The following is a 144,179-nucleotide window of genomic DNA, read 5'->3' as shown; positions in this document are numbered from 1 at the left end:
TAACTAAAATACTTTAAGGGGCTCTGTCACGGTCAATTTTGCTGTATTTTGGTCAAATCTGCTCATATATTTCACAAAAAGCCTTTGTTGTAGCATGGAATTGCTGTTAGAGCACAATAGAGAAAATATTAAGGGTTTCTCCAAGGAGGAACAAACTACAATTAGTTTTTAACGACTTCTCTACAGTACGCAGATAGAACTTGAAAACATGGGCTAATTTTTTTTCAAGCTACAATCCATTTCCACCCTAGCCATCCACAGTCGAATATAATTAATACTAGTCTCTGCGCACCAGTAGGATTATTGTCAACAAAACTGAACCATTATTAATAGTATTTTAACGTTTCCATCAATTCAACTATGATTTTTGGCCATTCAAAGTGACACAAAAAAACAGGTGACACTGCCCCTTTAAAATGTTGTCTTTTGTGTTCTCAGCTCACGGATGATATTGTGGCTTTTTAAAGATATATTTGTGTAGACTATACAGTTTAATCTGTTCGGAGTTTAGCTGAGAATTTAAGTTGCAGAAAATTTTTAGGAAAGGGAATCTTATTTTTCTGATTTACGAGCTGTTGTTGGTTATACGATATTTCTACCTATCCTTATTTAGCATTTTAACGACGTATTTTCCATTCCGAAAACAAAAGGAACAAGACGGATATGTGCGTGAACTTGGGCTTCTCGGGGGCTTCTTTCCTGGCATATCCAGCTGTAAACGCCAGAAAGTTGACGTGATAAAATCTCAGTTGTCATTTGTCGATTGTTTAACAGCTCAAGCATAGTACAAGCAAGTATATTGTAAGCAATGTATATTCCTGGTCTAAATTTGCATCTATCTGGCCAACAGGATTTAGGAAAGCGGGCAGAGATATCTTGTGTTGGCTTCATCCCCCACCCCCCCCCCCCCCCTCGCAAAAGTTTTTGTTTTTCGAAAAAAGGGAATTCTGATTGAAATTGATGTTTCGCGGGAATCAGTGTCTTTAACCCATTAATCGATGAAATTTGTCCCGCGTCACATAGGCAAAATTTGATCCGTCTCGAGTGCATGTGTTTTTTTACGCAACATTACGCAGTTGTCACGTTTTGTCAATTAAACTAGAAAGAAAAACAGACAGATTGCTTTCCTAAAGGAAAAATTTATTCAGAAAAGTCTTTGATTACGCCTAAGAAAGAAACGCTTATAATTCTAAATGCCAAACGAGAGACGGGAAAGCGATTTGAAGAACTACCAGTACATTTCGAAGCGAATTTATCAACCCGTGCGTGGCACGTTTTTCAAATTTTCGCAAAAACTGTTCAGAATATAAAGAATCGGTCAATTAGAATAGTATTTCAGTACAAATTCACGATCAAACCTGTAATTTTTCGTTGAATTCCCAGAAGTACTCAAAAATCTCGTAGAAAGTCCGCTAACTCGTCGCCTGGATAAAACAACAATTTGTACTCGAAGCACAGTTTCTTTGCCGTTATTCCTCGGATTTCCGCTATCGAAACTGTTGAGTATTCCTTAGTAGTTCTTCTTTCGATGTACCACTTCGAAAAGTTGTGTTTTCCTTCGGAAAACGCGAAAATCGGCGACTAAATAAGTGTCCGACCCTTGCAAACCCATGCAGCGACAAGATTACCTGCGCATGCGTTTTAAGGCCCAGACGGCGATTTGTGACTGAATGAGGAAAAAAAAAAAAAAAAAAACGAAGGGCAATTTTCAACTTGGTCTCCCTGTGGGAAGCCCAAGTAATTAGTTTTCTAGTGCAACAAAATTTTGAGCTGTCATTCTGCCGAAGAAAACTTTATACTTCGTTTACGACAAAATCTGAATTTCTGAGGAGTTAAGCTCGCCGAACAGATGTTCATAAACGTTAAGAGTTGAGTGTCCCTGAAAAGTCCTGGCAATACCCAGCAAACTAGCAGCGATTACCAAAAAAGCACAACAGTTTTAGGTTGTGTTGAAGCCTGTTTCGTCAGAAACAGACATGAACTGAAATAGCTTTAATTCTCGAATTTAGTTTCCTTTAAATCGTCGTTAACTCTGAAGTTTAAAACAGTTTGTTTGGCATAAACAGCACCGCTGACAGCAAAGTACTACTTTTGATTAGTATTTTGGTCATAATGTGAATGCAATCAAATAGCATCAGTCACTCCTTTTTTATCGCGGGAGTGAAAAGGGTAATTTGCATACCAAAGTGTAACTTCATTGCGTTTGACGTAGAAAGAACGCACTCCTAATACAGATTGGAGTCGAGATTGTATGGGAGAACGTTGATTGCCGTGAATGAACCTTGGGACGCGTATCTGGCATCCCCCGCAGATTTTGCAGGGGCTGATGACATCATCACCAACTTGGCAAAGGAATGAGACAGCCTGGAATCGAGATCATCGAACGCACTCCCTAATCTTTGATTGTTACTAGTTTTAGCTTACTTATATGCACGAATTGGAAATGAATTCGGCAGTCGTCATCTCTTACACGTTTGTCTTATAGGAAGAGCTTACGGTCTAATTGACGGTAAAGAGGATGCCGAGCTAATGGTTGCCGTCAAAACGCTTAAAGAAGGCAGTTCTTCTGAAACCAAAGAGGATTTCTTCAAGGAGGTCGCACTAATGTCCCTCCTTCACCATGAGAACATTGTCGAGTTGCTGGCTGTGTCGACAGAGGAGGAGCCTTATGGAATGATCTTCGAATTCATGGAGTTAGGAGATCTAAATCAGTATCTTAGGAGGGCTGGACCTTTCTTTGAAGGAGATGAGAAAGAAAAAGGTTTGATGTTCCTAAGAATTTATAGGTTCCAGTGACTGTGTAACAATTTGGGTTGTCCACGTTATACTAATTCTTTCTGCTCTACAAATGTCACTATTATGCTCAAATAGCGTCACTACTATGCTCCATAAAACTGTTCTTTTTTTCTTGATTTTCCTCACTCGGTTTTTCAGACGACTCATTCGAGGAGGCAGCTGACATTGTTCTAGAACTGGAACTGCTGGAAGCCATGTTTTTGCTAATTTATAACCAGGTCTTGTCTTAAAATGTGGTTCCTGGGCAGGTGTCTTGTGTCTATAGTAACAATAAACGAATGCCGCTAACAGTTATTTAGCGCGGCCTCACAGTTGATTTAATTTCCATGACGAGTTTCCTTGTTGAAAAACAAAAGTGCCATGCCAGTTTTCGAAAAAGCAGGCTTGTCAACGAAAACCTGCTTGTGTGTAAAAGACTGTGTTGTGGTCACGAAGGAAAACTTTCAAGGGCAAATAAAAAAAAATTCTTTTTTTCCCACAGTGAGTCTGACGCAAGATGACCTGTTGTCAGTTGCATTACAATGTGCCTCTGGCATGGAACATCTCCAGATGCTCAGGTTCGTTCATAGAGACGTGGCCACCCGAAACTGTCTTGTGGGTACGGGCATGATTGTTAAGATCTCCGACTTCGGGATGTCAAGGGACATTTATGCTTCCGACTACTACAAAGTAAGTGAAAGGGGCTGGGAGTGGTCAGTTTTTGATGCCTTGATGGAAATCTACGTTGTTATTTGTGTCTTAATACATATGCTTAATAGTAAGAATAATGCCGGGTCAAAAATGATAATGATGATGATGACGACGACGACGACAGCGATGACGATGATAATGACGATGGTGTCAATCAAGTTTAATCAAGTTTATTCAACAATTCAAAAATTTAGCAAAAAAGAGAGACTGGCCCGCAGGTAGCGAGAGCTAATCTAGGCGGGCCAGACTTACAACTGTTTAAGGATAAAATTAATATTATGACAGTTATTACAGTCAAAGACAGAACAAATAGAATTTAGTGGAGGTAGAGAATTCACGAGTAACACACACACACAAAAAAAAGAAAAAAAAGTCGAAATGTGTTTCAATGTGTATATGAAAATTGAATTAACTGGTCAAGTTGCATTTTCGGATGGTCAGTTGCTTGTTAAAGCATTTTATAAGAAAAATTAAAACTAACTCTGTTCGTTTTCTTGATAATGATGTTTGAAACATCGAAACGTCAAACAGCGTTACTTTTAATTTAATTTTATAAGTTGCATTTTACCCGCAATTAGGCTTTCACCTTCATTCCGTGGCTGTTTGTCTAGCTTTGCAGCAAAAGAGCGCGCGCGTTTAAGAAATTAATGCGGGCTGGAGTTATAAATAATTAAACCTCTTCCTGGCTTGCTCTCCGGGCTGAGTGTATCATTTTCTCGGTTCTTTTAAAGCAAATACGACCAAAGAGACACCCTCGGTGGAGCTTGAACTCTCAAGGGCGCAGTGTGTTATAGGAATTATAAATACCACTAAATATCTGTAGTAAGGTTCTCGGACGTCAGTGCATCAAGGTGAAAGTAAAACAACTACAGGCATGTTCTTTCATTATGTTTTCACCTTTGCACAGGCGAAAAATTCCTGGTTATTGAGCTTAATTTACTCTGTAGGCGCGCTTATTGTACATCCAGAGGTAATCTCATGCTGTCTGCTAGAATAACTCAAAGAATCGATGAAGGTGCTAGCTACAAAACGTAACTGTCGTTTGAATCCAGCAAAATTTCATTTCCTCTTATCGGCTTTTTTAATTTACATGTAACTCATGCCGGCTCTCAACGCAAGTCTAACCAGGTTCTAAACTAGTCAATTATTTATGCGTTCTTTCCTGCCTCGGTTTTTGCGGAAATCCTCAGATTTTGCAGAGGCGCCCTGGCCCATTGGTTAATGGTTTGGGCGTAGAATATTAGCTCGGAAAATCGGAGAGCCGCTGGTTCTAACCCTCACCGTGCACGGAATCATGTTGTTCATGTTGCCGCATGAACCCAGCTCTCTATAATCGGATGAAAAAATTGGTGAACTATGAGGGAAAAAACTAAGAAATTGCCGAGGATGACCCTGCGATAACCAATCATCTCATCCAGGGGGAAAAGAAATACTACTGGTTACTCAACGCTGGACCCAGCCCAGTTGTCCGCGTGAAGTCTGGGTCTGGGGGTGAGAGTAAGGAAGTGTTAATGACTGACGTCATCACTGAAAGTGAACCTCAGGCCTAAACGTGCGAAGAACGCTACAAGGACAAGCTGGGCTTAAGCTTATGTTTCATCTGTTTCATTTGATAGGTGGAAGGACAGGCTGTATTGCCGATCCGGTGGATGCCCCCGGAGGCTTTGTTGCTGGGAAAATTCACAGTGGAATCGGATATTTACTCTTTCGGTATTCTTCTCTGGGAAATCTACACCTTGGCGCTACAGCCTTATTACGGATACACCAATGAGGAAGTTGTTGAATTTATCAAAAAGGTTTGTTTAACGATGTTGTATATCTATTTAATTCTTCCACGAATGCCCCTTCTAACCAGAAAACGTTCGCGCGAAAACATCTTCTATCAATGAAATTCTTAGTCTCCTACGCAACCGTTTTTAGGCTCGTCACGCAACGCTACTCCCCGCGTTGCGTGACGAGCGTTGCGTGACGAACCTAAAAACGGCTGCGTAGGAGGTCGAGACTATGAAATTCTAATCGGTAACAGTTTTCTGTATACTCACCCTCTGTCCCTCTCCCCAAGTTTGCTTCAGGAAGCCAAAGAAAAAAATATAGATCGACTGACTTCGTTCTGAGCTCAGAGCGCGCCCAATTCAAACCGAGATTGGTGTGTTTTATCAAATCCACTTAGCTCTACATGCTACAGTTGCAATACTATTGACGGTCGAACTCGTACCTGGCTAAGGACTTTGTTCGATTTAGTTCAATTTCCGAACTCAATCGAACTCAATCCGGACTAGTTCGATTTGCGTTTCATTGGTCTGGCAATCGAACGCACAGAAATTTCGTTGTTCGATTACGTTCGACCAAAGAACACAATCAAACTCAGTTCAACTCAATCCAACTCAATCCTTGACTTCGATTGAGTTCGATTACCGAGCGTTCGATTTACCGGTAATAGACGATCACAGCAATTGATAGCACTCGTCGTGATGCGTATCAAATTTGACAAAATTCCGCCCGGATAAGTTTTTAAAATACACGATGTTGTTTGGAAAATAGCAAACATTGTAGGTTGGATTTAAAACTGTCATCTCAGCTTCATTGGTAAATAAAAGCTTTGAGGTTGCCCAAGGCAAAGACTTTTCTTTCGCTATATTTGCACAGAAGCGGAAGTGCTGTAATTGTTTGACGAAACGCGAAACAAACAAGCAGTGGAGACCAGGCGAAGAAGGTTAACATTTATTATGAAAGCCTAAGGAACTAACTGATCAGTTGCATGACCTAAAAATAATCTAGTCAAATTTGAAATTAACTAATGGATTGCTAGGTTTTCGAATTAGAATGCAATCAGTCGATGTTGTGTGATGTCTAGCTCAAATTGATGCAATAGATATATATAATTGTTTTAGGAAGCTTTGCTTCAGAGTTGACTCCGTGGCGCAATGGTAGCGCGTCTGACTCCAGATCAGAAGGCTGCGTGTTCAAGTCACGTCGGGGTCAGCGAAGCTCCTTTTTGTTCTTTTTTCGTTTTCTTTTTCTCTTCGTTCTATATTTTTTTTCTTTAGATGCACAATCGACTGCTTTTAATAATACTACAATTTAAGAAATAAAAACTTTAAAGAAATAAAAATAAGGAATAGTAATAATAATAAGAAACCAGTTGACACGGAGAATATAATTTATTTTATAATGTTAAAACGGATTTATTTATTTATCTAATGTTACTGCTACAATAACTCGCGATCGTAAGCTTTTATATTTTAAAAAACCATTTATTTATAGCTTGATGATACCTTACATTATTATTTTTTAAATAGTCTCAAAATTACACCGGAAAATTCGTTCAGAACATTTTGAATTTGGAATGTCCTTTGCTCTTTCAATTTTAATTTACCCTTTACAAAAATCGAGAAGTCCGTGAAAAGGGCATTTTAAAAAAAATGGGGAGTGATATTTCAACTCGAAAAAAGAAAAAAAATACACCCCTGGTGGGACTCGAACCCACAACCTTTGAATTAGAAGTCCAACACGCTAATCCATTGCGCCACAGGGGCTGAGACAAGAAGTACTGGCGAAAAAGCAATCTATATTCGAAACTCACTATCGCGTAGGGCAATTTGACGCTACAGTGTTTGTTCCCTTAATTGCGAAATCGGACTGATTCAAAAGATTTGTAGCATTGACACAGATTTTTAAAAATCCAGCCGATTTTCATTTTAATTTTCCTTGGTCAAATTAGGGCAAATTTAATCGGTTGCAATGGGCCCGTCGGTAGCTTCGATTCATCTCTCTATAAAAAGTTTTCAATACCCTTGCAAAGCTGAATCTTCTTATCTCGACTTTGGTCCGTAAAACATTATAAACAAAAGTTTATAGCGTCGAGAACCCATCACTCGTTCTCGATGATCGTGTGTTCGATTCGCTGCCTTTGTTTATGCCGCGCAAGGAACGCGAAAACCGCCACGTTGAAAATAGTTGCAGCCGCCGGTCTTGAAAAACTAAAATACTTCGATCAGTTGAACTGCACTAGAACACTATACCGCTTGTCACGCTCATTCCAAACCTCTTGTGACCTCTTTCCCTTGTCATTCTCCATCTCCACTATCTGAAAGGATAAACCTATTTTGCTGAATTGAGTTCTCCCGACTCCCGACTCCCGACTTCCACGCGCGGCAACGCGCGAATTAGTGTGTGTGCGTGTTGTACTCGTCTCGTGTTTCTCTTGTCGACTCTGGTACGAATGTCTCCTCGAACGTAACCTCGTGGGAGGCGATTTGTATGCTCACTCGTGCCATGTGATCGGTGGTTCCAAATTCTGCAGTTACCGGAGAGCATTGTATTTGTATTGCATGTTTTTAAAACGTAAAATTAAATGACTAAATCACTATGATTAAATCACTATTCAAGAGTTGCATGTTTTTACCTATTGTGGTTAGCTTTTGTTTGGAGTTTTTTGTTTCTGGAAATTTTGAATCAACCCCTTAAAGAGACCTATCTGGGCGTGGCCCAATTTTTTTTTGGACCCCTCAAAGAGACCATTTTAAAACATATTTCTTCGTGTGCAACCCTAAATGAGACCTTCACGGCTAAATATGATGGCGTTTTTCCTAGAACACTCTAGGTGAGACTACAATCCGAAATTTGCACCCCTAAGCAAGACGACGAGCATCCCCGCCCCTTTGATATGAGAGGACCCCTCCTACCCCCGGGCCCTCGGCTGACCAGATTACAGCATTTTTGCTAACATTGAACATGCTCACCCGTCTATCTTTGTGCCATAGGGAGTGCACCTCGGGCAGCCGGACGATTGTCCTGATCACGTGTATCAAGTGATGAAGTGCTGTTGGCACAAAGATGCGTCACAGAGACCAAACTTCACTCTAATCATAGCACAGCTCAAACAAGAGGCGACGTCACACCATGATTCACTTGATTCAGCTGAGTCACCAGTCCATGATAAGCAACCGCTGTACCAGAACATTGGCGTCTCACCGGAAGTACCAAAAAGTAAGTTACAGTGTCTTCCATTCTGTTTGAGGACGTAGACTTTCCAAAAGTCCTTTCCAATATTATTTTCCCTCTTCACTCTTTATGTTAGGTTGGTTTTGGTCCCCTCGTGGACGGTGTCTCCTTTTGCTACTGCGCATACCTTCTGCGCATCTCGCGTGGTCTCGGTGGCAATCTCGTTCCCAGAGCCCTCGTAACTCTCTCGTTTCCCGTTCCGCTGGACAAGAGTAACGAGGGCTCTGGGAACGAGATTGTCTCGGTGGCTACTATCTCAGAGGTATTTTTGGGCGACTTGAACAACTACGCGGGAAAAGATCTTAGCGAGGGTTATTTAAATCCAGAGAGAGAATTTGGAGTAACGGCAGAAATAATTAAACGTCATTTGGAAAAAATATATACACATTGTATTTTAGCGGCTCTTTAGAATTTTGCTTAATTATCTTATTATTTTATCCCTTTTTTTAAATGTTTCCTTATCCAAATCAATGAAAGACAACAAAACAATAAAAGCGAACAAACAGAACAAAATAAAACAAAAAGATACAGCGGTTTGTCCTTAACACTTGACAGATATAAATTTGACGTGAATCGCGCGCAAGCTTGGATATGATGCATGAAGCACCACTGATCACATCAGGCATAGTGATCGATCTTTCCTCAGATGTGGAGGCGTGTAGCAACTTGTGGGGCATAGCAAACTCTAGCTGTGACAGCATTATGTTTGTATAGTTGGCGTAAACAAAAGATGACTTCGGCTAAAATGGTTGCAAAACGAATAAATATTTTTTTCATTCTTTGGTAGAAGAGGAACCCGCAGCAAACCAACCTGGTAGGAAGATTTCCCAGCAAGCAGGTGGCGCCCCTAAGAGTGAAGTAGACGCTAAGCCTTCGTACATGAATGTCAATTACAACGCTGGTTACCTTAGTGACGACGACGAAACGGGCGTTGAGGAAGGAATTGTCTAGAGCGAGATATTTCCAATGCCTTGAATCGAAAGCAACGAATTTTAATCTAGTGAAATTAGTTTTTAATACTCCACTCTCGCGAATTCCCTTAAGTGCACCCCAAATTCTGCTTTAATCAGGGGTGAACCAGAAGTCACATTTAGACTATTGACTTCCGGTGCTGGACCGGAAGTAATCACTGAGAGCTCCAAAGAGAGGTTGCGGTAGATTTGATTGACACGTGAATAACGGTTTCAACTCGTTGTAAGATAGAATCCTGGGCAAGGTTTTCTGTCTTTTGTAAATTGTAATCACAAAGTTTTTTATCTTCCTTCTTCGTGGAAGTTGAAAATTACATACCCTCATTTAGCTGTTTTATTACTGAAATAACGTAGTTGTAGGAAGAATCGTCGACCTACTTGATGTTAGATTAATTAGGGCAATTTAGATCAATTTTACAGTAGAGCGAAGATCATTTGAATGGTTTGAGTAAAGCGTGTTATCTCGAATACTTGTGAACTTTCGAAGATGTTGAGAATAACATAAAAATATTTCCGCGAATCTTTCCGAGTGAACTATCAAGTAAAAATATAACTTTCTAATATTAAAGCATGTTAAAGAATATCTTGTTCTCACTAGGGACGCAACGTAAAAGATCATTAGGTCATTCCCATTTTTCAAGCAACTTTAAGGAGAACGATTAAAACATTTTGACCTAGTCCCCTTTTGTATATATTACGTCACCAGTAAGAAGCAATCAAAGCTCAAATAAGCAGTACACTTTACTGATTTTTCTTTTATGTCTTTGACAGTTAATTGTAAGAATTTAGAGATCCATCAATCGATTATTTATTCAATCAATCAATATATCATTTTCGTGACAAAACCCTCATGTCATCACTGATCCGTCCTCAGTCCTCTCTCATGGTCGAGTGGAGAATCGCGAGAGAGATGCTCGCGGGGGAAGATGGGAAGGAGGAAGAAGGGGAAAAAGGTCTCCCCTTCCTCTCTTCCTTCTTCCCGTCGTCCCTTCGTTTCGCTGCCGTCCTAGTCTCCTCTCGACCGTACGATATCTTAAGAGACGACTGGGGCCAAGTCAGATGTCATCAAAGGAAATTTGGGACTTCGCCGGGTAAGCAGACAATATATACACAAAGCTAGAATTTAATTACTCAAAACTAGCGATCATGCAAGTGAAGCGTTTCAATTTATTCACTGATGGAGTAAACTGTCTTTAATTACTGTGTATTGTGTACAATACTGAAATACTGTAGCACTTGTAGTAAATTGCCGACGTTTCGGCATTATTATGACGCCGTTATCAAGACTAACTTACAAATTATGCGGAAAACGCAACTGCAGTCGAGACTTTCCCAGACTAAGAGCATTTTCTTTTCTTTGTCCTCGGAGATAGCTGGTCGAGAGACAACGCAAGCGCGCACATGAATCTGCAGCCCTGTGGGAGTGCAAAGCAGTTTCTTGGTGTACAATCCAATTCGGCCCCAAGCCTCTGGAATGAAGCTCGGACATGATGTGGCGATGGAGGCCTTTCGCGCGCTACTGTGATAACTCTGCTCAGTAGCTAAATCCTTACTGGCTGTAACAAAAGCTTCTCTGCACCAGTGTCTGTAAAACCGTAAATTGAAACTATATTCGAATTCATTTAATAAAAGCTGTTATCGGTTTCTATAAAAGTGTTCCTTCTTTAAATATATGCTGTCTTTTGATTTGTGTACCACGAAAAAGGGCATGGTATATGGTACAAAGGCTGTTTGATATCTTGAATACAATAGACAACATATTACTGAGTAATTTGACAAGTGGGATACATTTCTGGTTGGTCTGGTTGGCTCGCGCGTGCCTACGTCTCACAGAAAGGTTAGGAGAATGGTGATGTTGAAGCCAAACGTGCACGCGACGGTGTCGGAAATGAACGTTAATTTTTATTTCTGTTATTTGCTTTTGCCTCTATGTATGGATACCCATATGCCATGCTATCTTTTAAGGAACCGTTATGCGTTTTTTTTTCTTTTGTATAGTCCCGGGGTGTGGGGGGGGGGGGGGGGTACTCTCATATATGGGCTAGATAGGTACATGTGCCGCCCGATAGGGTAGGGTTTTTGCCTGGTTTTCGAGAGTCTCGATCCCTAAATAGGGTATCATTTTTGCACGTGTTGGCATTGTGTTCCCGGTGTGATCCTTAGATAGGGTACCCAAGGATACATCCTGAAAGATGTTCCATTGTTATGATGGCATGTTACTAAACTAGGCTTACTCTAGTATTCTATGCTTGATGCCAACTCATGGGCTCCTGTTGGTGCTTAACTTCCGATGTTACAGGAACGAAATTAATAAATTCTTAGTTTTTGTTTTTCCCTTGAATAGGGTGTCATTGTTCGGGTTTGGGCCTCAAACAGGGTATCGATTTTTGTTTGTCTCATCCTTAATAGGATCAGGGTTTAAGAACCTGGGCGGCACACACCTATCCCAAATTTATGGGAGTATTCCCCCCCCCACCCCCGGGGGGTATAGCCCTTCTGTGCGAGGCAGGTAAAGCATTTTAAAAACCATAGTTGTGTAAGTCTTTTTCACATTTTACAAGCAGGATTGAAAGACAAAGAGATCAGTCAATAAACACTCCCTAGCTCACAACAACAACAACAAAATCGCGAAGAAGTCCACTTGGTTCCTGGAAGGTGACCCATCAATCGGCCATCAGCTATCCATCCGATTGTCACGCAATCTTCCCCCGTGACCAAAATAACTATGACATCCGGTCTTATGCATAAAAGTGGGCAGATTCGAAAGTAATTGAAACAATTAAAATTGCTGCTTTTAGCTTCCTCTGATTACAATTCGTTTGGAAAGCGATTATATTTTAAAACTTCCGCTGCGGAAGTATTGACAATGAATGAACGAATCGAAACAGGCATTACACTGAACACAGTAAAAAAAAAAAAAAAAAAAAAAAAAACTGAGAGCCGTTCCTAAAATTTGCAATTATTTTTTTAATTTTAATTTTTTATTGTTTTGCACTATTTACACATTATCACAGTCTAACTATGAACATTACAATACATTACAAGCTAAAAAAATAAAGATATCCAAATAATTAAAAAAAGTCACTGCGCGTGCGCAGTGACCAAATGCTTTCCGGTTGATAGTAACTGACGTAGACAATATACATAACTACACAAAAAAAAAACATAATAGTACAAAATGAATTTATAAATATTACTTATATACATTTTACATATAGAAACAATGAAATATAATAGAGAGAAACAATGGAATATAATATGGGCAAAATGACAAAACAAGAATCAGACTGGTGACCTGGGTATTTAGAAGATACCGTTTTGTATTGCTTGTAGAAATGGGCGTAAGATTGTTTTTTTTTGTTTATAATTCTGATGGAAAAGTTTCCCAAAGTTTTGATGTAAAAAAAGAAAAAGTAGCGGCACCATTATTATTATTATTATTATTATTATTATTACTTTAATAGTTCAATTTTTATTACATACAACTAACAGACAGTACAATGTTTTTTGCTCCTTACGATTATAATATATAATAATTATTATTTACTCTTGGCCTATGAAAGTTGAGTTTAGTAACGAAGATGTCTGGTATTACAGCAAGGACTTCATCGGAGGCAACAGTAACGGTTCTAGAGAATATGGCCGGGATGATTGCAGGAACACTTTTAATTTTATGAGTAAAAGGGGGCTACAGTCGACTCCCGATAACTCGAACCTTCAGGGGAAATTGAAAAAGGCTCGAGTTATCGGGAGTTCGAGTTATCGAGGGTAAAATTATATAGAAAATGACCTGAAAGGAAAGGAAAATTGGTTCGAGTTAGCGCGAGGTTCGAGTTAGCGAGGGTTCGAGTTATCGGGAGTCGACTGTACTTTAAATTTGTAAATATTTTTAAGTTTGAGATTAGAATTCTAAAAAGAAGCATGGTGTAGCATTATCCCTGCTACGAGCAAGCCACGAATACATTCACTCTGCTTAGTTTAACACTCTTTTTTTTATAAAAAATATTGTTTTTCCGGTCAGACTGAATATTCTTATTTTTCTGCCGATGTAAGGCTGAAAATATTCTTGTGAATTTTTCTTAGATTATAGCCATCGAACTGTCATTCTAGCATCGAACATTTGGCTAGTGCAGGTTTTTACCGTTTTATTGGGTAGTTTTGCTGTTTACAGAAAGCTGCAGAAAGGAAGAATCAGTTGTACGGTTGAGTTAAAAACATATAATTGTATTGTATTTACAATTTTCAACACACAAAATTATATTTTTTTCAAAATCTCAGCCTCGGGTTTATTCTTAAAAACATTCTTTACATTTAGCAAAATTTCAGCCTTGATATTCTTATAAAATAAATTGTTATAAAAAGAAAAGAGTGTAATCTCCAAATACATTTTTTCTGAATGATTGCTCACAAAAGCAAACAAATAAATATTCAAAGAGCCCTCTGATTTTCTTTTGGTTCAGGGGTTCAGATTTGACACAGATCAGCGCAAGTCAAGAATGTAAAACCTGAGAGTTTACATTTTAACAAGCTTACAAGCTTCCTGCTGTGCCCAATCCTCAAGAGATTTTCACAATAGCAAGATCTTGAGTAACAATTACAACGTTACTCCTGTAGGAATATTTCGTGGAAAAGATTCACTTGCGTTTCAATTTCGCGAGTGTTTAGCGCTGGCAAAGCACGGAGTTTCGACTCTTAACAACGGAACTTCTTTGACAGGATATATGAGAGCAGTTTAGCAATGAACTGATCAAGTCATCCGTTCAGTCGACTGAGACGTCCATGATGTTTCAACTCACGTGTTGGATTTATGTTGTGTTAGTCGCCCAGTTTGTGCTTAAAGCAGAAGGTGAACAAGGTAGGCGATTGATAAACCAACAGAATAGTTCCAACTGTACAATAATCTCTTAGTAGTACCCCGAAAACAAAGGAATTTGATCCGTGGTAAACATAATTTTCCTCTGAACTGGTTGAATTTCCAGCTTACAAGTTCTCAGCTGAGCCGAAAATTCACCTGGTTACGAACATTCGCGCCAGAATATTTAAGTTCTTCGTAAACACACAACCGACAAAAACAATACTATAGAGTTACAGAATTAATTTAGCAAGATAAACGTGATAGAAAGCGAAATATCTACTGTTTTATCTATTAAACACTTCCGGAATTAGTCGTATAAATTACTGCACACTTCGCGGCGGATTGTTATTACTATAAATTGTCTGTTTTTGAATTGCTAGAAACGGGTATAATTGTGTATGTTATCGAAACAGCGTAAACTTTCTTTTCCGGAGATTTTATGGTCTTTTGTGCTGAAGGACCCTGAAGTTAAAGTGTGTTTAATGTAACTGGCTTAATTAATAATAAGTGACAACTGAATTAAACCTGAGATCCGAAATTAGGCGTGAAAAAATGAATAATTCAAATTTTTGTCACCCACAGAAAATAAAACATTTTGTTTTCGTACTGAAGATCGTAACTCGAAGTACATGGAGTATTTGTACTTCGGAGTAAAATGCCGCTCTGTAGGTTTGCCAGAAGGACAAAATGGACAAAATTACAATGCCTAACGCTGTGAAAAGTCTAAAAGGAATTATAACGTAATCAAGAAAAAATGTACGTCGTTCACGTTCGTTTTTTCATTGGAAAAAGGATCGGTTTTTCACAGCCTTAGCGTAAAATGTTCTTTCAACCAATGACCACAAATCAGTATTTTCCCCTAAGAAAGCGTAGGTAAGGCCACACAAGAAGGCCTGTAGTATAAAGGTGGATGGAGGGGGGTAGGGGGCGAGGCGGAGTTGTCCTGGTGAGAAGCAGTCATCTGAAATATGGATTGGGGCCATGAGAACCTTCATGCTTTTCCAAAGTAATCCTGGCATTTCTACCACCGTAAATGAGAAAGATTGGCGCCCTGACCAAATATCCTCAAAAATAGATATACGTTTGGGATGAAAACTAGTAATTGGATATTAACTTTTTGCAAGAACTTCTGTTGTTTTCTTGTTTGGTTTGCATAAATTAACCTACAATCTTGGACAGATTAAAATGAAAAATTAACCCTCCCCTCCCCCCAAAATCAATGATGATTTCGCGCGTAAAGCAAAACGCGCCATTTTTCCATCATTGAAATGGGGGGGAGGGGTGGTCTTAATTTTTTATTTGATCTGTCCAAGATTGTAGCTACACTCTTTTTCTTAATAAGAACATCTAATTTTGGGGCTAATGCTGGACGTTCTTATTTATTATTATTATTATTATTATTATTATTATTATTATTATTATTATTATTATTATTATTTTATCATTGTTATTATTATTTGGCAATCTATACGGACGTGACCAGGACACCTATCAAAAACCCATATGTGCCGTAATGTGGTGCGCCCGTATTTATACTGTTTATTTTAAAAAAATTTGGTCAAAATAAAAATGTTCTTGAACTGACTTTCAGCCTGGGTAATGTTCTTAGTATGTTCTTAATTTAGTTAATCCAGCCTCAACGCTCTCATAAAAAAGTTCTTATTAAAAAAAAGAGTGTGGTCTTAAGTACAGTATTTAAAATAAAGACAATAATGTAAAAAAATATTAGATTTCGGCCTCAGCTTGTCATGTTACTCATTAAAGAAAAAAAAAACACATTAAAGTTCGACATTGTGGGGACCGTGTACCAACATATCTTAAAAATCGACCATGTGGCAAGTTTAGCAGGCTGATTATTTCCTTGACCACCTACAGTCGATTTTAAGCAACCCACAGTTTTGTAAGAACCTTTTGTAAGAATCCTGTTTTTTGATTGTAAATGTCTGGTTCAACGGGCGAAAAGGCGAAGTCAATACTGCACTATTAAAGCTTTTAGAATGGATGTATGTAGGTTTCATTTTGTCTTTCTTGGTTGTTTTTTTAGGTGTCAACTGCTCTCAGATTGCACTACAAGGCCAGAAAAACTCATGTGGCCAGGTTAACAAAACTATCTGCGAGGGACTGGGTTGTTGTTGGAACGAAAGTGAGGCTAATTCAACCATGCAGTGCTTCAGTTTAAGGTAAACTGGACAAGTTAGGCGAACTAGAAAAGAAAAGAAAAAAAAAGCATATCTCGATCTGACTGTCTGTGTAGGGCCTCACCTGTAGGAAGCAAAATCTTTACTGGAGCGGACGGTTTTCATTTAAGTACCGCAAAATCAAAAATAAAAGTGATGATTCAGATTGTCAATAACAGAATAAGGCCGGCACACATGAGGGAACAAGTCCCAGGAACCTGTACCTTGAAGTGTTCTGCTAAGGGACTGTTACGGGAGCAGGGAAGGAACTGTTCTGTTCTCATGAAGAAACGAGTACAGTTTTGAGGGGGTACAATTGTCCCTTTCATTCAAGCCAGTTTGAATATGTGTGATGAGTCGCAGGGATTGATTGACGAAATTTAGTGGGTCGTTTTCACCATGGGACAAGCTTCCCCTGGACTAGTCCCTGTAAGAAGTCCCAGGGGCTTGCCTCGTCGCTTGAGCCGACGTCGTCCGCCTCACGGGATAAATTGCTAAGACTCTCATGCCCCAAGTATTCCTTTCAGCGTTGCCTGGGAGATAGCACCTAACGTTTGCCGAATACCAATCAGCGTTGCACTAAATGCAAACCCGCTCTGTCAAATTTTCAACTGGTTTGCTAGAGTTCCCTATCAGTCGAACAGCTAACGACAACATGTACATCCATCTCTTTGGTTTGACTCCCTGTCATTTTTCGACACATAAAAGAAACAAACATGAAACCTTTTTAAAATTTATCAAAACTTCTTCCAGCGGTGCAGATTTTTCTTCCAAATGCAAGGCTAAAGAAATTTGAAAGTTTAGCAGCCACCTATTTTCTTGCGAGGAGACAGTTTTCGCTTCCCTCCACGCGTCGCGTCTCCTCGAGGAAGGCAATTTTCACGCGCGCGTGGTTCGTTCTCTTTACTATCCCTAAGAAATATATGGAACTGCTTGTATTGCTACTTTCTTACCCCCACCCCCCACCCCCTCCTTACCTGTTCTGCCCTAGATTGGTCATCATAGGGTTTGTAAGCTTCACCTCGCGTTTCCCTTGGTAGAGAGAGACAACGTGGAGCAAATTGAGCTGCTTGACCGAAGACAGATCAATTGACTAAATTGACTTGCTATGTTGTTTTCCAGCAACTCTTCAATTCCAAATGCCACGAGACATTTGTGTTTCCGTTATGAGGGTCAGGCTTGCCGAGATGTCTTCTCAACCACTTTAGCTTCATTAAGCACGTTACCAAGGTTACACTCTGCGGAGCAGGACTCAATTGAAAGTGTTCTTCAATCCGCTGTCACGGCCATCAGTGAAAATGTCACGCATCCTGGGTGCAATTCAGCGCTGACAACGATGCTGTGTCATTACACCATGCCCCCATGTTACGCAAACAACAATGTCACGCAATTCTGTGTCACTGAGTGTCACGAGTTGTTGTCTAAGTGTGGGCATTTCATCCAGCAACTAGAGGCCTCTGTCAATGTTCTCCTGAGTGACAAGGAGTTTTCATTTCCTCGCTGTTCTGAGCTACAGAATGCTTCTGAAATGCATGAGGCATCAAACAAAACATGCACTAAACTCAGCTTAGGTATGTACTGGATGTAACCGTTCTCATAAAACGTAAAACAGCGATCAGTTTCATACCCAGAGTGATCAGACTCTTTGGCCAGTGGTTGTTCTGAAGGCGAATAACCGCTGGCCAAAGAATCTGAGGACTCTGGATAGGAGATTGGTGACCTTCGATTGGCCAAAATGCCTCACGTGTGCAACAGGCCCCAAGTAAAACAGCCCCTTAACATTATCCTTTTTGGAAATCCCCCCCCCCCCCCCACCCCCTTCAAGAAAAAAGGGGGGAAAAAAAGAGAAACTCAATTACACTTCAAAGCAAATTAATAGGTTTGTTTTCATAACTGGATATTTTAATTTGTCGTTGATCACAAGACGATATCTGATTTTTTTTATTTAATTAATTTATTATTTATGTATTTTCGTTTACCTTCCCACCAGCGCCTATTTTTGAAGTCAATATTATTTGTCTGTCCTCCCGTTTCTTAAATCCCGCCAGCCCACCCACATCACCAAAAATAAATAGTCCAGAACAGAAGGTCAACAAACTCTTCAGATAAAGCTGTCCCGTAAAAACGCCAAAAACCAAATTGCCTCACGCCTGTATTTGGCTCAGAAATATGCATGCATTGAATATTCGTCAACGAAAACCATCTTCAGTTCCGAGTTCTTAGTGAGTCGACAGTTTCGTCGAACAAAAATTTTATTTTTGTCGCCAAATTAAGGTGACTCTTTTTTTTCCTCTCTCTTGAAATGGCCTGCACAATCTTGATACACTGAGTCTCGGTTATGCCGGATTCAGGTAAACCTTTTCGTTCTTTCTACCATGTAAAAGAGATTTTATCTTGTTTGTTTTTATACTTATATACGCATTATTTTTTCTTTTTTATTATGTTTTTTTTTCTTTTATTTTCGCAGATTTCTCCCTACCCTCTCAAGAGCCACAAGCCGTACCTAAGAATTCAACAGCGCAGAGTCCTTTTATCGTGGGTAGGTTATTGTACCTTTCGTTTATGTTGTCAATCACACTTTACACAGGATTTCCGCCAGCAGACAAGAAATTAGCTTGCAAGCTCTAGCTAGTTTGTTTCGCGCAAGTTTTTAGCCGGCCATGCTTTGCGAACTGGGGTGAACTTGGAGTACCTGGCACCGGCCACGCGTGTGCTCGTAACTCGTGGCTTGGCCACACGCGTGAAACAAACATCGTGTTTGACAGCTAACAAGAAAGTTAAAGCAACCTAGGCTTGAAGGTTTAGTTTATAAGCTAAAATCTCGCCTTACTATAAATAACTAGTGAGTCAGTATCGGGGAACTGATCATAACAAATTTGCATGAAGTGGACCCCCTTGTCTGGGATAGCTAGGGGAGTTATCAAAGACACCCCCTGTCTCATGAAGATTACCAACAAAATTTTGTTGGCTTTAAATTTTGAGTTGACACAGAAACATCCAGCTAACAAGGGTCAACATAGTTAGATAAACAAGAAATGTGAAGTTGCAATCTCATTCTCTCTTTTTTTTTTTTACTGCTGGATAGAGGGATGGCTGTGCATTAAAGACACCATCTATTTTGTGGTTTGATGGGTCTTGTTCGAGTATAGTTGTTTTGATCGTTTCTCCACGGAGATTCATTGTGTATTTAAATTAACCGAACGTCCAAGAGGTTCTTAACTGCTCAGATTTCTGTGCATCGTGACTGAAAATTGAAAGACAGAAATCCATTAGTGTGAACGGATCCAAAATTTCTTGTTTTTATTAAATGGAAACTGAAAGAGAGGTATCAAGGTGTATCGAATTAGGTTCTTTTCTTTTCTTTTCCCGCAGATACTTCGCCCTCTCAAGCGCCACAAGCTACAGTAGATGATCCCTCAATTCAGATACCGTTCTTATTAGGTACGTTACACCAAGCCACGATCAAGGCTCCTTTGGAAATATTAAAATTCTACTTGATATCCAGGTTCAGAGGACACAAACAACAGAAATGAATAAACATGATTATTCAGTTTTCTTTGTTCGTGTTCTCTAGGCGTCTTTGCCAAGCTGAATTTCAATATATCGAAAGGAGCCTACTCGAAACTCATTTTGCGAGGTGAAGGGTTTCATGACCAATCTACGTCTTCTATATTCACACTAGAGAGCGAAAGCTCAATCATTTATTCCCGTCTTCATTTTCACGAAGCCGGCATCCATGGTGCCCAAAATAGACAATATGTTGGCTGATGTATCGAGTTTCATAAGTAGCATCTTTAAAATCCAGAAATCCGCGATGGGGGATCCAAGATGGTTTTCGTTTGGCAAACATGCCACATATGACGGCGTCATCGCATTTCGTTGAGGACCTCAAACGAAAAACTCTTTAGACGTACTTTTTACTCTGCAAATGTCACTGTCATATAAATAAATTTTTAAAATATTCTCGCAGTTATGGAGGGAGCGGTGCATGGGATAGGCAGAACAGCTCCCAACCCGGGTCTTGATGGGGTTAAACTAGCCTCCCATGCAGTCATTTTTAGGGGACTCGTATTACATCCTACGAGTTCCCTAAAAAACGACTGCGTGGGAGGCTAGGGTTAAACAAGAAGATCTAGAAAAATCACAAAAACGATGAAAGCGAAAAAAAAAAAAAAAAAAAACCTCAATGTTCCATCAGAATCTAGCATTTCGATTCCTAGCAGCCTGTCCCGGCTGAAATATAATTTGGCAATTTGTTGTAACCCACTACCGCGCGCGCACGTTCTGTGCACCTCAAAATGTTCCGAGAAACTCAGTTAGTTCAGACGGTGTTTAACAAAACCACGTTCTAAGCCATTTTCAATTTTGCCAACAATCATATCTAAACATTGGCTGTCGCTGACGGTAACAAGAAGGCTTGCATCCCAGAGTAGAAAATTATTTATCTACTTAAAATAAAACCTTATAAACAGATTTGAAGGCCCACTGATTGTCTTAAGCCGCGGCCTAAGTTGGACTTTGTTTAAATAACCGCCCCAGTGCCTCCAAATCAAGAGACATTTTTGCGCGGTTTCGACTAGCAGATTCCAAAAGCAGATCTTAGCAAGGACTCTTGGAATCCAGAAGGAAAATTGAGGGTAAGGATTTGGGGAAAATGGGCATTTTAAAGCTGTTAAAATTATTGTTGTTTAATTATCTCGATAGAAAGTACGTGTTTACCTCCAATTTACTTTTTGGATTTCAATTTTCCTTTATTGCGGTGATTTAAAAATTTGTTGTTGGCCTGGTATAAACACAGAACAATTGACACTGCTGGCTGGAAAAAGCACCTTAAAATATATATAAAAAAGACAAAGTTTCAGGAGGCTCTTGTCTTCATTGAAATAGCGGCGACACAGTTTCGCAAGTCTGAGCATTTTAGAGACATTTGCATGAAAAGGGGACAAAACTTGCTTGTTTCCATACAAACGTCTGCAAAACCTCAAGAATTTACAGAACTATATCTTCGCCATGTTAAAAGGCAAGACACTCAATGTTTTTTTTTTAACCAATCTCAAGGTGGTCGTTTCATATCAACAGAGTCAAGGGTATTCGTTAATACTAGGCCTACATAAAAAATTTTAAAATTTCCGTGAAAAAGGTCTTATTTGCAAAGATGCACTCTTCCAACTTAATTCTTTATTGTGTGGCATCTGGCAATATGACATGGAGATTATAGCAAGCAAAATTTCCGGTTATATTAAGAGGGGCACGATCCCTTTAACACCTGGAATCACACGTATACGGGCAAGAAAAAAACTTTTTTTGACAAGTAAAAACTAAATACACTTTCGGTTTAAGCTGGGTTAGAATAAAAGGAGACCAATACAAAGCCCCAGCAAAGCGCAGAAGGAAGGTGTTTGATCGCACGTTACTTTCGCTTATACTGTAATTCTTCTCGTTTCATGTACCGGTAGTCTTAAGTGACAGTTACTAAACCTGCTAAACCGCAACGCAAACACGAAAAAATAAATAAATAAATAAATAAATAAATAAACACGGAATGTGTAAATGGAAATGTAAGCCACGCGTGGTCGTATCATGCAGACTGTTTTCTCCATTCGGACAAGAATTAAGAAATAAATATGTGATGTTTTCACCCGAATGGCCTAAAATTCGATCTCAGTTCTTGGACTGCTCAAATCGAAATTATCCTTTTCAGATATCTGTGCATTCTTCTCCCAGTTAAACCGCAGGCACAACTTAGGCTTTTCACGCCATAAAATTGAACGCCGAAATTTCCATCTCGAAATGCATTCTTGCGTGTAGCCTGCAGAACAGACGTTATTTATTCATTATTTTCTCTCTCTTTAAACTAATACAAAGTAAATGAATAAAATAAAATAAATAACCCCTGTTCTTCAGGCTATCTTGCGGGAAGCTCAAACAAACAATAATTATTGTTATCGAAAATGTGACGATTGAGAGGTCAGACTGAAAATTCAATCGTTGTCTGTCGGGGGGGGGGGGGGGGGGAGGGGGGGAAGGTTGAGTACGCATACGTTCAGTGTATGCAAAGAAAAAACAGAAAATTTGTTCCGAGGAGAAAACTATCCAACCTTTCGCTTAATAGCCTTCTAGGCCTGTTATCATTTTTGCTTTTTTTCGTCTATTTATTGTTGTTGTTTACGTTATCTGAAACGCAACTAGTGCCCAGTCTTCGTCTTTCGTTTCCGGTTGACTGATGCGTTAGTCATCACTACCGCAGGAACTGCACATTTCCGTCTAATTAATATTTGGGTCAAGTCATTCATTTATAGTCAATGAGTTTCGCTCAAACATGCTTATATGTCTATAGAAATGCTTTGATATCTAGCTTTTTGTGTTAACATCTGTGAAAATCTGCTTCCAAGATAGCCTGTAAAGGAAACCTTGCAACCGTGACATCGCGAACGGAATTTATTTATTTTGCGGACGCTTTCATCAACGTCACCCACCATGAAGAAGATTTTTCATCAGTACCTTGGACTACTGCTTTTAGGGTTATTTATATGTTGCATGCAAACTAGAGGTAAGTTCTAAGTCTTCTAGCTTTTACACTCCAAGATTGAAAGACTCGAAGCCGCGCTGCATTGCAGTGATGACAATTTAACGCGAGCAAAACGAACAACGCACGTTCGTGTATTGATTTAGTGTTTGTCTCTCAGTTTACAAGATTTCAGAAGATTAGGAGAACGCATTTACAGTTTCGTGTCTGATTGTGTACAAGATGTGGAAAAATTGAACCCTCGATGGGGGCTGTGTTGTCTAAATCCTCGCAATTTGACCTGCAATGTTACGAAAACCTTCACAGACACGATCACGCGATGAAATCAACAACAGCGGCGAGAGAAATTGACATTACGGCACATTATTTTAAAGTTAAATGATTATCGATTTACTCAATAGTCTCAGATCGCTTTTTGCATTTTATCGTTTGTAACATTCTACCTTGAATCATGCCCGAATGTTTGGGTACACTTAAATGTGCATTCTTAAAAAAAGAACTTTGGTTAAGCTTACTGATTATGACTTGAAGTGTACACGATGGCCCAATATCTGTTATCGAGCGAGATGACGTTTGAATGATCTCAATTACTACTCTTTAAACAATCTACGGAGTTTAGACTGAATCTGCATACGGCGGACGGAGAGCAAATTCTCACAACTTAAAAGGGAAGTCGTTTATTTATTGCGTCGATAAATGAATAACTCCCTTGAGTCCTTTCACGTGGCTTGGGTTACATAAATCTATTGTTTTTCTGCAAGTCGATAATATTGTGTCTTGCATAATTAAGGATTTAGACAAAGAAACACTGATTTATGCACAGTAATGGTTTGTTTAGATAAGACATTATGCCAAGAGAACTTTAACATTTTTTTTTTCATTTTGCTGGCGTTTAAAGAAAACAAAAATAAAATGCGATGTTATTGGCAGAAAACGGGAGGCGTAAAAAAAATGTGATGTCATCGGAAGACGGGGTAGAAAACAAGATTCTTACTTAAAAATATACGGTTTCTTTAGAGTTGAACTGTGGGGTCAAGTCCGGGGATTGTGTCACGTTCTTTGTATGAAATGTTTTTCTTTCGCTTTCGTCAATGTATCAACGCCTCAAGTACGTGTTGCGGTTTCCTGGCAGGATTAAATGTATCCGTGCTCTTCTTCAACATAGACTTTTATCCGGTGTAAACAGAATTCTCGTGAACTTAGAACGCAGTTTTCTCTTCATTTATTTCCATTAATGTCGGATATACAGTACTGTATTTGAAAAGTCGGTACATGTCACGGAATTTTAGTATAAACTTCACAAATCCATGTCATCGGATATCTAACATGTGAACCATTAACGTCACACCCATCTCCCAAAAGATATCACTCGTGGTATTAGCCTGTAGACCGTTAATGCCTAAATCAGTCACACCTTCTTTTCGATTTCGAGCTGTCGACCTTTACGCGTTTTCAGTTTTCCCCGTGTTTCGTTTGTTTTCCATTCCTAATTACGCGGGATGCCCTGAGGGGGCATACCGTGTCTAAAAACGGGACGATTTCTTTTTCTTCGTCGTAGCTTCAAATCGGTACATTAATTTATTCATTAAACTCACCCCTCTCCTACTCGGGGTGTATTGTTCTGATTGTCTTCAACAGAAGCAGGCCAATCAAAATCCATTCTTGTCGCTTACATCGCGAGGGAGGGGACCCACTCACCCCTACCTGTGTGACGTCAATGCATCATTTGATCTATTTATTAAAAACGGATTAAATTTGGCGCTATATTGTTTATAACATGTTCTGGACTCAAGTGTGCCGTTTTCAAACGGAAATTTCACCATTTTGAAGCGGCAAATCGAAAGAATAACTTCTATGAAGCACCCGACATTTAAAAGGTGGAAATTGGTGGGTTCATGGCGAAGGAATCGTGCTTTGTTTGACAGTCCTTGACCACGACGCGAGACTAAAAAGAGGTCATTGAGACGCTTACGTTATCGTAATGGAATTCCACACATTTCCGGTGAAAGTCTGAGTCGCGTAAGCTAAGGAAAACAACGTAACGCGATCGTCGTGACTCAAACTATTCCATTAGCAAGGATAGTTTTATCAATCGGCGAAGCATACAGTTGGAAAAAATGAATCAGCCCCAGCATCACGCGTAATGCCAGTAAAGCAGGCATCTTGTCTTAATTAAAGATTACATTGAAATTCTTGGAAGGGTTGAATTGGGCTTGAATCCAGGGCCCAGTTGTTCAAAGCCCGATTAAGCTAATTCTGGTTTAACGTCAACTTTGATTCGAGTATATTTACTAATCCATAAGGATTCGACCAAAATATTTTGTCCTTACGTTTTGCCTTAGACTTTTATTTACCAATAGCTTAAAATGAGCCTTTAAAATCATTTTTAATGAGTGAGATGAAAACCTCGGTTAACTTTTAATCGTGGATTAGCGTTAGTCGGCTTTCGAACAACCTTGCCCTGCAGGTGCTAATTTTCAACGTGCCCTTGTTCCTGTAAGGTCGATCCGAACGCCCGAAAACAGGGAAATCATAGGTTTTTGTAGCAATTTAGTCGCTTAAAACGATGTAAATACGTACCAAATAGCAGCAACAATAATATTTTGGCTACAGTCGACTCTTCGACCCTCGATTTTGGTAAACGACCCGAAGCATGGAGCGTACTCGATGTTTTTCTTACTGGCTCCTCCCCTATTCCAGAAAGCTCAACTAAAAACCTGAACAAGCTTAGGGAAGTGGTCAAAACTACTATACTCAAACAGGACCCACGAAACCACAAAACAAATGGTGCTCTCTGCCCGCGTCCCCCTTCCTCAACCATAAAGGATGTCTTCAATGCATAGCCGCCCCTCTATCCAGCAGTAAAATATGACAATGAGATTCAAACCCCGCTTTTCTTGTTCAATTAGCAATGCTGACTCTTGCTGGCTGGATATTTCTGTGTAAACTCTAATTTTAAAGCCAATAAACTTTTGTCGGTAATGTTCATGAGATAGATGGTGTCTTTGATAATCCCCCTACCCCAGACAAGGCGGGTCCTCTTTGAACAGACTTATTATGACCAGTTCCCTTAAACTTCAATTTTAATGTTCATTTTCGGCCACGATATTTTGGTTCCAGAATACGAAACGAATTTTCTTGATATCATAAAAAAAGCATTTTTTATGACTTGAGATATTTCGTTTTTATAATGATTAGAATTATCTCTTTTTTTTTTCCTTCGGCCGCATGGGAATTATTGCCAAGAATGGCCGGCAGATTATCGTCCTTCAAGGACCGTGCAAACTTTTGTTACTTCGCATACGTTCTGCGCATCTCGAAATACTCAGGTTTCCTATGGGTGGTGACTAGTAATTCAGGGATAGTTTTGCGGAGAAAGCAGAACTTAGCAAGTGCCCTTGGTATCCAAAAAGAAAATTTGGAGTAACCTGCATTTTTGAGAGATAATAAAGCTTCAATTTTGAGAAGAAAAAATAAACGCCATACGTTGGTTTGTATTTCAATGTTTTTTAGAATAATTGTTGCTTCATTATCTCTAAAAAATGCACGGTTACCCTCAGTTTTCTTTGTGGATTTCAATAGCCCTCGCTAAGAGCTACTTTTCCCACATAGTCATAAACCACACAAAAATACTTCCTTATTAGTTGGCACCGTCCTTAATTCTCGTTCGCGTCCCTTCAATGCACGTTCAGGCTGCCTTCTTAGTTGCTTTGTTTTAACGTAAAGTGTGACAGTTTATTTCTGTGATTTGTTTTAGCAATGCGGCCGAACTGTTCTGCAATAACCACTGAGAAGAAGGTGGGATGTGTGTTGAATACAAACGCAACCGTTTGTGGCCTTCTTGGCTGTTGTTGGAATGCACAAGAAACTAACAAGACATTTCGATGTTTCAATAAAATGTAAGTTGTCATTGGCGAGGAGAGACCCCGCTGGGAACGATGTTTGCCGTTTGCATTTCCATTGCCACGTTTACTGCAGTTGCATACCCAATGGCATTGTCACTGGCATTGGGATTGGCATTACCATTTACCATTGCCACGTTTACTGCAGTTGCATACCCAATGCCATTGCCACTGGCATTGGGACTGGCATTGCAATTTACCATTGCCACGTTTACTGCAGCTGCATACCCAATGCTATTGCCACTAGGATTGGGGTTGGTATTACCATTTACCATTGCCACGTTTACTGCAGTTGCATACCCAATGCCATTGCCACTAGCATTGGGATTGGCATTACCATTTACCATTGCCACGTTTACTGCAGTTGCATACCCAATGCCATTGCCACTAGCATTGGGATTGGCATTACCACTGATTTACCATTGCCACGTCTATTGCAGTTGCCATATTCAATGCCATTGCCATAACCAGGAAGAAACGTTGCCACTTCCGTTTGCATTGCCTTTGCTAATAACATTACCAATGCGATTGCCACGGTCATTCGCATTCCATTCATGTTTCCCATTGCTTTTACTCAGCGGATTACCGTAACGATGGCCATTGCTATTACCCAGCCATTAGTATAGTCATTGCCATTGTCATTGCCAATGCCATTACCCTAACCATTGCCTTTACCCTTACCATCGCCATTGTCCCTGCCACGCCATTGCTATTAAAAAGACAATGGTTATGGCAATAACAATGGCAATAAAACATTGTCATTGCCATTGCCAGTCTGATTGATATTGGCACGGTTAACGCCATTTCCATTGTCATTGCCTGTACCTTTGCATTGCCATTGTCATTGCAATAACCATTGTCAATACCATTGCCATAATCATTGCCATTGCCAATGCCATTGATATTCTATTGCTACTGCCATAACTGGTAATAGAGTCTCTATGGTAAGTTACAGACAATAGCCTTGTGATTTGCATTGTTGCTGCCGCTGTTACTAAGATCTGACATTGGCATGACCATTTGCTTCTGAGTTAAAGAATGAAAAAACGGCAATTCTTGAAATACTTCCTTGTTTATTTTCAGAGGTGGCACTTGCATGCCGTATCGTGGAAGAGTTTGCAGTATCTCGGTGAATACATCACTTCCTGATTACGCTCATACTCCACGTTTCTTTGATAACAAGTTCGGCTTATTGGGAACTGAAAGGTTTCTACTTACAGTGACAGGTGTTATAAATGATTTTGTAACGGACAACGAAAAGTGCCGTTATATCTTGTTGAATATGCTTTGCCAGTATACCTTACAGCCATGTTACGCAGACAACACGATCATAGAATACTGCAGAGAAGATTGTGAAGCCATATTTGATGAATGTGGTGGATCGCTTAATCAAGTTATTGGCGCGGTGAAGTTGCTTGTAAAAAAAGAAGGCATCGATTTTATACATACCGGACTACCGGACTGTTCCAAGCACCACCCTTTCTCATATTTTGAAAATAAGCCTGGCAAGACTTGTATCAAGACTGGATTCTTTAGTAAGTCGACTCTACTTATTTTGTTTATGGATGGTTGAAGTCGTTCTGTAGTGTAATGACACGTTTAACCGATGCAAAACGCGGGTAAAAATGTAATCAGTGTCAAGCATAGGTACGAATTTTTGAAATTATGCAACTGATGGCAAGCGTAGGTAAGTATGTAACCAGTACGTGCAAAGCGTGGGAAAGCGTACAGCCAGTGTCAATTACGAGAAAACGTACAACTGGTGCGAGCGCGGTATAGTATGCAATATAGTAAAATTAATTATCATTCGATGCATTTTTCTTTCTTTTCATTGGCCGAGAGAAAACCACGTGACCTGCAACTAGCTGTCTACAAATAACGGTCTGCTCATGCGCAATATTGCCCGACTGTGTTTTGCGGCAAATAATACTCTGCTCATGCGAAATTGAAACCACGCTCTTGTGTGAAAATGGCAGATCGCTTCCCTGAGCTGTAAGAGAGTGACTTGGCATCTTTAGTTGATCAAAATTAAAACTCGGTGATCGGATGGTCAAACAATTATTGAACTCTGTTATCGCAAACTATCAGGATTTGTCTGTCTCGCAGATCAGTTTTCACTCGCCACCAGTTCAATAGGGAGGATATGAATAAAATCCATCGAGAAGAACCGGGTAAATTTCTGCGCAACGGTATTCAAGTTACTTTTGACCTTGTTACTTTCGGGTGATTGATTCTTTTGGGATTTGACGAACGAACGTCAAATTCTATCGCCCCTTTCTTGAGGTCGATACTTTCTGTGAGTTTCTGTAATTACCTAATGTCTCATTTGAGCTTCTACTGATGGGGTTTGTTTATTGCAGATTACAAGGTAAAAGCCACTCCCACCCCACCCCCGGACGACAACAAACTAGAAATCATCCTCCCCGTAGTAATGGTAGGGCTTCTTATCATCCTGGTGCTCGTCATTGCGGTTGTGTTGTGGCGAAGAAGGCAGAATATGAAGGATGCTGTGGATAACGCGTATGCGATCACTAAAAAAGGCTCCATTACAATGCGGGATAGGTTGCGGGCAGAATCCCTTAAGAGCCTGGACTCGAGGTTGTTGAGGCTATATGATCCAAACAAACTGAAGCAGTACCGGCTGGATCACGTGCAATATGTGAAAGACTTGGGGGAGGGGTTCTTTGGCAAAGTATTTCAAGGTGTGTGTATGTAAAATACGTTAATAATACACTGGTTGTGATTTTTTAAAAGCGACAGTTCAATACAGGTAACGATAACAGTAAACATACGGAGTATATGTGGTGAACTGACCACTTCATAGACTCTACTCCGAAATTCTCATATTAATTTATTGCTTGCACTGGTAATTCTCCAGATAGTGAAGGTAAACGTACCGAATTTTTTGAAGATTTTGGCAGAGACACTTCTGCAAGATTTCGAGGATTCCGAGTGGATATTAGATATCTGGCAATAGGTCCCAGTGCAAAGCACTCTTAACAATTAGCACTTTGAGAAAAACTGTTACATTTTTCTTGCAGGACGCGCCACTGGCCTTATCGACAATCAGCCCAAAAAAGAGATTGCTGTAGCAGTGAAGGCGCTGAAAGATGACCCGTCGAAGGAACAGAAAGACGAGTTTTTCAGAGAAGTGACTCTCATGTCCATTTTGTCACATCCGAATATCGTTCAGTTGCTGGCGGTGTCTACCGAAGAGGAACCTTATGGAATGCTTTTCGAGTTTATGAGTAAAGGTGATTTGAATCAATATCTGAGGAATGCTTTGCCTGCCGAAACGTCACTCAACTCTGACGAGAAAGGAAAAGGTAATGATTTTTAACTCATTTGAAGTAAATTTGAAAAAGTATTGAAGTACTATCGAAGTTTATCCATGAACAGATTTGTAGAACAAAAATGAGGGCGATGTTCATTAACATTCACTCGATCCCTAAGTGATTCTAATCCGTTGCCAAGATATTTTGTGGACACCAGTCCTCCTCCACTGCCTTACTGAGTTTGACATCTTACACGCCATCTTATTGCCGGGCACTGAAGAATTGCTCCCTCTACGTCATTGATACAAATAAATCGTGCGGGGTATTTCTGTATGTTCAACAAATAGGTTCCATTTTGCCATGCGTCTATACGCTGATAATGGACAGATGACGTCAAAACGTGGTAAATCTCGTGTAAGTCTCACCGTGATCTCTCCGACAAGACAGAACGCTACTGAACCTAACGTCACAAACAACGATGCGACACTGTAACTACTGCGACTATACCTTACATCAAAGGTACTTCTGGATCTATCGCCGGATCCTACAGCCCTACAACTTCCGTGTAGCTCACAAACCTATCACCACTATGCGCCAACTACTAACGAACGTAAAGGGCAGAGATGAACCGAACCACAGACAGGGAGCAGTTTACAAGATCAAATGCTGCGACTGACACTTATATTGGTGAGACCGACAGGAATTTAAACATACGACTCACTGAACACAAACGAGCAACTAGAAATGGTGATATCAACAATCACATTGCTGAACACCATTTACAAACGAACCACAGAATCGACTGGGACTCTTCCAAGTGCGTTGCTTACAGTACAAATTACTATCAACGACTCCCTCTGGAAAGCTGGTTTACTAACTTAAAACAAACGCCACTCAACCGTTGCCTACAACTACCTGCACCTTACAAACGACTTATTGACAACATCTACAGAACAGACAAACAATACAGAATTTTACTAACAATAGACTAACGAACTTATGACTGACAAAAGACGGCCGATCGAAACGCACTAATCGCTTTTTACAGTCTTCACCGGCAATAACATCACGGCTTACTGACAAACGACCAATTACATCTCGACTTCGTTGACCAATCACGTCAGCAACCAGGGCCATTTATACCATCTACTGACGTTCCACAATTTACTTGACTCTGAAGATGACTTCCGTCCAGGTTGCTGAAACGTCATTCAATGTCACCTCAAACAGTCCTTCTTAGGACTATATTCACCCGGATGATCATAATTTACGTTCTTATGACATGACTCCTGGGTTCAAACCATTTACAGTTATACTCTAATCACAAACTCACAATTATTTGGAAACGATGTCAATCCACCTGTAATTTAGACACAGCAGTAGAGAGCATTTATAAAAGCACGAGTAGAAGTATGCGAAAACGAGTAACTATTGCCGATGTACAACCTGCTGTGAGTGTTTTAATCCATCGTACGGAAAAACTTGGCGGCTATACATTTTACCACAATGCCTTGTGAACATACCACAGCCAACAAGCACATAGAAGTGTCATATTTTTTGCGAAATTCGCCCCTGTACTAAAAACATTGTGTATGCTAGGTTTGAAGTTTTTAGAGCCTTTGGGTGTTTTCGTACGCTAAGAATTTTAGGTGAAGGTACTACTCACCATCTTTTTCGTTACGTTGGATTGCCATTACTGTTTCGAGAAGTGTGATTTTCCTCTCGGGGCTCGGATCTTTGTCAAACTGACATCCGCATACCTGTAGAAAAACCACTTTATTATTTAAAAATCTCTCGAAATGTTTTCTAACAATTTCATGATATGGTAGAATTTGTTCTCTCTTACGCCCACTAATGCCTCTAGGATAGTCACTAAAATTTTCTTTTCTCACTAGTTTATCTCACGCAAGAAGACCTCGTGACCATCTCGATCCAGATCACCGCGGGCATGGAGTACTTGGCCGAGATGAAGTTTGTGCACAGAGACCTGGCGGCGAGGAATTGCTTGGTCAGTGATGACATGGTGGTAAAGATTGGGGATTTCGGAATGTCACGTGATTTATACTCTTCCGAATACTACAAGGTTTGTAGAGTATGTGATATGACTATTTCTTCGTGTTTAAATTGCCAATCAATCTCACACGAAAAGTCCTTTAGACTCCTCGGTCAGGGGCAATCTCATACCCAGAGTCCTCAGGCTCTGGCCAGCGGTTGGTCGTCAGGGGAGTCTCTGAGGAAATGGAATTTTATTAATGCGGGATTTCTGCGGTAAAACATGAGAACTTGAGTTTAAATCACATAGTGGTCACAGCGCGTAAGGAGATGCAACTATGTCAGGTTGAATATTCAGTCTGTATTGATTGCAACGGCCTCCTCCCACTACGACGACGACAAAGACATCAATATTGATTTATTGAAAACAAAAACTTTAAAACTGTCTTCCACGACTACAGCGGCTTTAATATTAGTTTATTGAAAAAAAAAATGAAAATTGTCTTAACAGTTTTTCTCTTCTTTTTCTTACTATTTTGAAGCTGGAAGAGAATCCATAAACTGAATATATACGCACATAGCAATAAATTAATTTACGTGGGAAGGTAAAATTGTGAGGCAAACTGGATTGTGTCCTCTTTTGTACGCGGGATGTCGGAAAGAATTGAAACTACCTCCCGTCTGTTCTCGATGTCAGTTAAAGTTGGTCTATTTATAGCCTGCAAGAGCGGACTCTTTTTCGGCTTTTGTTACTATAAGGGTATTGGTCATAACAAGTTTGTTCGAAGGGGACCCATCTTGTCTGTGGTAGGAGGTGGGGGTATCGAAGACACTACCTATTTCATGAACATTACTGACAAAACTTTACTGGCTTTAAAAATTTGAGTTGGGCAGAAATGCCGGACAAGAAAAGTGAGGTTTGAATCTCATTGTGATTTTTTTTGCTGCTGGATAAGGGGGTGGCCATGTAGTGAAGACACCATCTTTTGAAGGAGGAGTGGGGGGGGGGGGGGGGGGAAGAGGGGGCAGGCAGAGACCACCATCTAAATTGGGGTTTAGTAGGTCCTGTTAGAGTATAGTACTTTTGACCACTTCCCTAATTGACTTTTTATTCTTTAGTTTAGGTTCGTAAACGTATAGAGTTTTTGTGCGTTTAGGCCTTCCGTCTACACGTACACGACGTGAACAATCTCTGTAAACGGATATTTTCGTAAACGCCCGCCAGAGTGAATGAATTTGTAAACGCAAAGAATGCACGTTGATGTACTCTCGTTTGGACGACACAACTTGTAAACGCTTACGTCACACAGCGTGTACGCATGCTCAGTCAAGATGTACATGGCAATTCTGATTCCCAGCGGCTTCATTACATTCTTCAGTTACTGTATGTATTTGAGACTTTCCTATCGTTGGGGGATCATCGTTCACGTGTGGACAGAAAACTTTGTGAATGTTTACGAACGTAAACGTATACGTGTGGACGGGGCCTTAGCTTTACCAACATGTTTATCCGGTTTTCTTTCAGATGAGTAAGGAGACGCTGCTCCCCATTCGCTGGTTAGCTCCTGAAGCCTTCCTATACGGCAAATTTAGCCTCAAGTCAGACACTTATGCTTATGGTGTGGTGCTTTGGGAGATTTTTACTTTTGGTCTTCAGCCGTATTACGGATATACTAACAAAGAAGTCATGGACTTCATTCAGAAGGTATTGTTCAGAGAAAATGAGAAATTTGTTTTTCTTTAAAAGTGAATCTGGATTCTTTTCACTACAGCGACTGGAAGCGGGTCTGAATAAGCCTTTATTGTTGAACTTACCCAGCGAGAGGTTTTATAGACCCTTCTCCAAAATGGTGGCAGCAGATTTGAATGAGTTAAAATTGAATTGAATGAAAAACTGATACCAGCACTGGAAAAAGCACCTTTACTTTAGTAGCCTTGCAAAGTTTCAGCATATTAGGTGTTAAATCAGCTTAGGAATTGTAAGATAAAATTTGACAAATTTACAGACGTTTGTATGACTGGGGGTAAACGCCATACCCCCTCCCCCCCCCCCCCCCCGTCATACAAACGTCTGTAAATTTTTCATTTTTCAACTTACATTTTCTCAGCTCATCTTGCTGAGACTTTGCAGGGTTACTAAAGTAAAAGTGCTCTTTCTAGTGCTGGTATACGTTTTTAATTTTAACTTACTTGAACTTTCGACCACCATTTTGGAGAAGGGTCTATTCAACATTTACCAAACACATTTAGAGTAGTGAAATGACCCCGCAAACACTGGGCGGGGGGAGGGATGCCAAATTGCCAGTTCCGAAGTTCATAAAGGGACTGGGCCCTAGTTTACACATTGTTCATCTATATAAGCAATAGCCGCCATTTGGCGCGAAAATATGCTCAGATATTTGTCCGCGGACATTATCTGTTCCGAGAAGCGAACAGTTTTGCTGGAGGAAAACTGTGAGCTTCGAGGAACAGATGATGTCCAAGGACAAATATCTGAGCATATTTTTAAAGCCAAATGGAGGCTATTGTGGTTATTATCCTTCAAATATTTTTCGCAACATGTAGCAACGAGCTTGAGTATTTGAACATTTCGTTTAAGAACAGTTTACCGTCAAAAACGTTTAGAGCGTATGTTGTTTTCTGATACTGCGTTATCGACCAGCACGTTTATCTCTCCTTCTGTCACAAAAGTAAACCGTTCCCCCATCTTGACATTAATTTTAATTGTAAACAAGACGCGCCTTGAAGTTTTTGAAATTGGGGAATATCACTTGGGGAATATCATCGGATATTCCCCAGTTTTAGCTGGGGTATATGGTACGTGAGGCGTTTAGACCAATCGCGCGCGAGCGAAAATATTTGATGGATTATAATGTGTCATATGAAGAAATGAACCCCATCGCCACTAAGACCACATAAAAAATTAGTAAGTTCAGTACCAAGTTTGGTTTAGTTTTATTGACCAGTAACCAGGCTGTGATCTGTTATAGGTCGCCCAAATTCCATACATATGTCCCCGAAATCCATACAAAGTCTCTAATTTGTTCCGATTTTTGAAAGTCTTCTACATGGTTTCAATCTAACCACAGAAACTCGAACTTGGTAAACTGACTAATTTTAATGTGAGTTTTCTTGTGAAGGACTCCAATATCTGATTAAACACTCGTTCTCAGTCTCCATTTGAACTCCGGAACGGGCAATTAATGTCTGGATCAATTCCAAAAGCAATCATCTCCCCCCCCCCCCTTCCCCCTTACCCTTCCTCGGGCTTTTTTTTTGTCTGTTCTGTTCCTATCCTTTCACATTTTATTTCTAGTATTGCTTTATTCGTTTTGATTTTTTTTTTTGGGGGGGGGGGGGGGGTTGGTTCGGTCCATTTTGCGGACGCCAAAGAAAACAGCCCGTGTTTCTTTCTTTTGTTAGCTTCAATGGTCACCGGTCGTGAAGTTACGCAAGGGGGCAAACACTTTGGACACCCTTCCCTCTCAGCCCCCCGGGGACAGGAAGTCTAAAGAATATCATGCTGAATAGACTTACGTTAACCAAAGCTTATTTAAAGCTTATTTACTTCTTTATCTCCAGGGTATTCACTTGGGGAAGCCTGATAACTGTCCAGACTTCATATACGCCATCATGAAAGACTGCTGGATTAAAGAACCGGAGAAGCGTGTCGAATTCAGTGCAATAAGCATGCGCCTGAAAAATCCGTACCACAATTATGATGTGCCTCCGTCATCCGACAGCGAGGAAGGACCTGAGCTGCCCGAGACAAATGAACAAGGTAATCTATAGCAGAGAAAAGCTAAAATACAAATTTGACTACAATTTCGCCCACGGGGAAATATCGTTCAATAGGTTATATTTGAATGGCCAAATACGACTCCATCCCTAGGCTAAAAAAAAAAAAAAAATGAACCACCTTGTACAGAATTGAATAATAAATAGGAAAAGCGTTTAGATTGCATTTCGATGTTCACACCTTAGGATTTTATCCACAAACTCAAAAGCTAGAACCACTTTGTACATTTTAATAAACAGCACCATAGCTAAGTACTGCTCATTAGCTTTCATTTGAATCGTCACACTTTAGGATTTCATCCACATACTCAAAAACCAGAACCACCTTGTACAGCATAATAAACAGCACTACAATAAAATACTGCTCACTAGCTTTCATTCAGTTTAACACGTTTTAATTTCACTCCAAGAATCTACAGACAATTAAAATGGGAGTCGCTTTCTAAAGCACAGTAACCGGCACCAGAAATTTACTCAATAGTTTTTTTCCTTGTCACACCTTAGTCACACTATAAAGAATTTTGAATAATATTGACAAGAAATGACCAGAAGAAAAATTAGAAGCATTGGCAAAAATAGCCAAAAAAATATGATGGGGTTCACACAACAGAACTTGGCTCCAATTTAAGTGGGGATCTGTACCGTTTGCAACGTCTTACATGGTTGGTCGAGAGGACAAAAGAACGAACAACAGAACAATGCTCCCAACCCTAAAAAAGCAATGCAGCTGTAGGTTAAAAGGGTCCAGTGAAAATAGAGCTTTTGAAAGGTACAGGTCTGCTGCAATTCAAAATTGCCCCTAGACAAACTTAGAAAACATTATTTCTGAGTTCTTTTGTTATACACTCAAAAGTGTGTAATTCATGGAATCATCCACAGACCCAAAATTTAGAACCACCTTCTACAGCCAATCCGGCAAAACCCCCACATGAAGTACCGCTCAATCATCTTTTTATTTAAGTGGTTACATTCTACATATAGTGAGTATTTCAAAACCAGCTTTCTTGACACAAGTACGTTGTGCTGAAATAATGCTGCGTTATTAAACGTTGGCTTAACATTGGCGCTAAAACAATCCGGTTTGCTCTTTTCTCAGACATGGGAAACTACGACATTCCCCGAAGTTCCGCACCAAGTGATTACGACATTCCCCGACTGTCAGCAAACGAAGGTACTTACGACGTTCCCCGATCATACGATGATTTACGAATGAGCAGCGCCGACGAGAAATTTGTCGAAGACGGCATCATTCCTATTTCCGTGTAATTGAGGGAACGAGCTTCCTGAACCAGGAGAGAATTGGGAGCGAGATTAATGAATTACAATTATGAAAGAATGAAACGTATAAGGGTAACCCCTGGAGATGAGAAATCAAGCCTCGCACTTCACAAATAATTCGCTAACGTGAATCCGCCACCTCGCAGCTTTTAGATCAGCTTACAGGATTGGCTGAGAAAACAACAGCGTAGCACTGAAAAAACAATGGACCCTAACCCTGAAACAACAGAGCTGCTTGTCCAACGAAAGAAGATGTTCTAGAGAGCTGCGTGCTATCTGGGGCCCCACGTAAAATGCTAGAAATAAACGAGTCTCTTCACGTTAATAGTACCAAATGTTTCTCATATTCAGGGGTATTCTACCGTTAAGACGCTGCAAGGTTGTCAGTATTTTTGGAAGGGGGTGGAGGGGGGGGGGGGGGGGGGAGAGAGAGAAAGAAACGAAGGAAAAGCCTTCCGTTTCTCCCCTCCCCTCCCCTCCTCTACGTATTCTATATTTTATAACTCATTCTTTACAGCCACCGAGCCTCACAGTAGCTTGTCATCAAACATGATTTCAATCATTAAAATTAAATGTCATGAACCAGCGATGCTATGGAAAATCAGTCATTATTTTTCTTTCTTCCACAAGCTAAATTTGGCCAGACACGACCACACGTCCTAGTTCCAGTTCCCCGACATATTTCACGGTCATTTGATACGGAGACTATGAGAATGTGATTGTAGATCATTTTATCAAAATGTTTTTCGCCAGTAATCTGTATTATATCATTAACTGATGAATAATACGATCATCTTAGTCTTTGTCGATTTAGTGTTGCTTAGATTCTTAGGTCATACATTGTTTAAACAGCTCGGTATTGTCCACAACTGATTTAGCATTTGATATCCAGTTCGCTCGTGAACTAATGTGTAGCTAAACCTGGTTCAACAATCAATAGGAAAACCAGTGGTAGAACACAAGTATGTTCTGGCTTAAGCTTTCATTCGGCTAAATTTGAAGTCGAAAAATATCAGTAAGAACCTTCTATGGAGATAACAAACATGTTTTAGGTTTGAACAGAGAATTAAGTTTCTATAAGTACCTTTAATTTTTGCAGAGGATCGATGTAGTTAATGCCGTTGATGTCTATTTGAACAGTGAACTCTTATCAGAGGTAATGCTCATTCGTGAATACCTATTTAATCACTCAACCCATTATTTGTTATATCTCACTGGTTAGTCGCGATAGAGGAATTGAGCTATTTTACATGTTGAAAATTCTTTGAATTTTTTTCAAATTTACTCAGTGAAAATAACTCATTGCTGCATTATAACACATTGTTTAAGTCGAACTCTGGTTCATACTTGGGTAGTAAAACATGGTGTGACTTCCTGACGAACATCGTCAATGCACAGGCTACCAACCTTGTTTTTAGACTTGTTGTTTCATGTTATATATTTTGCTTAACAACCAATTTTCCTTTCTGCGAAGTCAAACGTGTTAAAACAAAGGGAAAGATGTATCAATATTTTCTTTCATTTGACGAGTGCAGGAAATCCTAAGCATCGCTTTCGATGGATCCGTAACCAGTCCAACAATGAAAAGGGACCCTCTTGTACCCAAAGAGGGTAGGTAGCCTGTGCTGATCTAATGCCAATATCAGCTGGTGATTGGGTTTATTAGCCAATCAGAATTCAGTGTAACAAATGTAACCGGTGAAAAGCGCGGGAAAAGTCCAGTAAACTTGCGTCTGATTGGCAGAGAAATCTACCTCTGCTGTGATTCGCATTGAGCTAACTCAGTATTTTAGGTTCCTTTCGAAATAATAGAATTCAACTTGATATCGAAGTCCAGAGGACACAAGCAATAGAAATGAATAAACATGATTATTGAATTCCTTTGATTGTGTTCTCTTGACTTCATTGTCAAGCTGAATTGTAATCTCGAAAAGAGGCTATTACGTAAGTCTTAAAAACACAATATTGTCGCGTCCTTATAGCTATAGCCGTCGGGGTAACTACAAAACTTTTCGAGCCAAAAACGTTGAGTTATCAAACTGTTGTACAGAACAAAATAGACTCACATTTTAGGATGTATATGTTATTTCGCTTTGAAATTTTAGTCAAGTAAAAAAGGTTTTTTTTCTTACTACAAAACTCTGATTTTCAAGTCTTTGTTTTGAAAAGAGCGCCCAAATGTTCACCGTAGATTAAAAGTAAACGAACAAGATTCATACACAAATAAGATTTATTAAAGTTTATGCTAGTGAATGATGTTTTTGTAACGTTGCCTTGTACGTTCATAGAAATACTTTAAAATTTAGGAGGTTAATTGAACGAACTCCCATCACACCTTAAGACAATTCTTAAGTGTTTAGTACCATTAAATAATTAAAATGTTTTACAACTACATGTTTGAGTTTGTCGTTTTTTTTCCTTAGAAAATGACTGCTTTGGAAAAGGCTGCGCCATTAAAGCCTTAAAAAACCTGCTCAAGTGTCCCCTAGCATCAGGGCTCATTGACAAATTTCTATTGTTTCAATATTCAAAGGCGATTTTCTCCCTTTCTACAAAAGCCCAAGGCTTGAGACTTGCAAAGATTATCTACGATCTAACAGGCTTTCCAGCGCGTGTAAATTATTGGGGAAATTGTCTTTTTCACAGAAAAATTAAGGTATAAATGTTGAAATAAAATAATTTTGTTAATGAGTTGAAGAGTACTCTTCGATCTAAGAAGCTTAGCTTGGCTCATTACACTGTAACAAGTTTCCACTGTTCGAATATTCAAAGGCGATTTTCTACTTTTCTACAAGGGCTCCAGGCTTAATCCTTTTACAAACTATTTACGATCTAACAGGCTTACCAACGCGCGTAAATTCTTGGGGAAAACCCGCTTTGTATCAAAGAAATTAAGGTATGAACATTGAAACAATAGAAATTGGTTAATGAGTTGCAAAGGGTCTTTTTCGATTTTTAAAAATCTGGCTTCGTTTGGCTCATTAACAAATTTCTATTGTTTCAATATTCAAAGGCGATGTTCTCCGTTTCTACAAGGGCTCCAGGCTTGAGACTTTCACAAAATATTTACGATCTAGCAGTCTTTCCAACGCGCGTAAATTCTTGGGGAAAACCACCTTTCTAACAGAAAAATTAACGTATGAATATTGAAACAATAGAAGTTGGTTTATGAGTTGAGAAGGGTCCTCTTCGAGTTTTGAAAATCTGGCTTCGTTTGGCTCATTAATAAATTTCTATTGTTTCAATATTCAAAGGCGATTTTCTCCGTTTCTACAAGGGCTCCAGCCTTTAGACTTTCAATTTATCATCTAACAGGTTTTATAATTCGCGCGATGAATTGGTGGGGTAAATTCTCTTTTTTCGCAGAGAAATTAAGGCCTGTGAATACTGAAAGAGTAGAAATTGGTTAATAAGTTGACAAGGGTCCTGCTCGATGTTTGACAATCTTCTTCAGTGTGGCTCCTGACCTCATTGTCAAGTTGAATTTTAATATATCGAAAACACTATTACGCAAGCCTTTTGAACAAAATTTTGTTGATAACTATAGCCGTCGGGGTAACTACAAAACTTTTCGACCCCCAACGTTGAGTTATCAAACTGTTGTACAGAAAAAAATAGACTCACATTTTAAGATGTATATGTTATTTTGCTTTATATTTTAGTCCAGTAAAAAGCTTGTTTTTCTTGCTACAAGGCTCTGATTTTCACGTCTTTGTTTTGAAAAGAGCGTCCAAATGTTCACCGTAGATTAAAAGTAAACGAACAAAATTCATACACAAATAAGATTTATTAAAATTTATGCTAGTGAACGATGTTTTTGTAACGTTGCCTTGTACGTTCATAGAAATACTTTAAAATTTAGGAGGTTGATTGAACGAACTGCTATCACACCTCGTGACAATTCTTAAGTGTTTAGTACCATTAAATAATTAAAATCTTCTACAACTATATGGTTTCGGTTTGTAGATTTTTCTTAGAAAATCACTGCTTTGGAAAAGGGTACGGTGTGCTGGTAAAGTCTTACAAAAGCTGCCCAGTCCTCCCCTAGCAACTGGGCAAGTAAGGTGGGCTCCCCCCCTCCCCCAAACCCTGACAGTCAGCCTCGCAAAGGGGTTAGGGAGAGGGGGGTAGGGTTGGGGGAATTGTAGAATTGGAAAAGAGGTGGCAAAAATACAGTGCATTAAGGGAAGTGGTCAAAACTACTATACTTGAACAGGGCCCATCAAACCACAAAATAGATGGTGGTCTCTCCCTCCATCCCCCTTCCTCAACCTCAAAAGATGGTAAAAAATATGACAATGAGATTCAAACGTAACTTTTCTTGTATATCTTCCTAGCTGAATATTTGTGTGTCCACGCAAATTTTAAGGCCAATAAAATTTTGTCGGTAATGTTCATGAGAAAGGTAGTGTCTTCAGTAGACCCCCCCCCCCCCCCCCCCCATCATCCCAGACAAGGACGGTGCCTTTCGAACAAACTTGGTATGACTAGTTCACTAAGCCAAAGTTCTGTATTCGTGAACAAACGACAAAGAATCGAGCCTAGATTTCATCGCAAGCACAAACATAGGCGAAGCATATGATAAAGACCAGGCCCCGGTTGTTGGAAAGCCGATTAACTGTAATCCACGATTAAAAGTTAATCGAGGTTTTTATCGTCGCTCGTTTAAAATGCTTTAAAAGGCTAATTTCAATGCAAAGGTTAAGAAATGTCTAAAGGAAAACTGAAGGATCAAAATCTTTTGGGAGAATCTTTATTGATTATTAATTGAACTCGCATCAAAGTTCACGTTAATCCGGGATTAGCTTAATCGGGCTTTGAACAACTGGGCCCAGCAGCACCGACATAAACTTTCTTTGAATTGCCATTTCAATAAAGAAGTCAAAATTGTGACTGGCGATCGTCTTAGTTTCCTTTTCCCCAGGTTTTCCCAGATTTTCCCTCGGTCACAGCAATCTGCCCCTTATCAAAATAAGCAAGCTTGCACCTTACCTATATTCTCGGTTTTCACGTGACGTCACCAAATTCTAGAATTAAAAACTGGGAGGCCTACAAAATTTTTACCTTCAGTTAAGGAAAGATTACCTAAAAATATGTCTGTTCACAATTTCTTAGCTCGATGTCGTGCTTCCTTTTGAAAATAGAACAGTTTCAATTTTCGAGTTTCCATCGTGCGTGACATCAGGAGGACGGCCGTGACAGAGCTTTTCCGTATCTTAAAAATGACTCTTCGGGTGATTTTCATCATTCTAAACAATTTAAGTTTGAGGAGAAATGTTAATCTAAACATTCGAAAATTCACAAGGGCAAACAAACCTCTTTTCTGGCAAAAGTGAACTCCAGATGTTTTTTCCTATTTCCGGCCGCCATGTTTGTGCCCCTCAGAGGGACACAAACATGGCGTCTCCATACTAAGCTCTATAAATTTATGTGGAACATTTTGTCAACTAACTCGATTACGAAACGCCGCACAGACCTGACACTTGGACAGATGCCTTATTTATTTATCCTCTATACCATGTCAATTTCTTGACTTCATTCATGGAATGGTTTCGATTTTTTTTTTCAATGGCGTGACAGTGAAAACCGAGAATATCCAGAACCTCAAACACTATTTCTTTGTCGATGCGCGTGGTGTTTAATAGTGAGGCCGATGCCCGAACAATTTTACGTTTTGATAAAATTAATGTACATTTTTTGTTTTTAATAGAATGTTTCTAGGCCTCCCTTCCAGGGAATGATGGCTGTTAAATTAATAATAATTCTCTAATTTAAATTTCATGTCAGCTCCTGCTCATCCAGCGCTGTGCTATCTTCATGTTGATTTTCTGTGTTTTCTTCCCGTTCATTTTCCTCGTCATCGTTATCATCACCGTCATCGTCATCGTCATCGTCATCATCATCATCATCATCATCATCATCCTCTTCCTCCTCCTCATCCTCATCTTCACTCACTTCTTGTCCCCCATCTCGTGCCAATTTCTAAAACAATTAAAAAAAAAAAAAAAATCAAAATCAGTCAAAACGTGGTGCTCGTAAGGGAAGGGTCAGAAAAAGTATTACGGCCACGCATGGACCAAAAATCCGAGGTAACCCGGTTTTCTGCAGGATGAAGAACCACGCCCCATGCAAAAGTGTACGGAAATCCATTAAAGCGCGAACCCGTAATCATGGCGACTAAAGACTATTGGCCGTTCCGAAGTTCATAAAGGGACTGGGCCCTAGTTTACATATGATTCAAATTGCGTCATATGAAGAAATGTGACCCATTGCCGCCGGAAAGATGACATAAAAATTAGTGGTTGTTTCATTGCAAAGTAACCAAGCTGTGACCTGTCATAGGTCGTCCAAATTCCATACAAATGTCTCTAATTTTGAGATAGCGTCCCCCAAATCAATACAAAGTCTCTAATTTTTTCCGATTTTTCAAAGCTTTCTATAATCGAACGACAGAGCCTCAATTTTGACAAAGAGACTAATATTAATCTTATCTTTCTTGTGATGGACTTTAATTTCGGATAAAATGAAAATTTAAAAATCGTCCCCATTCTCCATTTGAACTTTGGAACGGGTAAATGCAACTTTTCGTTAGTTATATGCAAAGTTAAAAGAGTAACAATTATTGCTAAAAACTGGATCATTGTATAACGCAACTCAAGGGATTTGATTGGCTTAGCGGCTATGGTATATGAGCCATTATACCATGCCCGAAAAATAGCGGCCATAATGAATTGTCTTTTGGTTGTTCTTGCCAACTTAAGCGAAATCAGCAAGATCTAGCAATATTTCTTGATTGTTTTTGATAAAATTCGCGCTTGTTGGATGTGAGATGATTATAGCCAACTCGGCGCTCGTGAAATAATTGTTAAATATACCTTGTACTTGAGCACTTTAGCATCCTGCTCAGCTAACATAACCAGGAGATCTTCGTGTTCTTTGTCCAAGTCGTCTTTTTCTGTTACAACTCTGTTCATTTCTGCCTCCATTACTGCTAACTTCTCTTCTAGTAATCTGATTTTATCGTGGCTTTCAGTTCGCGCTCTTTCTAACTCAGCCTTCACTTCATCCGTGCTGTTTGTAGGTGTGTTAAGTCCCTCTTCTCTCTAACATAATTTTGGTGCAAGAAAAAGAAAAGATTAAATATTGTCAAGATTCGAAAGTAGCGATCCTTAAAGGCCGATTTAGACGGTACAACTTTTGCTTACGACTGTAGTATGCGATTTCTAGAGCGCGCGCTGCTCGCGTCATGCCAAACATCGCACACATTTCTCGTCACTCAACATTGCCTATACCTACGATTGCCGTAGGATTTTAAAGGCCGATTTAGACGGTACAACTTTTGCTTACGACTGTCGCATGCAATTTCTGGAGCGCGCGCTGCTCGCGTCATGTAAAAAATCGCACATAACTCTCGTCACTCAACATTGCCTATACCTACGATTGTCGTAGGATTTTAAAACATGTTTTAAAATCCTACGACATTTTTTGTGACATACACGACAGTCGTAAGCGAGTTGTAGATTTGATTTACACGAAACAATAAGTGTCGTAGGCCTGTCGCATGCGACAAAAACGTACCGTGTAAATCGCCCTTAAAACATGTTTTAAAATCCTACGACATTTTTTTGTGACGTACACAGTCGTAAGCGAGTTGTAGGTTTGATTTACACGAAACAATTCCTGTCGTAGGCCTGTCGTGAACTTGTCGCATGCGACAAAGTCGTACTGTGTAAATCGCCCCTAAAAGTGACAGTAAAATTTGACGTTCCTTTTTGAATCCAGACTGAACATTTTTCCATGCAATCTTTGCTGGTGGTCTCGTGTGCGGAAAGTGACGAAATGGACTGATGATTCGCTTAATCTGTGTGTGTTTAAAGGGACTATGTCACCCCAGGCGCATGCGCGCGTTGATAAGAAGCACTTTAAAATCGTTGGCCCAACTTTTTCAAATACCGTCGGAGAATTCAGGAAGCTGTTTTAATCCGTTTGAATTACGTTCATACTCGGGAAGTTAGCCGAATGTTTTATTGACAAACGTTCTTTAGTAATGAAAGGAGCTGTTTGTTGCGATATTTTTGAAAGCTTATACAATGTCGGGAAAGCAATAATCCCGCAACGAGTTGTATGCAAATTGGTCTCAACCGGACTTTACTGCGCATGTGCCCCAGCTGACATAGTCCCTTTAATGTGCATTACTTTTCTACTTGCTCTCTTTCTGAGATGTTATCTAAAAAGCCTTTTACAAAATGCAAAACAGTATAAACCAAACTTGTTTCCAGAACCTGTAAATTGATTCTCACTTCCTTTTCCGGTGGACAATAGACCCTACGCAAAAATAGGGAGCTTAAGCAACGACAACGCCGCAAAACAATAGATTTAATGAGCAAAAACAATCGCTCTGCACGTAGGTTTGACATTTTGGTACATTTCTTTGCCGTCCTCTGCAAAACAACAACCTAAAATGACCACATTTAAGGTTTTGTGGAGAACGTGAACGCATGATAGTGAATATTTAATTTTCTTTCTTAACTTGTACGCCACTCCTACCAATTTGGTTCCTGGATAGTTCGCCATTTTTGTAAAAACTGAGCGAGTTGAAATAATCGCAAAGTAGCGCAAATGAAATAAAGATATATTTTCAGGTGACGTTTTCGTTAGCGTTGCCGTCGTCGTTGCTTAAACTCCCTAATGACTGAAATTTAAGGACGGTGCCTACTAATGCAGAAGGATTTTTTGCATGGTTTATGACTATGCAGAAAAAGCAGATTTTAGCAAGGGCTATTGGAATCCAAAAAGAAAACTGGGGGTTCATGTTATCTCTTTATGCGCATGCTCACGCGTTTGATTGCTTTGCTGTTCTTACCACTGCCTCGATCTCATTCTGAAGCTCTGTGTTCATGGATCTTAATACTTCCAGTTCACCATGTAGTGACGTCACAGTTCGCCTTAACTGTTCTAGTTCCTCTAGCTGCTGACTGCTTAGGCTCTCAGGCGATGGTGGTAGATCTGACGTGTCTGAGCCCGCGAGTTCAGCGGCTGCATGAGCCACAGCTAAGGAGGCCTGGCAGACTTCCAGATCCTTCTCCTGTAAAACAATGGATACGTATTAACCTCAAGTGAAGAACAAGAAAGAGTCCACAGGAATTTAAACGGTCGTTCTCAGCGGAACAGAGATGGGCCATCGTGACGCTTAACTACTAGGGCAAAAGATTTGCTAATTTTTGTTTTTGTTTTTATTTTTGCCATACTACATATAATACAAAATACAATACAGAATACTGGTTTTCGAAGTCGATGGTAAAATTGGAGAGGAAACCTAAACGAAACCACGAGGCTTATATGAAATTAGGTTTCCTCACAAAATACAAGAGTGGTTGATCCGGTGGATGAGCAAGAGGCAGAATATCGGAGGAGAAAGTGTTTGTTTAAAAAAAAAATCCATAGTTCTTATTTGTTAGTTCGACGTTACACTGCCAAATGTCATAAACCCAATTTATTAATTTTTATCTTAGTTCGAACGGCCCGTGTGTTCTCAACCTCGTTCCCAGGGTAGAGGAGAGACCCTGGGAACGAGGTTGCGTGTGCTGTCAGCAACACCCCGCTCCCTTCGAGTTAAAACGTGTTACAAATCTTAACAATAATAGATGAGAATTCAAATTCTTCCTTTCGTCTGACCGCCAATTCCCATGACCTCTCGCATTTTTAGCAAGTTATCACTTCCTAGGTTTCCCACTCCTAAGTGATAACTCGCTAAAATGGCCTCGAATCAGCACAAAATGGAAAAAAAGACAATAGGCAATACACCTTAGAAGCAAGGTATGTCATTATTATTAAGAACTTTCCAGTATTTGTACCTCCTAAACCCGATCGTAAATATTCCCATACAAACTCTTATATTTGTGCCGTGACCGCTATTACGCAAGATGATCATCGCTCACAGCTTGAGCTTGGGCCGCCTGTGAATAGCTCAGCTTTCATTTAACAATAACTCTCAAAATTCCCGCGCACGGATTGGCTCGTAGCTATTGTCTATTGTCTCAACGGAAAATAGGGCCAATTCCGCTCGTACTTTTTCCATGTTATTTGTAAAAAACAAATCGACGACAGTTTTCTATGGTCTACACTCTTATAGACCATAAAATGTCAAAATGTTCAACAATTAGCAGTGAAACCACTCGCCGTTCTCCTTGAGTTTTGAACATTTTAATTATGACGTCATTTCATGGTCTATAAGAGCACAGACCATAAAAAACTGCTGTCGATTTGTTAATTAGAAATGTAACCACAATATACCATTTCCCAGTTGCCTTGAACCTCATTATGAAAGCGAGGCTGAGTGAAAAGTTTTTATTATGAAAATTAGTTTTCAATCATATGCAAACAAAACTAAATTTTATTTGAAATTCAGAAAAGCTTTGCAGTTAGCCTCGCTGTCATAGTGAGGTTCACAGCAACTAGGAAATGGCGTATTGGTCGTTCCACACATTCGCTGTTCGGGAATCTCGCATGTTCTCTCATAGCTTCAAAATCTCACAAGTGCTAAGGAACTTCAGATACCAGCGATGTCTCTAGGCTCATACAACACGGCGATCATACTTTCCAAATCACCACTTTACTTACCAATTCTTTTATCTTGTCGCTCTTGGCTGTCACTTGCTCCTGCAGTGAGTCTCGATTCAGCTGTAATTCACTGACTTGACCTCTTAGATTTGACAGCTCCATGTTTTCATCAAAGAACGACTCACTTACTCCTATCTGGGGTTTGAAACCTGTAAGGAAAAGTCAGTATTGTATTTTACTACATAGACAGGCATGTTTTACTGGAAAATACACCACTCGTAAAATCCATACGAAACTACATCCGGGGCCCGAGTGGCGTATTTTCCATATTCTCACTAGTGAGGATATTGATGACGTCATTTCTCGCTTCTTCACGGTTGTTTGTGCAAACAGTCGGTGAAAAATGGCGAGCGACAGATTTGTATATATAATGAAAAGGAAACGACACGGTGGCTTGAAGATATGAATTTGATTTTCCACTCGAAAATAAAATTCATATCTTCGCGCCGCGACACGGTGGCTTGAAGATATGAATTTGATTTTCCACTCGAAAATAAAATTCATATCTTCGCGCCGCCGTATCTCAAATACATGCTTCACTCAACCCCAGTTACAACGGCCATCCCCCATAACATGATTTAGCGTTCAAAATATAGAAAGTCCGTACAACATAGCGGGAGTAGTGTAAAATTTGAACCAAAAACGGATTAAAATTTAAGTAGCGAGTCAAACATCGAAGTACAATTTTAACGTACAAATGACATTCATTTTTACCGTTAACTCTGAAGGTTTGACTTGCGCTGATGCGACGATTAATAATGTCGTCGTCACGGTCAATAGACTATTTCTTGTACCATAACCCGTTCTGAATGTCAAATCCTGTCTAGATTTTCTCACATTGCCGTCTACAGCGTTGTGGTTCAATAACTAAACGCAGCCACTTACTAGATATATTGACTGAGTTTTTCAATGAACTAGTTACGTTGGTATGTAAACAAGGCTACGTCAAGATGCTAACTTCATTTTTTGAAAGGAAAATACCACAGCCACTTTGTATTTACAAAGAAGAAAGAAAGGTCAAATGAATTGGATATTTTTGAAGACTTTTCACGCAAAATTTTGAGTTCTCTTTAAGTCGTTCAAGTCTTTGCGCCACATTATGTAAACAAAAAGCGAGTTTATAGTCCTTAATTAATTAACAACTTGCAAAACAATACCTAATTATTGTTAATGAGCCGATGAGCCAACATAAAAGCAAAACAGTTTTGATAAGTTAGCGAGTAACAGTCTAATTCACGTCTTATCAGGTGGATCGGGCTGGTGGACTTTGGGGATGGTGGGGGGGGGGTGGGGGGAGGAGGTGATGGGAGGGGAAGGGGAAAGGGGAGGAGTGACACGGAAAATGGAATCAAAAGAGTCAGGTGGCTTGTTGGTTTTTGTGTGGCAATTTTCATCGGTATTCAAGAGAAACTATCCAGTTTAGACTATCTTTCCCCCTTCTCCTTTCAGGGGGTGGGTCAATTAGTAAACATCTCCGACGTGGGAGGAGGGGGAGGCGGGCATTCAGTCGTTGGAATATAATTTTACTATTTAAAGAAACACTGTCCAGTGTAAAATGTTGCCTCGCGATTCGCTCTGACGAAGGGCTAACGCTCGAAACGTCAGCACTCGAATCCCCCCCCCCCCCCCCCCCGCAGAACTACAGTTTCTTAGAAACTAACTCCCTTATGCCCCGCTAGAATCGAGTTCTACTTTTGTTAAGAATTGTAGCGGTACAATACTACTGCATTAAATTTCGTGCAAGTTGTCTTACAACGGCTCTACAAAAGAGTGGTGTATTGTTTAGAGTGACAACTCGTTAAGGCACAAGTAACAACTCACTTTGAGCGACAAGAAGCTGTTCACGAAGTTGTTGAATCTCTAGGGACTGCTGTTGAATTTGAACTTGAGCCTGAAACAGAAAAAAAAGCCAGTGAGGAAGCGGTTATTATTCTCGGTTTGGAAGATTTTTAAAGAAGCCGAGAATTAAAGGGCCAGTGCCACCTAGTTTTAGTGTTTATTTGACAAGCCAAGAAAACATATTTATATCGATGGAAACGTTACAATAATGGTTGGGTTTTGTTAACAATTCGCCTTCTAGGGCAAAGAAACTAATCTTAATTATATCTGATTACAGATTGCTAGGATGGAAATAGATTGAACTTGGAAAAAAATAGACCATTTCCGAGTTGCTTTGAACCTCATTATAAAAGCGAGGCTACGTGCAAAGTTTTTGTCATGAAAATTAGTTTTCATTCATATGCAAACAAAACTAATTTTCATACGAAAAGTTTTGCACTTAGTCTCGCTTTCATAGTGAGGTTCACACCAACTCAGAAATGGCCTATTGGCTTCCTGTGTGTCTAAGAGAAATCCTAAAAAAAGTAGTTTGTCAAATACTTGAGCAGTTTTAAAAAAAATACAGAAAGACCTCCATGAGAGCGCCCCTTTAAGGAGCAATGACAAGACCATGGTTAGGTACAGATGGGAACATTAGGTATTTTACCTGATTATACGAGGATTCCATGTCTCCATACCTTGATTTGAGTTTGCCAATTTCTTCATCCTGCAGAGAGAAAAGAAAGAAATTAAGCCAACGCCAATAGACCTAACCCTTTGACGCCCGCGAGAAATACCGAATTTTCCTAAATTGGTAACTATGAACTGGGAGACCACGTGTGATATACCATTTAAAAGGTTTTTTTCTGGGGTATGCAATAAATCACACCAACAGAGAAGTGTCCTAAACGAAAGAAGAAAAACACTGAAAATTTCCCTACTCTTTGTACATATTAGGTATACCCCTGAACTGTAGCTTAATGTACGGCTCTTACTGCATCACTTCATTTTGCTGTAAGATATCGTATACATAGTCCGTGCTAGTTTTCTAATATAAAATTCAAGGAGTATTCAAGCACTAAAAACTGAGTTTTCAAGGAGTATTCAAAGCAAGTTTACTTTGCCTTGCACTATGTTTCAAAATGTTTTCATTGGTCAATAGCAACTTTAAAAAAGCTCCCCCAAATATAACCTGTCCCCGATTTTGAAATCTGCGCTCAATCCCTGAATTACTTTGATACAATCCTACATTCTTTCCCACCAGAACAAAAATTCGAGGAGTTTTCATCATTTTCAAGCACTTTCAGCAAAATTATTCTTTTCAACGGCCTTGATATCTAAAATTAAATTCCAGGGCTTTTCAAGGATTTCAAGGAGTAGCACGAACCCTACGTTTAGGAGGAGGCATGATTTTATGCCTTTAATTCGTAGACCTTTCCAAAACATTTTGGTTGTGCAAATTCCACACAATTTGACAAAATACTGAGCTCTTAATTGCATCTTGTGTCACATGACATTCTTGAATGGGAAGGGGTTAAACTAGAAGAAAGCCTTTTGAGGAACCAAGTCCTGTTAATCCCAAAAAGAAGCAAATGTGGAGTAATAAAACAACAACTTACAACATAAACAGCGCAAGCAAACAAACACACAAATCCAAAGGAAAGGTTAAAAAATTAATGACTTTCAAGAATCAACCGAGTACACCTACCTGTTCTCTGATAAGCTCTTTGTAAGATGATATAATGGAGTCGTGATTTTCCATTCCTTGTGAAATTTTCCCATTTACATGATTTGTCATCTGCTCCTGCGAAGGTTCTTCTTCGATAGCTTTAGTGACGGCAGCTAAAGAGATAACAAAGCCGATATTAGAGCCCTTTTCATTCTAATACGAGTACAAGTTTTTCCAAAACAAAGAGAGATTGCGCGCACGTGAACCAAGTGTCATTTTGGCGGGAAAATGAGAAAGCCGTCGTCATTTTTCAACGAGTTTCTGTGAGAACGGTGTATAATGACAAAGACGAGTTCTCGAAAATGAAAGGTGAACACGTCTTTTTTGAATCACGAAAGGGCTTGGCTATTATCATTCAAAACAACTGCATCAAGTTCGTCGCTTACAAAGATTAAAATGAAGCTTTCTGGGATAATTCTCTTCTTAGTGCTTCCGGCGCTAAAAACTTGAAGTCAAATATCATATTCGAAGTTCCACTCGTACTAGATACTACTAAATTTTTTTTCAAACACCTAATACAGTTAAAGTTGAAGTTGAAGCTAGAATCTCAAGCTCTCTATTTACAAATAGGCACAAAATATAATGGCTATCAAATTATGCAGAGGGTAATACTCCTAACAATGGCTAGAAGTTGCCATTTGTTGATAAACTAAAGTTGCAACCCTGTTGAATTGTTGTAAAACGTTCAACATTTTGAACAACCAGGGAAAACATTAAGTAGTCTAAATGTCGATGATTATTAATAAAGTCAAAACAATGCTCAGCGTTTGCAACAAATGATGAACAAATTGCATTTGCCCCTGCAAAATCTGCGGGGGATGCCAGATACGCGTCCCAAGATCCATTCATTCGCTGATTGTCCTATACAATCTCGACTCCAATCTGTATTAGGAGTGCGCTCTTTCTACCTCGAACGCAACTGAGAATGCAAAAACAACGGCAAATTTACGAACTGAAGGCAAACTTACCTTCCAGCTTTTTGAACAGTTTGGTAAATTCGTGGTCAAATAAAACTTGTGTCTCTGTTTCCACTTTAATCTGTCATAAAAACGAATACATAGCAAGTCATAAACCTTACTCCGTGTAGTTTTTACCAAGCCTTACTTTGCACTACAAACCACGATTAAGCTGTCTCGGAAATAGTTTAGTTAAAATCAAAGCTTCTAGCTCTAGCTTCAGCGTTAACAGCCTTCGCTGAGGCAATTAAAGTGCACGGAAAATTGGGGAATGAGTGAGTGAGGCTGTGTGAACCCTCTCCGCAATCCGCTCTCGGTTTCGATCCATCGTGTACTCCATTTGGCTCGAGCGGGGCCTTTAAGTGCGCTGCTTCCTAGTACAGAAATATTTTTACGCAGTTTATGACTTTGCGGGAATAGCAGATCTTAGCAAGGGCTATTGGAATCCACACAGGAAATTGAGGATAGCCGTGCACATTTTAGAGATAATTAAGCAACAGTAATTCTGAAAAACCTTAAAATATAATGGAATATATAGCGTTTTATTTTTTTCCAAATTACTCTTCAATTAACAATAATGTATTATTCAGTAAGTGAAGCAGGCATACTCGGAAAAAAATCCGAGTGCTCCTATCAGGAGTCGAACCTAAGACCTTCGATTATTAGTTCGGATGCTCTACCACTGAGCTACAGGAGACTCGTGGGAGCTAAGGTTCATGGGACAAACATCCTGCATACTGCTAGGATTGGAATGTCAATGAGTGGCACATGCGCAATGGAATAAATGTGATGGATACTCCTCAATTATCTCTGAAAACTGCATGGTAACAATAGTTCTTGCTTAAGATTTGCTTTTCCCGCATAGTTATAAACCTCGTAAAAATATCCCTGTATTAGTGGGAGAGCAGGGATGGCGCAGACGTGAGAGCACTTGCCTCCCACCAATGTGGCCCGGGCTCGATTCCCGGACTCGGCGTCATATGTGGGTTGAGTTTGTTGTTGGTTCTCGTCTTTGCTCCGAGAGGCTTTCTCCGGGTACTCCGGTTTTCCATACATTGGTACTTAAATAAAGTGATTTTATTTATTTACTTATTTTTTATTTATCGCTTTTATTTACCTCAGGTGATTTTACAGCTGCGGTGAAGAATTCTGACTTGGATATAAAACTGATCTTGTCAAGTAAATTATCAGCTCCTATTCTTTTGATTATTAAATTACGAAGGTCGTCCCTACAACAAATAAAGAGACGTCAATAAACAAAAGGAGAAGAGCGAAGGTAATCATAACTTGTAGCTACAAGGTACATACTGTATCATTAGCTTTAAGGACACCCGCTTAATAAGGAGAACTCTGTCGTTTGCGACAGTTTTCCCCGCCCCGACTCACAAATATTTACTGTCACGGCGATTTTGCTGTATTTTGGTCAAAATTGCTCAATTGTTTAACAAAAACCTTTTTTTTTTTTTAACAAACATGAAACTATAGTTTGAGTGCCGGGAAGAAAATATTAAGGGATTTTTCCGAGGAAGAACAAGCTATAATCAATTTTTAGCAACTTCTTTACAATACACAGAAGAACTTGTTGCAATCCATTTCCATCCCAGCCAATCCGCAGCCAACATTATTAATCCTAGTTTCTGTGTACTAGTGGGGTTATTGTTATCAAAACTGAACCATTATTTCAATGTTTACATCCATGCAAAATATGTTTAGGGTTAAGCAACAACAACAACATCAAAACAGTCCATATACACGCACAGACGATCACTCTAAGCTTTCTTGAGGTAAAAGATAAAGAAACAGACAAAGCCTCACTTTTGGCAAGTTGCCACTGAGTTGTCGTTATTGTCCAAAGAAATTCCAAGAAGAAGAGAACACAGCGCACCCACGAGCCTGTCAGCTTCCTCGCCATGAGCTTCAACTTGAGCCATCAGCTAACAGCAGTCAAGGAAACCATCAACAGATTGAAATACAATGTTGAATTACTTGCCTGACTAGTGATATCTATTCTTGTGAGGCTTACAATTGTTATGATGTATTTATCTACTTCTCCCAAAGACCCACAGATGGTTCGACTTGATATAGCAATTTGAAAAACCGCCTCAAAACCATCTTGCCTTTTTTGAACATCTTGCGATACACAGCGCGCCTCTTATGCCTTTAACCACGTAGACAAAGAGACAATACCGATTTCGAACGAGGCAGAACGCGCAAACGTCAAAATTTCATCTGTAAAATAAGGTCACTGGTCTACTTCGCTTCTTTCTCAGCTGCAGGCTGAAACAAACACCATAACTTAATTCCTGACTTAACCAACGCAGCCATCTCAATCCAACCGCATATAGCTCTCCTATATAGACTGGGTTCGTACTGTATAGATTTTTGTGTGAGAAATTCAAGCGTTTTTCCAAACTCAACGTTGAGACAAATCTTACACAAGATAGCAATGTCAGGGGTTAAGGAAGAGTTCAGTCACATATCTGAGCTATGTGAGTTCAAGCCCAAGAGGCAAGATCTTTTCATAAACTCCACATAAAGCCGGCGACACACCTGGCGATTTTATTCGTCGGTCGCGGCGAATTTGATCATCAACCAAAGTTGCAAGCGATTTTCGCCACCGATTGACGTGGACACACTTGGCGATTTTTTTTTTCGCCGATCGCGGCAATGTGGCACTTCAACCTTGTTCCCGGGCTTCGACGTATAAAATCGAGTAGTGTGTCGCCGGCTTTAGACTCTCCTCTCTTCCAAAACTCCATTTAAATAATAATAAATTAAATCTTTATTGAGGATACCAAGATTCGCTAAAATGTGGTTTACATGAAGGTCCTCCCGGAGCAGAGACAAATTTTAGACCAGAGTCAAAATGGCAAACACTTAATTAAAGCAGCTAAGATCCCACGCACAAGGCCCTTAAAACGCGCAGATACCTTTGGCCTATGGCAGCCCGCCATAAGCCAAAAAAAAATTGGAGATAGCTCTTCTCTTCCCCCAAACCCCGTCTTCCCCAGATCAGTATTGTAGTCAAAGGATACGTATGGTATATTGGCTGAATTATGAAGAAAATGAGATACAGCGAGGGGACAATTTGATAACCATGAACACAGCAATAGTAAGAGACCCACGCGTGTTTGAATCTCACCTCCCTGAGTGGAACAAAACAACAACAACAGTTAGAAATCTCAGATTAGAGCCATCTGCTCTCCTCTAACGGTGGAAAGATTACGTTTCCAGTTAACAACAAACTGCACACGGTAAAAAGGCCGTCACGGCAGATTCTTTTTTACCTTTCTTCAAAAGACTAAAACTAGTAATAATCAAAGATTAGGGAGTGCGTTCGATGATCTCGATCCCAGGCTCTCTGGTGATGACGTCATCCGCCCCTGCAAAATCTGTGGGGGATGCCAGATATGTGCCCAAGATCCATTGATTCATTCATTGATTGTCCCATTCAATCTCTTCTCCAAACGCAATTAGGAGTGCGTTCTTTCTACGTCGAACGCGTTTGCGGCTAGAGCAAAACTAGTCAGCCTTAATTATAGGACAATCATGGTCACGCGAGTATCAATGTTTCAGTTACATTTCAAGGAAATGAAAAAAAGAATTTTCAGGAGTCAATAGCCGTGGGGCTCTTCAATTGAGCTCAGTTTACTACTTCACGTTTAGTCTAGCGGTTTCTCCATTCCTGAGCTGTTTCATTCTGAGTATTCAAATAATATAATTGGAATTTCAGTCGATTCCACGGAGTGGCTCTTCCATCCACTGTTTCCAGGTCGAATTGGAATTTGGAAATGTTGGTTTTTGTGGAGGGAGGAAACCCGGAGAACCCTGAGAAAAATCCCTCGTAGCAGAGGCGAGAACCAACAACAAACTCAACCCACATATGACGCCGAGTCCGGGAATGGAACCCGGGCCACATTGGCGGGAGGCGAGTGCTCTCACCACTGCGCCATCCCTGCTCCCCTTATTTTCGTCCGCACATTTTTTTTTTCCTCTGTACACGAAAAACAATTGAAGACATCGCAAGACTAGCGTTCATGCATAGACGTCACAGCCTTACTATCCCCAGTCTCCCGTCTTGCGCGATATTGTATCCAGCCGGAGGTGAAATTTTCACATTTTTTATACGTCTCAAACGCGCGAAAGGAATTTTCATACGAGAACAACATGGAAATTTCATCAAGCAATAAAACAAAATTCTGTCATACACACTTTACTACGACAAAAGTATTTAAGTTGTAATAGTTATTCCAATAGAAATATTCTAACTGTTCATTATCAACAGTGCTTGGACCGAGTAACGCCCTGCGGTATCGTAAGATTAGGTTTCCAAAGCAGAACACCCAGGGCCTGGTTTTTCAAAAACCAATTACATCTAACGCCAACCCACGTTTAACCAAAGGTTTTCATCTCACTCATTTAAATGTTGATTTTGTTGATGTTATTGATTTTTTAAAGCTACTTTAAAGCTAAAGGTAAAGAAAAGTCGAAGTCAAACAGAAGGTAGGTTCAATTACCAGCCGCTGTTCGGGAAATGGCTCTCTTCTCGGAGAGGAGAGCCGGACCCAAGGGAGCAACGGAAATCAAACCTAAACTGAAGGCCGCAAACCTTTTGGAAACATCTTTCCTGATCAGGAAGTAAACTGGATTCAGTCCAAGTTGCCCCTAACCTTGGGCTAGTTTAATAGTACTTTGATCAACAGTAACCAGGTATTAACACTGACCTGCGAAAGCATGTTGGTACATTGTTGTAATAATGACACCGGAGGATTTCCTGAAAGAGAAAAAAAAAGTGTTTCTATTACCCAGAAAAGTGAAACGTGATTCAAAAACGATCTTTCGAATACAGTAAGTCTATGAAATTAAGAATAATAATTGACGCTGCTTAATTAAACTTCACGGCCAGTGGAGCTTAATTTTTGAGTTTGTTTGCCGTAAAGCAATAGGTTTGGGGCAACAATTGTTAATCTTGGTGAAAGTCACTGCGTATGAAACAGTCGAATTACGTTGAACAGTGGATTTTATGTAATCATCAAAAATATATCCTTGCCATGGCATAAGTATTAATGTACTGCAGTCACCAGATGTGCTTATAACAGGCCATTTCCGAGTTGCTGTGAACCTCATTATGAAAGGAAGGCTAAGTGTAAAGCAATTCACATGGAAATTAGTTTGTTTGCATATGAATGAAAACTAAATTTCATCATTAAAACTTTGCAATTAGCCTCGCTTTCATAATGAGGTTCAGAGTAACTTGGAAATGGCCTATTAATTTCGCCGTGGCTCTAAGATCCTTTGGCTTTCAAAAATAAAATTTTCTCACCCTTAACAGAATCAGTTCAAAACCTTGAAAAGGAAAACAACAACAACAAAAAAAAAAGACATGTTTCACTACTCACTCACCTACACTAGTGGCCAGTTGAACTCTAAGGAGCTGTTCCTTTTGGGTGGGGTTCCCCTTTAAACAGTGAGACAAAGCAACCGCAGCACACCAATTGGACAGAGGATCTGGACTAACAAGATACAAACACGTGTTGTTACTTATTAGAGAGTTTTAGCTCCGAGTTTACCGCGAACCGCTGGAGGTCACGTGACCAGTCTTCCACGTCACGTTTCAGGTTTTCAACGTGTGTTTTCAACGTGGAGAGGTAGGTTTTCACGTATGTCATTTACCTGAAAGCTTTTATCGGATAACTCTTGTTTTATCTCACGTAATGCTACAAAAATCTTGTGGAGCAAGTCTTTATCCATTCACAGAGGTAAAAATTCGGGCGAAACGCTAAATTTGATAAATCCTATTGGACCTTGAAAACAAGTGCCATTCATGGCTGCTGATTCAAAATGGCGGCCGTAAATTTGCAAGAAGAACTAAATCGAATTACGTTTGAACGTCGAACCGCAAACGGGTAACCGCGAACCGCGGTTAGAGGTTCGCGGTAAACTCGGATCTTAAACTGTCTATTATATATTATAGACAGGAACGTCTTACTGGAAAATACACCACTCGTAAAATTCATACGAAACTACATCCTCACTAGTAAGGATATTGGTGACGTCATTTCTCGCTTTCTCACGGTTGTTGGTGTAAACAATCGGTGAAAAATGGTGAGCGATAGATTTGTCTATACAATGAAAAGAAAACTACTACTGGCCAATCGCAACAGATGTAAACAACACAACGAGCCAATGAGAATTCGAAGCAAATACATGTAACTGACGCCAAGCGCGGGAAAACGCGTGCGGCCAAAACACGATTGGTTTGGGTTTGGATTCTCATTGGTTGAGAAAGTGGCGCGAGTTTAGTGAACCAATCACAGAGCTTAGTAATGCAAATTCAAAGCAAACGCGAATTACTTTCGACAGTCAATTGAAAACCGCTCTATACAGCACAACTCGTGAAGAATATACAGCAATATTACCCACCAAGACATCTAATCATAGTTAATCGAGGGACTGGTTAGGAAACCTTGCCATGAAAACAATGGTGCTGAATTTATGTTGGAAGGGCCGCGGCCCTGCACAATCCTTTGTTTTAACGTTCACACCACAGTTGAATATCTTAACAAAAACGTTTCGATTGCTCAGTTGCTTCAACACGTTCCAAATTCTATTGTTGTTTGTGCAGGGTCAAGGCCAAAAAGGCGAACAAAAACATATAACAAAGAAGTTTGTCAGGTTTCATAACCATTGCCTTTAATTTAACTATGATCTAATAAGATACATCTATTGCACATTTTGCCACACAATAGTTCATAGAAAAACAATCTACTGTAAATACCTGAATAATCCAGCGCAGAGTAACTGGCCTGCTGAGATGCTGGCGGCTACAATTGAAAAAAATAAGAGGTTGACATGTCAATTTTTATGTTGAAGAGACTTGTGCGGGTGAAATCTTCACGTGAAAATGAGGACAGATTCTTGCATCAAAACGAGGTACATTTGCGCGACAGAGAAACAAAATGGCCGCTAACCTCGATTTGTTCCGCATGCAATAGGCCATTTTACAATTGTGTGCTTAGTGACTTGGCCTTGGATTGGAAGCGAGGCTGGGGTTGACCTTGTTTTGATACAGACTTCACTGCTTTTCATATGTAAATGCAACTAGTTAGCATAAGAACAGCATGATCTACATATGAAAAGCAATGAGGTTTGTATTAAAACAAGGTCACCCCCAGCCTCGCTTCCAATCCAATGCCAGGTCACTTAGCACACAACTGTAAAATGGCCTATTGCACAGGCAGCGCAACCCAAATACAAAATCAGACTTGCAGTCTCCCATTATCGACCGCGATAAATAAATTGTAAATGAATAAATAACAACAATGCAGATATGAAATAAATGTGATGGTATATTTCCAGCCTGGTGAATGAATGAGAATGATGTATTATTCTAGAAAGTGACACAGGCATACTCAGCCTTAATGGCCTCAGCTCCCACAAGTCTTTCGTTCGGATGCTCTACCACTTACCTACGAAAGACTCGTAGGAGCTGAGGCCATTAAGGCTGAGTATGCCTGTGTCACTTTCTAGAATAATACATCATTCTCAACAATGCAAATGTAAAAGAACCACTGGCCTGCAAATGCTCTCTCCCTGTAAGATGAGTTTTGTTGTGTGTTACAATGTACTTACCAGCAGAGGCAGAGGAAGGGAGTAATGTGGTGACAATCTCGTTCTGGCCTTGTTCATTTTTGTACAAATAACACTGTTTGAAAAAAATATATATTACACTGGGCACAGAAGTTACTTATTTTTTATATTTTTTTATTTTTCTAATGCAAGTATAAACATTTACAAACAACATTATAATTATGAACCGATTATTATCAAGCGATTTACGAAGCACTTATACAGTTTCTTCAGTTAGTGTTTGCGTTAAGTTACAAGATATGTTTTTTTTTCTAGTTTTGACAGTAAAAGATTGAACTAGCACACATTGACAACTACAAAAAAGAAACAACGACAATAACTTAGAAAAACGAATCAAGAAGAACAAAAAAGGTCACAAGTGCATATTAAAGGAAGTGCTTCCAAATATTTTGATACCTTTAAGCAGAAGTTACTTAATACAGTTAACTGACTTTGGAATTATCGCTCATAATAATTAATAATAATAATAATAATGATGATGGTGATTGTCATCATCATTAGCATTATCATAACAATACAGTTAACTGAGTACAGAATTCTCACTAATAATCATTATTATATCAATAATAACAACAACAAACATGACAATAACGTTGATGATAACAATGGTGCAAGATTTATGCACCAACATATATTTGTTTGTGGTAAATATACAATGTTGCAGTTCTTGAATAAACCCTTCAGATATTTTAGGTAATTTTTAAATTGATGGCAAGTCTTAGCTATTTCATGTAACTACTAAGTGTTCATACCTGAAAGCAATACAAGACGGCACATCGCAGACTCAATGGCTGCTTATCATTGATCATGGACATTAGAAGAACTACGATGGCAGGACTGAAAAAAAAAAAAACAGCATGCATATTTAAACTTTATATCAATGATTTCAAAAAAAAAAGTTCCATAATTATATTGTACTGTAGTTGTGACACTTTGAGCACGTGGATTAAAATAGGTGTAACCATTCAAATGAGAGCTATGTTATTGAGTAAATACTTCCAGTATTGAGGTGCTGTTCATTATACTAGCTTACACAAGACAGTTCCGCACTTTTACTCAGTTTCATAAAAATAATCATCCTCAAGTGTAAAGCTGCCGTTACACGTTGAAACTTTTATCTGAAACTTTGATGCAACGGTGAACAAGACCAGTTTCACGAAGTGTTGTTACACGGTGAAACTCTTGTTTTTTTCACCACTGCGACCGTTGCAAGCTGTTGCAGAAGTAGAAAGCGGTTCTACTTTTCGAGAAACTTATCTCGCAACGAAAGTTCGAAAAAGTTTCACGAAACAGACCTATGTTACATGGTGCACACAAGTTTCAGCTAAAAGTTTCAACATGTAACAGGGGCTTAACAGTAAAAAAAGAAGGAAGATTGGCAGTTGTTCGGGTGCTCCAGGATTATTACGCTGCATAACGCAGTCTTACTTCGAGATGCATGAAAACCTACATGTATAGTTTGACCATTCAATCAAAGCATGAATTAATTTATTAACATTAACTAAACATACCTAGGAGGATTGGATGGTGCATTGACTTGAGAAAAGTACTCCTGGTTGGCGGGAAATCCTCGTATGACTTCGGAAACTGTGTTGATGGTCTGAAAAGTTGATCACCACAAAAACCGTGACTAGAATAATAACATGTAGCAAATAATAATTACACTTTAAGGACAGTGCCTACTAATAAAGAAGCATTTTTGTGTGGTTTATGACTATGCGGGGAAAGCAGAGCTTCACAAGGGCTATTGAAAATCAGAAATGCTTAAGCAACAATGATTCTAAAACAGGAAAATACAAAGCAATGTATGGCATTTTTTTCAAATTGAAGCTTTGTTTCTCTGAAAAATGCATGGTTACCCCAAATTTTCTTTTTGGATACCAAGGGCACTAATGCTAAGTTTTGCTTTCTCCATATAGTTTTAAACTGCGCAAAAATTTCCCTCTATTAGTATAGGCACCACCTATAGGAAAACTGAGTATCTTGAGATGCGCAGAACGTATGCAGAGTAACAAAAGTAGGCACCGTCCTTAAGTTTAATACAGTGGAAGCACCTTACAAAATGAGCCTCTGGGCCACCAAGCTGTTCCAATAATAAACAGGAAAACAGGAAAAACAAGTGTTTTTAGATAAGGTAATGGTTGCATGAACTTTTGCCAAGGTGTACACGTTTTATCAGATATCCAAACACCTCGAAGTCGTCTAAAAAAACTCGGCTGTGGATCTTTTTTTAAACCTACATGTACTTCTCAGTGTTTGGATATCTGATGAAACACGCCTTCTCTTGTTTGATATACATTGTATTACTTAACCTTCGAAGATAAGCGGAAGCCAATAATTATTTCAGCCCTCTGGAAATTCCAGTTCATAGTTTGCTTTAACAAAAATTAGGCTTGGGAGACCCACTTCATCCTTGGGGCAGGATAATTTGGGATTACAAAAAAAAAATGTTAAAATGAGAACAACTGTGTTTCACCTGGAAACAGTTGGAATTGGAAAAGTGTCCTACTGGAACACAGAATCAAGCAAAAACTGGTTTATATTGAAATGCCTGATCCCAACAGAACGAGTACTGATAAATATAATGAAGATATGCTTCAATCCTAAATGCATAACAACACCTTTTGTTCATTGTTTCGTTAACAATCAAATTAACTGATAATCAAATTAATTTTAGTATTTCAGTCACACCACACCTCTGTGAGAATGTCGGCAGGAATTCCAGTTGACATAAGTATACTGCATAGAAGCCGCAAAAGCCCTTGAAAAATCAAACAAACCACAATGCATTTGATTATTAATGTCCCAGTGATCACTGGTCACTAGTTTTTGCAAACGAAAATAATGGGACAAAACGTTAGCAACTGTAAAAGAACAACCACATTTAAATAGATACACTGTAATTGATGGGCAAATTAGTCTAAAGAGATCATTAACCCTTTAACCACTAATATCAAAGAACAAATTAATTCTCCTACCTTGTCCCTATACGTTTCTTATAAAAGCACTGGGGAGAAGTTGTTAAAATATCAAGTATATTTAACTTGCCTATGGGTGAACATATCCTTAATTCTCATGTCCTCAGGGGTTGAATAAGCATTGATATTACAAGGAGAAATTTGATGATGATCACTTTAGGGGTTAAAGGGTTAATTTCATATAAACACTGGAATATGTGTCCACCCAAATGAAGCAGAAATATTTTCGAAGGCAAAAAAACGTGTAGGCCTGTTTAGTCATCCTAGCAATTGACAAGTTGTGTTCCTGATTTTTCTAGGCTTACATGTATCTACAGAAGACTGTGCTTACACAACAAAACTCTCAGCTACACTACATGTAAGAATAGTGACAAGGATTTGCATGCAAACAGTTCCATGCAATTTACAAAATAAGTACTGCTGTCTCTAACTTTAAAATGTGCACTGTACGGTCCTGTGCACTTTACAACTGCCATTAATTTTGCAAGTGGCCAAGTTCTTCAATAATAATTTTGTTTACTGCCAAAAGAAATATTGTGCATTAAAATTGATAAAGAGTGACTAGATGCAAAAGTAATGATTTGGATTCAAGAAAACAGCTCAGATGTACAAAAGTACAAGATTAAGTAATCACAGAGTAATATTCTGGGGGCAATCATCTCATCATCACTGCTGTTTTCTCCAAGTTTAGAACAAAAAATAACCAATCAATTTAATTACCTTCAATCAGTAGTTACATGTATCTCATTTCTGAAGGTGTAAGAAACTAACCAAATTTCGAAAGGTTCTATTTTGCGTAAATTGTGCAGTTCCAGAAAAAATCCGTACCTACCCCATGGAAGGTCATTGGAAATTCCTAGGGAGAAGGGGGTCTTAAAAACCAAAATTTTAGAAGCAAAGTATGAAGCTAACCTGGAATTTCCTATGGGGAGGGGGTGCAAAACACAAAACCTTCCGTGGGGGGAGTACAGATATTTTCTGGAACTGCACATTCAAAATGAAAGCTCACTTATTCCAGTATTAACATAATTATTATGTTACATGAACAGTATCTCAAGCTTTCCATGTTGTGAACATTTTTGCATCCTCAGTAAACAGTTTGGAATCAGTTTCCTGCATTTTAACTGCTCTACATGTAAAAGATTGTTTTCATGTCTTGTTCAATAATTTGGAAATAAGGGAGTAATATGATACTAAGCTGGTACAGAGCTATGTTTGTGCTGGAACAAGAAATCCTTTGCTGTGAGTTCAGGGTTTGGAAAGTAGAAAGCTGAGCTCAGTCAAAACTCACCCCCACCCCTGCACTGTATCTCATGTAGTGCAGGCTGGCGCTGTAGTTTTCCATTCAAGAATTACCCTAAACTTCCTTTTGCAGAAAATTCAGTTTCCTTTTGTTGGCTTTGTACACCATCACTTATATGTGTACATGTACAGTACTGTAGGCCTTTTTTTGTCTACCAATGTGATCACAAGTTTGCAAAAATAAAAACTGAAAATTTTGGTTTAAAGGAAAGTGCCACAGGACTCACAATCTCACCACTCACCACATTGATTCATAATTTTCTGACAATTGGCTGTTGCTTGTTGAGGATTGTCTGGTGATACTAGCACTCTTACAAGCTGAAGACAAAACAATGGAATTATCACAACCCAACAAAATTAATATTAACATGCTAATTGTATTAGAAGCATTGGCAAAAAAACAAAATCACAGTCAAGCCTCTCGTAAACAGACACCCTTGGGGCCAGAAAAAGTGTCTGCTTAAGAGAGGTGTCCACTTATGGGAGATTAAAAAATAATGACTCTTTTTTTTTGTAGTGTTTGCGTGTAGAAGGCGGGACCCGGGTACCAGTGCCAGGATACACAAGAGTCAGTACCTGCCTACTTTCAAACTGAACATAAAGAAATTCACTTCAAGTGTAATTTTCTGCCCAGCTACTCTCCTATAGGTGCCCCCCTACTTAAAAACTTAATGAAACCCCTGCCTACGGAAGGTGTCCATTAGCGGAGGTTAGACTGTAGTAGTTGAAGTGCCCATAACATAATTTTTTTTATTTTCTCACCTGAATCTAAACATCACCCTAAGAACTTCAGTGAAAAAATTTTTCGATTTGGATTAACACGAATTTTAAATGAATTTTATAAAACGTTCAAATTTGCCGCCATTTTGGCCCACCATTCGCATTAGTCTCCTCTCGGTTTAGCAAGAGCTGTGACGTAGGTTCAGGAACACGTGACTTCAGCCTTTCTCTGAATCTCATTGAAAACAAGTCGCGGTATTTCTGCACGTTTCTCGACAATGCCGGAAATATGTGTTGCAGCGAGATGTGGAAACATCAAAGACGAAGCGAATGGGATAAGTTTGCACAGGATTCCTTTTTTTGGCACCACATGCCCGCAAAGACTGAGGAGGCGAAAGAAATGGATCAATTTTGTGCGGGAGCGGAGGAAAATGTGGACGCCTGGAAGACCTCGTCCTTGTGCTCCATTGCACTTCAATGATGAGGACTTCACAAGGCCGAAAAATTCAGGTTTAAAACTTAACACGTGAACTGAAGCAGGATGACATCGGCGTTTGTGTTTATTCTTCAAAACATGCTATGCGAAAGGAAGACAAAGACCAAGAGGTACCTTCGAAGAGGAGCAGGGAAAAGCCAATGATAAGCTTTTGATAGATATTCACACCCGCTTGTGACATTCTAAGCATTGTAACCTTCTGAGGTTTATAGTTTGACCTTACTGTTAACCCAGTCACAAATATGGCATAATTGTTTTGGTTTATATTCTCATATATCGTGAGATCCGCGAAGTCTCGTTGAGGCTAAGCTCTCAAAAAAAAAATAGCGCAAATGGTAGCACTGATGTAAATAGATCGATGCGAGAACAGTCACACTCGGCGAACATAGAAAACATTGTAAACCACGATGTAGATAAGGTACATGTAGATAAACTGCAGCAAGAATTCAACGAGCTCAAACAAAATAATATTGTACACACATGTGTTGCAGAATTCTGCAAACAATAAAAATGTTGAAAAGTATAACCGTCTTATCTCTGAAAACCTAACCACCACAACAGGGTTTCAAAATAAAAAAGGGCACAAAACAAATAGCAAGCGCAAAAATCCACCAATTATATCCTACAAGAGAGCACAATCGCTTAAACATCCTCGTTACGGCAAAAATAAGGCAGCGTTTATAAAAATGTACACAACATTACGCAGTGAGTCGTGCAGGCATGTTATTTCTATTTATTATCACAGTTCAACACATGTCCTTCCTGTAGTTCCGTGAGAACAATGTCGCTAGTCAGCACTTCACAGCAGCCTTCGAGCTCCTTGAAGCACTAAGCACTCGCTGATATTTGCTAGCACATCACGGCTACAGTTACCACAAGTACACGAACATGGAAAATAATAAATTATTCGATAGAAGGTCTGTGAGTAATTGGCCATAGTTTTGACAGATGATAATGAGGAGCGTGTATATGCAAAATGCAAAAAAGGTGAGAACTTTACCATTCACCAGTTGACATGCACTCTATTCTCCAAGCTTTTCATTAAATCTTCTTCGAGTCGTCGCTTCTCCTCTTGTTCCTTGCGATATCTTTTTTAGCCATTCTTTGTCTGCTATCGGCTCGTCTGCGTACGGTTCGAATGTATCCTCATCTTCACACGTATTTATATTACTTGTTTCGTGGATGCCATCTATCGCCTCGACTTCGACGCTTTCAAATTCGTCCTGGCTGCTTTCTTCAGCGTTTTGCTTACTTTCCGTGTCAGATAAGTTTCTGCCATGGAATATACTTATTTAGAGCTAATTTTTTCCTTCCTACCGGTGAATCTGATGATTTTCTTTCTGCCACGAATGGACTTAAATGAAGGTCAAGTGAGTGCACAGACACGAGAGTTCCTGAATCTACGTCAAAGACTATGTCACGTGGCCCTATTGTGAGCCCGTCGGCATTCTTATCAGCGGGGCAGATTGACCGCAATAAAATAGGATTTTAAAGATTTGTAAAATTCATAAAAAATTCGCGTTTCAAACAAATCGAAACATTTTTTCACGGAAGTTCTTCGGGTGGTGTTTAGATTCAGATAAGAAAAAAAAAAATTCTGTTATGGGCACTTTAAAATATTATTGGATTATGAAAATTAATTAAGATTTCAATTTTGTACTTAGAACTGACCTGGAAGATTTTGGCAATTTTCAGATAAACTTTGGAAATTTTTTTTATTACAAAATTAATTATATGCATTTCTGGAAATTTCAGAAATCATCACTAATCAATTTTAACATGTTCAATTTTGGAAGCTTGTCTAATAAAGATCTGCAATAAACAATTCGCTGAAAAAATTAGCATGTCTCATGGATCCTATGTCCTTGTGCACACCACATTTTTACCTGTAACATAAGTTTGACATTTGAAACTTTTTGTGTGGACCAGGAGTTTCCTGCATCTTGATTTTCTGCAAAATAAAGTGACATACATGCATGACAATGGAATGATTATTATCAAAAAACGAATAATAAGCTTAGGATGAGTTTGATCACATAAATTAAACATTTACATGCAATCACTATTTAATAGACTAAGTTTAAAAAAATGACTTTTTAAAAATGAAATTAATAAATTGAATGATTTACTGTATTTGAGAAAATCCAACCTTTTCAATGCACAGTCACATTTCTTTCTTTCTCTTTCTCTCTTCCTTTTTTTCCATAATTTCTCCTTTTTCCCGCTCCTTTCTTCCCTCCCTTCTTCCCTTGCTTCTTCTGTCCCTCCCTCCCTCCCTCATTCCTTCCTTTCTCCTTGCATCCCTCACTCCCTCCCTCCCTTCACTTCCTTTCTCTCTCCTTCCCTCCCTCTCTTCGTCCTTCCTCTCTCCTTCCATCTCTCCCTCGGACCTTCATTTCCTTCCTTCCTTCCTTCCTTCCTTCTTTTCTTGTTCTGTCCCTTATTCCCTCCCTCCCTCCCCCCTTCTGTCACTCCCTCCTTCTGTCCCTCCCTTCACTTCCTTTCTTCCTTCCTCTCTCCTTCTGTCCCTCCCCCTCCCCCCCTTCCATCTTTCCTTCCTTCCTTTCTCCTTCCCTCCCTTCCTGCTGGAAAGAAGAAAGAATTTAATAAAAAAAAATTACTCTCTTCCTTACTAAACTGGCCGTCATTACAAAAATTACAATAATAAAGTGCCCTGTGCCTTTAGCCTTTGTTGGCTTTTGAAGGACTAAAATTATACAATAGCACTGAAGGTAGATTTTGGTGCTTCAATTATTCTTGTTATTCTTCTTTAATATCTCAAGACTGCACACTGAGCATGTCAAAAAATGAAATTACCAGTAGGGGGTGGTACAGCAGCTTGCTCTAGTTCAAAAAATGGTGTAAGTCTTTGAACATAACTGTAAAAGAGAAAATAAAAGGCAACATTATTAAAAGAGCTTGAAGTAAGGAAGGGGAGGGGGTTGGGGGGGTAGAAAGGGATGGAGAAAAAGAAGAAAGGGAGGGAGGGAACATATAAGGCCCCCAATTTCCAGAATTGCCATCAAACTATTCCCCTCACAACTGAAAATTGTTAAGAGTGCTGATTTTTCTACACTGTAAAATGCATTATTAATGTCTTGAATAATTCCTTACCTTCCTTCTCTAAAGAAATTTTGGTTGGAAACATTTGATTTCAGGAGATTTTGCATCAGTAACAAGCAATCTTCAACTACAATACCTGCAGATAATCAAAACAAGAAAACCATTGAGGCAGAACCTAAAATGTACTACTCTTTAAATTTCCAACTAAACGATCTAACATTTTTTGTCTTACATGTACGTACATCGCAATTGTAGCACAAATGTTTGTCTAAACGGACAAACAATGTTGACCACACACTGGAAAAGGTGAGCAGATACAGCTGTAATGCCTTTTTTGCACATTATCATTTAAATTATTGTGTTACCATTTTGAGATGTCATGCAAAACAGTTGCTGAAAGGTTGCTTTTTCCTACTCACACAAGTCTTACAAGTACATCTACATTGTAGGCTGAAGTGGCTAAACAGTCAAACATTTGGGAGAAGGAGCTGCAATGTTTTTGCTCCTTTTCGACTTCTTGAGATTTCAAGAGCTTCCTGTGCTCCTGGAAAGAAAATAGCTGCTACACGCACAGGCTAGTTGGTGATCAAAACATTGGATGGAAATGGATAGACAATACCTGTCAAACATGAAAAACCACATTTTTACAATAAATGCAATGTCCAGAGAGAAAGCTAAGCAGTAAAACTAGTGCTTTGTGAATCTGAGGTTCACAGCATTACTCTTTTGGAGGCTGATTTTGTAATCGCTGCCATTCATCTGTGATCGTTTGCATTCATAATAGAAACCAGGTTTAATATTATTGATGCTTTGAATTATCTGATTATGTTCCATAGTACATGTAACTCATTAAAATTATTAAAGAGCCACTTACCTCCATCACTGTAACCTTCCTCTGTGATTATTTCAAGAAGTCTATCAAAAGCATTCTCAAATGCAACAATTTTCTAAAAAAAAATCACAAACATACACTGTAAATATATAATTAAAAACAATAATTATTTATATACAACTGCCTCTCTCACACATTCAAATACTGTTATTAGTGGGAGTGGAAATCAGATCAAAAGCATTTGTGTCAGTGGAGCCACCATTTTAAGCATGTGTCGTGAATGTTACTTAAGGCCATGAGAAGGTTAACCAAGAAAACTCTCCATAATACACTGTAATGATGTGCCTGTTCATTTTATGTAAAAATAGCAATCATGATTTTATACGTGTACAAATATGGGCCCAATTTAGTTTGTTTGTTATAGGATTACTACAGTAGAACTCACATTTGTACCTACATGTATTGTCAGTTCCATTCTACTGTGCAGAGCTAAGTCTACTCCTTTTTCCCTAAAGCTAGTAGAGTTTGTAATACATGTATTTTGCCGCATGAGGAAGTGCTCGCTACCCCAGCACCTATTTATAAATCTACTGCCTTTAACGCTATTCCTGGCCTAGTAATTCCAGCTCTTTGGAAACACCTGTAATGATTATTTTGACCTGGCCCCAGTTGTTCAAAGCCCGATTAAGCTAATCCTGGGTTAACGTGAACTTTGATTCTTCCAAAAGATTTTTGTCCCTCAGTTTTGCCATAAACTTTTCTTTACAATTAGCTTAAAATTAGCTTTCAAAAACATTCTTAAGTAACAAGCGAGACGAAAACCTTGATTAACTTTTAATTGTGGATTAGCGTTAATCGCCTTTCGAACAACCAGGCCCTGAAATACTTGTTGATTTGTTTCAAGATTAATTGATTACTGTACATGTATATCGCACTGTTTTTACTGCTTCTACATACATGTAAACTGCTCAGTTCAACTGAACTTGAAACACATGGCAAAGTGTTGACTTGGAAGATGTTTAATTATCATAGCCAAGTTATTTTTCTTACCTGGATGGCAGCATTCGACTTTGTGAGCTGAATCAATAATAATAGACCCTACGAGAGAGAAGTGATTACAGGCCAAATTAGACTGTCTAGCACTGAAATGGATAAGGCGGTTTAATGATAATGATAATGATAATGTTTATTTGTACTTTTTTTCTATTTACATGTTGATTATTACAATCTTTTAGTGGTGTTACATAAATTAAATTAATTATTAGTTAAATTAATGTGTAAAGCAAGGAAGCTAAATAAACCATTAGGTTGTCTTGTTAGCTCCCTGGCTAATTTAGGTTCTAGATAGCAGGCAAAAAAGAAAGAAAAGAAAAGAAAAGAAAGAAAAAGAAAAAAAAATGAAAAAGCAAAAGGAAGGAAGAACTTATCAATTGTAAAAAAAGTTAACGTATGTTACGAGGTCAGCATAAAAGAAAATTAGTTCATTTGTTGTTCTGACAGTAAATAATGTATAATTTGTTTCGGAAAAGCAGACACACTTTGTATGAGTTTTTTTAAAGGAGTTGGAAGGTCTTTCCAAATATCGGTTGCCATGAAGGAGATTAATTGTTTACCTACATTAGTTCTTACGTTCGGCTTATAAAGATTATGCTTAGCTGCATATCTTGTGTTGTAGCCATGTATATTACTAGCCATGTAGTACTAGCCATGTATTATTATCTAAAGAAAATGTGGTGAGCACTGCGTTGGTGGGAAGTAGAAACGAATGTTTGGTTTATCAACAGAGTTGACAAACTAAAGATAAATTGGCCACAGGAAAGAGATTCAAATCTCTTAGCAGTAGCCAATTTACCTTTAATGACAGTGTACAGGGTTCGACATCTCCGCTCGCCCGAGGCTAGTATTATAAAAACTGGAGCCGGGCTAGTAAATTTTGCACATTCAGTAGTTCGTGGGCTAGTAGAAATTTTCTAAGTAATTAATTCATATTCGGATTACATTTTTTAGTTGGAACCGCATCAAACAAATTAATTAGAGTTCTTATGATGTTGATAATAAAGAATGTTGGACAACTACCATAAAATGACGTCTTGTCTCTTCATTCTTTTTTCTCCTTTACTCGGTCCTTCGATCGTGCCTTGCTACTTGTACCCAGACCGCACACTTATGGTTAATTTTGTCCCCAGGCCACTCTCTCTAAATTTGGAAACGCCTGACAAAACGCCTTGAACTTGCAGATGTTCGAGGCAAGATGGAGCGATTTCTATCGAACTACAAACCTCCACCGCCGAAAAAGTCAAATCTTAGTGAGGAGAATCGGTTAGAAAAAAAAACAAAATACGAAACTGAAAAACGTAAGAGAGCCTTCAATCCATCATGGAAGAAATTAGAGATCACTTTCAGTCCATGTTAGCATATACAATACTAAACATGCTAAGGCTAGTACACTGTGTAATACAGAACAAATGTTGTTGTTTAACCCAGTTAATGAATACATGTAGATGATTATCCGAAGTTACTAAATTAACATTCCAGGAGAAAAAAGTCTGGGCTACTGATATGTACAGTATCGCTCGAAACTATGGGACCATTTGCACGTGGTAAAACCTCGTCTTTGCCGAACGTGATTGCCGCGAATTCACCGCGGTGGGACGAAAACCGCAACCGCGGCAAAGACGAAAGCAACCAAAAGCCGCGGGGAATTAAACGCGGCAATGCCTCGGTAAAAATACAATAATGACTAATTACTATTGTCAGGGTATTGTCAAACATTATCTCACCTTTCATCCTAAAGAAGCCCTCAAACAAAAGAATTTGTAAAGACTCACCGAATAGGAAACCGAACGACCGATAACAATTCGTTTGGCAGTCACTGACGAAAGTTTTTTTCTACATTTGGGACATGTTCAGTTTTTGTCACGCTACAGGCAATAATCACAGAGCAAAAGACATAGTTTCAGTTTAATTCTTGCTGTTTACGCCACACAGTCAAGAAAGATATTCTATTCGTTTGATAAACCTCCTGATAATCCTTCCTACTGATGTAAAGTGCGCAACTAAGTTCAGTCGAAATAGCGACGCTGAATTCAAAATATGCAATCGGATTTCAGTACGGACGCGGAGAAAAACAAAGTGAAAATCCCTCCAAATGTATTGCCAATGTAATCCGGATTCGAAAAACTAAAACTTCGTAATAGATTTGATTCGGTATCGAGTGTGAGCGATAAGATCGATTCACTTGGAGCAAACACAAACGCGGAAAATTACCGCAACGCTTAACGTATTTCTATTAATATTACTTTGGATAAAACGAAAACAGCAACTTTAGCAAAAGTGAAAAGCCCCTTCTGATGTTTTAAAACATTGAGAGAAGCCGTCGTTTGGACGTAGAAAGGACCGTGCCATGATGAAAACACCGGGAAGATTTCAGTCACCTGCTAGGCAACCAAATTCTTTCACGTGTATCAAGTTTCATTCCGCAACACAACGCGGAGAAAAAATTATAGTAAGTTAATTTACGGCGATTCTTGGTAGGAAACCTGGACGCTTGCAGTTTGTTATTCAGCCACAACGGGAGTAGTAGTGCCTTTTCACTTATGCCCAACTACAGTAGTTCCATTGTAATTCCTTCAAAAAGACCTGGAAGCGCTCTCTTCTTTCGTCGACTAGCATTCGAGCTTTCACTGACCTTTGCGTTGCTTCGCATATCGAAAGGAATTGTGCGAGTGAAGTTTAATGAATTGTTTTGCACGTTAAGCAAATAATTTTTGGCATAATCCGAAATATTATTACATTTACCAGTTCAATTCACGAGTTCGCTCACAGAGCGCTTTGATTATTCCCCTTGAGAGCGAGTGCGCTTCCGTGAAATTTATCACACCTAAAACCCGACAGTTCGCTTATTGTCCTCGAAGAACATGAAAACAAAGCGAACAATAACCTATTCAAACCCAACCGCGTCCTGCCTTTCACCGCGGCTTAAGTCAACCGAAAAAAACCTAGGTGAAACCGAGGTTTTTATTGCTGTTAGACGAGGTTTTGCCTAGGTGAAACCGCAGATCAAAACCGCGAATCGACCGAGGCAAATTCGCGGCAAATGGTCCCATAGTTTCGAGCGGTACTGTAAGATGGGCTAGTAGATTTTGAAAGTTACTAGCCCGGTGGCTACTAAGTCAGTCGGACAGGTGTCGAACCCTGGTGTATCAACTCTGTGATAAACCAAACATTTGCTAGCATTGAAATGAACTGTTCAAATTGTACCTACAGTACATGTAACTGCCATTTACAATTATTTAATAATTAGGAATATTTTAACCCTTTAAGCATTAACAGTGATCAGCATCAAATTTCTCCTTGTAATAATATTATATCAAATGCTTAAATTCAATCCCCGAAGTCACAAGAATTAAGGATATGATCACCCAAGGTGAATTTTCTTGATATTTAAATAACTTCTCCCCAGAACTTTTATAAGAAAAGTAAGGAGACAAAATAGGAGAATTTGTTCTTTGATATTACACTTAAAAATAAAGGGTTAATAAAGAATAGAAAAAAGACAGATTCTCACCTCATTTCTGATAATTTCTCTGCTATCAGACAGTAGATCCATAAGTCTTGATACACCTGGAAAACAAACATGCTGATGAATTAATATTAATAATAATTAATTCTAAATCCTTATAAGTAAAGGTTTAGATATGCAAAGGCAAGTGAAAATAACTAATAAAACCAAATGATGTTTTGGAGTCATCATGACGCCATTACCAAGTTTGAAGTAATAGGAAAATAGTCAAAATAAGTTCGAAATGAGTTCGATTGCTTAGTTTACGAAATGTTACTTATTAGAGAGTTCACACCATCTCTCAATGTCCAATCAGACCCAATTAAAGCAAAACTATTTGGCTCCATGACATTACATATTCTGATCTTATGTTAATTTTTGGTGAACTATTTCTGACATTGTTTTATTACTTTGAACTTGATAATGGCGTCATGACGACTCCCAAACGTTGTTCGGTTTTATCGTCTATTTTCATTTGCCTATGTATAATTAATTCTAAGACACTGTAAAAGTATAATTATTTACTTTAGTTAATACATTACATGTGTGTACATAGAATATAATTCATAAAATAAATTACGAACAAGAAGTGATTTAGAAAAGCATTTAACTATAAAAAATTGTGATAAAATATTTCTTAAAATCATTTTAACATTAAAAGATTGCTAAAAAACGTTTATAACGTTTCGCCGTTAGCTAAACGTCATTATCAAGTCAAAATATGTTTGTAAATTGCGGCCAATAAATACTAAGAGAACAATAGCTGATTAAAAGCTGTAACATGAGAAAAAAATTGAAATATTAAACAAAAAAGTTTCGCACACATGGAGTCCGTCTGAATATTTAAATTGGGCTTGAGATTCTTGATGAACAGCATTTCAAAGACTTAACAAATTTGCCCTGGCACTTTCTTAAAACTCTAAATTGGCTTTCTTTCAAAAGGTTGTTGTTACCGTGAGCTTCTAAGAAATGTCTACCGATTGCCGAATATTTGTGCTCAGCAATGCGCACATGAAGGTGTCGGGCTGCGTAACAGACATAATCTGCATCGCACAGATCACATGAAAAATGGTAAACAACACACTGCTTATTAGCAATTGACGGCTTGATTTCTTTGGGTTTAAGATTTTGCCCCAATTTCTTGCTCATGAAAACTGGGTGCAAAGTAGGGCCAATCTTATGGCTATGATCGGGTAACTGCTCCCGAAGTTACCGCATTAGCGGCCACTTGATCTTTAAATGGAAGACTAATTCTTACTGTGCTACTATCATTAGTGTTTCTTTCTGCTGTGTCCGCTGCAGCATTTCGAAAAAAAAAATTGTTGCTAGCGGAATCAATAAGACTCATTGGATAGTCAAGGCGACTAAATATAGAGCGCAATTTGGCACATTCTGCATTGAAAGCCTCTGTTGTAGACGACAAGGCATAGGCATGATCTATCATTGTTTTGGACGATTTCTTGGCTTTTAATGGCAATCGCTTCCGACAAGATTGTAAGTACAAAACACTGTTTTTCCAGCGACAAGAAAACACTGTCTTTGAGGCGAAAAACAAAAAAACTCAAAACCTGTCTACGCCACTCCACACACCATCTTGCGCGCGGAACGCGCGACTTAAATTAATTAATGTCCAGTCTTGCGCGGCGCAAGGCTAAGAGCGCGCGCGGCTAACATGTAAAAATACAACAATAAAGAGTAAAAAGACAGAAATGTCAATGTCAGCAAAAAACAAGAACGAATTGTCCAAAACACCCCCGCCCGTGACATGAACCGGGGGGTAACGTCACTCTTTGTCCTCCTCATGGTGCGCTTCTAGTAGGGCCAGCTTTCCAACAGGACGGACACACGTTCCTGACTTCGTGAGGACTTCTGCTGATCTGATAAGGCCATCCGCACTGGCAATTGGTGCCATTACTCGCCCCAAGCGCCAATGCCCTCTGGGTACATTGTCATCGACGACAAGAACGAGATCTCCCCGGCGAAGGTTCCGTTGTATGTTAGGCCACTTACTGCGCTCAATGAGGTGAGGCACATATTCTTGTCTCCAACGACGCCAAAATTGATCTGCCAGGAATTGACTGTGCCTCCATCTCCGACGTAACGACATGTCCCGCTGGACAAATTCACCCGGTGAAGCATTCACGCTTGCGCGACCGTGCAGGAAGTGGTTTGGCGTTAGAGCACTGACATCAGACGGCGACATACTGCTACCACCATACACAAGCGGACGGGAATTGAGGAGAGATTCAACTTCAGCGACTACGGTGAGAAAGGTTTCATCTACCGTAAGCACGTTCCCTAGCATCACTTTCATTGCTCGCTTGGTGGACTTGATCAGAGACTCCCACGTTCCTCCAAACCATGGCGCGGCAGGTGGGTTGAAACTCCATTGGACTCTGCGGGCACTGAGTTCATCCTGGATTTGCTCTTGGTCAAACTCGGCTAGGGCCTCACGTAGCTCACGTTCAGCACCCACAAAATTCGTGCCATTATCACTCAGGATACGTACTGGGTTTCCTCGGCGGGCTTTGAAACGTCGGAGTGCCATGATGCACGAGTCCGTGTTAAGGCTGTGAGTGACTTCAAGATGAACGGCACGCATGTGCAGGCATGTAAAGAGACAAACATATCGCTTCTCTTCTCTGTTGCGACCAACACGAACTTTGAATGGACCGGCATAGTCTAATCCCACATGCTGAAATGGTGTGCTTACTCCACCGAGTCGTATTTCAGGCAAGTTACTCATCTTCTGGGTCAGCGGTCGCACGCGACGCCGATGACAGAGCAGGCATTTCACGGTACAATTCTTCACCTCTGCACGTCCATGTAAGATCCAAAACTTCTCTCGTAAATGATTGAACACATGTTCTATTCCCGCATGGATGAGCTTTTGATGATAGTGGATGACAATCATGCGTGTAACATCGTGTCCATGATCTAGGATGATCGGGTGCTTGGCTTCCCAGGGTAGTTCCGCCTGGTCAATTCTTCAACCAACACGTAGGATTCCGTCTACCAACTGTGGATCAAGACATACGACCCGACTTGTGCGGGGAACAGGGCATCCTTTGGACAACGATTCTAATTCAGCTGGGAAGCGGTTTCTCTGCGCCCACTTGATCCAGTACAACTCGGCTCGTTTCAGTTCTTCAACAGTTAAGGCTCCTGACTCACGTTGCTCTTTGTTTCGCAGGTTATAACGGAAGCGTAAGATCCAGGCTGTCACGCGGAGAAGCTTTATCCAAGTAGAGTAGGCGGTAAGATCAACAAGTGGTGGGACTGGCACCTGCTCAACCCTAAGCACTTTCCTCTTCAGTTCAGCTTCGGCTAGCGGCTGTGCAGACATTGGCACGTCATCGATCGGCCATTCTGATTCGTCAGACTTTAAGAATTCTGGACCTTGGATCCATGTTGATTCTGCCTGAATGTCGCTTGCAGAAGCTCCTCTTGTTGCAAGGTCTGCAACATTCAGTTTTGTGCGCACATGATGCCACTGTGTAGGATCACTCTCAGTCAGTACCTCGGCTACTCGGTTGGCAACAAACGGACTGAAGTTTCTGGGCTCTCCATAAATCCACCAGAGCGCTGTGGTAGAGTCTGACAAGTACTTTACATCGCGCAAGCTCAAATCCAGCTGCTCACAAACGGTCTTTGCAAGGCGCACAGCTAGTTGACAACCCACCAACTCTCCTCGCGGGATAGAAATCGTCTTCTGAGGCATGAGACGAGTCTTAGCCATAAGCAGATGACACACAGTCTCTCCATCAGTCGATGCGGCGCGCATGTAGGCGGCTGCGGCACACGCAACTTCCGAGGCATCGCAGAAGAGAACTGCTTTTTCCATATCTTCCCTGGCTGACGGTAGATGTAACGCGGGACGGTGAAGGACTTCAGGGCTGTTATCTCCTCCTCCCACTTTGCCCATTCAGCAGTCATATCCGCTGGCAGCGGGTCGTCCCAACCTAAACCACGAGACCAAGTGCGTTGCAGCATGACTTTCGCACGAATGACGAACGGACTTGCCCATCCCAAGGGGTCGTACAATCCAGCCAATTTCTTGAGAATACCACGCTTCGTATTTTGTGCTGGTGGACGATCAATGTGAGGTAGTGCGAGCCCCAGACTGTCTGACTTCGGATCCCACCTGATACCTAGAGCTCTGCCAGACGGTAGCTCTCCCGACTCTAGGCAGTTATTAGGAACGGCTCGTTCTGCTTCCGGTACTGTAGCTAAAACGTCTGGTGAAGAAGAGATCCACTTGCGCATAGGAAACCCTCACTTGGCCATGAGAGCTGTGACGTCCTCGCGTAAGGTCACTGCTTCTGTTTCACTCCCACAAGATGTGTACAAGTCGTCCACAAAAATGTCACGCCTAACCACGGCGGCTGCGGCAGGCCAATTTATCCTGGTTGTCTTCTGTGGTTCGTCTCACAGCGAAGTTTGCTTCACAAGGTGATGACTTGTCTCCGAACACTTGGCAGTTCATCTAGTAGACGTCAGGGGGTCGTTTCGTGTCCATGTCACGCCATAGATATCGGTGATACTTGCAGTCCTCTTGTCTCAAGTGCACGTGGCAGAACATGTCAGAAACTCCTCCGGAGAGTGCGACATATTTCTCACGGAATCTAAGCAGGATACCCGGCAAGTCGTTGTGCAGGCTAGGTCCCGTCTCAAGGCAGTCATTGAGGCAGATTCCTTCATGCTTCGAGGCGGAGTCGAACACAACTCGTGGTAATGGCTTGTGAGGCGAGATCACTGGGTGATGGGGTAGAAACCAGCGTTCGCCGTCCATCAGACATTCCTGCTCAGACAATCTGCGCTCGAAACCCTTTCCTATGTACATGTATGCGTCAATTGCTTTTCGGTAGCCTTCCGCTAACTTTGGCTCTCGCTGTAGACGACGCTCAACAGATTCTAACCGTTTCAGCGCAGTATCGTAGTTGTCGGGCAGCGGCGGTCTATCGGCCTTCCACAGGAGTCCCAATTCGTACCCAGACCCCACTCGGCGGCATGTCTTGTTTAGCATGTCCATCGCTCTCTGCTCCCTGCGTGTGTATGTTGGAGCAGTCTCCACCCGTACACCAAATACGTTTATGTCCCAGAACTTGAGCAGTTGATAGTTGACATCATCCTCAGGCTCTATCACTTGCACGCCCAGGATACGCTTTCTCGGGTCACTGGCGGTTGTTGAGACTGGAACGGCGATCACCCAACCTAGTGGCATTAACTCGGCATATGGCTCCGAATGCTCCCCACGTCTGACTTCCACCGGTGCCATTAAGGCTGCAGCATCTAGGCCTAGTAACACATCCACTGTCCCGTCACCAAACGACTCAACTGGGACATCACGCAAATGCACATAGTGTTGCTTCACTTCCGGCCAGTTAATAGCGTCCACAGGCGCACATATGTTCTTCATGGTCCAGGCATTCACATTATTTTGCCTTTGTCACAGATGGCGCAAAGGGCAGGCGCACTCGCCGCGACTTGACGGTTGTAGTTACTCCTCCAACGGCATCCACAGTAAGGTTCTGCTTGGGACCTTGAATGCTCAGCTGTGCGGCAAACCCAGTTCTTATCAGTGTTGTTTCACTGCCTGTATCCAGGAGTACTAGGCCCATTATAATCTGCCCCGAGTCACTTACGAAAGGGACGGTCACAGTTTTCAATGCGACTTTACTGGTACCGGTCACGTTTCCCTGTGCTTTACCGCAACGGACTCCTTTATTCTCTGTCGGCAACTCTACCATCTGCGGTTCTTGCGGTTTCAGCCCCTCCTTAGGCTCAGTGGCATGTAGCAAATAGTGATGTCCCTTTCCACATGAATCAACACCACATCTTGAGGACAGGCGACACTGGCGACGCTGGTGACCACGTTTCAAGCAGCCGAAACAGACCTTTCTGGCTTTGACAATGTCCCAGCGTTTGTCCATGGTGGCCGCAAGGAACGTCGGGCATTTGACCTCAGAATGATCTCTTTCACACAGCGAACATTTTACTGGCAACGAAGCGGAACTAGTGGTCGTGATCATAGTTTGATATCTTTGCGGCCTTGACTGTGTCTGCACTGAGCCTCTACTAAAACTGCTCTTTACGGGACTGGCTGGCTGTTCGTTGTACCATTCGCGCTTTCGCATTGTTTTGGCACGCGCTTGCGCCCATTCGGCTAAACCACTGACATCCTCAGACACCTGTTCGCGCTCAATTTGTCGCACCCATTCATCCTTCTCCCTTGCCGGCAACTTGTGAACTAACTGCGTGCAGAGAGGGATGCTAAGTAACTCGTGTCTATAATCAGGACGGTCTAAGGCAAACACAGCTGCTTGTAATGCGTTGGCAAAGCGTTCAAATCCTTCACAATCCTTTTCCTTAATGTCTGGCCAATTGGTTATGCGACGCAGGTGTGCATCTACGACTTCACGGGGGTCCCCATACCTCTCAGTTAACAATTTTACGGCTTTCTCATAGTCCCCTGGCTCCCCAGTCAAACAGGCAATTACACTTCGGACTTTATCGCTTAGGGAGTTGTTCAAGTGAGCCAGCTTGATCGGACGCGATAGAGCTCTGTTTTGATGAACGAGCGAGCTAAAAATACCCCAGAAATATGGCCACTTATCAGGGTCCCCCTCGAAGGTCGGGACTTTAACACCTTTGAGTCCACTTCCCTTATTAAACTGGAACTCCCCCGACAGGACTGGAGAACTTTTGGCTTTATTTACATTGCTGGAATGTGCTTCGAGAGTCTGAGTCTCAGTTTTCCTTGTTTCAGCGAGGTAATCTGACACTTCGCCCAGAACTTCATTAACATTATATTCTAAATCTTCCAGCCACACACCATCAGTTTCAATGGACTCCGGGGCAATTTCTTCTAGTCTTCCTGTCAGATCCCGGGCCTTATCTCTCGCTTCTTCGATACTTTTAGCAAATTGACATACCTTTGAAACGCTGCTCTTCTCAGCGATCAACTCCTTGATACGATTTGCACTTTTCGTCACAGTTGACTCGACAACAGACTTCTTTGATCGGCATTTTTCAACTTCGCTCACCTCTGGCATCTTTTAGACGTTGAATCTGACTCCGTTATTCGGCTGTCGTGTGGCTAAAATCCGGCGGCAACTCGGCTAACTATCCGTCTGTAATTCGGCTGATATCTGGCTGCAACTCGGCTAATGTCCGGCGTCAATTCGGCTAAAATGCGGCGGCAACTGGCTAAAATCCGGCTCGAAGGACCAAACTGTTTTTAACGATTTCTTGGCTTTTAATGGCAATCGCTTCCGACAAGACTGTAAGTACAAAACACTGTTTTTCCAGCGACAAGAAAACACTGTCTTTGAGGCAAAAAGCAAAAAAACTCAAAACCTGTCTGCGCCACTCCACACGCCATCTTGCGCGCGGAACGCGCGACTTAAATTAATTAATGTCCAGTCCTCGGGCGGCGCAAGGCTAAGAGCGCGCGCGGCTAACATGTAAAAATACAACAATAAAGAGTAAAAAGACAGAAATGTCAATGTCAGCAAAAAACAAGAACGAATTGTCCAAAACAATCATTGTCTTTACGGTACAACAAACTCAACTTGGGCCACCCAACATTGATCAGCCAATCACAGGTCACATTTACAACAAAGGAGTCTGGCTTTGGTAGTTTGTAAACCAATCAAAAAAGAGAACATTTCAAGGTGTCGTTTTTTTCGGTGGCCCTGGTTTTTGTTGCACTGTAATAAAGAGTCTTTATAGCGTTTATAAATGGTAGTTTTAGCAAAATCTCATGGTCCATAGTTATATTTTTTTAGTTGTCAACTGATCGGCTTTTATTTTGAACATGAAATGCATTTGGTGACTCATATTTCTGTGAAATTTGCATTGATTGTACAAGCAATAGTTTATCAATAAACTAAAAATAATTTAATACAAAACCACAACAAACAGTGAATAATAATAATAATAATAATAATAATAATTATTATTATTATTATAATTATTAATATTATTATTATTATTATTATTATTATTATTATTATTAATAAAGTTACATGATGGTAAAACCTATGCTTCTTGTTACAAATAACATTATTTTCCTTACCCATGGGGCTCACTAAAATGCACTGCTGAAGTTGGTAACTGAAAAACAAAAAATATATTAGTAGGGCAGTCAAAAAATTTAATATATATTTTGCTACATTACTGAAGAGAGCCTTAGTGAAGTGCAAAATTAAAGTAATGTCAAAAATCTTCACCAAATTTCACTTTTTTCGCATGTAATGTTGTTGAAATTTTGCCCCAATTTCTTCTTGCTTTAGACTACAGGGGCGGGTTGTTTGAAAGCCGATTAACGCTAATCTAAGACTAAAAGTTAATCAAGGTTCTTATCTTGCTCTTTAAAATACATTTCAAGCTAAAGGTAAAGGAAAGTCCAAGTAAAAACTGTGGGACTAAAACATTTGTAAAGCGCGCGAGAGCATCTGTTTATGATAAATTATTAATTATTATTATTATTAATTTCTCATGGGATGGGTACATCAATCTAGTAACAGTCTCCAATTTACCTTTTGTTTGTTAGCAACACTGTAAGGAGTTTAACAGTTGGCCATCTAACCTGAAATTCATATTCCTGAAATTAAAAGGAAAATTATCAAACATAAGAGTGATGCAATGATGTTGATAGTAGATCCTGTTTAGAATGGCAACTTTGGACCTTTTGAATTACAACACTGTAACTTAGGAAGCTTGATAATCCCTTCCAGCCATTTTCATACTCAAATACAGTACTGATAATATTTAAATTTATATATGACTGTCATACAGTATACAGACTAAAGAGCACTACAGTGTACATAACACAATGTAGGCTGCAATCATCTGGTTCTATAATAGCTAAAAAATTTATAAAAGAAAGAAACTCAATAATATTATTAGAAATTTAACCTTGAATTAGTATTTCAAGAATTATTTATGAGAGCAAAGAAAAATGAATTAATTAAATTATTTTATTAGTTAATACCTCTAAAAGACCAAGCAGCAAAGTCACATTGTCAGATTTCTTGATGAAAATTTCTGTGAACTGTACCCCAAGCTCGGCGTCTGAGGCAGTTTGACCAGGGTCTTTGCTTCCCTCATCTTGAAAAAACAAAAAAACAAAAAAACAGATTTAAAAGTACAATGATTGCTATCATAATAAAATTAATGTCCTACTCATACCCAATACAGACAACCATATACTGACAACACTTTACCGCTTATAATCTTAAGTAGATGGCTGCTTTTACAACTGTGTACCTAGAGATACAGCATATTAATAACATTTTGGTAATAGGAATGAGCGCTAGTGGAGTCCAATTCGGTCTGTAATCATATGAGTGATTAACAAAATCAGACGACTGCACATTGGGAGTCTGATTTGTTTAATCACAAGAATGATTACAGACAGAATTGGACAACATGAAGTCCTATTACCAATAAATCATAACTCTAACAATATTTCAGAAAAAAAAGCCAACAGTTTAACTTTTTGGTTTTGAGCGGTGTCTCAATGGAGATTCACTGTACAGTATACATGTACAGTTATTACATAACATGTTGGGGTCTGTAGGCCTACAGTGTACAGTAACATGACACGACATAACATAACTTTATTATTTATATAGCGCAAAATAAATGGGCATATGATCTAATGGGCTTTAAATGACAATGCTTATAATACTACAATGTTACAGCTTTGAAGTAGTTAATAAATGGATACTAAAATAATAAAGAACATTACATTTATACATGCATGCAAAAGATCTGTGTTAAAATACAAAAGGTCATAAGCTTAAGGCTAATAATATGTACATGTGCATTGTATCATGGTACGGTGTGATTTAAACTTTTGAGAACTTGTATAAAAGCATTAGTTTTGAACAATATATATACTTCCAGCTCCACTACATTGTATGTATTTATGTTGTGGTTTAAAATTTTTAAAAACCAGTTTCCTTTTTGTTTCCCTTATTGCAGTATTCATTACCATAAAACTCGGACAAAAAATCAAACTGGTTTGAAAATTTTAAAACCAAAAGAAAAATACACATGCACAAGTTTCTTTTTCCAAGGTTTTCAGTTAAAAGTTAACACAGTCTTAGTTTGCTGAAAACCTTCAATAAAAACAGCAGAATGATTCTGCACTCAATTCACTTTTCTATGAAATCCATACCTTGTGGATCAGCAGACAAAAGGTTGCAGAGAGTTTGCAATGCCAAACCAGTTATCTCTGTATCATTCCTTGGAAAAGAGCAAATACATTCGTAAAATAGTTAATCACATTAATAACATTAATTACTGTAAGTTATGTGTCATACACTGTATTATATTACACATAAGTTGAATAATACTATCTACCTAGTTATTCTTACTAATTTCCGCACATGCTTAATTTGACAAATTTTGTGAGTATTAATTTTCGCAATTGTAAGAAAAATAAGAGCAAAACTGTACTAAGTTTGCCAGTGTTTTATTTCTTAAACCCTGAGCTGAGGGCACTTGTCACAAAGAATAAGGAAACAGTGTTAAGATACAAAGGTCTGGTTCAATCTAACTACAAGGAGTCGGCAAATGGAGACGAAACTAAAGAGGTTTTGGCCAAATTACAGGCTGAAGAAAACAGTGAATCGGAGGATTTTCAAGGACAGATACATGTACAGTAGTTACAGCTGTTTTATTATACCCAGGTGGAAATCTTATTAAGATCTTGTAAGATCTTACAAGATCTTGTAAGAATCTTGTAAGAATGAAAATAACACTAAGATCTTAATAAGATCTTGTTAAGATTTTATGTCTTAATAAGATCTTACAACACTTCTTAATAAAATCTTAATACAAACTATACAGTCTTCAGCATTTTAAGATCCTATGAGTTCTTACAAGATCTTACAAAATTCTTGTAAGATACTTGTAAGAATCTTGATAAAATCCTCACCCTAACAATCAATAAGATCTTAAACAGCTTTTAATAAGATCTTATCCATTTCTTAATATAATTTTCTTATTAAGATCTTATCAAAATTTGTAACAAGATCTTATTAGCAATCTTGTTAAGATCTTAAGAATTAACTTACAAGAATCTTGTTAAGATCTTACTATAAATTAAAAATAAGATCATAAACATATTTTGATAAGATCTTACCTATTTCCTAATGTTTTCTTAATAAGATCTTAATCGAAATTTGTACCAAGATCTTACAACCATTCTGATTACAAAAAACAAAAACTTCTTCAGTCTTTGGTTCAATTTTTTTATTAAGATCTCATAATATCTTACAAGAATCTTGACAGGATCTAAGAATAAACATGCCAGCAAGACTCTCACACTGACTGTGATAATCTCTTTACTTTCTTTGAAATTTAGTTGTTTGTTGTGACATCTTGTGCATCTTAATACTGTTTTCTTCAGTGTTCTAAGTTGATAAACGCTATGTAAACATGTGTGTTTCTAAGCAAAGGTTTAAAAGATATGACTGTTAAGACTTGCAGTTTGCAGTTTACAGATTGTATTTGCATAAAAAAAAATAAATGCACAGTCCTACACTGAAACTCATTTGTGAAAACATTATTACTTACAAACCTGCATTAATGAATCTCAACTCCATTTAATGCCAGAAAGAACAAAAATACTTTAAATCATAATTTCTACGATTGTCATGCACAATGCTAGCTTTTAAAATGAGCGAAAAAACGTGGAAAAGCGTGGAATCACAGCAACACCGGCAGCCATCTTGGATTTCATTCGGACTGGGAAGACTGGGCACCATTTTGGTCAGCAGATATGCCACTGCAGGCTCGGAGAAAAGACCATTTCATGTTAGATTTTAGGCGGGATTCAAGTATACAGCACTCATTTCCTCTGGATTTTGCCTCTGTTAAGCTAAAAAAAATGATGGCTTCAAGCAGCAAACTATGGACAACCACTTTTTAGAAAGAGGTAAGTTTCTTTACCAATTATTTTGTGAAAGACTGCTTGAAAATGTGTGACCGTCCACGCGAATTACAGACATTTACGTATGCATGCTGCTTCTTGAAGATTGTTGAGGTGGTCATTCCCTATTTAGTTCTTATATGAAGCCTTTGCAAATGTTTTTACGGAGTAATCTGTTGCCGGGTTGATATCATGACAGAGTTGGTATAAGCTGAAGACAATGAGTGATCGATCTTGATTTGGCTTGAAGATCAGTTTATGATCTTCGTGGAGTGTATGACTCATTTTACTCACATCAGCTGAACTAACAAGATTGTTATGGGTGAGAAGCTCACTGCAACATTGTCTAAATTAAAGTTAATGGCAGCTTAGTGGTCACTGTGATCACTTAGAAGAACTGATTTAAAGTGCACAATTTTCTGTTTTACTGTACATTTTCAACTCCTATCTCCATTTTGTTGTCAAGGTTGAGACTCAAGACTGCAACTTCAGAGTCAAGTCAACAAATCCTGCTCAATAAAGTCACTTATAATTATGACCGCTGGAATCTATTTTAACCGATTTAATTTTGTTGTGAATTGTGACTTCTACTAATTCTACTCAGGAACAATAATACTAATGGCAGTATTTGATCAGTACTTGATATCATAGTTGAAAACAGCAAGCATAAATTATAAAGGGAACACTAAGTAACAATCCTTTTGATCAATGCAATCATTTTTTCTTATAAATTAGGCTTTTATGAACTTGCATATTGTAAATGGTTCAGCCTACACTCTGGAGTTTTGTAAGCATAAAAGAAATGTAAATGGGCAATTGGCTTAGAGAAATCCTCACAAAATAAACTGAAAAGTGGCATTCTCGTGCAGTTCACACAATGATGATGTAATCCTGCTCTTCAGAAGGTTGTGGCTTAATCCAGCTACATTCCATCCTCAACATTTGTAAAACAAACAATTACTGTTTTTTTGTTGCTTCACTGAGTATCTCTTGTATATTGGTGCCATTCTTTTGGCTGAAAAGTTGAAAGGCTCTGCTCGCAAACAGTATAAACTCTCAATAGTTGTTGAAACGCTGCTCCCCTTTCCTCTTGGTCAATGTTGTTTGGGCAAATTGGCTTCCATTGCTTCATTGCTTTCATTGTACTTTACTTAGGAGGAGGAGGGAGGGAGACACTTCTAACAAACAGTGTTTCAACATTTTGATGCCAATAGAAGGCTGCTGTCAGCATTTGCTCAGAGGCAAACAGTACATGATGATTTGACCAATGGAGGCATACACTTAACCTTAGTTAATAAATAATTGTTGTTCTAATTGGTAGCTTTTTTAGGAAGGAAACTAGCAAAAAAATTAGGAAAATAGCATAAAAATGATATCTTGTTCTTTTGTTTTTAATTATTTTTCTTTTTTTTCTCCACAGGGGCCATACAGGATAATTTCAAGCTTTCATGTTTTCTTGCTTTTAACATGCAACTGAAAGGAATTATTGGGGTTTTTTGTTTTATGTTTATATTTTATTTATTTGTTTATTTTTTAACACTAAAGAACATTATTGTACCAGTGGAAACCAAGCTCTTATTCATATGTACAAGTGTTTTTAAGGTTGCTTCTTTCTTGGGAAAATAATAGTGGCAAATAATAATTCTCTGGATTGTTTAGGAAGGCTTTAAAGCTGCCAGATTAATTAAGTTAAATAGATTATTATTATTGCTTCATTAATTGATGCAAATAGAAGAAAAAGTTACATGTAGAACTTTCTCCTAGTCTAGAGAACATTTGTTGGTAAAGAATTGTTTCTGTCACTCTTGTGGATTACAATAATAATTATTGATAGTGCTGTTGATCTTGTGAGCATGCATCACAAGAACTTGAATATATGCCTTGTAAAAAAGCTGTATATGGCATTGTTATGATAAATTTATTTCACAATAGCCAAGATTTAGCAATAAAAAGGTTATCACACATGATTTTTCTTGTTGGTTATGGTTTAACAATGGCCCATCCTTTGAATCTAAGTGCTATGAGCATATCCACCTCAAGTCAGTTCCTAGGTACGTATAGATTTTGTATTGTGAGCAAGCTGTGATCAAACTCTCAGGAACACATGATTCTACACCTGCAGTTTAGTTTTGAATGAACCAGTGTATGTGTAGGTCATTGCCAGAAATGTCAGGGCAATCCAAAAGAAAATTTAAGTATACACTTCAGGTTTTTCCCTATTTTGCAACTTGCTTGAAAAGCAAAATCAAATCTTGGCCCTTCAATTTATCCTGGTTATGGATCTCCCAAGACTTTCTACAATTTTAATTGGTAAGATCCTGACAATATCTTAGAAAAACATTTGAAGAGATCTTGTCGAAATCTTGTAAGATATTTGAAAGAATCTTGTAAGATCTTAGTAAGAATCTTATGAAATCTTGTAAGATCTTGGTAAGAATCTTGTAAGATCTTGGTAAGAATCTTATGAAATCTTGTAAGATCTTGGCAAGAATCTTATGACATCTTATAAGATTTTGGTAAGAATCTTATGAAATCTTGTAAGATCTTGGTAAGAATCTTACAAAATCTTGTAAGATATAAGTAAGAATGTTTTAAGATCTTGTTAGAATCTTATAAGATCTTACAAGATCTTGTAAGAATCTTGTAAGATCTTGTAAGAATCTTGTGACAAGATCTTGTAAGATTCTTGAAAGATTCTTAAATAAGATTCTTAATAAGAATCTTGATAAGAAACTTAATAAGATCTTACTAAGATCTTAATAAGATTTCCACCTGGGAACTTAGTCAATGTTCTGTTAAGGCACACATATACTGTATTGTCATTGAGTAAATTAAGAAGTAGTTATCCACTAGCTGACGAGAATGACTTCAAATTGGATTACTGAATATACAGTATATACTGTATTAATATATATATTTTTAATTTCACATGCAAGAGTGCCAACAAAAGAAGTCAAAATTACCTTTCTATAAATTCCACACCATAAACTTTCTACTGTAAAATCTGTGTTTCTATTTCAGTAAGGAGACTCAAAAAAATCTGACTGTGTTTATACTAAAGTCTTTATAAACAATATATACCTGTCTGTTTGTAATACATTAATAAGCAGATCCATTGCCTGCGTTCCAACTTCAAGACGAAATTTCTGAAACAAAACAAACAACACAGCTGACAGCCTTGTTTTCAACAAAATTAACAATAGTATGTGGTGGCACATAGTGGTGCCACTGCTATAGTGCATATGCAGACCAAAGTTACAGCTTGTAAAGTTTACAGGTGTACAGTTTTTTGGATCAGCCAATACTCTTCTTAGATGGCATGCACTGGCCTTTAATCAAGGTACATTCCGTGTACGTTCCAGGCCGAAGATACACAGAGTTGTTTTCAAAGTTCCATGCCAAGTGGCCCCCGAAGAGCCCATTGTATGCTATGGAAATGTTATACCAACTGTAGACTCAAATCCCTACACCAGGAGAGAAATTCTGGATATTTTTGGAGAAAAACTTTTGAAAACTTCCACCATTCAAACAAACTGCCTAGGCAATATTTCACTGTCATCACACCAATGCCTATGAGGTAATCTAAAGCGAGGCGTTACCTCCGTCTTACTCTACTTTACACCAAAGACTGCCGTTAACAGGTAGCGTTATGGCTCCTGGTGCCAAGCGGGTCCAAGTAAAGTGAGACCTTTAAATGATTGTTCAAGTGAAGTTGCCTGTTCCACCAATCACTGAGCGGTGTCCACCAGAGTGCAGTTGTTTCGTATCAAGAAAAGCGGATCAACTTTGATAACAATAGGCTTTGTTATGCGACCTAAAATTGACTCTATATGGCCTTTAGGAACAATGGTGGGAACAATGGCGGCAACAGCTTCTAAATACTCGCGCGATTTTTCAAAATTTTCCAATTACCATACGAGCGGGAAATTTGAACGATCGGAAGGCAAATTCTCCACGGGGGAGGTGGTACTGGTATAATTATTTCGGTGCAAATAGTTACTGTGGGATGGCTGGTAGGGCGAGGGTTGTACTCAAAAGTAAAAGCTGTCATGTAGGCTACAAGCGTGACATTGCCAGTGTTTGCTGGCAAAAGAGCAATTCAACAGCTTTATCTAGAGGCGCACTACGCGTGGCAAGTGCACTGGAGGTGAAAGCATGCATTTGTTCAGCGATTAATGCCTGGAAGCGCTGCGAGCCTCGCGCCTCTTTTCTCAGTACGAACATTGTCCAGCGAAAAAACATTCGGGAACGGACAATGTCCCACGAAAATTGGAGGCGCTATGTTATTGGGGGCGCTAATATTTTTGCTTTACGCTCAGCGGGTTTTTCAATCATCACTCCGCCGCTCTAGCTCTTTCAAATGTCGCGCTACATAAATCAGATTTAGTACCGCGTTTAGTGTGCAGAAAAAAATCATATTACTGACTTTGTAATAGCTACTGATAAATCCAATTGTGAAATCATTTGCTCAATGCCCCTCAAGAGATTTTAGTTTTACTCAAGCGTTGCGCGCGTTCTGCGAAAACTAGAGTAAAATTTTGAACAATAAAACTATGAAAAACTTTGGAAAGAGAATGATTCACTCGCAAGACCTATTATTCTATTGATGGGAAAAAAATCACACCTTCGTTGAGTGCTGCACGCTTGATTGATATCTACAAAGTTGTGTGGGCTCTACGAAAACTAAAAATAATGTTCTGAACAGTATTTCTTTTCCAATGACTGTAAGAATTCGGTTTAAAACTTTGAAAGTCGTTGTAGACCGATTTACTCGCGAGCAGGACCTTTAGTATTCGACATATTCTATTCATGGAAAAAAAGTCACACCTTAGTTGCGTGCCACGCGCTTGATTGATAAGTATAAAGTTGCGCAGGCTGAGTCAGGCGGGAAGAACGGCTTAGCCGTTCCGAATTGAAAGAGCCGTTCTCAACTGATTCAGACGCCGAACTTTTCATGTACTTAATTCAAGGTATTAGGTTCGGCTCATTAAAAGTTCGGCGTCTGAACCGGGTCTTACTCTACAATTAATGACAAAAAGTTACACCTTCGTTGCGTGCCGCGCCGCGCGCTCGACTGAAAACAAACTTAAAAGTCATAATCAGCACGCTCGGTGAAAACTAGAAAAAAATATTTTGAACAGTATACCTTTACAAAGACTGTTAGAACTATAACAGTTTTTTGGAGAGAGATTAACATGCGCAAGACCTGAATTTTTTTTCATAACGACCGCAAGCTCATCATACTGCAAGCGCTTCGGTGAAAACAAGGAAAAATGCTTGATCAGAATATTCTTAATCATCAAATGTAATCAGCTAGCATGAGGCTTGTTTTAAGAAGGAGAAATGTCCAAATTCCAATTCGACGATTGATACACAGACCCATTAGCACAGCTGAGCATCTCAAAGTCATACACCTGGCATTGTTCACCTGATCGCCACTCACCTTTCGATTACGCGCAATAAAATATAAATGTTTTAGTGCTTCGAGTTATACCAGGCATTTTATTACGAGAGGTGGTCGATCTGAATGAGACACATGCGGACATTTTTTGTTGTTGTTTTAACTCTCGACTTTCCAATCAGTCCGATGCGCATATGCGCACACCGGCGGTCAATTCTCCTTGGGGTACACCAGTGACAATTGACCTGACGAGTGTAAATTTACTCTGCCCACTCCCCCAATACAGCTAAATTGCCACGCCGACAATTTCCCGATCAGTCGTGAGCTTTTCCGCTTAGCTTCGACCAAAGTCCCTCAGCGCTACCAAGGACAAAAGGACTATTGTCTAACAGCACAATACCCAAAGTTGATCCAGAACAATAGACCATTTCTTGATACGCTGGTTTAAGTCATTAAAGGGTTAAATAGTTTCTGAACAATCAACCAAGGGGTCAATACAATATCGTGCAGTTAGAGATTACATGGAATAGTGCCATAACCATGGATAAGTGATTGTGTTAAATTTTTTATACCAGGCCATAGAAGATCGCTTTCTCTGCCTCATTAACAGATAATTATCTTAGACCAAAGTAAGAGGAACTTGGAAATTGATCAAGCCTGGTAGATCAGAGGCATGGGTTCCTTGTTTTCAGGCAGAAAAGATCGATTAGAGGGTCTTTTCAATTATTTAGAAAAGCGATTGATCCCGATATCACTTTATCTTTAAAATCGTTAAAATAGCAAGAAGATCAATCAGTTACCTTGGAAAGAGACTTGAGTGCACGGACAGCATCTCGTCTGTCTTCGAGAAGAGTTGATGAAGCAACACGGTCACACAACCTCTCAACCTGAATCAATATTTCTCTCATCAAACAGAGTAACACAACGTGGATCAAACACAAACGCGTCTATACGCACCGTTTCATGAGCGGAAGGTTGCGAGCCAGCCTGTTGATTACCCAAAACAGACTTGAAACCCCTGGATAAGTACTCCATCTTCGTTTCCTCCTGAAATTTATTCGTACGCATGCGCGCGACGTGGCAAGAAGTCTTTTGGTAACCAGGCCAGAGCGCAAGCGTGGCTACCAAGCGTTAGACGGTCAAATGTACAGCGGTCATCCGTGGTAGAATCACTTTTTTTCGTGGCAAAATACGATTTGTTGTCTTCCCAGCTTCTTTCAAGCTCTTTACTAATTAATCGTTTGATAAATTTGGACACGTTTGATAACAGTTCACTTCTGTACAAAGCGTCGTTTTCGTTTTGCAAAGGAAAGGTGGCGATCGAAATGAATTTTCAAGGTATTGTGTTGTGCTCGGTGTTGGCTCTCGTCCAGTGTTTTGAAGATGGCCAACCGATGCGTTTTGAGACACCAAAAATGAATGAAGAAGAGCAACATTCACCTCACACTCCAAAATCGTTTGAGATGACGTGTGATGCTTGTACCGCTATAGCTTATCAGGTAATTAAATTTTGGAATTTCCTTTACAAGGAAGTCCTATCTTGCAAAAATACTTCCTCTTTCTTTAAATGCATTATTGCTCTGTTATGGTCCATTTGCTAAGTCAATTTCTCCGCTTGACTAAGACAGTGCAACGATTAATTTAAGCGCCTTAACCGCAGCTGATCCAGTAAGATACCTGCTAATTTCACACTGGTGAATTTTCACCTGACGAAATTTTGTCGTCTTTGTTGTGTGTACCATGTATTAAATGTACAAGGATTTATACCTTCTGATTGAAATCATGGCTTTGTTTAGGTCAAATAATTTCAAATAATTGATTGTTATCTTATAAAGGTGAAAGGCCACCAGCCTTGAGAACGCTTGAGAGAGAATATAAGTGGATAGTACTCCGGCTGTGCTTACCAAACAGTTGCAAGTCTTGGAATACTTGTGAATCGAGAACAGAGTTCCAAGATTCTTGCATTATTTTGGTCTTACTACACTTTGAAATCGGACATCTTAATAACTAAGCAAAATATCAAAAAAAAAATATGTCATTGTTTGGTTGAGTGACATCTTGTTAATAAAAGTGAGGCTACAGTGTATTTCGCTCTGGCCACGAAATTCAATACCAGTTATAGCGTAAAAAAAATCACTAAAATTATATTTTTGTCAGAAAGTACATTTATTAGGCTGTCCATTGATATATAGTTTGGCAACGTTTTCTCAAAACTGGTGTGCGTACATTTTTTTGAAATAGAAAAAATAAATACAAATTATATATTAGGAAGTTGAAAAATGAGTTCAGAAATGAATTTACCACACTAAATTTACTGATAAAGGTATTGAAGTTTCGTGCAGATCTGATATCAACAGTAATGCTTTAGTAAAGTCAAGAAAATATAATTTTAGCCATAATCTTATTTATTGTAATTTCAGATGATTAACACCAAAAAGCCCCTTTGAGGAGTGTGTATAAAATTTGTATTAATTGTTTTGTATTAACTTTTTATTGTAATTATTAATTACAATAAAAAGATTGCAATTTTTCATTTAGAAATGTATAGCCTGTGTGTTACCACTCACACAACCCACATGCCATCTATTTCTTTATGAGAAGTGTAAAATTCAAATTTCTAAATCTATATATTTATGAATTTGCATCAAGATCTACTATAGACTACAAGAAAGATATATTTCTTTGAGTTTACAGTACTTAGATGTTGTTGGAACTCCATACATGTAATTTAATTCTGAGTCATTTATGAAAATAATCTATTCAAAGTTGCATGGTAACCATGTTTGACCAGTGGCATTTATTATATGTATTTACTTTTTAGATGAGTAAAGCACTTAAAAAAGCAGAGGATAAGAAGCCTTCATTGAAAGGAAAACCTCTACCAGAGTCAGAAATTATTGATGTGTTTGAAACTGTTTGTGATAAATCCTGGGATGAGTAAGTGATAGATCTGAGTTTATTTACATTTATTTTTTATTTATCTTTTTTGTGCCCCCCACCCCCTCCCCCACCCCCACCTTGCCCATCTCCTGAACAACCACGAGTTATGCAGATGGTTGAATCCACTACCAAATGGTCCAATGGACCTTACCTATTCGTTCTATTTACCAGCCCAATTTACAAACCACATGTATGGTATTCTGACTTAGGAGAATCATTCCTTTGTTTTTTGGAAGTAAATAATGCATACCAGCATTTCAAAACAGACTACTCTCTAGAGTTACCACCACATGATCTGTACTGGGGTGACAAAATAAAGCGAGGAGGGTTTATTGCGCAGACAAAGGGGTATTTATGGATTAAAAATGGCTTGTTAAAATAATTATTGCATTTTGTTTAGTACATATAGCTTTTTTCAATAATGAGGAAAGAGACAGAATTTGTAGCTTTATTGCTGCCGCAAATAACTTTTCTGGAGCATTAAATATCAGAATAACCTTGAAACCTCTGGTTAGTTATGTATTCCAGGTCAGGGAGTCTGCAGGATTCTTGTGTGCACTTCAGACACAAAAATCAAATGTTTTGCTTTTTCTCACAAGTCATTTATTGTCTTTTTCTAACAGTTATGGTATAAAGACTGTTAATGGTGTGAACCGACTGTCTGGCGAGGGTCTGGAGGCCAAAGATGTTCCTGGTATGATGCAAGGAGGAGGGAAATGGCCAGGAAGGTAGGTTTAATAATAAGAAGATAGAAAGCTGACTAGGCAGGTAGCGCCGAGTTGGCTATAATCATCTCATATCCAACTAGCGCGAGTGAAATAATCATTTTATTAGAAACAATCAAGAAATATTGCAAGATCTTAATGATATTGCTTTGCAAGCGCAAGCAGAAAACAATTTAATGGTGGCTGTTTCTGCGGGCATTGTATAATGGTTCCTATACCATGGCCGGTAAGCCAATCACATCCCTGGAATTGCATTATACAATAATCCAGATTTTTTAAATAATTGTTGTTACCAGTAATAACTTACTATTGTTGTTTTATTATTACCAAATGAAAGTACCTCATTATATTAGATGATCATGAAAATTAATGATCATGATGATAACATGTCACAGGGTTCACAAAAGATTTAAGAGTGTCTGAGATTCTCAAAGTGTTTTTTAATGGGAGGCAGCAAAGCCAATTGTTCAGAAACACAGCTCAAATCCCCCTCTGACCTCTCAATGGATTTCTTTCATGGTAGTTGTCTGTCTCGAATCCTTGGCCATGTCTGATAAGCCTCCCTGTCAGTAAGGATTTTTAAGAGTTATGTTAAGTTTGTGATGTTGAGTCATGTCTATATTAAGTAATTTTTTTCCATTCACTAACTGCTTAAATATCAAAAAATTAATGATGAGGATGATGATTAATGATCTTGATAATTAATGATGGTCTGTTTTCTTACCTTGCTTAAGACTTGCAACAAAGTGCGGCAATTTGGTGGGAGACATTGGAGAAGAGGAACTGTATATGGAATACAGGAAAGCAAAAGATCTCTTCGTGTTCTTGTGCAAAGATTATACCAAAGATTGTGTGCAAAAAGACAAGGAAGAATTATGATGAGGACTGGTCAAACATGCTGTTACACACTTGCCAGCTGCTGTTTTATCTCAAATGCTCCAGAACTTGAGCACAAGGCATTAGTAGCCATCAAAAAGTTTCTCCATATTTTTAAAGAGTAGCAATTTTTCATGACAGCTTTTCTACAACCGACGTTAAATTTTGAAAGGCACTGCTAATTTATGTTTAGTGAGCGAAATATATAGATTGTTATAGAAATGATTTGCAAAGTGTGATTGATGCTGTCATAATTCCTGTAAACAAATTTTAAGTCACATTTTATAACTTGGTGATAAAGTGAGTCCACATTTACAAGTTATATTTGCAGGTGGCTGTTTTAATGGGTGTGATGCAATTTGTATTTACAAGTGAGTACAAGGTATACAATCTATTTCAACCCCTCCACATGTCTTGGGTGGTGCCTTTATAACATGACAGTTATTAAATTTTCTTTTGGAAAATTCTGTTTTGCACCTTGGAAATGTAATGACTAAATGAAGGAAGGTTATTATCTTCCAATATGTTTGTCGCTTGTTGAAGTAAAATAGATTGAAATCACTTTTAACCTGGCCTCTTGTCATCTTTTGTTGTTGCATTTGGAGTATTCACACAGATGTAATTTTGTGTCTGCATTCTGGCATTCTGGCATTCTGGCAGACTGCAGACTTGCAGACTTGCAGACCTGCAGACTTGTTGGACTCAACATACTGGCCTTTTGCTGATTCACTAGCTCGCGGCATTTAGTACGATCGAGTGATATAATCCCCTGTGGTTTACGAAATTTTAAGAGCTAAAATCTCGCGCAGGAATTTTTAAATTCAAAAGTCCAAACTAACTTTGGCAGGGCGACCACTTGAGCAACACGTCTACATAATTTTTTTGCTATTCTAACTTTGAACTCGGATATCTCGATAACCAATAATTTTTTTAATGTGTAGCTAATTCGTTCTTGCCAGGCGTTCGATACCCGATAAATTCAATGCAACAGGCCTCGTTCGTCGGAGAGTTTACCCGATCCTGATATTTTAGAAAATAAAAAAAAAATCACTAAAATTGTATTTTTGTCAGAACCTAGCCCTTATTATGCTGTTTGCTACATAGTTTGACAACGTTTTCTCAAAACTGGCGCACGCCAAGAATTTTATTCCTGAAGGACAATCGTGAAAGTAGCTAAGTATCAAAGCGTACCAAGCGGACAGCGCATGATATGTATGGAATGGCGGAGGTTACACATTATTTTTAAAATGAATTGGGAAAGGCCAGTATGTTGAGTCTGCAAGTCTGCAGTCTGCATTTGCCGCACACCGCTTATCTTGATGGGAAAGAAAGACCCTGCTAGGCTGGATGGTGACAAACTTCTAGCGCGTGCTCACTACTGCCGACCGGTTGGCTCAGTTGGTAGAGCACCGGGCTTCCGTGCGGGAGGTCGTGGGTTCAAACCCTGGTTCAGGGTCTTCAAATAACTAAGGAGAAAGTGCTGCCTTTGTAATAACATCTGCAAACGGTTGGACTTTCTAGTCTTCTCGGATAAGGACGATAAATCGTAGGTCCCGTCTCACAACCCTTGTTCATGATTACTTTGTGGGACGTTAAAGAACCCACACACTGTTCGCAAGAGTAGGGGACGTAGTTCCCGGTGTTGTGGTCTGGCCTTCTATCTTTCACACTCATGCTTGGGTTAAGTGGGTGGGTGGGTGAGATCGAATATGGACCGACAGCGGCTGCCAGAGGCGCCTTAACATGCTGACGTCCGATCTCACCCCACAGAAATGTAAACTTGGTGATATGTGCGGTATATAAGAATTCATTCATTCATTCATTCATTCATTCATTCATTCATTCATTCATTGATACAACCTAGCCTAGCCTGAGATACTCAGGCTAAACCTAGCCTGACCTATGCAGGACCAGTTCAAGCTTTCAATATCCCCCACCCAGGAATTGGACCATTTTCTGTCCCCGGGGAGCATGACATTTGATGAAGAAGGTCTTCCAGCGAATGGGGCTGGGGATCGAAATTGCACAGTTCCAGAAAATATCCATACTCCCCCCTTGGAAGCTTTTTTGTTTTGCAGCCCCCATCCCCCCAGGTAATTCCAGTTTAGCTTTATACTTTGCTTCTGAAATTTTGACTTTTAAGACCTCCCTCCCCAAATTAGGAATTTCTGATGACCTTCCATAGGGTGGTTATAGATTGGAACTGTGTCAAGTGAAGTTGACTCCTTTCTTTTCGTTGGGAGGACGAGTACTCCCCTATTTATAAGCAACTTTGCAGTGTTTTCAAAGATAATAATTACTAAATAAATAAAGGTATAATGTATTATAATTTTTCTGGTCTGCTTTGGAGAACTGGCTTTGAGCCCCAAATTGGAACACCTGTTTTTAAATGGTAGAGGCATTTCTTCACCCTCATAGGGCAGGAATTTTAACAAGCCAAGTTCAAATGCCTTTAATTTTGATTGAGCGGAGGATAATGCAATGAGATTTCGAAGTATCGACTTATATACTTGGGTATCGAGGATATGATAGAAACGCGTACGGTCGGTCGCTTGGGATCGGGTGAACTCGCGCGCGCGCGAAAATGGCCACTCGCGCGATCGCGAGGAGTCAACGCTCGTCTCTTCCTATGGGAACTGGCGCGGATCAAATAATATATTGGTGGCATTTGACGGATATAGCATATAGAGACTGCGCTAACAAGTTCGTAATTACAACCCGGCTGAAGGCTGAAGCCTTTCGTTGAAAAAAAATATTACAGTGAGGGAACCGCATATTATACAAAAAAATGTTTAATTTTTTACTTTTTAACTTTTTATTTATTGTAGTCGTTTATTTCTTTAATTTTTATTATTATGGTGTTTATTAGGATGAAAAAAAAAAAGAGCGTATCGGTAACATAAAAAAAATAGCGAAAGAAAAAGTAAGCGACCCTGCCAGGACTCGAACCTGGAATCCCCTGATTCGTAGTCAGATGCCTTATCCATTGGGCCACAGGGCCAGCTCGAGTTACACCATGTAAAATATATTATTTAAACAATTAAAATTTGCATTAACGACTTGAACGGTCGGATACTTGGTTGTCCAAAAATCAATATGAGAAAACTTAAGATCAAGAACAGATCCTATCAACCAAGAGGAAACGGATAATTCTGGCCGGAGAAGAATCCATTGCAAATCCATTTTCTTTAGGTGCTCCCTGGTGGTTGAACTTCCGGTTTGTTAATAAATTCTATTTTAAACATTGAAGTTCCGGTTTGTTAATAAATTCTACTTTTAATGTAAATATATGAAACATATATTTTGAACTGCAGATGAAAGATCAAAAAGAAGAAAGATCCTCGCAGTAAGTACGCAACTTAAGCAGTTGCGAAAGGACAGCCTGAAAAAAAAAATGCAGGCTTTACTGCGAGGATCTTTCTGCTGTTTGAAATTCTATTTTCTTGAAAACATGTGAATGTCGGTCATCAGTTCCTCTGTAATCTTGAGTTTTTGACTTGTTTGTAGAATCGAGAACTCCATACATTGAAAAGTTTAAAGCATGGCATTTTGGCTAAGGGGACTAGGACTGTTCGTTAATTATGGTTAAAAAGAGGCCGGTGTTTATTTCAAAAAAAGGCGCAGTGAACAACGTACCCCCAATATCGCGTGTTTACAAAAAACGCACCCTCCCGACTTATGTGCTGTAGGAAATCTGTACCCCTTCCTTCCCCTCCCCTCCCTCTCCCCGTTTGATCTGAAGCTTCCTTTGTCCCAGTTCACTCGTCCAGGTAGTGCATAACGCCTGGGAGTTTTTTGCGGTCTCTCTGCAGGAGAAAAATGAATAGCGAAATTACTAGTAACCTATCAAAAAATCCTCACAGTGAGTCTATTAACATCACCTGGGTTGAAAAACCATCTACAACCAGAGAAGCATCTAACGCGGGAAATTTTGTGAGAAAATCCCTACCACAATTGGCACGAGAAGATGCGCAGTTGGCCCTACTAAGCTGCGTAGAACTAGACGCTCGAATACGAATTTCTCGTGGCTTTGGCATGTCTAAGAGGTTGTTTACATGACACCGGCATGACTTTCATTCCGGTACGAGTTCATTTTTTTTGAAGCAGCATACCACATATACAGCTCTTGCTTTACTTTTCATGTTATGTTGACGAAGAAGCCTTAAATGTTTCAGAGGAATAAATTACCTTCAGAGCACTTTTAAAAATGCTGTTATTGTAACACAACCTTTCACTAACAACCGGTATATTGTGATGAACAATGACAGAGCCAGAGCCTTTAGCCGCCTAAAACAGTTTTATTTTAACTACCTTATTAATAACCACAAAAGCTCTTTTATTTTAACCATTTTATTGATATCCCCCAAAACTGTTTTTTTTTTTTTTAACCGACCGTGTTAATAACCACCAAAAACTACCAGCATTCCTGCATTATTGTACTGATCGGGAATACAGTATCAGCAATATTGAGTAGCATGGATAGCGAATATGATAAAGGAGTTCTATATTCAGTGATCGAATCACTTTATTTTTTTGCGGAAACGGAAAATATAACCCCCATTTTCGAAGGCTAAGCAAATATGTAGCTCCCTCCCCCCTCCCTCCCCCACCACGGCACAGACACACACACACATACTGAACACCGTCTTAGCCGTAATTAACAAAACAGTCCCAAAAGTTCACAATTTTCTGAACTTTTCGACAGAAAGCCCTTTACTTTCCTTCTAACTGTTTATAAAAGTAAATGTTTCAAAGTTGAGTCAACCGTCGAACATGATTGGCTCTTATTCGTCATGAACGAAGTGAAAGCTGCGCCGCGTAAAATGCGCCCAAAATCCGCTCGAAGCCATTTAAGTTATTTTCGTCACACCATTTAATTTCTTTATTTAGTGTGTCTTTTAATGGATTGACGCCATCTTGGCACTGAGATATAGGAAACGTTGCCATAACAATTTTGTAATTTCACTTGTGAAATTATAAATTAACGGTGAGATTTCGTGCCAAAATTAAGGAGTAATTTGTCACCCATGATATTACGCGCAAAAATTTCGCACGTAATAATTTAAAGCGTCTATTTTTGCAAACAACTCGACGCCCTAGCATGCAAATATTGATTTAATTGCTTTCAGCCACCGTTCCTGTAAAACTTGTTTTGGCCGGTTTCGACAGACCAACATATAAACAGGTACATTGACTAGGTCCATCTCCAATCAAGTGAAATTGTCTTTAATTTAATGTTGTACACTGATCACAGCAGCTCTATGATGTCAGTCGATACAGTGTACACATAAGTTTTATCATGTTAAAGCCAACAAGAGGACATCATATGATAAACACTTGGAGCCAATTGATTCGTTTAGAATCGAAGCAAACTACTGGCAAAAAGTATTTCTTCAGCGTCGCACAGTGCATTTGTTTTATGTAGTATTTTTATTTCAATTACATTAAATTTAAAATTCTGGTGGACATCGTGGGATGCGAAAAAAGACTAAATTGGCATGGATGCAAATGACCTCTGAAACTTCGACGATGCACAAACAGTTTTTGGCCAGTAAAATGCAATGCTTTCTGTGGATATCTGCCTTGAAGGTCTTAATCGCCTTAGAAATTTGGATTTGTTTTGAAATAAAATCTATAGTTTCCTATGGCAAAATGTTAACTCGAAATTTTGGAGGGGCAAATATTTCGTTGAAAATGCGAAATTAGGGCAGCAAGGATTTTCGTAAAGCCAACGACAGCTCGCATATTCGAGAAATAAGATTCCATAGGCTAAATTAAAGTTTCCTAGCTGACGCAAATATGTCTTTAAAAGGCAACTAAACAATATGAGAAAACAGGAGACAACATGCACATAGTGTTTTGCTTCAATGTTCTGGTTGAGTGCCGGCGGCCCCTGAAATATATTATACACGAAGACTTTCGTAGCGTCCACCTCAATAAAAAGCCGACCACCTTAATAACCATCAAAATTTGTTTTTTATGGAGGACGTCCAGCGTTTCCCAAGACGTTTGGCTCAAGAAAATTTTTGAAACAGAGAGAAAAGTGAATGAGCTGGATGTCAACAAAACATATAAGATGGTGTTGACAAAAATAGTATGTTAATGTAATAATTTTTTAAGTACCTGGGATGGCTTGTTAGGGCTCTTTCATAATTCGTTCAAGATTATTAAAATAGTCTTAAAATCATAGCAATAAATTTTCGACATCGATCGGGGCATTTCTTGCAAGAAGGACAAATAGGGTAAAAAATTTCTCCAATCACTAGCCGCTAGAAACTTCTCAAAGATGTCAGATTTTTCAAATTCGACTTCTTTGCACGAAACGATTAAAAATTAACGAGAAAACTAATATCTACCTGTTGCTTGTGGCTTTCATCTGTTTGTTTAGTTTACTTTGCATTATATTTTCAGTCTAAATTGGCTTTTTAGAGTCCGTTGGTTGTACACACTGCGCATTGAGGTATCCATACACTTGCGTACAATTATGCGGCGATGATTTAGCTTCCGGAATTACGAAACCAGGTAAAGAAAAAGAGCTTTGCGTTTCACATCCATCGACCAATGGAGTATGAAGTTTACGTTGGTATGAAGAAAAGATAATATTTAGAAACTTGAGAGTTGCTAGATGAAGCATAATTCTCTTCAAACGACACTGACGTCCCTGGTTGAAATTGCTGAGCGACATGCATCCTAGCTTCTGTTTATTTTAGCTTTGGACTGTAATGAGAATTCACTGAGCACGTACTGGCAGTCATCGATTTTAAGCGTGAAAATTCGGATAGCACCTGTTGCATGTGAGATGCTGGTCTTATCGCCGAACGATTGATATGGGAAACTCATTGGATTGTATGACTTGCTTCGATCTTCCATGTCTGATAATAACCGTCAAAACAGGGGACACAAAAGGAGGTGGCTTACACAACGCTGCTTTCTTGACTCTCATCGACGAGAGAGGCAACAGATCTAAAGAATTATGCCTGCAAGGTTGTTGTTTTACCGTGTTCAAGAAGGGACACACGGACACTTTTAAATTCTGCCAGCCTACAGTCAACATAGGACGTTTATGCAAGATCGAATTTGTCCGCCGCGACGCAACAAAGCGAGGAAACTACGTTGAGTGGTTTATTGAAACGATTGAGGTACGACGGTACAGCGGAGAAGATTTCGAGGATTTTATCTTTCCGTGCCATCGATGGATTAAAAATCTACAGCCTTTAATTTTGCGGGCGTACGACAGCACACTGCCTCAGTTTGATGTCGAGACTGAGCAGAGGGAAACTGAACTTTTTTGGAAGAGGACAATGTACCGCTTTTACAGAAGAAGGTCCGGGATACCTCCACAGGTAAGTTTTTAACTTCCTTACGAATTCGTTTTGCTGAGTTGACCAAGGTTTTAAGATTTCCACTAAGAAATAACTTGAGAAAAGAAGATATTATGGCAGGTAGCGCTTAAAAACTTTCATTTTAATGATAACACTTTAGAATTTCATACACAGACGCGAAAGTTTGAACAACTTTAGACAGTGGCATAAACACTACCACCAGTAAGTACTCTAGGTCAACTAGGAGCTAAGCGTCTAGGGAAACTGCGGTGCTGCGTTTGTCGGTGGGGGATACGCTAGGACGAAGGTCCAGTACAAGTAAAGTTCGAAACCTCGGCCGTCGAATCGGTCTTTACGGTGGCCGAATTACCAGTTATACATAATTCGGTTGATAAAAGCGTAAATTGTTTTTTTTTGTGTGTGTGTGTGTGTGTGTGTGTGTGTGCCCTACTAGTTAAGGTTTTCAGTAATTGGGCCAAGCCACCTTGAACGGTATAACAATAGAACCAGGCGTACTGCTCAGCAACTGTAACTTGAAATTCATTTTAAGTTTTCATCAAGATTCAAAAGTTAGAACCATGTATCTTGCACAACATAATAAACTTTACTGACACAGGAAAGAACTGCTCAGTGGCTTCCTCAAGGCGGGATCGAAATGATCGTAATATAAAATCATGCTCGTCAACAGCAGTTTACAGTCGGGACAAGAGTTAATTTAATCGACTGACACGAAAAATTCAAATAGAAAAATGAGAGATTGTACTGTGTTGTTCAGCTCAAACACAGCTCAAACACAGCTTAGTCAATAAGTGGAGCTGCCACCACGCAAGGCCAATGGATTTCCTAACCGAAAATTTCAACATCTCTCCATTTCCAGTGCACTTTGGTATGCGTTAGTGATGGGTATTGCAGCTTGAAGTTGAAACAAGTGAACCTGCTGGATTGCAAAACAAATATCACTCTATAGCTGCAAGTAATCTATCGACGAATTGGCCATGGCGTTTTCGAAAATTTTTTACGTTTCCTATAGCAATGAAATGCATCACTAGAGGTGTTGTATTCTCATGCACTCTCTGTCATTTAAAAAATTAGATCGATGTCTGAACTGGACATAGCTAATAAACTCACTGCATAGAATTCACGGTCTGAATCAACAGAGCCGAACGCAGACGTCTCAGTTCTTTTCTGTGCGTTTCTGTGCGCTGGCTAAATCAACTATCAGTGTTTTAGAACTCTCAGCCGCAAATCTTTATAGAGATACTCGATTTTCATCTGCCCCTCCGTTTATCCGTTTTTATCTTTTGTGATTCTGAAAAGAATATACAGATTGTAGACTTTGCGTTCAAATATGGATAGATCCTCGTAGTTATGCAAAATACTATTGTCTATTTTAATTTAAACTGCTGCGTTGTTTAAGCGTCATAGCTGTGGGCGGCTGGAAAACCGCCAGTTTCCGGCGTTCTCCTTTCAGTGAGATAGCGTCCTGTAAATACAAGCCTTATTCGACGCCATTTTGAGCCATTACGTCCGGCGGGGTTGGAAATTTTGGAGGGATTGTGCGGCTCGGTTCTCCAAACTCTGACCCTATTTCAGGCCTAAAATGTAATTTTCTAGTAGTCTTATTGAGACCTAGGCCGGGTTGTTCGAAAACCGATTAACGCTAATCCACGATTAAAAATTAACCGAGGTTTTCATCTCGCTCATTAAAAATGATTTTATAGGATCATTTTGAGCTAATGGTAAAGAACACTTTAAGGCAAAACTTAGGGACAAAATCTTTCGGACGAATCCTTATGAATTAGCAAATATACTCGAATCAAAGTTCTCCCTTAAATCTCGAGCAAGAGCCCTTTTCCATTTTGTACTGTTTAACATTAACTGTACTGTTTAACACTAACTAACTACTAAATCGCGCTATCTCGAAAAGACCTGAACACTTTCCAGATCGGAGGGCAGTTTGTCTCAAAAATTTACAATCGTGTTTAACTAAAAGGAACATCGAAGGGGTCTTTTTTTTAGACATAAAGTGGCTCTACGATATAATATGAAAGTTTTGTTACTTGGTTACTAGGAATTTCGTTCCGCGCGAACAATCGAACAGATTGCGGGTGCAAACCAAAACCTTGGTCGTTGTGACTTGTAAAAATACTTTGGGTTGTTCTCTCGATTTTCGAGCGCAGAGCAGAGGCATGTAGCAAGAGAGCCTAAGAATCAGCTTCTGTGGCGATATGGAAGCAAGCACAGTCGGAAGCGGCCCCTGTGGCGCAATGGATTAGCGTGTTGGACTTCTAATTCAAAGGTTGTGGGTTCGAATCCCACCAGGGGTGTTTTTTTTTTCTTTTTTCATTTTCATTAAATGTGGGACTGCACATTTAAAGTGCTACTGTGATCAATATTTTAACTTTCCTTTTAGCTTCGGCACTCGAAAGAACAGGAGTACAGCACTACCCATGCCAAATTTAAAGTTGTAATTCCAACGGGAAGCTTGATTATTTCAAGCATAATTTCTACATTCAGTTTGCCCCCATTACTCAATTCAAAAATATCTGCGAACCACACGGAGAGTTGGGAACTGGGCCCTCGTTGGGCCGAGTAGAATGACCCCATGTTATCCCTTCACTTCACTGAGAATCATCCCCATTGTCATAACCACCACTCCCGCTTGAGCAAACTGAAATCAGAGCCATATTCGCTAGAAGTAGGAGAAGAACTTGCGCATTTCGACTGCTTTTTCTAGCTTTTCGATGCCGCCAAGATGATAAGATGACGTCACGAGTGGGAAGCCGCTGCGCAAATTTTGTCGGCGCAAGTAGTTGCTGTTTAAGTAATGGCGTACGCATTTCACGTACTTTCGGGCAGCCTTTTTAAGGCTATAATTTTGTCAGATTGGTTTGAATTATATTTTTTCTTGCAGTTTAATGTCTAAATATTACCTTGAAGACTAAAAATCTCGCTGGAAAAATTTTCGATTTTTTTTTTAGTTTGAGAAGCGGAAAATTAAGCAAAACCTATATGTACGTGGATTTGTTTGTATACTCGCGTAGTTAAAATATATTTGGCGCCGAGTTAAGTCGTCTACAAACTCCACTCTCTTCCGAGAACAGAGCACCCTTTTTTTTAAAAGAAAATCTTGTTTTTTTCCTCTTTGGCCGTCTACTTTACAGAGTACCGTTTTTATACCTGACGACTCTAACGTCCGAGACGTTAAATGCGTAAGGACCACAGACCACAACAATTCGTTTTAAATCTTGGATTTATTTTTCATTTCAGATCAGCTTTTGTCCAAAGGAAGAAGTTTTCAGCTACAATCATCAGGTAAGCGGCATATATCTCACACTCTGCGTCCTTGCGTGTGTGCGTTAAAGAGAGAAACGTTAACGGGCCGGAGTAAAAAGAAGGTTGAAGACAGCTCCGCTTCCATTCCTACTAGCACAAGTCAAAGCTTTTTCCACACCCTCCCCTCCCCTAATCCACCACCATAACTTCGCCACTATTAAAGCTATGGCGATGACACTCTGCATATAAATAGTACGTCTAAAGATTTTTCCTTTGAGCTTTGCATCGAGAAGTGTTGGCGTCATATTACGTGTAACGACGTCATGGTTATCAAGTGGTGGCCATCTTGGTTTTTGGGATTTTCCCCAATCTTCAAGAAAGCACCAACAATCAAAACCACTAAAAAAAACTCTGGTTTGTGGCTCCCCTTACTTACTTACTGGTGACGGGAGGAGGAGCGATCAGTTCACAGTCTACGATGCTTGTACTACCAGCTGTTTGACTACTGGCAGGGCGGCTGCCTTAAAACTAGCAAGTGATGTAGAGAGAAGTACATGATCATGATTAGAAAGTAGATTCCAGATTCTCGTGCCCCTGACGTTGAGCAGATCTATTGTAGAACGAACGAGATATACAAAACACTCAGGCCCCAGTTGTTCAAAAAGCGAATAACTCTATTCAGCGGATAAAATGTATTGGGTGGAGTACATTTATACACTGGATAACGATTTATGCAATGAATAAATATCCGCTCTTTGAACAACCGGGAGCCAGGAGTTAAAGTTACTCTTGAACTGACTCTTAAAATGACTCAAGAGAATCATGGAAACTAACTCATCCTAATCATAACCATTGGAAGTTATGGACAACTGGCTGTAAGGAGATCAACTGAAAACCATCATTGAAAACGATTGACTAATCCACCAGCTATGTGTTTCCTGGCATAGCTGAGAACTGTATAATTCTTATTTCTTGCGAAATCTCGGTTGAAGTAGAGCTGAAAAAAATAACACAACTTTAAGACCGTCAATTAAATTGATTAATCTGGAGGAATTCCACCAAGTTTATGTTCCTCGGCTTAATTGGCGATAACCATATACTTTATATGTTTTGAGAAATCTCAGTTTAAGTAGAGCCGAAATTAAAAGCACGTCGCAGAAAGAAAGTGTTGTTTAGCAATTTTTCTATCCAGAAGATCATTGAAAATTAAAGAAATAAAAGCTACAATTATCCAAAAAGATTAACAAAAAATCTCCACCCCCGGTGGGACTCGAACCCACAACCTTTGAATTAGAAGTCCAACACGCTAATCCATTGCGCCACGGGGGCGGCACATATCCTTCAATGGTAATTTTTCACTCTTATATTATAAATTTGCAATTTTGTTGATAAATTCTAACCAACCTTTTTATTTTTTTTCTCGTCACCGTTTTGGCTGTTATAAGTAAACATCATGGTACCCGCGAATATCTTAATCAGTTGAAGGTGGTTTCTTCTTCAAAGGAATAGCCGTGGGGAGTAGTTTCTCTTTTTTTTTTTTCAGGGCCCCTCATGATAACAGCCTCGTAGCTGATTGGGCCACCCTGTCTTAAATAAAGTTCACTTACTTACTTTGTAACATAAACATTTGGTTCCTCATTCTTTTGGCAAATAGACGTCAGATTGGAATGAGATACATGCAGGATAGTCTTATTTGTCAGCCAAAATTCGACTACATGTTTGTCAAGTATTGACACTAAATTCACGATTAAACTCCAACTTGTATCTTCCCTCCTAGATCCCCTCTAATCATTCAAGTTGTTGCTCCTTATATAATATACAAGATATAATAAACTAAAGTAATTGTATTTGTTTTTAGTGGGATATTATAGTCAGGCGATCCAGTTTGGTGCACAGATACAATCTTCCGGATTATGGCTCTGAACCCTGGTCATCTTTTCACGACTTTGATGAGATTTTTGAAAGAAAGCTTGGTAAACCAGCGGTGGGTGAAGCATACATGACGTTCATTGCTTATAATCAGTCATGATTTGTACTTTTGAACACCTCAACACAATAAGAGCAATATGATAGGCTTCTTCAATAAGATCACACTCTACTGTGAACAAGGGTACAATGAATGTAGTGCCGCTATATTCATAGGGAGCTTAAGCAACGACGACGGCGACGGCAACGACAACGCCGCAAAACAATAGGTTTAATGAGCAAAAACAATCGCTCTGCGCGTGCGTTTTGCATTTTAATACATTTCTTTGCTGTCCTCTGCAAAACAACAATGTGAAATGACCAAATTGAAGGTTTTGCGAGGAACGTGAACGCACGACGGTAAATTTTTCATTTTCTTTCTTAACTTGTACGCCACTCCTACCAATTTGGTTTCAAGATAGTTCGCCATTTTTGTAAAAGTTGAGCGAGTTGAATAATCGTGAAATAGCGCAAATGAAAGAAAGATATATTTTCGGGTGACGTTTTCGTTGCCGTTTTCGACGGCGTCGTCGTTCCTTAAGCTCCCTAATGATACCAATGATGGATCAGAGAATTAACTCTGTATCTATCGTTTATGTTGTAGTGCTTGGTGAACCATGAATTTCCCATCAAGCGTTAGCCTTAGTAAGAAAATGGGAGACCGCACGAGGCAAAGGAAAAATGTTTGACCTCGACGGGAATCGAACCTGCGAGCCCCGGATTGATCTACCGTTGCTCTATCTACCTACTGAGTTCATGACTAGGCGGGAACAGTCCTGGGTCACCAGTATGGTGGAAGCTGCGGCAATGTGAAAGTGAAGGGTGCAATTGAATGTTGTACCGCTGGAACTTTTGACACAAATGATGGATGAGAGAATTAACTCTGTATGTTTTAGTGCTGAGTAAATCCAAGAATTTGGGTTCACTTAGTACTACAGCATACACTGCAGAGTTTAAAACTTCTTTGATCCATCACTTGAACAATTGATAGCCAACGATCGCGATCGCGTAATTTCATGTTGGAATAAACGTTAAATTAAAAAAAAAAAAAAAAAACAGAAGAAAATCAAACTATCAATATGGGCTATATTGTAGCACTTTCCACGCCCAAAGGACACCGCGGTTATTTCATTGAGCGCTAAATACTGCCAACTCTCGCCTCGCGGACACCTCGCTATTACGGAGACCCCGATAATATGGACAGCAGCTAAATTCCCGGCAAAAATAAATTACAGACGTTTGACTGAAATATATTCCCGCTATTACGTACTCTCGCTATTAAGGACACTAACTCGCGGTCCCGAGGGTGTCCGCGATGAAAGGAGTTGACTGTAAAGTGTAATGAATTTACCATTGATCAATTGGTTCACACAAATTTCAAGCCTTTCGTTTAAAAGGCTGGGCGCACTTTCACGAGGAGTTACCTCACACTAGTTTAAATTGGTTTCTAGGAGTTTCTAGGTGTTAACTTATTCTCTTTAATGGAGTAGCTAGATTCGTGTTTCGAAATATCAAGTTTTGCTTTTCTCTGTCTTCTTCCTTAGGGACGGAATTTCTGGCGAGACGATGTCCATTTTGCTCGACAGAGATTATGCGGCTGCAATCCGACGTTGATCCGTCTGTGCACCAAAATACCTGATAAGTGAGTGATTGACATGTCCTCATTCTGCTGCTTGTGATAGCCTTTCAAAGCGTTTGTACTGAATCTTGTGCTCATGCTTAAGTCCGCACTAATTCTTATGCGCCAAAAGTTAAACAAGACTTGGGTGTGACCCCAAAGAGTATGGTTTTGAGCCGTTTAACGCTATCGAGACCGGGGGACTTCAGATCTATATTAGATGCTATGAAAATGAGGCTTGGAGGATAGATAATACGTCCAAAGGTGTTTCCTTTCAGGTCCGCAAAGGAAGATGGTGACGTCATATTACGTGGTAATTACCATTTTATGATAGTTACCATTTAGGAGAGAGTTTTCCAGCATTTTCTAGCTGTATTAAGTCACTTAACCTTATTTGTATGTGCCATGTATAGTGAAACGACAAGATTTACAAACAATTTGGTCTGCTAAATTTTTACGATGGTAATGGACTGAAGCTTGAGGAGATAGACATAATACCTTAATAACTTCAGCAGGATAATCCACCCCTCTACCAAAGATTTAAAAACGGACGAAAACATTAAAATTGTTTGTTTTTAGTTTCGCAGTCACGTCTGTGATGTTGGAACCCTTTCTTGAGGGACAAACTCTGGAAGATGCTTTGACAGCAAAGAGGATCTTTATTGTTGATTTAGAAATACTGAGTCGACTCAAACTGGATGAACCACGAAAGGTTAGTACTGTCAGCAATGGAGACCGCTTTAAAAGATCTCTGCACCTAAGCTCTATTTCTACTGGACGCTGATAGCCATTTTTTGTGTCTAGGTGCGTTGTTTTGTTATGCGTTCTTTTGTTCTCTCGACAACTGATGAAAAACGTTGCAAACGGCGCAGGCCAACACCATGGAATATTTTGTATCGAGCAAATTTTTCATAAAGTGCAAAACAAAAACAAAACAAAATGAAAAAAACAACAACAACAACAACAACAGCTACAACAAAACGAACAGAACAAAACAAAAACAAGAATATTCTTATGATAGCTCTCAGTATGCCTTTAGTCGGGCGTGAGAGCGATATTTAGTTTTTCTTAAATAGTAATCTACATGTCTGAAAGTGGACGTAACGTGTTAATCAGAAAATACTAGAAATTTTAACATTGCCTCAGTTTTAACCCTGTGGTTGCCGCTCGCTCGCACGGAAATAAGTTAAACCCACTGGCAATAAGTAAGCGCATTCTTCTGCTGTGTCGTACTTGTGAATGTGCTTGTGCATTCTTGTTTCTAGAGCTGCTATGTTTTATACCAGTGCCTTGGATAACGTAGGTTTGCTCAGAAGCCAAAGTCATAATTATGACACTAGAACAGCAAATGGTTATCGACCACATGCTTGTCGTATTAATCTTAAACAGTTAACGATTCTTTATCTTGGTCCATAAACATGGAATTCTCTCCCAACACATATTACAGGTACATCTAGCTTTCCTACCTTCAAGAAACGAATGTATTTGTCTTAATTAACATAACTCAGATTTTTTCATGCCACATTTACGCAGCACTATTTTGTATTATTGTGTTTTCGAGGTGACCTCTTTGTATAAGCCCGATGGTTTCTTCAAGTCTCCTCGCCATATCTTTATTGTCACATTTATATTAGATTATTGTGTTTTATGGCAAATAATATAGAAAGAAGGATCCCAGCTGCGTTCGGCTACAGAACGGGCCTAACATTTTTGACGGGGAAAGTTCTTGTGCTTGTTCTCGTGTTTGTTCTTGAGCTTATTAATTTTGGCTTATCTCATATATTTCGTTTCGCAGGTTGCCTCGCCTATGGCGTTATTCTTTTTGAGTCCAGAAAAATGCTATCTGATTCCCATAGCCATTCAGCTTTTTCAAGAAAAGGGAAACGACAATCCAGTGAGTAGTAACTTAAAATACTGAAGAAAAAGTGTAAAAAAAGGAAAGAAAGAAAAAGAAGTGCGATGGTTAATTTCTTACCGGTTTTGCAAAGAAAGAAAAAGAAAAAAAAAAACATGAAACGAAAACAGGGCGATTCACTTCACAATTCCTTGTATTCATTTCAAAATGGCCGCAAAATTGTCGCTTTTTTGTGGGAAATACATTTGAGATTGAAAGATTGAGAGATGGCAAACACTAATTTAACCGAGTTTTTGATTGAATTTTATGGATTTTAAGTTTTTAAGCAGCAATTGAACTGTCCCGGATATTTCACGCTGATTATAAAAAAGTGTCAATAAGTTTTGCTGTGCAAAACCCGTTGACACGTTTTAAAACTCAATGTTAAAGTGCTACTATGATCAAATTTTTACCTCTTGAATTTTAAGGTTTATCACATAGAATTCTAGGAAAGATTAAAAACGCCGTTTACCGTTTCTAAATATCTGCATTGGTTCCGGAGATATTCACGTTTGAAAAATGTGTAAAATATGTAAATGAGATGACTGATGACGTCATATTCTCAACTCAATATAACATCAATTATATAAATAGAGCTATCTCATACAATTTACAGCAGAGACCATTGAAACCTGGCAGGCTAATAGTTCTAAAGGCAATACACCTACGGCTATAAAAAATTTGGTTCCATGGCAACTCACTCTTATCCAGTCCCCTCCAACCTGATTTCAATATTTTAGTGATTTTCAGCTTGAAAAACATTTAACAAGGACACCAACTCAACCTAACATATTTATACGCTTGCTGGATCATGCAGATGAGGTACCATTGGCAAATATCAAATAGAACGCCAAAGGTGGCCAGCAAAGCCTTAAGTATCAGGGAGGACTGGAACCAAGTATGTTGCCATGGTAACAAAACTGATAAGCTCATATTATGAAGCGCACCTGGAACAATGTAACTGCAAAGAATCAAGCATTTTCGATACAAATTGGCTGAGATATCTTTTTTCATAATATTTGATCAAAATTCGGTTGAGTTTATGACGTCATCACTTGGCTAATTTGCATATTTTAAAAACTTGAATATCTCTGGAACAAAAAGAGATATTTGAAAATAGTAAACAGCATTCTTCTTCACGTACAAACTACTTGTTGATGCTTTAAAACGGCTCAGATTAGAAAGACGTGAATTTCGTCATAGTAGCACTTTAAACATGCTAGTTTTAAGAATATCAAATTTCAAAGGGGCAACTAGCAGACCAATAGTCCGGACCAATAGTCTCAATAGAGACTGAAATTTTGAGTTGACCCATTTTTTTTTTTCGCCTTTTGGGGCCACAGGGTTAATAACTTCGCCAGTATTAAAGCTACCACAATAAGGCTCAGAGTATAGATAACGTGTCCAAAGATGTTTCCTTTAAGGTCCACCACGGGAAGTGGTGATTACGTCTTGATTGCCAAATGGAGGCCATCTTGGATACGCTATCTTCGATTTCTGGATCTCACCAAAACTTCAGGAAAGGGCCGAAACTGAGCGAAAAATAATCAGGACCAACAACGGATCTCTAACATAAGCTAAAGACACAAAAGTTAAGTAAGAAACGTAAATTTTCTTCATCTAAAAAAGGAATTTTCCATTTTCTGAGAAAACTGCCCGTTGAAACTTGGTTGTCATAGTAACATCAAAGTTACGTACGCTAACTGTCCACACCATGTTTTCCTGTAGATAAATTTCTGGAAAAGTTTTGAAATTTCAGGGCGTTTGCTCAGAAATTAAAAGAAGTTATTCAGATTCAAAGTTGCCGTGGGCAGAATCCGCTACCCCCACCCGAGATAAGGTTAAAAGTTAAGGTTGAAATTTAAAGGGATGGATGAACGACGTACAGGATAGAAATACAATGGAAGCGACCTACTTGTTTATGAACTACGTAGAAGATTAAATGGGAGCTTTTTTAACTATACCATCGATCCGGGCAATTTCGCTGGATGGACACTATGCTTCGGTGGTCTCTTCCCGCGAATGAACACTATCGCGCGTCACGTGATGGATTTCATCCAATAAGTCTCGGAGAAATTTTAGTTGTGAACCCGTAATGGCGCATTAGTACTAGTTCATCATCATCACCATCATCATCAATCTTTATTTACCCTCGGATTGTAGAGTAGCTTAATGCAGCTAATATCTCCGAGCATTTTCCCACCCAACTATGATAATATACGCACAAAGACCAGACCACAACACCGGGAACTACGTCCCCTACTCTTTGCGAACAGTGAGTGGGTTCTTTAACGTCCCACAGAGTTATTTACAAACAAGGATTGTGAGACGGGGCCTACGGTTTATCGTCCTTATCCGAGAAGACTAGAAAGTCTAACCATTTGCAGATGTCAGAGCAAAGGCAGCACTTTCTCCTCAGTTGTTTAAAGGCCCTGAGTGGTAGTCCGGCCGGGGTTTGAACCCGCGACCTCCCGCACGGTAGTCCGGCACTCTACCAACTGAGCTAACCGGTCGGCGGTCATCCCGTGATATCTGCGATAACACCTCATATTTATTCTTCCAATTTATTAACAGACAGGTAGCGTTGTTTGCGTTGTAGTTTTATCCCGTGTGTTGTTCATTTCTTCGTTGTTATTCAACGTTTTGCCCGAAAGGTAAAATTGGTGACTACACATTCGAAATACAATCTCAGCGACTTTAATAACAAAGAAAAGTTAGTAGTGAACAATGAAAATAATAGAGTGTTGTTGTCTCGGAAATATTGGTCTGATGGTTGCCCCTTGAAACTTTTACCTACTTAAAACTAAGATATAACTAATATCTATTTTAACACATAACTAATATTTCTTTAAGAACATCAAATTGGCAGAGGGCCACTACAAGTCGATAGTCTTTCGACTAAAACTGACTCTATTTTTTAAATGGTATCTCCCCGCGGATGAACATCTATCACCTCACGCGATCAATTTAAACCAATCAGACTTGGAGAAAATTTGTTGATGAACTGTATAGTCGATTGCCCTTCAACAAAAACACTCTCACGTTATTGCTTGAGATATATAAAGTTGACGATCGGACCAATCACGCCAGAGTGACAATTTGAGAGAATGAGGAACAACATGTTTATGTTACAAAAATAGAAAAAACTATTACCCACGGCCATTTCTTTGTAGAAACCACCTTCAATTGATAAACATTTTCACGGGTACCATGATGTTTACTTGTAACAGCCAAAAGGGTGACGAGAAAAATATTAAAAAACTGGTTAGAATTTATCAACAAAATGGCAAATTTATAATATAAGAGTGAAAAATTACCTCAGGGTAATATGTGCCGCCCCCGTGGCGCAATGGACTAGCGTGTTGGACTTCTAATTCAAAGGTTGTGGGTTCGAGTCCCACCGGGGGTGGTTTTTTTTCCTCTTACTTCCTTGTTTTACTTGGTTTTTACTTAATAAAATGTCCATTGATTCAAAAATGCTTGTTCAAGATGGTCCTTGCGCGCGTTTTCAACTTTATCCATTTTTAAGGCCTAGAACTGCTTCATAATGATGTCATTCATTCTTGTCATGACCAATTTTACTTCTTGTTTTAAAAATTCAACCACTGTTTTTTTTGGGAGGGAGGAGTTTGGAGTAGGGGGAGGGGGTGTCGGGGGGAAGAGCATCTAGTTTTTTGGCTTAAATTAATCTCAATATAGAGTGCTTTAATTTGTGTGATATACAAGGTATTTGCCGACCAAGGATATGGTTGTTGAGCCACCTTGGTATGGTTTTACTTTATGGTGGTATAAACTGGGAATTATATTTAATGAAACTGCGAACGGGAAAGATAAGTGACCGAAATATATCTTTCCCCACTATAAAACGCCATCTAGCACTTCAACTTCGCAACAGCAAAAATAGGCTTTTTTACATGACGTTAAATCATTACAGTATTGCAAAAGTATCTTTTAAACATAATAAACTAGATGCACTGGAAAAGAGATTAAACTTAAATCATATCAAACTAGACTGAAAACAATCTGTGTTGCAATAAAGTAATCATGCAGTGGAGTTCGTCGGCTTTATATAATCAGTTCTGTTAGCAGAAACTACTCTAAACTCGTGCATCTGTTACTGATTATAAAAGCCAATTTCAGACCTCAGGCTTGACTCTTTACCCACTTTCAACCATGCAAAATGACTCAAATGTCGTACTCTTTGGGCCACACAATAACCAACATAATTTATCTGAGTTAGGAAGTAAACCCCGCCGCTGGGGGAACACGAATCATTTTGTTTTGTTTTGGGGAACAAGAGTTTGCTCAAGACTTAGCAGATACGATCAGTAATAGTTTCACCCACAATAATTTAATCCGAGAATTTTACAAGATTTTTGGGAATATTAAACCCTATAACAACAATGATCTCCGTTTTTCTTTTTCTGTAAGGTTTTCCTTCCCAGCGATCCCTGGTACACGTGGATGTTGGCAAAAATGTGGTTCAACAATGCGGATGCACAGTATCACAGAGCATGTGTGCTACTAGGTATTAGCTAATCTAACCTTACAGTTTTGATATTCGAAAGTTCAGACGCGGTTGGTTTCATGCGATGCAGTCGTTTGGAAGTGATCCAGCGGCTAAATCAGGTTTCATTTCAACAGAGTTAAATTAGCCAAGGCAAACTCTCATAGCAAGGCAGCAGTTGCCGTATAATACAAAATGAAAGCGAAAATGTGTAAGGTACGGCGCCTGAAACGTACAGCGACTGAACTAGGCGTTACTTCTGCGGTGAAATTGTCTATGTTAACAATCCCAATACGTGCCCATGCAGAGGACTGCACTATCCTTGTAACAGAAGTCTGTTAAGCCTGGTCAAGTCTGTTTCAACCAGGCTTACAAGGCTTGTGGTTTGAAATCAAGTCCGGTTAAAATTCCGGTAAGCCTGGTTTTGCCAGACTTTGATGGTAAAAAAGCATTTTTAAATATTACCTAAAAAGCCTGGTAAAGCTGGTTTTGACACACCAAGGAGAACCCGAAAAGCCAGGTAACCTTGGTCCTACCAGGCTTTTAAGGTAAGTGTGGTTAAAAAAAACCGTACCTGAAAAGCATGGCTAGTCTGGTTTTCCCAGACTTTCAGAGTAAGCTTAAGTGTGGCGGCAAAACATACTCTGAAAAGCCAGGTTGACCTGGTTTTCCCAGACTTTCAGGGTAAGTATTGTTGGCAAATATTACCTGGAAAGCCCGGTTTAGCCTGGTTTTCTCAGTTAAAGAGTGCGTAATCAGCCGTAGTAAAGGAAAACAACCTGAAATGCTCAATTAAACTATGCTTTTCACTGCTAGATCCCTTGTTGTAGAGGTGCATGCGCAAGCCGCCAATACACGTGCAGATATAAAACAACCTACTTTGCTGCTTTTGGATTTTTTCTAGATAAAATTGTTGTGTTTCGCTTACCAATCGTGAAATGGTTTGTAACAGCATCATAACTGGGTGTATCGACTGAAGCCGCGCTGTACACGAGGGAAGCAGAAACGATAATAACCAAGCGAACGTCCTGGTCGCCATATCTTTCCATATTTTCTCTACTTCAAGGGACTGTATGTTGTAGCTATTCAAGAAAGTCATCTGTTGTATAAACAGATGATCACAGCGGTGGTTAGATCATACTTCATACCAATGATGCTTCCTGCTTCCAATACCTTGAATGCGTAGCAAATCAAAGAAGCAATACTACTGTAGAAAAGTACAAATTAAAGTCGCCGAAACTATCACCGAACAGTGAATGTTTGCGCATGTTTGTACGGGAAAGGTGCACAACATAAACGGGGAACAGCAAAACAACAGGAAGAACAAAGTGGAGGGTTTACATGTTGGCGTAGCTACGACCGTAAAATTCAGTTCATCATCTTAACTTGCCTTTATAAGTTCCCTTCATAGTTTTCCACCCAAAGAAAAGCTGATTATATCACTAATCATCTGTTGTAATTTTTCAATAGGCTACACGCATCTATTCCTGGAAGCAGTCTCCATAGCAACCCACCGGCAGCTCTCTCCCTCGCATCCAGTTTTCAGATTGCTTGCGCCTTACTTGCGTCATGTGATTCCCGTGAATTGGTAAGTACATGACATCGTAACAACAGAGAATCCAATTAACAAATCGACGTCAGTTTCAATGGTCTTTACCATCATACACCATAAAATTACGTCATAAAATGTTCAAAACACAACTGGAATCACGAGCCGCTGGCGAGTGGTTTCATCGCCAAGTTTTGAACCATTTTATTTTTACTGCCGTCGATTTGTTTTTTTACAATAACATGGACAAAGTATGAACGGAATTGGCTATTCGGGTGAGTTACATGTTACGCCATTTTTATTGGCTGTTCTGTTATAGAACATGAAGCTACGACCCAATCCGCGCGCAGGAATTTTGACAGTTATTGTCTAATATCGCTTGCTAAAGTCAGTATTGGTGATTTTGAAAAGAAATTTAAGAGAATCGGGCTTAATTCTTGCATAGGGTTTAGCCCTATCGCTGATATGTCTCTTCTAAATGCCATTTATTAGTCAGGATAAGTTAGACAATTATTATATTAATAATTGATAAACTAACTAAATACTTGTATTGACTAATACCTTTATTTTTTTGAGAATTGTTAACAAAGTTAAAATTATAACTTACAATCCAATATCGGAGAAGTCGGCAATATATTTAAGAAAGACTTCAGCCGTTCATTTCACTCTCATTTCAATCCTTGTGACAGCTTTGAAGTAAACGAGTTACTCGCACCAAGCTCCTGGATTGACAGCACAAACTCGCTAGGTGCGAAAGGCACCCTGGATCTTATAGCACTGGGGTAAGCAGCTAGAATTTATAAATCAGTTTAGTTATTACATCATGCTACTACAGCTCAGTGAGTAATCTTAGAATCTCTCAGTTCTTCTTCCGACTATTGAAGGTAAACACAAACCTGTTTGGCTTGATCTTGGCAAAACAAATTTGTTTTTAAATGGGGGCGCAATGTACAGATACCTCGATATTTAGGCTTTCTTGACTCACCAGAGTGTTAACAAACATAAAGTAAATGTTCTAAAGATAATGTGTGGCTACTACCCTGCAGACAAAAAACACTACATTTTCAATTATTATATTCTACAAGGAAAAGGATACATCTATCTACAAAGGCTTGAGTTAAAAACTTAAAACCTCTCTCAGTTTTTAGATTTCATTAAGAATAACATTATTTTGAAAAGAGCTATTTTACAGTCTAATGGTCTAATAAGCAAAATTTTAGTCTTTATGGAAACCGTTTCAGTGTTTATTACAAGACATGTAGATAGACCGACTAAATTTTATATTAGTGTAATGAAACATATGCAAAACAAATAGTGTAATGCGTTGTAATGTTAGACGGTAATTGTGCTGTAACAAAAAAAATGTTTCAAAATACTACGACCTTTTACGCGCCGTGCACAAGTTGAAAGTTTGATTTACACGAAACAATTCGTATCGTATTGGCCTGTCGTCAACACTGACGTCCCACGCAAGAAAGCTGTACCGTTTAAATCAGGCTTTAGAGAGTTAATGGTATTCAGTTATGTCTGAACGCAGCAATTATTATCAATACTGGTTTTCACCTTTCCTCAGATGGCAGAACTGGCGAATGGATATTCAAGGAACCTTACCCGCGGATCTGGAGAATAGAGGGGTAAGTTGGCAGAAGCAAATAACATAGAGCTCCGTGCGTTCTGCTATAAGTACACCACAACTTCTCCATTAGGTCTTTTCCAAGGGAACCTTTTCTTTCTTGTTCTGGCTTGTTCGGTTGATTATATTTTTCACTGGATAGCGAAAATATAAATTTTGTTAAAGAACTGGCTAGCTTCTTTGCATTGACTGTAGACTAGTAAAATGGTATTAATTTATAAAAGGAGTATGGTCCTTTGGCTTTCAACAACTCTCGTCTGTTACGCACCAAACAAGTACATCTTTGGAATGAAATACCATTGCAGTGAAGTTTGTAGCTAAGCAGTTCAAAAAAAGGAACACTGACGAATGAACGAGGTTGGCACCCCTGCGATATCAAATAATATTTTACTGAGCAAACTAGGAGCTGGTAATATTGTGAATGACTACGAAGCATAAACTACAACTGCCAGAGTCGTTAATGTCACTGTGAGTTCTTTATTTAATTAAATGTTTTGCATGGAGAAATGACGATGTATATAGCCTGTAATCCCTCGCTGTTATTAATATTTCCTGAGAAATTACTTTCTGTGAACCATTACTGCGCCGCCCTTTCAACAACAGACGGACACTGAAGTTCAAGATTCAACCAACCGTCAGGTTTATCACTGCCGTCAATCATTGCAGCGAACAGGTCACGTTCAAACGCTGTGATTGGCCGATTTCGTGAGCCACTTTGTCCGTTTCTGTACTTTTGCGGGCTCGATTTTGGCCACTGTTATGATTGACAGCAGCAAAACACAAATCGTTAGTTAAGTTCAGAAGTTCAGAATTCACATGTTATTAAAAAGCGCAGTGAATTAAAAACTTTTCATTAATTTATTACAAGGGTAAACATTATTGAAACTTTCTTCTCTCCTTGTTCGTACAGATAAAAACCCAGACACACGTTACTTATATACGATAATGACGATAACTAAGTATACATTGCTAATTGGGGAACCGGTGCAAATGTGACTTACCAGTCAGGTTTAACCATTTGAAATTTATCAGGAGAAGTCCTTATGCTTTTCATTTATCGATCCCTGGTTTTGTTAGTCAAAGAAGTGTGAATTTTAATACATAGTTGCAGTAATAAAAAAGATAAAAAACACTCAGATTCAACAATTTGAAAATTATCGAGAGAGGTCCTTATGCTTTTCATTTATCGATCCCTGGTTTTGTTAGTCAAAGAAGTGTGAATGTTAATAGATAGTTGCAGTTATTAAAAAAGATAAAAAACACTCATTTTCTAGTAAACTCGACAGACACGTTCAGAACTGAAATTGAGGTTTCTATTACTTAGATCTACCTCTAGGCACCCAGAAACTCCCTCATTCTCAACTTTCACTTCTGCTTATATTCATGTTATGATAAATTTATTTAAGTCATCACATTGCAAAAGCAAGATTTTCCTGCTTTTCAGGTATCTGACTCATCAGTCCTCCCTGACTATCCTTACAGAGATGACGGGTTAATGCTGTATAGCGCCATCAACAGATATGTGTCATCAATTATCGAAGCGCGATATGGTAGGGTACTTTTTATAGAGATATCGGCAATCAAGACCAAAGTTAATTACTACTCATACTACACTGACTAGATCAGCGGGTGTCGGGTTTAACCTGCAGTGATAAAATAATTACACTTCTGCTTTCTCGAACTATATTAGCTAAGGTGACTATGGCAAACCTTGGGGATCCAAGATGTCCTAATGAAATCCTCTGATACGTTAAGGACGGTGCCTACTAATACCGAAGTATTTTTGCGCGGTTTATCACTATGTTGGAAAAGCAGATCTTAGCAGGGACTTTGGAAATCCAAAAAGAAAATATGGGGTAACCACGCATATTTTAGAGATAATTTAGCAACAATTATTCTAAAAACAGTAATACTCCTATTGTTAAACATATAGACATAAACTGACTTATATCGTAAATATAGTAGACAGGCAGATATAGAATATATAGAGGATTCGTCATTTCAATACTGCTGTCACACGTAATTTATATACACATTGTGCTTTTGTGATTATTGTAATGCGCGTTTGATCATCCTGTCATGGAGAATGTACAATACAAGCGAATAAATTATTATTATTATTATTATTATTATTATTATTATTATTATCATTATTAAAATACAAAGCACTGTATGGCGTTTTTTTTTCCAAATTGAAGCTTTATTATCTCTGAAAAATGCATGGGTACCCCAAGCTTTCTTTTTGGATACCAAGAGCACTTGCTAAGTTCTGCTTTCCCCGCATAGTTTTAAACCGCGCAAAAATATCCCTGTGTTAGTAGGCACCACCCATAGGAAAACCGACTATCTCAAGATGGGCAGAACGTATGCGCAGTCACAAAAGTAGGCACCGTCCTTAAATGTCACAGAAAACTACGGAGAAAGCCAATTCAATAAGCACACAACTTTAAAATAGGCTATTCAATAAATTTGTGGATATTCTGTTTTTAGATTATTCAGAGAGTGATGAAGGTTTTGATTTTATGCGTCTTATAACAAGAGGAAGTGATGCACAGAGATTGAAAGCTTTAGTCGAGGCTTCACTTCCCTTTCTTGACTTGGAAGAAACTCAAACTGGGTTCCTTAAAGGTCTGCATCAAACACAAAGCTAAATTGGAATTGCTGTGTTCTAACCAACGCCCTAACTTTTCTCTCTTCCTCTGGTTCATCATGGTTGTTGTTTTTATCTCAATGTTATCAGACACAGAAGACAAACTGGCTGACGATTACGAGCTGCAAGCTTGGGGTTTGGAACTGGTAGCTGATGGAAATCCCGGATGTGGCATTAAGGTGGGCAATCTGCATTTTCCAGAAATCTATAGACGTTTGTTGCTCATCGTATACTGTAACTCATCCCTAAAGAAAAGAAAGTTGTTGATCTAATTATCTTTCCAATACTGCTAATTATAAGTTTGTAATATATTGTGCATTGTATTTCAAACATCATTGCCTAAGCATGATTTAAGGTCATGATTCTTACAAGAGCAGCCATGAAAGGAGCTGCAAATTTTCTTGGATTGCAGTGAAATTAGTATCAAGGAATATATGTACATATTAGTGGGTCAAAAAATTTGTTTTCTTAGATGAAAACGCCATGCTTGACTTTCACCATATTGCTTGGTGACTAATCTGGGAACCCATACCCGTATTAATCATGGCGGCGAATGACTTAATGGCTGGCTACCATTGGGGGTTTTTGGATTCTTTCAAGATTATTTTCTGTTGAACTTTCAATATAACGTGTTGTTAAAATATATTTAAGGGCGTTCCTGGTGATGGAAAGTTTGATACTACGGAACAGCTCAGCCAGGCGATAACTTCCATCTTATTCTCGAGCACGGTGGGACATGCTGCCGTAAATGTTTCTCAGTATGACGAGTACGCATTTCTCCCCAACTATCCCGCCATCTTGACAGGACTTCCGCCCAGAGACAAGGTAAGTTGCGTTAGTAGTATAGGAGGTTAATATCAGGAGGAATTGAATCTTTAATCATGGGATAAAATAGTCTGGAAGAGGGAAACCAAAAAAAAAAAAACCCCAAGCTTATTGAGGCATCTGGTTGTGACTTCAACACCTCTAAACGCTATTGCAAAACCGGGAAGATGCACAACATATCTATAGTAAGCATAAATAGTTACAGTATACGAAATATCGACAAAGATTAGGTTAAACATATGACAAGAAATGTGCATACACTGAAAAATAAAAGTATGAAAATCTAAGACCTAGAATGCTGCAGTGAAACCTTTCTCAATGAAAGGCTGCCATTCATGTTGAAGTTGGTTTCACCTTTTATTTTTTTCGGTTCCAATGTATCTCTTATCCAATTTGACCTTGCTAAAATGTAATTTAAATTCATCCAAAAAATACGACTCGCCTTTGGTTGTGAATAGGAATGTTGACTTGACTGTGATTTTCCCAGACAGAAGCGTAGTTACGTAAGAAGTGTAGAGAGTCAGTAATTAAGTTACCAATAACGAAGGTTTCTTATTGGGAATCCAAAGTGTTAGTTAAGCGTTAGTTGTGATAGTAGTAGTAGGGCCATAGGAAGCAAAGTAATTATCTTATTGGATTTCGAAATCTTGGAAAGAAATCTTCCTACTTGAAGGCTTTGATGATGAACTGTACAAAATTAAAAGAGAACGAAAAAAACCACGACGAAGAAGCTGACGAAAAAGTCATGTACAATTAAATTTGAGTCTCTAAAGTACTTCGTAATAATTTTACCTCGTCCAGTTTAATGGCTAGACCATCCAAGCGACCAATTCGAAGGCCGTTCCATTTCAAGAAGAGAATAGAAAATTAACCCTCTTTGTTTTTGCCGAGAACACGACTAGAAATGTAACATTATTTGTTGGGATTTGAACATCTTTTTGGGGGGTTTACTGGGTGGTTCCTTCCCATGCTAGCTTTGTCAAAACTGGACCCTTTGATAACAATACCTTGGTGGCAAATATCTCCTTAAAGTGAGTTAGCGTAATTCTATGAAACACGTCATTCAAAGGTAAAAGCAAAACAACCAGTGAAATGGGGAAAGAAATAGGTATCTTTCATGAAAGTAAGGTTTAACACTATCTACACCAAACTTGTTGTCATCCTCTCGAGCCGGGAGGACTTACAACAACATTCCAGCCCCCTCCCCCCCCCCCGCCTGCTTCCTCCCCCTCCCCTCCCTCCTCCCAACATAAAATGAAGACAAAAAATAGTGTATCAACGGTATGATGATGAAAATAAAACTTCAGGTAGATATGACGGACAGAGTTATTTCCTATGTGAAATGATGCAGATGTATGATGTAGAAATTATGTTGATTACCAAATGGCGGCCATCTTGGATCCACCATCTTACCTTTCTGGACTTTCCAGAACTTCAGAAAACCATCCAAATTGACCATAAAATTATCAAAACCATTATATAGAAAAATTCGATAATCTGAAACGACCAAATGGATTATAAAACAGGGATGTTAAAAAGAGCTGGACCTTTAGGTAGCGATACCTACTGACATCGGTTCTATTCATTTCGCTAACAGAAATGGCGCGAGGAGAAGGATCTTTTGGCGTGTCTTCCTCCCAAGAACATTTGTCTGGACATTATAGTTACAAACAAACTCCTCTCAGAGAGGCATGCAAATGGATTAGCAGACTTCCATGCCTTGTACCAGCATGATCCTATTGCTAAGAAGGCGATTTCAAGGTAAATGTTCTACGGTTATTTTATTGCGCGAACTGCGAACACAATCCCGGCCCGGTGTATAGTTCTTAGAGATACGGAAAGACAATATATATGCGTTATTGACCAAGATGGCTGGATATTGGCCAAGTTCTTTTTTTGCGTTTTTATGGACCGAGACGAAGTCGAGGTCCATAAAAACGCAAAAAAAGAACGAGGCCAATATCCAGCCATCTTGACCGAACAACCTTGGTCAATAAAGGATTTATTATATGGCTTTACCTTCAAGTTAAAACTACAACAACAAAACAAAACAGGACATGAAACTTCTCTACTCGGAAAGAAATTCTTCATAGCCGGCCGGTGCAAGATTTATTTTCAGTACATTTTTGGATTAGCATGTAATCGTGGAAAACAAGGAATCCTAAATTATCTTAGGGCTCTAACTTTATAATGGCTTAAAGGGAGTATACAATTATTGAGAACGAAAAATTTAGATTTTCGCAAGAGCGGGAAGCGGGAATAGAATTCGGCAAACTCGCCATTTTCAGCTGATCGCACGGTGGCGTAAATAATAAACATTTTTACACAGTTTTCGGCTTCCAATCATTAATTCTTGAATGAAACAATAGATTTTGAGATTATATGCAAACACAAGCCGAAAAAAAGAGCGGGTGAATCAGAAAACTGGGCGAAACTTTGATAAGATTTTGTTGTTTACAACAAGCAAGACGCGGCTAAATTAAAAACGTGAGCTTCTTCGGCGAACTTGAGAAAAATACTTTTCTGAACTGCTCTAAACACTTAACGCATCTTCCACTACGCTATGATTTAAATACAGTCATTGCAAACCGAGAGAATTTATCAATTTGGCACTCGACTCAGTTGAGACAATTGTTTTTACAAAATCAACTCTATCTAAAATACTACACGCAGAGCAACTCACCGGTTCAACTCACATTCATTGTAGCTGAAACAACATTTTCACTACACCAGGACGATTCCATTCTCTTTCCTTTCGTTTAAGTAAATGTTGAGAGTTTCCCGAACTTTTTGGTGAGCGTTTTCCCCCAAAACAACGAGAAAATCGAAGAAAAGATTGCATTGTTGTTGGGATTAAACTTTCGATGCCAAGCGAACGGGCAACGGGTAATCCCGAGCGGGCAAGATAGCTCCATCTTGCCCGCTCGGGTAGCCAATCACAGCGCAGGATTTGACTCATCTTGCCCGCTCGCGGAGCCAGCCATATAATAAGTACTAGTAATAATCAAAGATTAGGGAGTGCGTTCGATGTCAACAGGCTCTCTCTCCTTTGCCAAGTTGGTGATGAAATCATCCGCCCCTGTAAAATCTGCGGGGATACCAAATGCGCGTCCCAAGATCCATTCGTTAAATCAACGCTGTCCCATGTAATCTCGTCTCCAATCTGTATCAAGAGTGAGTTCTTTCTATGTCGAACGCAATAAGTTTACCCTACCTTTACGTAAGCAAGTGTAATATAAACAGAAGCTTAGTTCTAGGGAGGTGTAAATAGGAGCTGAACAAATTGCTCTTTATTCGTGTCACTACAAGTCTAACTGTGCATATTTGAAAGCGAGAAGGAAAAAGGCAAAGGCTGTACCTTGAAGGGCTTTAATTGGTTTTCCTCTGGGTACAGCAATGACAACTTGTGAGTTACGAGCAATCCTTGGTATAATACCAAAAATGGATTTCAGGCAAAGTGTGTTAGAGACAATAAAAGTCTTGGAAGAAATCTGTGTAAGCAACGTTTGCAGAATTTGCGATTCAAGCCGCTTTTATAAATTGAAAACGAGCGAGATTAGTTATGCTTGTAATCGAGCCTTATACTTTATATACCATTTACGAAAACAAACAGACTTATTAAATTGTTTCCTGAGGATATTCAAATTTTGCTCATAATTATTGTAAATTTTGGCTTTTTGGCAACTTAACAAATTTTGTTCCAAATTTCCAATGAGATTGTTAAGCCTGTGTTTGAGGGACTTGTCAACTGTCGGACAGCGTATGTGAAACTTGAAAAGTTCACTTGTCAAAGTTATTTCCTTTTTCTTGTCGAGCGGAAGCTAAAGCGGAGGTCATCCAAAAACTGCAAAAATAGTCAAAAGCAGGCCAATAATCACTTACGCAAAACGCATGTGCCGCCCCCGTGGCGCAATGGACTAGCGTGTTGGACTTCTAATTCAAAGGTTGTGGGTTCGAATCCCACCGGGGGTGAATTCATGTGTCTTTTTTCGGTGCATTTTTTTTTATAACAATCCCATATTAAGCTGTGCCCCTGACATTGTATAACAATCAAAAAACTATTTATTTAGGGTAAACCTCATTCTCTTTTGATATTTGTTTGTCCTTTTGCAATGTTTCAAAATTTCATGTTCTGAAGGAAGTTTGTACTAATACGGAAAGTCTTTCTTTTTCTTTTTTTTTGGCCTTTTTTGGGTGGAGAGGGAGCTTTCAAGATTTCCTTACTTCCTCAGTTTCAGTTTACTTGGTACTCTTCATGAATGACAATGAACAGTAATGATAATGATAATAATAAAAATAAAAAGCGATACCCCGACAACAATCACCACCGCTTTCAACGACAACAACGACAACAACAACAACAACAACAACAGGAGACAACTGTTGTTCTATTTAATTTGCAGATTTTTGGATGACCTGAAATGCATCGCGTTAACCATATTGGACCGAAACAAGAAGAGACAAGTGGTCTATGAATATTTGAATCCCAGCAGAAATTCCAAGTAAACGACAACGATTTTAAGATCCTTGTAAAGGTTTGCTTATCTTTTACCTAGTTAATGTCGACCATCGCCTTATTTACTCCAAGGAGGTATAAGCAAATGTAACATAGTAAACGTTTTTCAAGTTAACCGTAAAATATTGGCGTGGTCTTGAAAGGGACTTGCTAAGACCAGCCTCTTGGTTTTGAAAAAAAATTGCTATCTTCAAAAGTCTACAGAACATTTTAGCTAGCAAAAATTTACTACAAAATTGGTTTTTGTTACAGCATGGCTCGCATTTCGTTCCAACTATGTGTGGGTAAAGTAACATATTCTTTTGCTTTTTAAATATTTAATGGTAGTAAATTTTATATTATGCGTAAAGTATTTGTATATATTAACTAATACGATCACAGGAAAAAAAACTGGATGCTAAATTGCAGTTGGTGATCTTTAACACACCACTGTTACATTTATTCTGCTAGCTGGTGTTATCCAACAAGAATTTCTTTGTGGTTTATTCCCATCACGTGGTACGCATCTACTGTGCGAAAAAAACATCTGACACAACACAGTTAAGGTTAACGATGTCCACAAAAGATCAAAAGATACGTTTTTGTCCAAATGCGAAAAACATTGATTAAAACCAATCATCAGCAACTGCCATGAAATATTTGTTTCCCACGTCTTCTAAACTTGAGCAGAGGGAAAAAAGCACACGAATAGAATAATACAAGACAGTTCAGCTGTTTGGCAATTATTTCTCAAGTTTCCAATCAATTAACGTCGGTGGATGTGATTAAAACTTCCCTGTTAATGTTAAGGAAATGGAAATTTGGCGATTATGAAGGAACAGAAATTCTTGGCACATTCTAGCACAAGTACTCCTAATATATGCTTTATTTAGAAGCGCATCACTCAGCTTCAAATTATCCTAACAATATCATATTACACAAAGCAGTCCTATTATTATCTCATTACAAAATTATTTACTACTTGTAACTTAAATAATAACTTTGAACTTTAAGTATGATAACCCACAACCGTCCGTTGTGGTTCAATTTAAAACAATTATCCCCAAGGTCCCTATAAAAAATTTCTGACGGTATTTTCAACGTCTAAATGATGAATTTTGATCAAAAATTACCTTTTACTATATTACTAAGGGGAAGTTTTCAGTAATATGACACCTTTCATAATATTAATATAAATACATAATTTAGTCGAGAACAAAGAGAGGGCTCCTGTTCTTTAAACATATTTAAACACGCTTTTATGAGATAATTGATATTTCCTGAGGAAAAGCAACACATTAATTATAAAAAGAAGCTGGGATAAACCTTTTTGAATGGGGTCTTAATACAGCAAGACTAAAAACAGCTTTTAATAATTTAATGAATGAAGCAATCAACAGCAATTAAAGAAATATTTGTAGATCAAAAGCACAGTAAATGGGATTGGTTAAATATTGCCATGTAACTGTTTTGTTTTATGTATTTGAAAATCGAATCGTTTTTATTATTGAATCAATGCATGTTTTAAATATTTCTGTAGTCTTCTTTGCGTGGCAAAAGTATTTGAAATTGTTTCAGTATTGGAAGTAACGGAGCGAATCTAAAATTGTAATATAATTGGTGAAATGATTTGAGGTGGTAATTAGCCTGTAATATACAATATGCCAATTTAATAAATCTTGATTTAGAGGTGTACACTGCTTATTATTATGTTATAAAGGTATTATAGCAAATCTATGTTCTTCAAAAATGTTCAAATAAAGTTATGCCTTTCATTTTTCCGGAATTGACTCTGTAGTGATCATGGAATGTTTTCTAATTTTAAAAGTTAGAAAGTAGTTAGATATATGAGGGTATCAACCCACTTTTCAAAAAATGATAAAAAATCCCATACAAATCCTTATAAACCCCATAAACCACACATTATCTCACCCCAATAACTACATAAAATACTATTTCAGCCTTTAAATTCAACCACGGAGACGTCAAAACCTAAAAACCTAAAAACGTAAATCCTCGGTTTTTGAAAAACCTAAATTTTTATCCTCGGTTTTTCAAAACTCCTGCAACGGAGACGCTAAATTTAGGTTTTTCATAAATGACACCAAACTCACAAACAATCATCGATTAAATCCAACCAACTCATCAATCGCTGATTTGAATGATGAATACAATATTTTTGAACACCAATTTGGATAAAAAAATAATCATTATGGTTGTTGTGTGACTTGTCACGAAAATGGACAAAACCCTGAACGTGGGGTGCTCGGTTGGCTGTTTACTTGCCTGGCCCCAGCCAGGTCTTTTTCCCGCCGCTGACAAGGCGGCTGTCCCCTTTCCCAGTTTACCTCTGGGACCGAGGTTGAGTCCTGACGAACTCTGAGCACCCCGCTGTAAACCAGTAGGGCCTGAGCGGGCTCACCCTGGAGGTACCGTCTACTGGAAGACATCCCACACTACTCAGTAATTCACCATCTGCACAAGCCGTTAAACAGGTTTCAGTCAGGGGCCAGCTGACACCACCCTAAAGCTTCACCAGAGTTTGTGAACTAATATAATAATGGCCCGATTACCTATATATTACACTCAGTTCTGAAATTTTTACACTTGTGGTGCTATTTTTCTGTATATTGCGTAATATTGCTTGATTTGGATTAACACGCAAGCGCTTTCATGCATACAACCCAAAGCGGACTGGACACTAGTTTGTTGATACACGTGTCGGCCATTTTGTAAAGAGTTTGTGTTGGTATATTATCGTTCATGTTTTGGGATTTTTTGGACATTTATTTCTCCACTTTCATCGTTCTGATGTTTGTAGACGCTTTTTGAGGTAAGAATATCATTTATCTTGCACACAACAATAGATTTTTTTATTGAATCGACTCGCTATCGAATACTCGTGAAACCGTGAAATGATTTTACACATCGACTAAATCCTTGATTGGGATCCAAGAATTGAATTCATCACTGTATCCTTTCCACTTTACCAAAGCTTGTTTCTTCTTGTAATCTCTCCTGATAACTTTATCGATTCTGAATATCTCCTGATTAGCTTTCAATAATTCTGGTTCATAAAAACTTCCTTTAATTTCTTCATTATTGAGATCTTTCAGTTTATATGTGATCGGATTCGTGTATTGTATTTTATCGATAATGAAGACCTCTTCTGACCAGTTTTCTGTATAACCTCGATCAAACAACTTTCTTTTATACTTTGATATTCTAACCTTTTCACCAACTTTAAATTTTGGCAAAGATGATAATTGCTTCAAATTGCCAAATAGATTGAAGTAAACAGTTCCTACATTCTTTTTCTTAGATGCTTCTGTCGGTGTCATTTTTATTGAACTGTGTTTAGTGTTATTATACTGCTTCAATATTTTAGGCAAAATATCCAGATACATTGTATTGCCTTGAGCAGTGAATCGTTTCCACATTTTATTTTTAATCGTTCGATTCCAGCGCTCAACAACTGATGACTTCTCTTCATTTTCAGTCGAATACAGTGTAATGTTATGTTTACTGAGCAAGTCTTTGAAATGTTTGTTGTAGAACTCTGAGCCTTTATCAGTCCACAGATACTTTGGTTTTCGACCCTCTTTGAATATGCTTTGAAATGCTTTCGTTATGGTCTCACCTTTTTTATCATTTAATGGAACAATCCATCCGTATTTACTGAAAACATCTATAGTCGTGAGAAGATACCTATTACCTTTATTCCATTTACTGAATTGTTGCATTTCAACAAGGTCAGCAGCCCATATTTCATCAATATTATTTACAATAACACGCCGCCGAGTAAAGTTACGCCGTATGGGTTTATGCAGCTCATTAGCTAATTTTTCTTGCCAGTTTTCCTCTTTACCCGACGGCTTTTGACGTTTTTTGGAACCCCAAGACCCAGTTTCTGTTTTGTATTTATTGCATTTCTTGCCAACCAATGTCCCCATTGTCGTTCGGAATATGGAACAGCATCCAATGACTTTACCATCTTTTTGTCAGCTTTCAATTTACATTTTTTGTCATCTTTGCAGACTGAATAATCAACATCATGTTGCATGGCTATTGCATCTGTTTTGCCTGTTGGTTTATCGTATATTTCCAGTATTTGCCCTGTTTTGGGGTTATATTTGACTTGATTTTCCAAATCATTGTATGGACCAGTGTATTTATGACCAGGTAATACCCACCCAGCTTTGGGCTTTGGGAGCTTACCAATCATTTTGTGTATATCAATTGAACCACCGCTTTTGGGTCGTCCTTTGATTCCCTTTTCATATTCATCCCAATTTGGTGGGTGCCAACCAATTGAATCATAGCTTGAGCATTTCGGTGTGTTGTGAAATTTGCTTCCAATTTTTACCATGCTTTCACATGGATAATTTTTGTATTTTTCTAATGTCTTTTTTCCAGCCTTGCCAGACCAAAATTGACCCGACAATATGCCAGTATCTGTGCTAAATGCACTTTTGGCAATGGCTCCAGATTTGTATCTATCAAAGACTTCCTTTGTTGATGGAATTAATGTTCCAACAACATCCATCGACTTCGATGCAACCTTACCTGGTGTGCCAAATTGTTCTAAAATTGTATCTAAATTACCACCATCAAGTTCTTTTCGGTCAGTTTTGTACCTTCTTTTTGGTCTTACTTTGGTTGATAATTTATCAAACATCTCTGATCCAGTCTTTTGAACAAAAGGTGTTGCTTTAGAGATAGCATAATCAATAGCTTTTTTCTGCAATTTAGGGTTTCTAAGTGCTTCAGACCCATAATATCGACCCATTTCAACTGCTTTCTTTCCCATCCATGGTAATGCATGTTGAATTAACATATCAGCACCAGTTGATGCTAAAGTATCCATTATGCCCCCCCCTTCGGAGGGGCTATTTAGTTTCCCTGTTTTTTAACAAATTTGGTTTTAGTTATACCACATTCAGCACAGGTACAGAAGAACATAGGCCGACCATTTTTGGCTTGCTTGTAACCTGAAGGCTGAACACATTCAGTTTCTTTCTTTTGTTTAACACAATATGATTTGACCATTTTATATCACTATATTAGATTAATTATCATCAGAGTCAGACTCAGAATCTGTTACCAATGTACACCATAAACATAATTTTCCTGAAAATTCTGTGTATTCATCACACTCTTCACAATATCTTATATCAACCATTATACAAATTAATTAGATAATTTTTTAAAATATTGGATTATAAAATTATGATTGACACTTTGATTGTTCATGTCAAAATGTGCATTGTGGATTGTTTTCAATATACTTGTACCCTTTTGTCTCTCAAATAAATAATACAAACACCAATAGCCACATAATACTGAATCTCTTTCCTGGATTTCATCACCTGAATACATTAATCGTTTGCCACTTGTTGACATGAATTGCATAATTTCTTTTGGCATAATTAACCCAAAACTATCAAAATATTCTACATATTTGTCTCCGTTTCGGTACGCAACCCAATGTGTACCTGGTCCAATCTGTGAATCCAGGTTAATGATACCAACTTCATCTTTTTTCATCTTTTGTGGTAGATTATCTCTGCTGTAAATGCCTCTGAAGTGTTTTATTTTGAGTTTTTTGACCCAATCAATGAGTTCAAAGTTACTGAGTGGTTTATTTATGAATTTCACAGAATGTCTCCGATTAATGGAATCCCCTTGAATGGACTGTTTTTGCCTAACAACAGACCTTTTCCTTTTTTGGTTTTTTTTTTCCCTTTACCATACTGATCCCATGTACCGAAAAATGGAGGCGGCCTATAATTAAGTGGTAGGACCAAACCACCATCTTTTTTGGTTGTGTTTGGAACAAAAACTGGGACCGATCTTCTGGATCTACTTTTATCCACCTGCAACCCTTTACCCATTAATGCATTCAAAACCATTGGAATGCCAATTGAAGCCAATAATGTCCCCAAAAAACCTCCTGATTGTGTCTTAGTTGGTTTAATTACAATCTGTCCACCAGTATGTATTGCATTGACAATTTGCTTCTTTTGTGCTTCAGTAAGCCAATCTTTGTATTTTATTAATTGATCAATTTTATTTTGAGGAATGAGGAAACCACCAACTTGTCCTCTACCAAATATTTTATTGACTCCCACATTTGCAAGTCCAGAAAGTGCTCCAGTAGCTAATGGTCCAACTGCTTTTGCTGCCATTGGTAGTAATTTTGTGCCAATTTTGAATAATGATGACCAAAGACTGCCTCCTTGTTGTACAGCTTTTCGTATCTGTGTTTTGCTTATTTTAATATCTGCTCCAGTTTTGTTTTGCATTGCCTTTTTCAGCCTATTTATTTGTGTTTTGGTTAACATCAGCTGATCCGGTCCAGTTAATTCAGAATTTGATAATCTTATTGTTATTGCTGAATTGTTTTTTAATGCTTTTGCTAGTCTATCTTTTTGCCCAATTGATAGTGTTACTCCATGTGAATGATAAGTTGTCATATCTTTTATATAACTAACGTTACATTAAAAATTTATTCCATTTATCGAAACAATAGTTTGCCATCTTTTTGAATGAGCTCAGCGTCTTGCTCGTATAATGTCAATGCATAAACTGAATATGCAGTTGCAGTTGTGCTAGATAATTCATAGTGGAATGTCAGCTTTGTGGTACCATCTTTGATATCCATTTTTTGTTTTGTTAAATCGAAATACAAGAATGGAAATAGTGTTTTGAAGTTATTGATATTCAACAAAGTCCCCTGACTGTATTCATTATTTGCATGCACATATTTGAGGACATCTCTGTAAACTCGAGTCAAATCAGCCTCTGGAGTGTAATGTACATCAGGATATTCATTGCCATTAGCCACAGATAAATGACAATTTAGCAATGTTCTGGGATCTGTTGATACACTAAATGTATTGTACAAAAATGGATTTACTGTTTGTGCAGCAAGATTTGCATCATTGATAATGAAAACAAATACATGCCTTGGTTTTGAAATCCCACTTGTTATCTGAAAATGACCACTTCTTTGTGTTGAAGAATTACTTCTCTCAATATTTTCTCGCAAATAAACCCATTTATGTGGCTTCAAAAACTGACTCATATACAGTGATTGCCCCTCTGAATTGAAAGTGATTCTTGGTACAATCAACTCCATTCTGGTAATAATTACACGACAATCAGCCCCAGCTTGCCATATTAGAATAGTATCAGATTCAATCTGCAAATTTAATTCCAATCTTGTTGATGGCAATAACTCATCCATCAATGCTTCAAAGAATGAGTATCGATTCAATGGTATTTCTGTATTGACAACCACTGATAGACCCAAAAGTGCTTTTCTTACAGCAAATCCTTTATTGTAGTTATCTTCAGCCGATCGTTCTTCAGCGTGTCGGTTTGTATCCAGATAGAAAAACTCATTTGTTGCTGTCGATTGAGCATATCCTGGACTATATTCCAATAGATTCTTGATATTAACACAATGATTTGCATCATTACAATCATATACCATTTTACCATTCAATCTTACATCGAAATCATGTATAAGACTGTGTGAACCATTAACAATACCATTATGGTCTTCAGCTGCTATATTTGCATTCTGCATTGTTTGGACTTTAAAACCAACTGATATTCTTGCATTATACCAATCAAATGGGGTCACTTCTCCTGTGTTGTCAACAACAAAACGATAACCATCTTTCTTTTGTGACCTATTATTTCCTGGATTACCAGTATTCAATGGTGTCTCCAATTGGAAGAAGACATCTTCGTATCTCTCAATGTATTTTGGATTTCTGAATGATTTCATTTATACAGATATGTTACATTATTTTCATTTCCTCCTTCTTTTGAGTTTTCCACCAGATATCATCCTATTAACTCTCTCAGCTATTTGAAAATCAGTCAGTGGCTGCTCCATTTTTGGTTGGCTCATTGTCACTGATTTTGTTTTGGAAGGTTGTTTTTTGCTCAATAATTGAATTATTTTATCACCTGCTTTATTACCAGCAAACTCACCAGTTTTGGTGACTGCTTTTTCAGCTGCAGTTTTGGCTCCTTTCTTAGCTAATTCTTTTGCTGTTTTTCCGAAAAGTTTTGATCCAACTGATCTGAAAACATCCATAATTCCTTCACCATGGATATGTTTCATCGCATAACGACCCAATTCTGGGTCAAAACGTGGCTTAAATTCACTTTGTCGTACCATATATTGATATATTATATTAAACTAGACCTGAGAATCAAGCTCATGAACCAGTCAATGCCATTCAAGTCAATTGGCCGACCCAAAGCGTCAGTCACTGTTATCCCCATTTCTGAAATAATTGACTTGGAAACTGGGCTGTATAATGCTCTTTTTGGCTCAAAAGTAAAGGGATAACTCCTTGTTAAATTGTCAGTGGGTATCATTATCAGTGTATTTGTGAATCGTCCATCACTGAGGCTATCAGTTATTGTATCACAATTAATGTTCAAAATGTCAATATCATTGGTAATATTTGGCAATTTTGTCCCATGTTCAGTTTGGTTAATTAACTTTGGTTCAAATCCAATAAGCGCCCCAAAATTAGAGTTTCTAATATCAAGCTTCCATTGGTTGTCCAGCTCAATGACAACTCTATATGATGAAAGCACAAAATATAGATTGATGCCCTTGCTGGAAGATGGTTTATCTCCATTTTGAATTATTGATTGAGTGATATAATCATCAAGATCATCATATGAATACATTCCATCAACAAATGTGATTGTCTTCCATTTTGTACCATTATCTGGGCTGTATTTTATTGTATTATTGTTGTATCCTGCATTGACATTATGCCACGAGTATGTCATTGAAACTCGATCAACAGCTAGCTCATGTCTCATTGTTGTGTCAAGCTTCAATGGTGGATCAAATTTGATAATAAAGTCTTCAGGCCGACTTCGACCTATTTTTTGACGGTTAACAGATGAAATATGTATCGCCCTTTCTTGCATATATATACTTCAGTTATATAATTAATTATGTAACTGATTACGCGACCTAGCTAATTATATATTGTTGCAATAAATCAATGAGTTGTTTGTTGTTTATCAAGCCAAGTTGATTCAATTTATGGGCTATTTGTGAAAATTCCTCTTTGACTCCATTATTGCCAGCCAAAATGGATCCACCAAGCAATTCCATTCTGTCAATCAAATCATTAGCATCATTGAAATAAACAACACCAGAGCCCAATTTCTTGAATTTTTTGCTGGATTTATGGATTGGAATCTCACTGAGTTGGTTCAATTCATCGAATACCATTTTGGCAATATCACTGTATTTCTTCTTTGAACTAAATCTCTTGGTCAATAAATCGATTGTATCGAAATCAACCTTTTTATCCATTACTTTGCGTTTATCTTTTGTTGCCACAAGTCTGAGTTGTCCCATTAATTTTGGAATATCAATCATCAGTCCACCATATTTTCCAGAAGATGATATTTTGTATGCATTTCTCTTTGGTTGAGTATAACCAGAACCTTTTTTGATGGTTTTCATTCCTTCTGGGATTATTTTAATGCGTCCTCTGTATTTTTGCAATAATTTTATATCTTCATCTATTTTATCAATTTTGTCTTTATTCTTGGTCTTTCCTTGGCCCTTGGATAAGGGGCCCTTCTTTATTCCAAGTTTTTTCAACATTTTGCCAATATTAGCATCGTAATCCTTGATGTCAATATCTCCTTGCATAGAAGCTTGGAGAACAGAACTCGGAGGTGCAAGATCGTATTGCATCAATTTTTGGATTTCATCAATATCAAAACCAGCATCCAAATTTGATTCAACATCAGGTGACATCATTAATGGTTTATAGCCAATTGGTAGCTTTGCTTCTGGTGGTTTTGTTTCTGGTTGATAAGTTAACATAGCAATGTCTTCCAAACCTGAAGTCAACGCTTTTTGGTTTTTCTCCAATTGTTCAATCAGTTTGTCTTGTTTTTCATCAATTGTTTGTTTTGTTTCCTCTTGAGCTTTAATAATTGGTTTGAAAGTTTCTGATAAACCTTGTTGTAAATCTTGTTTATCATGCTTGTATTCCTTCAGTGTATCTCTAACTTGTTTGGTTATTGTTCCAGCCTTAATCTTGGCTTCAGATAATTGTTTTAATCTTTGTAGATCCATTATATTATTAACTTATATAATGTATTGATATACATGGAAATCCCAAATTATGATAGACATGATAAAAACACTAATTTCAAAAGATTGTATGGTTACATGCCAAGTGACACGTTTCGGATGTTAATATGTGGTAATTCAGGATCTGGAAAGACAAATTTATTGTACCATATGCTGATGAAACCACTTTTGTATTATGATAGAATACATTTGTATGCCAAAAATTTGGAGCAACAAAAATACAAGGATATGCTACAAACATTGACTGATATATCAAATAGTGTCGGGTATAATGTCCTTGTTTGTAGCAATGATGATATAATTCCAGTGGAGGAATTGAAGGATGAAGATGCCCAGAAGATAGTCATATTTGATGACTTTATTTGTGAAAAAAACCAGAAACCATTGATTGATTATTTCATTCGTGGCAGACACAAGAACTGCTCTGTTATTTATCTGAGCCAATCGTTCTACAAAACACCAAAAGATATTCGACTCAATTGCTCTCATTTCTGTGTCTATGACTTTCCTAGCAGCAATGAAAGAGGTCTGATATCCCGTGAGTTGGGTGTCGAAAAGGATAAATACATTAAAGCAACCAAAGAGCCATTTTCATTTCTATATGTTGATAAGCCCATGAAGAGAATTAACAGGAATTTTTATGGAACAATATAACCAAATGATATAAATGGGAATATTCAACGAACATAGTTCATCGTCTTCTTTCACAACGGTTCCTCTTCAAGGAGCCGCTGGGCCTCAAGGAATAGGGTTTAAATTAACCCCAAATGGAAATTATGATATACAAAACAAAAAACTTGTTAATGTTAAACAAGGAGCTGATCCCAATGATGTTGTCACAAAGAGCCAAATACAACTGTTGGATAATGCTCCTGGTGATGTGCGAGCTAATAAAGCAGTAATTTACAGCAACAGTGGAAGTGTTCATACCAATAGTATCTATTTGCAAGACATACCAGACGGGGCTGGCAGCTCCAATGATGTTCGATTATTGACTGAGCATCAGTCTTATGAAAACATTCATCTTAATATACCAGATTTGAAAAACTTTGATGGCCATGGAGGACGAGCTAAAAGTGAAATAATGGTTACATCAACAGAACAACATATTACTGGACGGAAAACATTTTTTGATATTAGTGTTTTAAAACCCGATAATAACGATCAAGCGGCGAATAAAAAATATGTCGATGATGAGATTAAAAAAATACCATCACCTGATTTGTCTACATATTTGAAAAAAGATGGCACTGTTGAAATGACTGGAAATCTGGATATGGGTAATCAACAAATTACTAATCTTGGAGCCAATATACAAAATACATATGATGTCGTTAATTTAGGTTTCTGTGATACTAAATATTTACAAAAAGTCTCCAATAGTGACCTCGATATGGACAATCATAAAATCAAAGATATGGCTCAACCAACTGATGATAACGATGCTGTTAATAAACACTACGTTGATCATAACTTTCTCAACAGGTTAACACCCAATGCTCTTGGTGGTGAATTAGATATGAGAGGTCATAAAATAATCGTTCTTGGAAATCCTTCCGATCCCAATGATGCTTCCACTAAAGCATATGTTGATACAGAAATAGCTAAAATACCATCTGTTGGAAGTGATTTGAGTGTATATTTGAAAAAAGATGGAAGTGTTGCAATGACTGGAAACCTTGATATGAATAATAAACAAATCAAAGATATGGCTCAACCAACTGATGATAATGATGCTACTACCAAAAAATATTTTGATGACAAATTGGAGCAAAGTCATCTTGTCAGCAGCCATAAAACAAATGAATTCAAATATCTTACAGATACTGATGAAAGCAGTTCAGAATATAATATCACAGTGTATGGAATAGCTGCTTTCAATCAATCCCCGCATCAGAATAAAAAAGCTTATGATATCACATTGATTAAAGACAGTGGAAGTAATGATTACAGATCAAGGATAGGTTTCAATATTTATACTCTTGCTATTGGAACATACACAATTGTGTTTGAATTCTACCCACCAGAAATGACTAATATTCAATTATCATGTACTGCTTCTGAAGCATACATCCACAAAGCTGTACAGCGTGATTTCACTGCTTATAGCAAGCTATTGGTTCAATTCAATAACAACAGCAAACAAACTCCAAATTACATCTATTTGACGATGCATGGAACAGCTACAGCGACTCCAGTACAATGTCATCTGGTTGTTTACGGTGTCAAAGATTGGTCAGATAGCGTTTATCCAGGAGTGTATGATGGCTTGGGCAATGTCATGTTTGAATATAAAAATGGAGATATGGAGATGAAAGTCAATATGGATATGAATAATAAGATTATTTCTGGTTTATTAAATCCGATATTTGATTCTGAAGCAATGAATTTGGGTTATTTTACCAACTTATTCAAAACGAAATACACTGGAACTATTGCCAGTGGTGTTTTCCAAAGAACAAATCCAACAAATAATTTTCAAATCGCTGCTGATGGAAATAACTTTTTCAATCTATACTCCGTTGTTTTCCAAAGCAATCAACAAGTTGCAAATGCACAAATTTTGATAAATGGGAAAAAACAAGGTGAAACAACCAACACTGACACATACCACAGAATCGGGAACATAATAAGTGGAAGCAATACATTTGATTTGCCCAAATCAAGAAAATTTGTCAGTATTGATTCTATGTCAATATTGGATAATATTGGAGCAGGAACTGCTGTTAATGGAACTTTTGAATTGAAAGTATTATACTCTGATTATTTTGAAAGATATCATGCTGTCAATAAAAGTTGGTTGTCAAATATTGAAACTTCAAGTGTTGTTAACGGCAACATAAAAAATGGAGTTTTTGAAAATGTACATGGTTACCAATTTGGAACATTAGGCCCGGTTAAAATAAAAAATATTGTAATTAATACAAAAAATCAATACCAAGTTTCTTTTGTCGCCATTGCTAACAGTAAAACTTTATTTTCCCATTTAATACAATTTAATATGTAAATTGGGAGAAATTTTGTAACTACAAATACAACAATCAAACCCATGATAATTCAAATGGGGATTTTTAAAAGACGTTCAGGGTTTACTTCTCCAATTATAAACAGAGAAGTCACAGGAACTTTTGAAATTTATTTATCAACACTATTAATATAATGCCATACGTTGAAGATGAAAATGGAAACCATATTCTTGATGAAAATGGAGATAAAATAGAATACACAGTAACTTATGACAACTTAGAAGATGGATACAAACACAGAGAATCTATCCATGTGAATGATGATGGTCATTTGGATACAGAAAACAGACATTTGGTGATAAAAGATGGAGTTAATTCAAATCATGCAATTTCACTCCAACAATTAATTAACAACAATGAAGACATCATCAAACCATATATTGAAACACAAATACAACAAGCTCTGGCTCAGTTTAAAGCTCAACAAGCTCAGGAAGCTGTAACGTTTCTCAACAATCAAGTTGCAATGAGAATAGGAAGAAAAAGTGGTACAATACCAAAAACAAATTACACATGGATAAAATTATTGAGTAAAGATGACATTAAAGGAATCAATACATTGCAAGAGATTATTGTGACAAACACATATATCAGGAGAAATGACAGATATCATCATTCTAAATCCGGTTTGGTGTCATCATCATTTGATCAATTGGAATTCTTCTTTGATGTGTCATTTGAAAACTATTATTGCTACTTCAACAATCATCCATCTGATTGGACAATGAAGTATTTTGTTGAATATATTAGGATACAATTACCTGACAATAACCACTAGGTCGTGGACTCCGTTACTTTATTTTATAAAAATATTGTAATCAAATTGTGTAATGAAAGAATTGTCAGAATTGCAAGAACACATTCGAACATCGATGATAGATTTTCACCGTAAATTGAGTCTTCCAATATTACCCAGACAGGAATGCATGATAAAAAGTAGCGTAATATTCACATATTTGTATGAAAAACATTACAACACAGGTTTACCTGATGAAGTTTACAAAGAGTTAATTCATGATGGAATCGGATTAATTGGGCCTGGAGATGGATGGTTAACAGCTATTCTCCATCGATTATTTGGTTGGCAACCATATATCAGGTCTCATGGAATACTACATGATGCTTATGGCCAATTTTACAACAGATATCATCATGACAAAGGATACATGTACACCATTAATGAGAAAAAAACATATCCTTGGATGAAAAAATGCATGTTTTTGGGTCAAATAACTGGTCTCTATTATTGCATCAAAAATAAGATAACCATATAATATATGCAAAAGAAGAAATTAATAATTGATTTCAATCATATTTCAAATCGATTATCAACAGAAGAAATTGATGAATTGAAAGCTTATTACATGTCATATCACAAAAAGATGTGGATGTACAAAAGTGCATACAAAAGATTCAAAAAATGGGAATTCGCTGGTAATATTTCATCCATTGTATTTGCAACTGGTGGTATTGCATCATCGGTTGCAACCAGTGGAGCTTCATTATTGGCAATATCATCGGTGTCTGTCATAATTCAAGCTTATATGAAGCATAAAAAAGTTGAAATCAAACTTTATCAATGCCAATATGCTTGTCAAACTTACGGACATTTATTAAATGAAATAAAAGAAATAATGAGAAATGGACATTTTGATAGAGATGATTTGACAAACAAGCTTACTCAAAATGATGATTTCATTTTGGATAATTCGCCGATTGTCGATAAATGGGGTAACAAATATGATAAAAAATATCAGATATTCACTTATGTATGATTAATAATGTGCATGATTTGGGGGCCAATAATATTCATAATTTTATCCCAATAAACATTGTATAATTTCATTGTTTTTTTGGATTTTGTCAACTCAATTTGGGAAGAATCAATTTTCATAAATTGCAATATTCTATGCAAAAGATATTTTAAACTGATTATTCTCTTTCGTTTGCCATTGATTTGTGGCAGTATTTTGTTTATTTCAACGAATATTTTATGAATTTTGAAATTGGTTGAACAACTGATTTCAACTTTGTTTTTCAAAATAATTTTATCTAATGTATGCGACAAATGGTATTTTCTATTATACACTGTTTTCTTGTATATTTTGAACAAATTAGCGTGAAAATTGATATATTCTGTTTTGTAATCTTCACCAACAACCTGTCCACAAGCAACACACGTTAATTGACATTCCATGTTTTTCAAATTCTGTGATCCACAACAATCAGGCATTGATGGTTGTTTCTCAACTTTGGATTCATCATGATATCCACAAAATTCACATTCATCTTTGCAATGCAGGCTTTGACACAGAGATGATTCCACCTGCTTGGAAACATCTTTTGGTTTTTTCAATATTTTGGATTTCATTTTTGTATAAATATAGTATATAATATAATTACACAAAAATGTTTTCCAAAATATTGAAACCACAAAATATAATACAAAGTCTTGAAATCCAATATTTATCAAAAAACAAACCAAATATTACCCCTTCCGGTAGGAATTATCCCGACCTAGGGGAAAAGATGAGTCAAAATCTTGAAACCAAATATTCACCAAAAACATTGAAATTAAATATCTCATCACAAAAGATGAGTCAAAGTCTCCAAATCAAATATTTATCAAAAAATCAATAAAATCACAATTTTGTCACAAGTTTTTGTCGCAATGTTTTGATCACAAATTTTTTACCAAAGTTTGAATCCCATACGGGATGGATGTGTATTCCAATGCCCATAAGCATAACTAAATACACCATCGGGATGCAAATATCGTTTATCATCAAAACATGACAACGATGTTTTATTGATTGTGTAACTACCCAATTGATGATTGTTGCTGCGGATTGTTTTCATTTGGTGAAATAATTGTTTCTCATTAAACAACACATCTTTGTAATCAGAATGTTGAATATCATTTTTGATCACATTCTTTTTGATTCCTTTGGCTGTTTTTCCACCATTGTTGCTATCTTTGATGTAAGAATACATCTTGGATCTCAATCCCACAAATTCAACAATGGGTACACCAGCAGCTTCATCTTTGAATTTACCAATAACTTTCTTGTTTGTTGCATCAAAATATTTGTTATCCACGTTGTAATCACTTGTGTCAAACATATCTTTGTGTTTCCAAAAATCGGCATACACATCTTCTGCTTCAATTTCGTATGTCAAACTATCAGTATCCGTGAACAATAATTTGGCTTTGTTTCCATATTTAGTTTTTATGAAATTGTAATGGAAATCGTACATCAATGTTTTGCTCAAATCAAGGATACACATTCCAACATATGCTGGTCTGTTGAGTGTCAATGATTCCTTTATTTTATGGACTGCAACCAAGTTTTCATTGAATATTTTACTGTTTATGAAAGTT

General features: G+C 38.5%; 5 protein-coding genes and 7 non-coding genes across 15 annotated transcripts in view; 8 read left to right on the top strand and 4 right to left on the bottom strand.

Annotated features, from left to right (window-relative positions):
* The window catches only part of LOC146453590 (uncharacterized), an 18,873-nt gene extending 7,770 nt beyond the window's left edge, over positions 1-11,103 (top strand). The window contains exons 5-9 of the mRNA XM_085096443.1: positions 2,486-2,761; positions 3,278-3,465; positions 5,103-5,282; positions 8,250-8,475; positions 9,278-11,103. Of these exons, the coding sequence (XP_084952569.1) occupies positions 2,486-2,761; positions 3,278-3,465; positions 5,103-5,282; positions 8,250-8,475; positions 9,278-9,441 (1,034 nt within the window). The 3' untranslated portion in view covers positions 9,442-11,103. The remainder of the gene's footprint in view (positions 1-2,485; positions 2,762-3,277; positions 3,466-5,102; positions 5,283-8,249; positions 8,476-9,277) is intronic.
* On the top strand, positions 6,397-6,468 carry Trnaw-cca (transfer RNA tryptophan (anticodon CCA)). Its single transcript has one exon. It is a non-coding gene; the product is annotated as a tRNA-Trp (tRNA).
* Positions 6,949-7,022, bottom strand: Trnar-ucu (transfer RNA arginine (anticodon UCU)). The gene has a single exon. It is a non-coding gene; the product is annotated as a tRNA-Arg (tRNA).
* Positions 11,104-14,093: 2,990 nt separating the features above from the next.
* LOC146453589 (muscle, skeletal receptor tyrosine protein kinase-like) lies at positions 14,094-39,658 on the top strand. Its single transcript, XM_085096500.1, has 14 exons — positions 14,094-14,316; positions 16,361-16,496; positions 17,616-18,064; positions 18,961-19,032; positions 19,866-19,998; positions 22,916-23,043; positions 26,777-26,918; positions 28,005-28,456; positions 29,282-29,623; positions 29,963-30,247; positions 32,092-32,279; positions 33,714-33,893; positions 35,771-35,969; positions 37,083-39,658. The coding sequence occupies exons 1-14, from the start codon at positions 14,241-14,243 to the stop codon at positions 37,250-37,252; spliced, it is 2,952 nt and encodes a 983-aa protein (XP_084952626.1). The 5' UTR covers positions 14,094-14,240; the 3' UTR covers positions 37,253-39,658.
* Positions 39,659-41,031: 1,373 nt separating this feature from the next.
* On the bottom strand, positions 41,032-92,435 carry LOC146453588 (general vesicular transport factor p115-like). Its single transcript, XM_085096481.1, has 32 exons — positions 92,295-92,435; positions 92,138-92,224; positions 89,018-89,082; positions 84,179-84,246; positions 82,988-83,103; positions 82,533-82,597; positions 82,070-82,107; positions 73,996-74,051; positions 70,479-70,526; positions 69,471-69,543; positions 68,648-68,732; positions 68,351-68,412; positions 67,420-67,484; positions 64,560-64,635; positions 62,734-62,798; positions 61,549-61,637; positions 60,790-60,874; positions 60,020-60,092; positions 59,166-59,211; positions 57,791-57,900; positions 57,112-57,161; positions 55,423-55,533; positions 54,203-54,321; positions 53,505-53,616; positions 52,400-52,469; positions 51,411-51,544; positions 50,370-50,429; positions 49,706-49,775; positions 47,885-48,033; positions 46,128-46,349; positions 44,140-44,367; positions 41,032-43,246 (listed from the first exon to the last, which is right to left on the bottom strand). Exons 1-32 carry the CDS (start codon positions 92,403-92,405, stop codon positions 43,043-43,045), a joined length of 3,012 nt encoding a protein of 1,003 aa, XP_084952607.1. The 5' UTR covers positions 92,406-92,435; the 3' UTR covers positions 41,032-43,042.
* Positions 92,436-92,520: 85 nt separating this feature from the next.
* LOC146453587 (marginal zone B- and B1-cell-specific protein-like) lies at positions 92,521-96,446 on the top strand. Its single transcript, XM_085096482.1, has 4 exons — positions 92,521-92,836; positions 94,159-94,274; positions 94,901-95,005; positions 95,737-96,446. The coding sequence occupies exons 1-4, from the start codon at positions 92,663-92,665 to the stop codon at positions 95,879-95,881; spliced, it is 540 nt and encodes a 179-aa protein (XP_084952608.1). The 5' UTR covers positions 92,521-92,662; the 3' UTR covers positions 95,882-96,446.
* A 2,360-nt stretch (positions 96,447-98,806) lies between these two features.
* On the bottom strand, positions 98,807-98,879 carry Trnar-acg (transfer RNA arginine (anticodon ACG)). The gene has a single exon. It is a non-coding gene; the product is annotated as a tRNA-Arg (tRNA).
* A 3,466-nt stretch (positions 98,880-102,345) lies between these two features.
* On the top strand, positions 102,346-129,307 carry LOC146453581 (polyunsaturated fatty acid 5-lipoxygenase-like). 4 transcript variants are annotated; one of them, XM_085096463.1, is made up of 16 exons: positions 102,346-103,221; positions 106,471-106,515; positions 108,335-108,460; positions 109,986-110,083; positions 110,639-110,771; positions 111,855-111,953; positions 116,385-116,481; positions 117,931-118,048; positions 118,699-118,791; positions 119,583-119,643; positions 121,087-121,192; positions 122,383-122,471; positions 122,944-123,117; positions 124,715-124,815; positions 124,846-124,878; positions 127,521-129,307. In XM_085096463.1, exons 1-16 carry the CDS (start codon positions 102,706-102,708, stop codon positions 127,621-127,623), a joined length of 1,992 nt encoding a protein of 663 aa, XP_084952589.1. In that variant the 5' UTR covers positions 102,346-102,705; the 3' UTR covers positions 127,624-129,307. The 4 variants fall into 4 exon arrangements, with proteins under 4 accessions (XP_084952589.1, XP_084952590.1, XP_084952591.1 ...); XM_085096462.1 differs by having other exon boundaries at positions 102,350-103,221; positions 124,715-124,878; XM_085096464.1 differs by lacking the exons at positions 121,087-121,192; positions 122,383-122,471; positions 122,944-123,117 and having other exon boundaries at positions 124,715-124,878.
* Positions 105,454-105,527, top strand: Trnar-ucu (transfer RNA arginine (anticodon UCU)). The gene has a single exon. It is a non-coding gene; the product is annotated as a tRNA-Arg (tRNA).
* Positions 107,732-107,805, bottom strand: Trnar-ucu (transfer RNA arginine (anticodon UCU)). Its single transcript has one exon. It is a non-coding gene; the product is annotated as a tRNA-Arg (tRNA).
* On the top strand, positions 115,289-115,362 carry Trnar-ucu (transfer RNA arginine (anticodon UCU)). The gene has a single exon. It is a non-coding gene; the product is annotated as a tRNA-Arg (tRNA).
* Positions 127,016-127,089, top strand: Trnar-ucu (transfer RNA arginine (anticodon UCU)). The gene has a single exon. It is a non-coding gene; the product is annotated as a tRNA-Arg (tRNA).
* Positions 129,308-144,179: the final 14,872 nt, after the last annotated feature.

Source organism: Pavona decussata, unplaced genomic scaffold, assembly GCF_977016875.1.
Source record: "Pavona decussata unplaced genomic scaffold, jaPavDecu1.1 SCAFFOLD_329, whole genome shotgun sequence".
Classification (NCBI taxonomy): Eukaryota; Metazoa; Cnidaria; class Anthozoa; order Scleractinia; family Agariciidae; genus Pavona; species Pavona decussata.
This window is presented reverse-complemented; position numbering and strand designations above follow the sequence as displayed.

What these genes read in the sequence shown, in the direction of transcription:
- LOC146453588 (XM_085096481.1), bottom strand. Translation starts at nt 92,405, where the DNA reads ATGCGTACGAATAAATTTCAGGAGGAAACGAAGATGGAGTACTTATCC. An exon ending in CCGTCTTGTATTGCTTTCAG is followed by an intron (nt 60,093 to 60,789) that starts GTATGAACACTT and finishes TTTTTCAAACAG; the next exon opens with TGTTATTTGTACAAAAATGA. An exon ending in GCGACAAGATAAAAGAATTG is followed by an intron (nt 46,350 to 47,884) that starts GTAAGTAAAGTG and finishes ATTGTTTTACAG; the next exon opens with GAGAAGGATCTGGAAGTCTG.
- LOC146453581 (XM_085096462.1), top strand. Translation starts at nt 102,706, where the DNA reads ATGGGAAACTCATTGGATTGTATGACTTGCTTCGATCTTCCATGTCTG. An exon ending in TGCACCAAAATACCTGATAA is followed by an intron (nt 110,084 to 110,638) that starts GTGAGTGATTGA and finishes GTTTGTTTTTAG; the next exon opens with TTTCGCAGTCACGTCTGTGA. An exon ending in CTGGATCTTATAGCACTGGG is followed by an intron (nt 118,792 to 119,582) that starts GTAAGCAGCTAG and finishes ACCTTTCCTCAG; the next exon opens with ATGGCAGAACTGGCGAATGG.
- LOC146453587 (XM_085096482.1), top strand. Translation starts at nt 92,663, where the DNA reads ATGAATTTTCAAGGTATTGTGTTGTGCTCGGTGTTGGCTCTCGTCCAG. An exon ending in GTACCGCTATAGCTTATCAG is followed by an intron (nt 92,837 to 94,158) that starts GTAATTAAATTT and finishes TTTACTTTTTAG; the next exon opens with ATGAGTAAAGCACTTAAAAA. An exon ending in GGAGGGAAATGGCCAGGAAG is followed by an intron (nt 95,006 to 95,736) that starts GTAGGTTTAATA and finishes ACCTTGCTTAAG; the next exon opens with ACTTGCAACAAAGTGCGGCA.
- LOC146453589 (XM_085096500.1), top strand. Translation starts at nt 14,241, where the DNA reads ATGATGTTTCAACTCACGTGTTGGATTTATGTTGTGTTAGTCGCCCAG. An exon ending in AAATTCTACTTGATATCCAG is followed by an intron (nt 19,999 to 22,915) that starts GTTCAGAGGACA and finishes CTTGCAACCGTG; the next exon opens with ACATCGCGAACGGAATTTAT. An exon ending in CTTTGGCAAAGTATTTCAAG is followed by an intron (nt 29,624 to 29,962) that starts GTGTGTGTATGT and finishes TTTTTCTTGCAG; the next exon opens with GACGCGCCACTGGCCTTATC.